Consider the following 144,179-nt stretch of genomic DNA (forward strand, 5'->3'; position numbering starts at 1 on the left):
ATTGTTGCAAGGGTTCCATCTGTATCCCTACTTAAACGATTTGTTTTTCCCCTTCCCCTCCACAAATTATACCGACACCAAATACAGTGAAAGCAGGGGTTATACTGTGGGGGAGGGACATACAAAGCAACAAAGGAATAATCTTATAAATGTGTTAGAGAAAATTGCATGAAAGAAAAAGAAAACATTTGCATACATATCTTAGGGTTCATTTCCCTAACATCATCTTATCTGATCTTTTCTGCTTGATTCAGACATATATAAGATATTGCAAATAAGGGAAACCATTTGACCTATGTTTCTTTGGGCCTGGCTTACTTCACGTAATATAATTTTTTCCAAGCGTTTCTATTTCCTAACGAATGGGGCAATATCATTCTTTCTGATGGAGGCATAGAATTCCATTGTGTATATATACCATATTTTCTTGATCTATTCATTTACTGAGGGGCATCTGGGTTGATTCCAAAATAAAAGACCCGGAATAGCAAAACGATCCTCAACAGAAAGAATACTGCTGGAGGTTTATTGCAGTCTAATTTTATAGCAGCATCACTCACGACCAACGCATTCAACTGTGACATTGATAATATTACATTTTTATTCCTATGGATGGAAATCAGTTTCTTAATATCTCCTGTCATTGGTTGGTGTCAGGACGAGGATTCAAAATCAGGACCTATGTTGCCACGTGGGCCTATGGCTTCCCTGAAAGTCTGCCATCCTTCAGCAATGCAAGGTGAAGTACCCTTTGCAACAGTGTCTTTCAGACCCAGGAGGGTTACCGTGCAAAGGAAGAAAAATTACAAAGGCCATATTTTTTCTGTGCATTGTTTTCCCTGAAAGGACTGGGGGTCTAGGATACCAGGAGCAGCTTTTGTTCAGTTGCTGCACCCCAGCATAGGGTGATCAAAGCTGAGGCAGAGTTGCCACGACCTGAGTTCAAGCCCCACGCTGAGGAAAATTAAAAAAAAATTAGCTCCCTGGCTTTGGATTTGAACTCAGGATCTGGGTAAATCTGCAGCAATGTGGATGAAGGGGAAGATCACTGTACTTGAAGATAAGAAAGTCAGGACTGTTCACTAGTCCTGAATTCAAGCCCCATCTCTGGAAACATACATTGTAAAATAGGATTTATACTTACCTCTAGATGTTCAGTCCATACATGTTTAGTGTTGTTGTTCCTTGTATTTTTTGTTTTATTCATTTATTTATAGTTGATTTTACTATGATGAAACCCATTCTGTTTATTACATTGATGACATCCTATCACAGAGCATCAAGATTTGTAGAAATGTTCTCCATCATCCCTGACACCCAGGATTCTCAGAGAAAAGGAAAACAAGTTTCACACATGGCTTCTTACTCCACGATCCACGTGTTGGTAGTACTGGATCTGAACTCAGGGCATAGCAGGACCAATTGGCCAATAAGTCTAGGTGAACACACCAACCTGTGAGCAACTAAGGAGCTAGGCCATTCCCAGCATCTGACATTGATCCCCAAGGTGGTCCACTATAGTCATAAATTCATAATTTAAACATAGAATCTATATTGACATACATGTGTGGACAGCATTTTTTTTTCGTGTAGGTCTCCTTTTGTGTATTTTACTAAATATGGTGACAGCTATAACTGTGTTAACATGGATGATGACTGTTCCCATGGTTGTAGAGTTGGCCTATGCATTCTCCACCCTAGTTGAGACCCAGGACTTTCACAGGAGAGGAAAACGTGTGCAACAACTGGCTTCTGACATCAGGATGAATCTTTTGTCAGAGCTGGAATTTGAATTCAGGTCTGGGCAGCTCTGTTGCACTGGGGGAGAAGGGAAAGCTCACCATCCTTGAAGACTAGAATGTCAGAACTGGTCCAGGGCCTGATTTGAAGCCACAGCACTAGACAAAATAGCACTAGACAAAATATCTATAGGTGTGGTATGCATCTTGCGTTCAGTGTAATTATTCTTTTTATCTTGTGTCATATTCATGGATGTATTTTGTATTTTATTGAGTATGGTGACAGATATAACTGTGCTGACATGGATGACAACCTGTTCCCATATCTATAGAGTTGCCTATATAGCATTATCCATCCTCGATGAGACCGAAGACTTTCACAGAACAGGAAAACATGAAACATGTACAACCTTGGGTTTCTCACATCAGAATGAATTTTTTGGCAGTGCTGGAATTTGAACTGAAGGCCTAGCAGACCCAATTGGTGAATGGGTCATGGTGAGCACAACAGCCTGTGAACCACTGAGGAGCTAGGCCATTCCTGGGACCTGAGATAAAGTCCTGGTGGGGGTCAATATAGTTATAAATTCATAATTAAACAGAGGATCTATATTGACAAATATGGCTGGGCAACATCTTGGTTTCGGTGTAGTCACTCTCTTTATTTTGTGTCTTATTCATTGATGTATTGTATATTTTCTTGAGTATAGGATGACAGATATAACTCTGGTGACCTGGATGACAACCTATTCTCATGAGCGTAGAGTTGTCTATACATTTTCCATTCTAGGGAGACCGAGAACTTGCACAGCATAGGAAAATAGGTGTAATGACTGGCTTCTCACATCAGGGTGAATTATTGGCAGTACTGGGATTTGAACTCGGAGGGTAGGAGGCCCAACTGCCCAATGGATCCACATGATCACACCAGACTGTGAGCCACTAAGGAGCTTGGCTGTTCCCAGTAACTGAGATTGAGTCCCAGGGAGGCCAAAATAGTCCTCAATGCATCATTGACACATGGGATAGTATCCACATCTATGAGTGGACTGCATCGTGCATTGAGTGTAGTTATTCTCTTTATTTTGTATGCTATTCATGGATGTATTGTGTATTTTTTGAGTATATGATAACAAGTATAACTGGGCTGACATAGATAACTTATTCCCATGGCCACAGGGTGGCCCACGCATTCTCAAATCATAGCTCAGACCCAGGACTTGCATGGGAAAGGAAAACAGGTGCAACAATTGGCTTCTGACATGAAGATGAATCTTTTGGCAGGGCTGGGATCTGAACTCGGGACCTAGCAGGTCCAATTGGAAAATGGGTCCATATGAGCACACCAGCCTGTGAGCCAAAAAGGAACTAGGCCATTTCCAGGACCTGAGGTTGAGCCTCCCCGGGGGAAATTGTGGAGCACAATAGTCATACATTCATAAGCTGAAGGTAGTATGCAAAAAAGTACATATTTGTATAGAGTTGGATAGATGGTGATCTATGATGGAATCCAATCTGTGTGACTACCGATTCTTGAACCTTTCCTGATGCCTCCATTTCATGACTGTGATGCTTGTTGTCATGCTTCATCAACTCTTCTTTACAAATAATCAACACCCCATGAGTCTTGCCTATCATTTCATACTCGTATCATGCACTAATTACTCATTCAAGGATGAGATCGATAGCATTCCATTACTCTTTCTAGGTCCAGAAACCAGTAACTCAGGATCTTCCACCATTCCCTCTTCATAGCGGGGGTTGAATCAAGCCTCAGGCCTGGAAAAGATACTCCTTATATACATTTGAAAGGTAGGATTTATACTTTCCGTACAGATGTTCAGTCCATATTGTGTTTGGTGTGTTTATTCATTTTATTTCTTGTTTTATTCATTTGTTTACCATTTATTTTATTGAATCTGATGAAACCTATACTATTTATTACATTGTTTATATCCTACCATATAGCATCTAGATTTTAGATGTGTTCTCCATCATGCCTGGCGATGCTAGGATCTGAACTCAGGGCCTAGCAGGCCCAATTCAGGAATGGGTGAGTTTGAGAATGGCAGCCTCTTGCCAATGAAGCTGTGAGGGGGTTCCCACATGCTGAGATTGACCCCCAGGTTTGGCCAAAACAGCAATACATGGATAGGCGGACGGTTGTATACAAATCAATATATATTGGTAAAGCGTGCCAGAGCCATCTATCTATGATTGAATGACATCTACTACGTTCCTACCAACTCTTAGGTATTTATTTTACTGCCATGGAAGGAATATTATTCTTTTCATGCTTAACAAACTATTAATTAAAATCAATCAACATTCTAGGATTATTGCATCTAATTTTAGACTAGACTGATGCATGAACTACTCTTTCAATCAGTATTCCTATTTATAGGAATGAGTCTCTTGTGATCTCCTGCCATTAGTGTCAGGACTGGGATTTGAATCCAGGGCCTATGTTGACAGGTTGGCCTTGGCCTACAACTTCACTCATACCCTACCAGCCATCAGCAATGGCAGGTCAGGTCCACTTTGCAACAGTGTCATTCAGATCCAGGATGGTCACTGTGCAAAGAGAAAAATCCTAAAATCCCAGCCCTCTGTAGCTCGGCACTCTTTATGCTTTCCAGCTATTTTTTTTTCTTCCTGAAAGCTCTCTGGGCCTAGGATCTCATGTTCGGCTATGTGTCCGGAGACTGCACCCCAGCCTAGGGAGATCCAAACTGAGGCAGAGTTTCCACGACCTGACGTAAAGCCCCATGGTTGGCCAAAAATAAATAATTAAATAAATAAATAAATATCCAAAAATAAAAATAAATAAATAAATCATATAACTAGATTTTAAAAATAAAGCTCCCTGCCTGGTTTGGAATTTCTGCCAGTTTTCTTTCCTAGCCTGGGATTTGAAATCAGGATCTTGGTAAATCTGTAGCAATGTGAGGGAAGAGTTGCCACTACTTGAGTTCAAACCCCGTGCCAACCAAATATGAAAAACTAAGTCACTGAACTCGGCAGAGGGAGGTAGTTGTGGAGATGGGAAGCAAGGGATGGTAGGGAGAAAACAAAGTAGGAACCAACAATGCTCATTAGTAAATGAACTCATTACCTTAGTCCTGTACCTGTAACCTTTCTATACAACATTTTAAAAATAAATAGTTACAAAAGAACAGGAACAATATAGTTCTCAGAGAAGCACTTTGGAGGTAAGGGAAGGATGTGTGAATAGCTGTACAAAATTCTATTCTGCCTTTTTTTAATGTTCAGTATGGAACTGTAAACATAACTGCTTCCATTAAAAAAGTAAGTTGCTGTCTTGGAACTGGGGACAGTATTTCCATCATTGCTAAGATTTGAGCTCACCGTCTAGGTAACTCTTTTGCACCATGGGTAAAGGCAAAGCTCACTGTCCTTGAGGAAAAGAAGTTCAGGCTAGAGTTCCCAAGGCCTGAATGAAGGCCCTGCAATAGAAAAAGTATTTCATTACATGTGTAATATATTATATATACTTACATATGTATGTTAATTTCATATTATGATTTCATTATTGATTTTATATTTCATTTTTATTTGATTCATTCATTTATTGATTATTGTATTTATTATACACAATATAGGTTACATTTTGCACATCTATTATAAAATTATATACAATAATATAGGACATTGACTCATTTTTCATTAATATTTTATTAAGTGTTGAAACATAATACATAATTAATTGTAAGCATTTGTCACAGTATTCAAATGTTTAGAGTCTCTCCCAAGTATGAGTTTGTCTTATCTTTGGACATCTTCCTATTGGGATTTCTTTAGATGATTTATAGTCAGATGCCTTTTCTTGAGGATATGAAAGTGAGGGATACAATTGTAAGTGTGGGGCCAGAAATGTGGCTTAGTGGTAAAGAGCTCGCTCAGCATGCATGAATACCAGGGTGTGAAACCTTCTAAGTATGTGCCACATACTTAGAAAAAGCCAGCAGCTGTGGTGTGGGTCAAGTGGCTAGCCTTGAGGAAAAGAAGCTCAGAGACAGTACCAAGGCCCTAAGAACAAGCCCCAGGACTGTCAAAAACAATAGGCCACATGCCAGTGCTCATACCTGGAATGCTAGCTTCTCAGGAGGCTGAGAGCTGAAGACCACAGTTCAAAGACAGCCTAGGCAAGGAAAGCCTATTAGACTCATCTCCAGTGAACCACCAAAAGACCCCATGTGGTGCTGTGGCTCAAGTGGTATAGTGTTAGCCTTGAGCTGATGGGTTCATGGACAGTGCCAGGCTTGAGTTCGAGACACACAATTGGAAAAAAGGGAGGGTTAATCAAAGTACTTTTCCTATTTGCTAATTATGAGAACATTCTTTGGAAAATGAACACTGATTGGCACCAGAATAGAAGTAAGAGCTCCAAGCTCAAGTGTAGCAGATCCATATGCCCAGCCTCTCAGACTCTAGCATTGTAACCTTGTGTCCTACCAGATTCTGAACGGTCCAATGTTGAAAGGCTTAATATGTTCCCCAAACCCTTTGTGATAAGCAGTTGACTTGTATTGTCAATGTCATTGCAATTCTGAACCAAGCAGAGCACCAGTAGCTCAGGCCCATCACCCTACCTCAGGAGACTGAGGTGTCAGGATCACAGGGTGAAGCCAGCCAGGGCAGAAAAGTCTATGACACTCAGACTTCCACTTATGAAAGGTCAGATGTTCAAGAGCTTCCTATGTTTCCTTTGGTGATAAGTACTTGCACTCTAAATGTTCTTAGAGTTCGTGAGCTATAGAAGCAGGAAAGAAACATTATTGACCTATCCTGGGTTCAAATGAAGTTCTCAGGATCCAAACCCTAGCCATGTTAGCAGGAAGAACAACAGTGTAACACTGTAATTGAAGGCAGAAAACAGTTTCCAAAGCCAAGCTAAATGCAGAGACCAGGCCTACAGGATTAGGAGGCAGAATGTACACACTCACCAGGGAAGGGAGCTGCAAAATCACTTCATTCTTTCCAGGAACAGCCACCAATGGGGGAAAACCTGAAACAGTTGTTAGAGTTGAACTAGGCTAAGGCTTTTCTCAGCCTCTTAAAACAATGAGTAATTAACCTTCTTCCCTCAGGTGAAGGGAGCCTCAGGCTATCTTTAGGTAACCAATAGAGAGCCAGTTTAGTGGGTGAGAGGGGAGGAACAGAGTATAAAAACACTGCTCTCTGGTCTTAGGGAGTGGGTTTTTCACTCTCCATCTGTCAGATTTGAAGGCCCTTCTTCTCTCTCTGCCAGTCCTTTCTCCTTCCTTCATTCTCCATGTCATTAATGCAAATCCCCAGTTCAAGCCCCTGAGTTAGAACCTAGGTCTGCCCGTTTGATTCTGGGGCCCTTGGCTGCCTAAGAAGTGGAAAAGAGACAGTATTCCTGCCCTGTGGTTGTGTGAAGGCGATGCTAGTGGTCTAGCACACTGCAGAAGGCCTCATGACTGGGAATTATTCCCATCTTTCCTCCTGATATCCAAGGCCAGATTCATCTATCATCTTTCTATCTATCTATTTAATCTATCTATGTATCTATCTATGTATCTATGTATTTGTGTATGTATGTATGTATCTATCCATCTATCTATGTATCTATGTATGTATGTATGTATGTATGTATGTATGTATGTATGTATCAACCCACCTACCTAGGTATCTTTTTGCCAGTTCTTGGGTTGAACTAAAGGCCAGGACAATGTCTCTAGCACTCTACTACTTGAGCCACAGCACTGATTCTGGATTTTTCTGTGTATGTGCTCCCAAGGAATCGTACCCAAGGCTTCTTGCATGCTAGGAAAGCACTCTCTCAGCAATCCACATTCTCAGCATCCTCATCTTTTCCTTAATGGTAGTTTTTACATAAGTGTGCTACCATTTTATGTCCTCAAGTTTAATTTTCTGAATACTGGTTACTTCTATGAAACCTGATCTTCACTTCCCCTGCCTGATTTGTGACTATTCTTGCATTGGTCCCATAATAAAATGTAAATAAAAGCTGCTGAGAGCTTCAGTGTGCATAATATAAGGAGACAGGCCTGGAACCATGGAAGAGAAAAGCCATGGGCCTGAAATGCAGAATGATGCAGTGTGTGCAAGGAGCATATCTGAAAAATAAACCAGTAAATAAAAGGAGACGAATTGCATATGGTCTGTTTGCACTCAGGGAGGTAATATACACACATAAGGGCATAAGGCACTGATACATAAACTTGGCCTTCTCTTTTTGAAAATTTTTTGTGGCCATCCCAGGGCTTGAACTCAGGGCCCGATGCATTCTTCGGCTGTTTTTCACAAGGCTGAGGCTTTACCACCACCACAGATCCACTTCTACCCATCTGGTCATTAATTGGACATAAGCGCCTCCCAGGTTTCCTGCCTGGTCTAGCCTCTGTCTCCTGCTCGGCTTTCTCTCTGAAACCTGGAGCTCTACCCTCTGGGCCACTGCTCCACTTCTGGTTTTCTGGTGGTTTATTGGAGATAAGAATCTCATAGACTTCCTGCTCAGGCTAACTTTGAACGGCGATCTCCCGAGAGGCTTCAAGGGGCTTTCCTTAGGGACTCACCGAGTAGCCCCTCCACACAAGCCCTTAATCTAAATTTTAAGAGGCACTAGAGAAAAAGAGATACATGAAGATGCTTCTATTGTGTTCTAGATACTTAAAGTTAGAGACACACACACTCATAATTATTGGATCATTTTATAGGCAAAAGGAGCAATGCAGACAGTATGAGAATTGCTCCAGCTTTCGATCCTCTCATCCTGAGACAGTAAATTCACTGCAGCTTAATGTTAAGTGACAGAACTGGCATGTAATGTGGACATTAGCTGCCAAATCCTGTGATACTCACTTCTCACTTTTGGCTTCAAACCTATGACCAGAGGAGAAGATGAGGGGAGAAAATCCTTTTCAGAGAAAGCAGCTGTAAAGAACATTGGGGTAGTTAACTTTTAAATTCAAGCCATTGGAATGACCCTGTTAAGAAGTCAGATTGTCCAGATTAAAAAATGAAGAAGGGAAGAAAGGCAGGTGCCCGTGGCTGCTGACTATTATCACAGCTCCTTAGGAGGCTGAGATGTAGAGAATCTTAGTTTGAATCCAGCCAGCATAGGAAAGTCCATGACACTGTTATTTCTAAGATATCACAGGAAAACCCAGATGTGGGGCTGTGATTCAAGGTTAATGCATTACTCTTGAGCAAAAGGAGCTCAGGGACAACGCCTCGGCTCATAGTTCAACGCTGGACGTGCCACCTCAAAAAGAGCCTGTACTTCCATGTCTTTGGGTATGTATGGGTGTATTCCTATAGGTGAAGTTCCAGAGTAGCTATGATGAACAGCACCAAGCAAGGAAATTTGTATTCAAGAAATTTATTTCATAACAGAGACTGCTTTCATGACAGTGCATGTTCCGGGGTTCCCTTCACTGTTCCCAGTGTAACCTGAGGATTACTCTGCATCCCAGGCCTGCTGGAAGAAGTCACTCTTATTGTCTGGACAGGCAGACAAAAGACCTCACTCCTGTACAGCTGTGTAACAATCAACTCCATCCAGGTCAGATAGTAAGAATGATTTTGGGAGGGCTCTGAAGGTTAGGAGAAAAAGGTCTCTTTGTAGCCCAAACTATCTCTATCCCCAGTGCTCTGGTTTGGTAAGAAGCCTTCATTTGTGCCACTTCCAGTGGCAAGCCAAGTCCTGTGCACTTATCCTGTCTTTGTGAGACTATATTCCAGTATTCAGATACAGTGCTCAATATAATTCAGGATACCTTCTGGCAGAAAACCAGGGCACTGAACCTCATGAAATGTTTCATTGAGCGCGATGATGGGCCTATGATGCCTCTTCTAGGATTCCAGAAGCTTGGGAAATCCAAGCACATATCTGATATCACAAAGCTTCCTATCATCTAGGTGAATCCTAGATCTGGTGAATCTCATCAGATTTTGAAACCTTTGACCTCTCCTAGTTGGTCCTTGGGTGGCTAGGTTTGGGGGTTGAACACAGGGCTGGGGTGCTGACCATGAGCTCAGTGCAGAAACCCAGTGCTTTACCATTTTGTGTAACAGCATCACTTCTAGTCTATGTGTGTGTGTGTGTGTGTGTGTGTGTGTGTGCTTGCACATGTGCTCAGGCTCATACACCATTCCTGGAAGTTGAACTCAAGACCTGAGCTCTGTAGCTGAGCACTGTAACTAGTTTCTCTTGTACAAGGATAGCCCTCTTCCACTTGAGCCAGAGCCACTTCAGGCATTTTTTTAGTGATGTAGTCCTGAGAAATCAAACCCAGGGTTTCATATATGCAAAGAACTCTACTCCTAAGGCACATTCCCAACCCTCTACTTCAGGTTTGTTAGTTTGTTTCTGTCTTTTTTTGTTGGTATAGGAGTTGATGTCTGGGCCTGGGTGCTGTCCCTGAGCTCTTCAGCTCAAGTTTTGTGCTCTACTATTTGAGTCAAAGTACCATTTCAGTTTTTCTGGTGGTCCATCGGAACTTAGTGTCTCAAGGACTTTCCTGCTCAGGCTAGTTTTGAACCATGATCCTCAGATCTCATCCTTCTGAGTAGCTAATATGACAGGCATGAGCGACAAGCACCCAGGTTCAACTTCAGGTTACTTAGTGGTGAAATGGAGATAATAGTCTCATGGGACCTTTTGTGTCTGGGATAATTTGGAACCCAGATCCTCAGATCTCAGCTTCCTGAGAAGGCAGGATGACAACCTCAGCTATAGCCCCCTTGTTGGCACTCTGCTGCAAGGGGGTCCTTGGCTCCATGTGGTAGAGTGCTAGCCCAAGAGGTAAGGGGCAGCAATCAGGCCCCTAGTTCAAGGTTCATGACTGAGAAAAACCAAAACAAAAAATAATTTTCTGCAGGAGACAACTCATTACTTTTCAGTAATACATAATTTTTTCTCTGCCATGGGGACATATCTGAGCCTCAATATTCTTGTCTGCATCATCATCTCAGTGGTGGAGTTCTTACAAGGACTTGATGAAAGAATGCTCCCTGTGAAAGACACAAAACATGGCACTCTTTCCATGACTCAGCACACAGCATCCTGTGAAAGACTCAGAACCCAGCACCCCATGCAGGACTCAGCACACTGCAATTTGTGAAGGACTCATCACATAGCACCATGTGCAGGACTCAGCACAGAGCACCTCATGAAGGACTCAGCATGTAGCTCTATTCAACAAGCTGTCATTAGAATTAGGGTGCTCTCATTGGTATCACCATTCTTTGAGGAACATTTCACAAACCACACAAGTTCACATCTAATGGTTTAGTGGGGTGTTGTTTTTGTTGTTGTTGGGGTTAGCCATGGGGCTTGAACTCCAAGCATGGGGTCCTGTTCTAATACCATTTGCTCAAGGCTAGAACTCTACCACTTCAATCCATATTTCAAAGAGTGTAGCAGACTTCCTGCCAGGTTTTAAAGCCCCCGAGCAGCCAGGATGTTGGTGGTAAGCCAAGGTAAACCAGGATGACAGGGGTAACCCATTGAGCTGGGTTGCAGCAGTTTACATCTGGCCAAGTCAGGTTAGGTGGCAGCTGTCAGCACCAGACTACTAGCTTTCTCTGTGATGAGGTAGTGGAAGTCCTGTCCTTCTCTAGTTACATTTGAACATTCTACCTTTTTGTGGCCTTAGTCCAGGAGCTGGAGTAAGGGCTTTGACACTGTCCCTAAGCATTTGTGCTCCAGGCCAGCACTCAATTGATTGAAAGATAGCAGAACTTCCGGGTTTTCTGTTTATGTCACACTGAGGAATCGAACCCAGGGCTTTGTGCTTACTAGGCGAGCACTCAACCACCAGGCCCCAGGAGTGAATGAGGCATAGATAGAGATTACTGTTTATAAATATTATATAAACAAAAAGATTTCTGTATATTATTAATTTATAGATATTACTACCAATTATTAGGTATTACATTATGTCTCCATTTAATGATGTGTCCCAGTAAACAATTAATAAAACATTAATTAAATATCCTATTAGTATTTATCACATATGTACATACACCCATATATATAATCACATATTTTATAGAATGAGACAGATGTCTATATATTATTAATATGTATCATCTCTTTTTACCAATTATTAGGTATTTAGGTTTCCATGCAATTTTTATTCTGTTAATGCTTAATAAAATATTAAACTTAATCTATGTCCTATAATTATTGTGTCTATTTTATCCTAGACTGATTCACTATTAATTCAATCTTTTTTTCATTTATTGTAGTGACAATTCTTCCACTTATGACATTTTTTACGTTTATGACATCCTATTACATAGCTTATAGATTTGCATCTGAATTATACATCCTACCTGTCACCGAGTACTTTCAAAGAAAAAGAAAACATGTGTCACGCTTGGCTTCTCACTCCACAATTACATTTTTGGCAGTACTGGGATCTAAACTCAGGGCCTAGAAGGTTCAATTCATGAATGAGTGATTGTTAGCACAGCAGCCTCTAGCCAATTCAGCTGCCAGGCTTTCCTAGGCCCTGAGATCGAGCCCCAGATGTTGACCCCATATCGAGCTTAATATAGCTATTCATTTTATCTTTGTTTTATTCATTTATTTATCATTTATTTTATTAACTGTTATTAAACATGAAATTTTTATTACATTTATTACATAGGGTATAGATTTGCCTATATATGAAACTTCACACCTGACACCCAGGATTTTCACAGAAAAGGAAAAAGTGAATCACCATGGACTTCTTAATCCACGATTCAATTTTTGTGAGTGCTGGCAACTGAATTCACGGCCTACAAGACCCAATTCATGAATAGGTGAGTGTCAACACACCAGCCTGGGGCATATGGAGCGGACAAGCATCTCCAGCACCTGAGATCTAACCCCAGGCATTGACAAAATATGAACAGATTGACATGAAGATTCAAATAAATACAGATATTTATAGAGTGCCAGAGATGTCTATATATTCTTCAGTTATATACACTACATTTCTACCAATTCTTGGGTATTTATTATGCCTCCATGTAATTAATATTATTGTTTTCATCCTTAATGAAATATTAATTAATTCAACTGCTGTTTGGAAACTATTGAGTCCATGTAATTAATAGTATTCTTTGAATGTGTCAAAAAATACTCATTAAAATACATTGTCAGCCTAAACTCACTCTGTCTAATTGTATAGTAGTATTCAGAAACAACCAATTCCACCTTGCCATTCATAATTTTCCTATGAATAGGAACGAGACTCTTAGGATTTCCCTCCATTTGTAGGGGACAGGAAGGGGCTTCTAACACAGGTCTTATGTTACCATGTTGGCCTATGGCTTTCCTGGTAGCGCGCCAGCCTTCAGCAATGCCAGATTATCAACCTTTTTCAGTCGTGTCATTCAGACACAGGATGGTCACCTTGCAAACCAAACAAATGCAAAACTGGCAGCTATCTGCAAGTTGCCAGGTATTTTTTTTTTTCTGTGTTGCATTAATTTTTTTTTTCCCCTGTCAGCCTTTGGGGCCAAAGAACCCAGGTTCAGCTGTGGGTCCAGTGGCTGCACACCAGCCTAGAGTGATCAAAGCTGAGGCAGAATTTCCACGACCTGAGTTCAAGCCCTGTGCTTAACAAAATAAAAAGACATAAATAAGTACATACATTGATACATTAAAAATATTTAAAATATTATGAGGCTACTTGTCTTGGAATTCATGCTCTTTTATCTGCCAGACCTGGGATTTGAACTCAGGCTCTGGGTAAATATGCAGCACTGTGGGGGATGGGGAAGTTCACCTTGCTGGAAGACAAAAGTCAGGCCTGTTCCTAGGGCCTGAATTCGAGTCCTAATACTCTAAAGAATAATATGCATATACATTTTAATACATGATTTATATTTACATACGCATTTACTGCATATTGTGATTAGTGTATTTATTCATTTTATTTGTTTTTTATTTATTTCTTATGTATTTTAGTGAGTATGATTACACATATACCATTTTTTGCATCTTTTTACATAAGACATAGATTTTATTCTACATCATTCCTGAGACCCAGGGCTTTCACCAAAAAGGAAAACAAGTGTGACAATTGGCTTTTCCACCAGTATTAAGTTTTTGGCAGTTCTGTGACTTGATCTCAGGGCCTAGCAGACCCACTTCAGGAATGGTTAAATGTTAGCATACCAGTCTGATGCAAGTGAAGTTGATAGGCAAATTTGAGGACCTGAGATCAAGCCCTAGGAATGGCCAATATGTAAACAGATAGATGTTTAGATTGCAGTGTGTGTGTGTGTGTGTGTGTGTGTGTGCGCATGTGTGTGTATTTACATAAGTATATACATCTATAAATATAAAAAGAGAGAGACAGATAGACTTTTACGTAGATTCTAGTGTGTAATCCTATATAAAGATTTATGTCTATAGCTTATATTTATATATTCCATTACTACCAATTATTTGGTCTAAAATTATGCCTCCATTAATTAATCATGGTAGAACACTTAATAAAGAATTAATCAATGACCTATATTTATTGCATACAACCTTATACTAGAATGACTATCTAATTAGTCATTCAGTTAGTACATTTCAAACATTCTGTTAGTGTTCCTATACATAGGAACAAGTTTCCTAGGATCTTCAGCCGTGTATAGGTGGCAGTGCTAGGATCGAACTCAGGGCTTAGGTGTCTGGGTTAGACTCAGGCTTCACTGACAGGCCCCAGCCTTCATCCATGCAAGCTCACGTAAATTTTCAAGCTGAGTCATTGAGACCCAGGAGGGTCACAGTACAAAGGAAACAAAGGTAAAACTATTGTGTAAAACTTCCTGTTTTTCTCCTCCTCCATTTTTGTTGGTTGGATGTACTTTTGCCAGTGCTGAGAGTTGAACTCTGGTCCTAGGATCCCTAGATCATTTGTGGGTGTAAAAGCTGCACCCCAGCCTATGGTAATCATGGTTTAAGACAAAATAAAATGGTTCGTTGAGCAAAAGGAGCTTAGGGAAAATGTCTAAGCTCACAGTTCAAGCCTCAGAACCTGCCACAAAAAAGAGCCATTAATTCCATGTGTATCTGTATGTATGCATGTATTTGTATCAGTGAACACCAAGAGTTTTTATGAAGAAAGCTACCCAGCTAGGAAATTTGCTTTGAATAGAATGATTTCATAGCATAGAGAGTGCTTTCAAGACAGTGCATGTTCCGGGATTACCCTCACTGTTCCCAGGGTAGCATGAGGGGTTCTTCATACCTCAGGCTGCTGGAGGAAGTCTGCCTCATTTTTGGAACAGGCAGACAAAAAGCCTCACTCCTATAGAGCTGTGTAATAAGCAATTCATCTGGGCCATTTAGTGAGGATGAATGTGGGCATGCTCTGAAGATCAGGAGAAAAAGGCCTCTTTGTACCCCAAGCTATCTCTCTCCCCAGTGCTCTCTTTTGACAGGAAGCCTTCATTTGTGCCACCTCCCGTGGCAGGCCAAGTTCCCTACACTCATCCTGTCTTTGTAAGACTATGTTTCTGTTTTGAAACAAACTACTACCATTAATTCAAGAGTCCTTCTGGAAGACAATTAGGGAGCTGAACCTAATGAAATAATTCATTATTGGCAACGGTGCCTATGTGTGTGTGTGTGTGTGTGTGTGTGTGTGTGTGTGTGTGTGTGTCTGTCTGTGCTTGCACGTGCACGTGCGCACTAATGCACGCGTGTATACACCAGTCCTGGTGCTTGAATTCAGGACCTTATCACTGTACCTCAGTTTCTCCTGTACAAGGACAGTACTCTACCACTTGAGCCACAGTGCCACTTCAGGGATGTGGAACTTTTCTATGGATGTGGTACTGATGATTCAATCCCAGGGTTTCACAAATGCAAAGCATTCTAACCCTAAGAAAAATTCCCTGCACTCCATTTCAGGTTTCTTTCTTTCTTTTCTTGTAAGTTGGAGGAGTTGAAGTCTGGGTCTGGGTGCTGTCTATGATCTTTTCAGCTCAAGTCTAGTGCTCTTCCACCTGAGCTACAGTGCCCCTTCAGGCTTTCTGGTGGTTTATTGGAGATAACCATCTCAAGGAATTTACTGCCCAAGCTGGCTTTGCACCATGATCTGAGATAGCTTTGAAACGAGACTTTCAACTTCCTGAGCAGGCAGGATGATAGACCTCAGCTAAAGACACCTAAGCCATGACAATTTGCTTCAAGGGGGTTCTTGGCTCTGCATTATAGAATGTTAGCCATGAGCCCAAGAATAAATTCAGCACCTAGGCTCTGAGTTCAAAGTTCATGATGGAGAAAACTAAACCAAAACAATTGCCTACAGGAGACAAGTCACTAGAGCTCAGTATATACATAAATTTGGCCCTGCCTTGGGGACATATGTGAGCCTCAACTTTCTCATTTGCACAATCATCTTACTTGTATAGCTCTTATAAGGACCAGATGAAAGTAAACAACTCATGAAGGACTCAGCACATAGCACCCTGTGAAGGACTCATCACCTAGCTGTATCCCATAAACTGTCATTAGATTTAGGGTACTTTAATCAGTATTAACAGTCTTTCAGATACACGTCACAAACCACACAAGTTTACATCTAACGGTTTAGAGGGGTGTTTTTGTGGAGAGGGTCATCAGCCTCGGGATTGCACTCATAGGTTGGAGGTACTGTCCTAAGATATTTTCCTCAAGGCTAGAGCTCTACCACTTTGAGGCACAGCTCAGTGTCTCCCAGACTTCCTGCCAGGGCTGAGTTTTCAACCTACCAGTGTCTGATCTCATCTCCCGCGCAGCAAGGGGTGAGCCAGCAGCATCTGGTTCTATGGTTGACCTCTGACTAAGTCAGGTTAGATGGCAGCCATCAGCTTCAGACCCTCAGCTTGCTCTGTGATGAGGTATTTGAAATCCTGACTTTCTATACTTGCAGTCAGAACATTCTAATTTGTTTTTGGTGCCAGTCCTGGGACTTGAGTAAGGGTCTAGACACAGTCCTTAAGCTTTCATGCTCAACACCAGTGCATTACTGCTTGAGTGACAGCAGTACGTCCAGCATATTCTGTGCATATGATAGTGTGGAATCGAACCCAGGGCTTCATACATACTAGGCGAGCACTCTACAACTGAGCCCCAGGAATGACAAGTGTAGAAATAGATATGTAGATTGTTACACACACACACACACACACACACATATATATATATATACACATACATATACACATATAGAAATATATATATGTAAGTATGTATATATAAAACGAGACAGAAATGTCTGTATATTAGTTAATTATATATACTATATTACTACCAATTATCGATAAATTATTCCTTCCTTTTTTTAAGTATTATGGTTGAATACATAACAAAGTATTAACTGAAAATTAGTCAATGTACTATAATTATTGAGTATAATTTTATAATATAATCATACACTAACTACTAATATAATTGTTACTTTGTAACATTCCATTCGTATGGATATATATCAGAATGCGTTTCTTAGAATCTACTGCCATTCATAGGTGGCAGTCCTGGGATTCGCACACGGGGCCTAGGTTGCTGATTTTGGCTATGCCTTCCCTGAGAGTCCACTAAACTTCAGCAGTGCAAGGTCATGTACAATTTCTGTGCCCTGTCATTTAGAGGATTGTTGCAATGCAAAGGAAAAACAATGTAAAACTGCCTTCTGGGACTTCCCAGTTTTATGCTTCTCCTTTATTTCCCTCTCTTTTTCTTTTTTTATTTTTCCAGTTTTGGGGCCAGAACTATGGGTCTGGGTGCTGTCCCTCAACTCTTCAACTCAAGGCTATCGCTCTACCACTTGAGCCATAGCACTACTTCCATTTTTTCTGCTTATGTGGTGCTGAAGAATCGAACCAAGGGCCTTATGGATGCAAGGCAAGCCGTCTATTACTGAGCCACCTTCCCAGCACTTCTCCTTTTTTTTTTTTTTGCCAGTCCCAAGGTTTGAACTTGGGTCCTAGGATCTCAGGATGGGCTGTGGGTCCTGAGGCTTCACACCAGCCTAGGATGATCGAAGCTGAGACAGAGTTGCCATGAACTGAGTTCAAGCCCCAGGCACGGCCAAAATAAAATTAAGGCCCTGGCTTGGAATTTTCACCACTTTTCTGGCAGGCCTGGGATTTGAACTCAGGGTTTGGGTAACTCTGTGGCACTGTGGGGGAGAGGAAGTTCACAATCGTTGAAGACAAGATTTTCAGCCTAGTTCCTAGGGCCCAAATACAAGCCCCAGCACTGAAAAAAATAATATCCATATATGAGATCTATTTACATACATGGGTTTAATCCTTATGACATTTATTACCCTTATTTTTTTATTTTATTTAGTATTAGTATATATATAGCATCTATTTCATTTATTACATCTTATCATATGGATCTATTTGCATATGGATTATAAATCTTACTGAGAGCAGGACTTTCACAGAAAAGGAAAAAAACATGTCTCAAAATTGGCTTCTGACTCCACATATAAAATTTTCGCCATGCTGGGATTTGAATTTACAGCCCACAATGCCCAATTCATGAAAAGGTCAGTTGTAGAAAAAAAGGCTTTGGCAAACTGAGGTGCCAGTCAGTTCTGAGGACCTGGGAACAAGCCATAGTATTGATTGATAGATATAGATAGATATAAATATAGATATAGATAGATAGATGTATAGTTTGCAATATATATGAGAGAGAGAATGTGAAGATATTAAATTATATATATATATATATTATGAATTATTAATAAATTATGCCTCCATTTAATGAAGTATTATGGTTGAATACTTATTAAAGTATTAATGTAAAAGTAGTCAGTATTCTTTAATTGGGAGAATCATACCATGGTGCTAGAATGGAAGACATAATCCACTACTTTTTGTGTGGCATTCTATAAGAAAATCATGAACCAGCTGCAAATTTAATTGTTACTTTTATAACATTCCTTTAAGCATTCACATGAATAGGAAAGATTTTCTCCAGATCTCCTTCCATTTGTAGGTGGCAGTCCTGGCAGTCAACTCTAGGCCTGGGTAGTTTACTTCTAAATGCAAACCATTAGAATGACACTGTGAAGATTTCAGTTCATCACAATGAAAAAAAAACAACAAGAAGAAAAGAAAGACAGGTGTCAGAGGTTCCTGCCTGTAATCCTCGCTCTTCAGGAGTCTGAGAGGTAGAGAATGCCTGTTTGAATTCAGCTTGGAAAGGAAAGTCCACAGCACTCTTATTTCTGAGGGATCACAGGAATAAAAAATTGCCATGAATGGGGTTGTGGCTCAAAGAAAGAGTGCTACCCTTGAGCAAAAGAAGCTCAGGGACAGTGCCTGGGCTCATGATACAGCCCCCAGACATGCCAAACAAACAAACAAACAAAAAACAAGTAACTCCATGTCTCCCCAGGCATGTATCATGCATTTCTATCGGTGAAGGTCCAGAGTCCCTATAATGAAAGGCACCCAACTAGGAAATTTGCTTTGAATAGAATGATTTCATAGCACAGACAGTCTTTTCAAGACAGTGCATGTTCCGGGGCTTCCCTCACTGTTCCCAGGGTAGCCTGAGGTTTTCTCCTCACCCCAGGCTGCTGGAGAAACTGTCTCATTGTTGGAACAGGCAGAAAAAAAGTTTGACTCCTGTACAGCTGTGTAACAAACAATTCATCCGGGGCAATTAGTGAGGATGAGTGTGGGCAGGCTTTGAAGGCCAAGAGAAAAAGACCTCTTTGTACCCCAATCTATCTCTCTCCCCAGTGCTCTGTTTTGACAGGAAGCCTTCATTTGTGCTACCTTCTGTGGAAGGCCAAGTTCTCTGCAATCATCCTGTCTTTTTTAGACTATGTTTCAGTGTTGAAATAAACTGCTACAATTAATTCAATGGTCCTTCTGTCAGACAATAAGGGATCTGAACCTAATAAAATGATTCATTATCGGCAATGGTGCCTTACTAGGTTTCTGGAAGTTTGCAAAATCTAAGCACATGGGTAATAGAACAATGCTTCCTGTCATTTAGGGCTGGTGAAGCTCATCAGGTTTTGAAACCTTTGACCTCTCCTAGTTGGGTCCTGGGTGGCTAGGTTTGGGGTTGAACAAAGGGCCTGGGTGCTGACCATGAGATGAGAACAGAAGCTCAGTGCTTTACCATTTGGTGTCACAGCTTCATTTCTGGTATCTGTGGTGTGTGTGTGTGTGTGTGTGTGTGTGTGTGTGTGTGTGTTCATGTATGTGTGTGCATACACTTGTCCTGGAGCTTGAACTCAGGACCTGAGCACTGTATCTGAGTTTCTCCTGTTCAAAGATAGCACTCTATCACTTGAGCCACAGAGCTACTTCAGGCTTTTTTCTAGTGATGTGGTACTAAGGAATCCAACCCAGGGATTCATACATGCAAAGCACTCTACTCCTCAGACACATTCCCAGCAGTCCACTTCAGGTTTTTTTCTTTCTTTTCTTGGAAATTGGAGGAGTTGAAATCTAGTCCTGGGTGCTGTCCTTGAACTCTTCAGCTAAAGCCAAGCACTCTACCACTTGAACTACAGCACACCTGCAGATTTTTGGTAGGTCACTGGAGAGAAGCCTCTCAAGGATTTTGCTGCCCACCCTGGCTTCAGGCTGTGATCCTCAGCTCTCAGGTTCTTGAGTAGCCAGGATGACAGGCGTGAGTCGCCGGAACCCAGTTTCCACTTCAAGTCTATAAGTAGTGAATAGGAGATAGTAGTCTCATGGGAACCTTTGTGTCTGGGATAATTTGGAACTGAGATTGTTACATCTCAGCTTGCTGAGTAGACAGGATGACACACCTCAGCTACAGACACCTAGACTGTTACACTACTTTGTAAGGGGTCCTTGGTTCCACATGGTAAGATGCTAGCCATGAGCCCAACAGGGAAGGGTCAGTGGCTAGGCCCTGAGTTCAAGGTCCACGACTGAGAAAAATAAACCAAAACAATTGTCTGCAGGAGACAACTCAATAGAGTTAGGTACATACATCCTTTTGGCCCTGACATGGGGATATCTGAGCCCCAAGTTTCTCATCTGCATAATCATCTGACTTGTGGAGCTCTTACAAGGACCAGATGAAAGAATGTACCCCGTGAAGGACTTAGCACACAACACCTCATGAATGACTCATCACATAGCTGTATCCCACACGCTGTCATTAGAATTAGGGTGCTTCCATTAGTATCACCATTCTTTCATAAACACATCACAAACTACACAAAGTTCACATCTAATGATTTAGAGGGGTGGGATTTATTGGGTAGGTAGAGTTAGCCATGGGGATTGCACTGAAAGGTTGGGGATACTGTCCTAAGACCTTTTGATCAAAGCTAGAACTCTACCACTTTGAGCCACAGCTCAGAGTTTCACAGATTTCTTGCCAGCGCTGGGTTTTAAACCCACCAGTGTCAGATCTCAGTCCCCCAGGATCTTGGATGATGGGGTGAGTGAGCCAGGAGCATCTGGTTCTGTGGATCTGAGTTGTAGCAGTTTACCTCTGGCTAAGTCAGGTTAGATGGCAGCTGTCAGCACCAGATTCCCGGCTTGCTCTGTGATGAAGTATTTGCAGTCCTATCCTTATATTGTTGCAGTCAGAACATTCTATCTTTTTTGGTGCCATTCCTGGATCTTGAGTAAGAGTCTAGACACAGTCCCTAAGGTTTTATGATCAAAGCTAGTGCTCAGCTGGTTGAGCAACAGCATGACTTCTGGATTTTTCTGTGCATGTGGCAATGAGGAATCAAACCCAGGGCTTTATACGTATTAGGCGAGCACTCTAATACTGAGTCCCAATAGTAACAAGTGTATAAACAGATAAATGTGTAGATTGGTAGATAGATAGATAGATAGATAGATAGATAGATAGATAGATAGATAGATAGATAGATAGATAGATAGACAGACAAACAGACAGACAGATAGATGCATGAAACAAGAGAGAGATGTCTGCATACTATGAAAATTCATACATGATATTGCTACCGATTATTGGCAATGAAATTACGCCTTCCCTTTTTAAGTATCGTGATTGCATACATAATAAAGTATTAACTGAAAATTAGTCATAGTAGTATAAATGTTGTGTATAATTTTATAATATAATCAAACACTAACTACTTATTTAGTTGTTACTTTTATAACATTCTATTTGTATGGATGTACTTGAGAATTTGGTTTCTTAGAATCTCTGCCATTCATTAGTGGCAATCCCAGGATTCGACTCCCACACCTAAGTTGCCAGTTTCGGCTATGGCTTCCTTAATAGTCCACCAAACATCAGCAATACAAGGTCATGTACTCTTTCTTTGCATTGTCATTTACATCCAGGATGGTCACAATACAAAGGAAACTAAAGTAAAACCATCTTCTTGAACTTGTCAGTTTTATGCTTCTTTTTTTTTGCCAGCCCCAAAATTTGAACTTAGGTCCTAGGATACAAGAGTTGGCTGTGGCAGAGGTATCAAGACCTGAGAGCAAGCCCTGTTCTCGGCTAATAATAATAATAATAATAATAATAGTAATTCCATGGTTTGGAATTTGCACTATTTTTCTGGCAGGCCTTATATTTGAACTTAGGGTCTGGATAACTTTGTGGCACTGCGGATGAAGGGGAAAGGCCCACCATCCTTGAAGACAAGAAATTCAGACCAGTTCCCAGGGCCTGAAATGAAGCACCAGCACTGGAAAAAGTAATATTAATATATGAGATCTATTTACATACATTGGTTTATTGCATATTATGTTTATTACCCTTATTTATTTAGTATTATTACACATATAACAGTTCTTTTATTACATCATATCACATAGGATATATTTGCGTATGGATTCTACATCATACTGAGACCCAGGACTTTCACAGAGAAGGAAAAAAAAGTGTCAAAATTGGCTTCTTACTACACGAATAAATTTTTGGACATGCTGGGATTTCAACTTATGTCCTACAATGGCCATAAATGGGGTCACAGTCTTAGCACACCAGCCTCTAGCAAACTGAGCTGCCAGAAAGTTCTGAGGACCTGTGATCAAGCCACAGGAGTACACAATATAGATAGATAGATAAATTGGTGTGTAGATATATACATACATACATATATATATATGAAGAGAGAGGGAATTTGAGGATGTTAGATAATATATATAAAACCAATTATTAGTTAGCAAATTATGCTTCCATTTAATGAAGTATCAAGTTTAATACTTATAAAAGCCTTGATTAAAAATTAGTCAATATCCTTCCATTAGGGGAATCATACCATGGTGCTAGAATGGAAGATATAAATCCAATAATTTTTATCTGGCATTCTAAAATAGAATCATGAATTAATTGCAAATTTAATTATTACTTTTATAACATTCCATTAGCATTCACATTAATAAGAATGAGTTTGTCAGGATCACCTTCAATTTGTAGGTGGCAGTCTTGGCATTCGAACTCTAGGCTTGGGTAGTTTACTTATAACACAAACCATTGGAATGACAGCGTCAAGATTTCAGATTGTTATGATTACAAAAACGAACAAGAAGAAAAGAAACCCAGGATCCAGGGGCTCCTGCCTGTAATCCTAACTCATCAGGAGGCTGAGATATAGAGAATGCCAATTTGAATTCAACCGGGACAGGAAAGTCCAAGACATTCTTATTTCTAAGAGATCACAGGAAAAAAACAAACAAACATGAATTGGGCTGTGGCTCAAGGGCTGAGCACTACCTTTGAGCAAAGGAGCTCACGGACAGGGTCTAGTCTCATAGTACAAACCCGGAACTGTCCACCCCCCCCCCCCAAAAAAGAGGCAATAACTCCATGTCTCTGTGTATGGATGGATGATGGATGGATGATGGGCATTCAGCAGGTTGCCCATGCCCAGCCGTCCAACCTGGGGAAGCTGGGAAAAGACTTGCATTGTACTAAGTCTGAGCTGGCAGCTTGAACATAGTATCCTTTTCTACCATTTAATAACTGAAGCCCGATGGGACACCTAGCAGCAAGCCACTTCTTCCAGGGAGACCACAGTACCTATACTGTAGGAGTTGACAAAGTTTCTGGCTCCATATTCCCTATCTTTCTGTAGAATGTGAGACTAGACCTCTGGGGCATGGTGGATATCATTCATTTATCATTCCTCATTGCTGAGTCACAGGCTGGTCCCAAATCAGGGCAAAGACATGAAATAGTCAGCAATATCTATGCCGAAAGGGGTATGCCAATCTCACCCTCATAATTCCTGTTAGAAGTGAGTCTTGATCTGTGATTGTGGCTTAGTGGTAGAGTGCTTACCTAGCGTGCACTAAGCCCTGGGTTTGATTGCTCAGTAGCACACAAACAGAAAAAGCCAAAAGTGGGACTGTGGCTTAAGTGATAGAGTGCTAGCTTTGAGCAAAAGAAGCTCAGAAACATGTCCAGAACCTGAGTTCAAGCCCAAAGACTGGCAAAAAAAAGTGAGCCTGGTGAGACATATTCTTCTAGGACTCAGAGGAAGACCGAGGTTATAGGTAAGAGGTAGGGTAGATGGCAGGTGCTGATGGCTCCCCCCTGTAAGCTACTCAGGAGGCTGAGATATGAGGATCCCAATTGCAAGCAAGAAAGCCTATATGAGACACTTTTCTCCAATTATACATCCAAAAACCAGAAGTAGAGCTGTGGCCCAAGTAGTAGAGTGCTAGCATTGAGCACGAAAGCTCAGGGATAGGATAGCATCCAGGCCATGAATTCAAACCCCAGGACTGGTACACCCATGCAGACACACACACACTCACACACACACACACACACCAAGATAGAACATTTGCCAGTCAGCCTGCAAAAGTGTCATCTCTAGCAACTCAATATTAAAAAAAAAAAAAAAAAAGGGAGAAGGGAAGAAAAGACTTGCTCCACGAGGTGATATAACTAGTGCAAAATTCCACAGGAGTTCTAAGATTTGGATTCAGGACAGAGGGTCATCAGGCAGAAGGTCCAACATGGGCAAAGGTCCTGAGGTGTGTGTAGAGCAGATGGTGTGGGTGGGATAAAGGTTCTGTGGCTTCAGACAAGTCTGGGAGGACATTCAAGGTTGGGTGAAGGTTTGTACTTGAGTCACAGGTAGGGTACATGGTCGGGTCCCAGAATAGGGCCCAGGGGGAAGATTAGCTTGCTTTTTACCAGGTACCCCAGCCATTTCCTGTGGCTGGAAGCTTATTTTTCACAAGTCTTGACCCTCAGACCTCCTTTGCATGGAGGAGTCAAGGCAAACACAGGGAATAAAGCTTGCTTAAGAAAAGCTTCTAGCCCAAAGCCACCAGTGGCTCAACCCCTGTAAATCCTAGCTACTCAGGAGACTGAGATGAGATAGAGATCGTGGGTCAAGCCAGCTCAGGGGAGGAAAGTTAGTGAGAGTCTTCTTGCTAATTAACTACCAAAAGCCAGAAATGGAGCTGTGGCTCAAGTGGTAGAGTGCTAACCATGAGGGAAAATGTTAAGAGACCAGAGCCCAAGCCCTGAGTTCAAGCCCGTGTACTGGCACAGATATAATACAGAAAAGCTTTCAGGAGCTCCTAGTCTATTGGGGGTGAAAGGCTAGATCAGTTGGGCACCGGTGGCTCACACCTGTCCTCCTAGCTCCTCAGGAGGCTGAGATATAATGACCACGGTTCAAAGCCAGCCCAAGCAGGATTCCGGGAGACTCTAATCTCCAAGGAACCTCAAGAAAACTGGAAGTGGCTCTGTAGCTCAAGTGGTAAGCTAAAGAGCTTGGGGACAGAACCCAGGCCCAGAGTTCAAGCCCCATGGCCAACACCTGGCCTGCTTGACCGCCCTCTGTTGCTTTAAGCAGAGTACTTTCCAGCTACTGAGGGTCTCCCAATGTCTATGTGTCCTACAAGTCTTGAGAGAAGCCTGTTTGGAGGCCATTACCTATAGAGCAAGCCACAGTACCCGAGAAGGGATGAGCCTTTGGGCATGGAGATAATCAGAATGGCATCTGTCATGGGTGTAATATGGATCTGAGCAGTAAATTGACATCTCAGACCACGGTTCTGGGCCAGGAGGGCAGAAGCTGCAAGATATCACACCAGGTAATGCCCACTCATGCAGGCATCACAAGAGTGTGAATTTGTCAGGCACACCTTGGGCAGGTGTTGAGTTTTGGCTTATGAAAGAATTTTAGGCTCAGGAATTCACAGCTGGCTGGTTGCTGCTTGTAGCAGTCGCTGGCCCTGGAGTCCCAGGGCTCAGAGGCCTGCTTTCCTCACCAGTGCTAGGGGCAGATGAAGGTCTGCAATCGTGGGCCGACTACAAATAAGCATCAGCAGTATCCTTCCCATGGTCCTGTGGGCCTGTACATGGATGGATCTCTTGAGAGTTTACTGTGACTATGCCTCATGACTGCCTCCAGTTCTAGTTCAGCTCATCATAACCACCTTCCTGTGTGTGTTTTTTGTGAGTGTGTGCATAAGCATCTTGGGACTAGGGCTTGATTTCAGGGCCTGGGCTCTGTCCCTCACTTTTTTCATTCAGGGCTAGCACTCTTCCAGTTAAGCCACAGTTTTTCTTCCAGCTTTTGCGTGGTTATTTGCAGAAGAGATTCTCATAGACTTTTCTAGCTGGGCTGCCTCTGAATAGCAATCCTCATATCTCAGACTCCTGAGGAGCGAGGAATATGAGAGCATGAGCTATTACCAACTGGCCAGTTTCTTTCTTGGCTAAAACAGACTACCTCTCTCCAGCTGAGCACCCATCTACAGCTACCCCTCCTAACCCTGGCTTCAGATGAAATATAACCTTCTCCCCTGAGAAAAAAGAAATGGGATCAGGTTTGAGCTTTATGTTCTTCACACAGTCAGGGGCTGCTGGGAGCTGATGTGGAGGTCAGAGATCTAGGCCAGGGCAAGACAGCTGTTAGAACAGAAGAGATTATGAAAACACAGCCTTGCAGCTGGGTGCCAGTGGCTCATGCCTATAATCCTGACTACTCAAGGCTGAGACCTGAGGATCAATCAAGATTCAAAGCTAGCCTGGGCAGACTCTTATCTCCAATGAATCGCCAAAATGATGGGTAGCAGAGCTACTGTAGTTCAAGTAGTACAACACCAACCTTGTGCAAACAAGCTAAAGCATACCACTGAGGCTCTGAGTTCAAGCCCTGGTAAACACACACACACACACACACACACACAAACACACACACTCACATCCTTAGCAGGTGCCAGTGGCTCATACCAGCAATCCTAGATACTTAAGTGGCTGAGCTCTTAGGGCGGCAACTTGAAGCCAACCCAAGCAGGAAAATATGTGAGACACTTCTGTCTACTAAACTACTAAAATAGATGAAAGGTGAGCTGTGGTTCAAGTTTTAGAATGTTAGCCTTGAATCAAGGAAGCTCAGGGACAGTGCCAAAGTCTGAGTTTGAGCTCTAAGATTTTTTTAAAGACACCCCAATCAGGCCATAAATCCAGATTTTGGTCATTCTAGATCGCACTTCTACTCCTGCCACTTCCACAGCACAAGTGGCCGGTGTGTGGCCAGCACTGGGTTAAGAAGTGAACTTACACAAAGGGGACATAGCCAGGTCAAGGATAATGCCACAGAACATTGAGGTACTGGACATACCAGTCTCTCATCCCCCAGTTCCTTGGCCCTAGAGGAGTCATACCCTCCTGTATTGTGTGGTGTGAATTTTACTACAATTCTGAACCCTTTCACCTAATACCAAGAGTCATGAGCAATAATTCATTTTTTCATATTAAGATGAGTGTTAAGTGTAGGATACACTTTGAATTATTACATTAATTTATTAAAAATTAGTTTCATTTTTTCTTTTCTACATCTGCAGAAAGTAAAATTATATATTAAACATTCAATATGAAGTAATCAATTATAAGTAAACTATTTTTCAAATGATATACTATCAAACTGTGATTTGAGTTATAGTTCTAACAAATTGTGATGTAAACATTTAATAGAATTACGGTAATGTTTTTTAAACTTACCATCTTGTTATTGTTTTCTAATTCTGTCATTTTTTATTCTTGATCCAATTCATCTCTTCAACTCAATTGTTTAGTTTTCTATTTTATCTCTAATGGTTTGCTGATTATGCATCTTGTTTTCCCTTTTTAATGACTGACATGATCTGAAAATCTGTATGCTAGTTTATTACTTCCTACATTGAAGTCAAATTGCTGCTCTCCACAGCTGTTCTACTTTGCTTTGTATAGTACAGAATTTCCCCTAGTCCCACCGACTGTATTGCTGCTCTCATATATTTTATTTTATTTTTTATTTAAATTTTGTTGTCAAGGTAATGTACAGAGTGGTTATAGTTACATAATTAAGGTAATGAATTAATTTCTTTTCTAACTTTTTACCCCTTCACCCATTTTTCTCCCTCTTCCCTCCCAAAGCACCTCTCAAGATCGTTTCCAACCTATTGTTTTGTGAGTATCACTGTTGCATAGGTTCCCCCTTTGTCCTTTGTCTCACTATTTTGTTTTTTGTTTCCTTCCCCTTTCCCAGTTCAGATCAACATATTTACAATACACAGGGTATCAAAATCAAATACAGTGACTACAGGGGATAAACCATAGGTGGGGAAACCACAAAAGGATAAAAAGAAATCATGGAGTACATTAAGAACCACAACAACAAAGAACATGTCTTGGAGTTTATTTCACTTAGAATCACCTTATAGGGTCATATGTACATAGCTATTGAGCTATTCTACTCATCTACTAAGATTATCCTTGATGTACACAATAATGCTCCCTATTACCCAGTAATCCCACTTCTGGGCATTTAACCTGATGACCACAAACAAGGCCACACTAAAGCTATCAGCACAATTATGGTTATCGCAGTAATATTTACCATAGCTAAGATATGGAATCAACTCTGATGCCCCTCAGTAGATGAATGTATCAAGAAAATGAGACACACACACTCACATACACACATACTATGCTTCCATCAGAAAGAAAGATACCACCTCATTTGTAAGGAAATGGAAGTTCTTGGAAAAAATCATATTAAGTGAAATAAGCCAGACTTAAAGAAACATAGTTCCCATGGATTCCCTTATTTGTAATAATTAGTTACATCAAGGATAATCTCATGTATTTTAATTTGACAGTTTGTTCTATGTTGAGCGTGCAACATTATTGCTATATTGTTTGTTATCATTTCTGCAAACAAGGAGGTATATTGAAAGTATTACATTCATCTTATCCATTACTGAAAGAAGAATAACTAAAAGAGCAACCCCTACTAGGAAGAACAACTCCCACTTACTTAGCTTCATTCCTATGTAAGGACAGTGTTGTCCCCTGTATCCTCATATTGTACATTTCAACTCTATACCTCATATTGTATTTCTAGTATGTTCTACATTGTCAACTAAATGCCCCAGAAGTTCCACTTTGCTTTACTTTGTTTTAAAAAATTCTGTCTTAATATTTGGTGTTGATGAGTGTGTGTGTGTGTGTGTGTGTGTGTGTGTGTGTGTGTGTGTTTACAAAGATCAGAACACAACATTTTTCTTCATTTTGAATACGTCTTTCAGGTCATTGTAAGTTGTGGCTAATGGGAGCAATCTCTTGTTATTTTAAGAATGAAACAGAAAAAGATATTTGTGCATGTATCATAGTTGCTTTATTAGTCTGTAGTTGAACACTGAACATTAACTTATATCTTGGCTGCTCTTGTGAATAATGTGACTAAAAATGAACTACAGATATATTTAAAAGTTACCCAGAGAGAAATAATCACATGATTGATGGTTCAACTTAACTTTGGTTTTCTATAGAAACTTGCATACTACTTTCTACAACGAGGATACTAACCTGTTTTTTGACCAATAGTGTAGAAAATTTCCTTTTTTCCACACTCTCACCAAAATTATTACCTTTTATTCAAAGATAATAAAGGGCAGTTTTTTACTATCTGCAGTACCCTATACTGGCATTAGACTTAAATCTAACCTCCTAAATGCTTGGAATTACAAGACTTTACCACCATAACTGGTTCCATTGATTTTTTTGATGAGTTATAATATTTATGAAGTTGTATCATAGTAATTTTGAATTATATTTCTCTAATGACTTCTGCTCAAAAAGTATTAAGGCAGCTTAGAAGTTGTATTAAACACAACTTTGTAAACCCACAGGAAATTTTCAGGGCTTTATGGAGAACATGTATATTCAGACTTTTGTCCATTTTTAATCTGGTTTCTGGTTAATCTCATCTTTAATCTCGCTAAACCAGATCAATAATTAATTCAAGGTAGTAGAAAAGAAAAAAAATGTAGCAACTCCCAACATTTTTCAGTTTTCAAAAACATGGTATTGCTTAAATCATTTTCTGTTAACAATTGATACTATATAACTCAATTTAGTTAGACCTATTACAAGGCTGTAGTTTATTTATTTTACATTGATTGCTCTTTCCAAAGCCTGTTTTTCTAATTTCCCTTGGTTTCTTTCAGTCTCAAGTAGCTCAGATTTCAAACTGAAGAATAAATGGAAGGAAGCAAACAAAAAAAAAATACAGTTCCTCTCATCCGATGATGCCTGTATAAGAATGAGGAAAGAGTTCATCCTTCTAAGGACCTATGATAGGACAACAAAAAAAGAATTTATTCTTCTATGTCTTCTTTATCTTTGCGATGTAACTAAAATGTTGTAAAACACAATATACTGCTCAGATATTTTTATGTTTTATCAGTTTTGCACATTTTCATATGGATTTCACCTCAGTCTACAACATTCCTTCATCATCCTGTCCCTGATATTTTTACACTATCAAGACATAAGATAACCAATTTAATTTACAGCATGAGAAGTTATCCACCTGGCTTCCTTGGAAGCAGAGCATGATCAATTGATATTACTTCTGGTTGCTCACTACATGTAATGGTTTCTGTACTACTTATCACATTCTATTTAGTATTTTAAAAAGACTGCTGGCTAAACTCAAAGCTCATTCCTAGAAGTTTATGTTAAGTATTTCCCACTTTTGTTCCCTTAATTGTTAAGATAACATATGCTATCATGCTAATGTTATTACCATTTTAGTGTTGGGAAAAATTGTAATTAAAAGCAGTAAGTGAATGGCCTAAAGACACATACAGTGAGGAAGGAAATGAGTCAAAGTTTCTGAAAGTCTTTCAGCAATACACAAAAGGTAGATAAAAATCTCTCCATTCAATGACACTCTCAATTCAATATTCATATTGTACAAGAAATAATAGCATACTAAATATTGCCCATGGTGATTGTTTTCTGTCACATTTGTTTTCAACACAGATTGTGTTGGAGACATTGTTTTATCATGCACAGAACTGAGCTTATACATTGAGGTCCAAAGAGAAGCAAATTTCTTCTGTCCCACAATTCCAGTACCCTTTTTAAAAAGTACTAAAAATTTCAATATCATCACCTACTGTCTTATAAGTATCCAAAAATAAAAAAAAAATCATAAATAACCACTCCAAAATGTTTTAAAATTGGAGATGCTAATACGTGCCCCTCTGAAGTAAATTTTCTTCTACTTTTAACGTTATTCTGAAAGCCTTTGCTTGTTTGTCACACCTGTAATCCTAACTACTCGGGATATCTACTCAGGAGCCTGAGATCTGTGGCTAACAGTTGGAAGCCAATCAGGGTAAAAGAAATTCATGAAATTATTTTTCAAAAATTTTAATGAACTAGCAAAGGGCCAAGAATGGAGATGTAGCTCATTTAGTAGCTCACCAATCTAGAGAGAAAAGGCCTAGCAAGTTGGTGCAGTGTTCATAATGACAGGTCACTTGTATAGAATAACTGAATGCCTCATCCTACACATCTCTTGAACAACAAATATCTGGAATTATTTTGTTTTTGACATGTCAATCTTGACTTTATTCTTAAATGTGTATTTATGTAAGAAGTACATGGTTCTAAAATTCTTTTAAACTTAGTTTTTGATGAATTGTCTAGTTTAAGAAAACCAATTACAATTTATATATATATATATAAAAAGTTCTGTGGTCAATTCAGCATCACTGATTTCAAACTCTGAGCATGCCAACACACATGCAAGTGCTTGAGCACATGCGTGAGTTAACACACATATTTATTCAAAATACCTTCATATCGTAGTTTTTCATGAATTTCTTTGCTAACGATATTATATGAGTAAAATAAAGGAAATAAACTCTTCCATCTCAGAACAGTTTTATACGTTCTTATTGTAAAAATACTGCACAGAGGGGTAACACTTACATGAGCAAGGTAATGAGTACATTTCCTAACAAGTATTGTTACCTCCTCCTTTATTGTTCCCCTCCATCCCTTCCCTCTCACTTCCACAAGTCCATTAACCTTCTCCCTTTCCCCGCCTCAATTGTAAAGTTCACTCTACAGCATAGTTTCTTGTGAATCTCATTGTTGCAATGGGTCAACCTGTATCCCTATTTAAGCATTTTGGGTTTTTTTTCCTTCCCCTCAGCAAATTAGAGGAGAATATATACAAGATGTAGGCGCACCAACTTCACATACAGTAAAAATAGGTGTTATAGCATGGGGGAGGAACATATAAAGAAACAAAAAAAAAATCCACACTGTAGGTTATAAGTATGTGAGAAAAAATAGCAAGAAAAAACCACTTGTGTCCCTAACTTGGGGTTCATTTCCATTAACATAACCTTATCTGGTCATATACACATAACACATGCTAATCTTCTCTGTATCATTCCAATGTTTTAGTATATGTGATGCTGAATTGATCACAGAAATTTTTTATATATAAATTGTAATTGATTTTCTTAAACTAGACAATTCAACAAAAACTAAGTTTAAAAGAATTTTAGAACCATGTACTTCTTACATAAATACACATTTAAGAATAAAGTCAAGATTGACATGTCAAAAACAAAATAATTCCAGATATTTGTTGTGCAAGAGATGTGTAGGATGAGGAATTCAATTATTATATACAAGGGACCTGTCATAATGAACACTGCAGCAAGTGTTAAGGTTTGTTAAAAGTTTTAATGTTTTAAATATATTAATTTTGGGAATTTGCTTATATATGCCAAAACTGGGACTGTTTGGTAGGTCATAATACTTTTCTATAAAGTATTTAAGATTTATGGTAGCAGATAAATACTCCTAAGTATGTACATTTCAGAGTTTATAGAAACTTTACTAATGAGAAGTTGCAAAGTCTTTGTGTAAAGGAGCAGAATAAAGAGCTGACTATATTAACTACACAGTTTCTGCTAAAACTGTAGGCCTTCCTTACTTTATATGTTAGTGAGGAACAAATGATGATATAAGCCATATACAAATTATGAGATGAACTAAAAATGGTCATCTTAGTGGGTGATTTAAACTCTACTCATAGCCTATAACATTCTTGTTGAACATCATAAACTTAGCCAGTGTTAAATGTAAAGAAATATGACAATAATAAAATCTAATTTGTAGTACACTTCAAATACTGAAAACACTGGTAATTGTTTTGTTTTTTATTTTATTAATCATTAATATTAAATTATTGCTTTTCTTTATTTGTAGCATTTTTCCTTGTTGTAATATAATAGAATTTTTCGTAAATTGTCATTAGGAGGTACTTTGAGAAGGTTACTGGGATGGCCATACCATTTTTTATAGGTGCATGTGAGTTTATAAAGATGAAAATTAAGAACAAAATATGTATTTTAAAAATGATCAAGTAGAGTCTGATTCAGGAGTGTTGATAAATGTCCACACTTAAAATGTTAGCCCTAGGCTGAAGCAGAGTTATTACAGAGTTGAGGCAACAAAAGTAAGAGACTGTGTTTTGTTTTGTTTTTTATTTTTATTTTGTTGGTCATGGGGCTTAAACTCTGGGGCCTGGGTGCTGTCCCTTAGCTCAAGGCTAGTGATACCACTTGAGCCACAGCACCACTTCCATCTTTTTCTGCTTATGTGATGCTGAGAAATCAAACCCAAGGCCTCATATTGCTGAGAAATCAAACCCAAGGCCTCATGCATGCAGGCACTCTACCATTGAGCCACCTTCCCAGTACCTGAGAGACTGTGTTTTAAAAAATCATCTAAACAACATTTGTTTTCTGCTTTGGGTTATATAATGAAATATATGAGTATCTTTTTATGTTTTTGTGCATTGTCATACTTTATATTTATACTAACTTCACCCACTTTATCCTTGTCAAAGTCATGAAATATCTCTGAGAGTTTGCTTCTGTGAAGATTGTTTTTTTTTTTTTCGGGAGGGGGGGGTCAGGTAGTGGGCCTGAACTCTGGGCCTGGGCACTCTCTCTCAGCTCTTCAGCTCAAGGCTAACTCTCTACCACTTGACCCACAGTGCCACTTCCGGCTTTTTTCTGCTTATGTGGTGCTGAGGAATCGAACCCAGGTCTTCATGCATGCAAGGCAAGCGCTCTACCACTGAACCACCTAACCATTCCTGTGAAGATTTTTTTTACATTTATCATTTCTTCTGAGTCATTTTTATTTTTTATCAAAATCACTTTATATTTCATGTTTATGGGTATTTACACAGAGACAGGGATATAGAGGATATAGCTTACCAACTGAATATTAAAATTAAGCTCAAAAATAAAAATCAGCCTTAACACATATTTTCATATCTTTCCCCACATTCTCCCTAAAAGAAGACAATATTAAAAATGTCTGAGGGAAGCTTTTTAACTCCAATTTTCTTGGGCTTCCTAAGTTTAGAATTCTTTTGCCCTTCAGACTGTGTTTCTTGTTCCTCCCTTTTCTCTACTCCATTATTAGAGATTTTTCTCAGAGATGACTCCATCTCCAACTTTTCACTCTGCCTATCTGGACAAATGAATTTGCAGATCAAGACTCTTAGACAGAAAGATTTTAAGAGCCTGAATCTAACACACTTCTCTCATACACCATCCCTACAAAGACACAAGTAACAAAACAGGATACAGAGTTTCATTTTTTTCTACCAAGGCCAATGCCTGAGGTTGCTTGCTTCTGAGGGTGCCTGTTTGTGACTTTCCTGATGTTGCCGATTAACTTTATACCTAGGTCCATTATCAGCTACCAAGGATGGCATGTTTAGACCATCCAGGAGGTTGGCTCAACAGGGCGTCTGGATGTGTCTCCTATGAGGGGCTCCTAGGATCCCTCATGAATGGCACAGAAGATCTGTGTTGGAAATACCGGGAGCAATTAAGGTATCCTACAAACACCATCTCAGCAAGGCAAAGTTTACTCTGGCAGAAGGCATCCTGTCACATGTCCAAGTTGAATAAGCACAGTGGATAGGCAGCCCACCACTGGCTCCCATGAATTTGAGCTTTGGGATCATCTTTCATGATGGCTCAAACTTTTGACCCCTTTCAAACTAGTCAAAAGCTTTAATAATCAACCAAATCCGAACACCTGGCCATATGAAAAATAACCAACTTTTACCCACCTGGTGTTCTACTACTAGTGCCATGTCTCTAGCCCCTAGCACTTCTCTAAAATAGCATTGGTAAGGTTTTGACTACCTTTACAAGGGCAGTCCTTATATCAGTCAAGCACTTCAAGATTTAACTTCTACAATTCTCCCATCTGGTTTTGCTTTCTTTTCTTCCAAACAATAATAATTGACTTTCCTATTCAGCAGTATCCAATAAGATATTTTGATTTTAAAAAGGGTTTGATTAAGGCAGATTTTCAGTCAGTTACTGAACAAAACCTGTTATAGAAGAGATAAAGCACCCATGCACACATTACTATGAGAACAATTACTAAAGAGTTAAATATTGAGACCATGAATCATTGTTAAAATTCTTGCTCTATCATCAAACTAGTAAAGGGATCTGCCACCACACAGACACACAAACTTTTTTATAAGTGACTGGGGGCTGGTCTTGGGTTTGATCTCATGCTCTGGGCATTGTCCCAGAGCAGTTTTACTCAAGGCTACCACTTTAGCCACAACTCCAGTAGTATCTTTTTTGCACCTTCATTGGAAATAAAAGTCTCATCTTTCCTGTCTGGGTTGGCTTCAAACAGATCCTCAGAATTCAGCCACCTGAGCATTTAGGATTATACTCAGTATCATCTCAGTTTTTAGGTAATTTGTTTCCTATATTCAATCCTTGTAAGTCTTTCTGTACCATTGGCCTCCAACCACCACACAGATTACCTTTGAAGTATATTTATTCTTTTATTTTTATATATTTATTGTAAAAGTACTGTACAGAGGGGTTAGTTACATGAGCAAGGTAAAGCATACATTTCCTATCAAGCATTGTTACCTCCTCCTTTATATGTCCCCTACCATCCCTAATCTCCTAGCTCCAAAACTACCCTATACTCTACCCCGAACCCCGCCTAAATTGTAAAGTTTGTTTTTCAACAGTGTCTTGTGCATCTCATTGTTACAATGGATCAACCTGTATTCCTATTTAAGTATTCTGTTTTTTCCCTTTCCCTCCCCAAACTAGAGAAGTGTATATACAAGATGGAGGGCACCAACATCAAAAACATTGGAAACAGGTATTATGCTGTTTTGAGGGGGCACAGAATACAAAGAAACAAAAATCCTACGAAACATTATAAATATGTTAGAAACAATAGCAAGAAATGTAAAAAAACACTTGTGCCCTTATGTTGGGGTTCATTTCACTTATCACCATCTTATCTGGTCAAGTATTATATTTAGACCAAATTTTTCCCATTCAATTCTACCAGTGGCTCCTAGTTACTTTTACATGGTGGCATTTCCAATAAATAAATCCTGCTGATTAATAAAAGCACATATTGGAATAATTCGATTATGGAGATCATAGATTGTGGAGATCAACAGAATAAAACTAATTTAAGCTGCGTTTTCTGGTTTCTGGCTTTAAGCTCTTTGGGAAATTTTCAGGAGCTCCTAAGTAAATATGAAATTTGTAAATATGGAGTTTGTATTTTCAAATATGAAGTTTGAATGACCCGCTAACTAAGAAGTCCCTCCTTAATTTAAGGTGTTTGAAAATGGTCAGGGGTGGATTGGCCAATGTAACCAAAGCACAGATTCCACTCCAGTTGGCCAGTAACATCTCCAATAGTGGTCTCCTGGAATACCACCAGACTTTTCCCCTGGCTATGATTTGTACTTCCTGCTCATTCAAAGGGTTGGCCTTCACCACATCCAGGTAAGTTTCTCAGAAATGTCCAATTTTCGCCAGGTAATTGACCTGGAAAGAATGGAGTTTATCAGTTTCAGGGGTTTTTGGAATAGACTCTTGCTTCTGAGAAGAGCAACAAGGTGTTCCAAGTTGTCTCGGATCACATTTTGCTGACCTCTCATGAATTTCATGCACATGGGGTCTGAGCTCCATGACAGCACAAATAGGACCTCTTGTGTGGCCTCCCTGCCACACAGTCATAGCAGTACTCCATATGTGGACAGAATCACCACAGTATTTACCAAACTTATTCAGTCTCAATTTGAATCTGGGTAGACTCAAAATTGGAAGACATACACAGAGTGTCTGCTCCAAGATTGAATTTGCAGTCATATCATAAGATTAACTAGAGGGTCCATTGAGGCCCTGGAATTAAGCATGATCACTTTAAGGGCATTAAGAGTGTTTGGAGTTCCCCAAGCAGGATGTTTTCACAAGTCAAACATTAGACATTTATCTGGGCATTATGAAACTGAATCATGTTTTGACCAATTTTATCAGTAACACCCTCAGTACTAGCAGGCAATGCCCCTGCCTACTAGAAGGGAAACTTGCATTCTTGTTAGATAGAAACCCCCAAAACTCCTGCCCTCTTGGTAGGAAACCCTTCCTCCCTCTTGGTAGGAAACCCTTTAGGTGTAACTTCCCTTTTTTTTTTTTTTTGGTAGGTATTGGAACTGAACTCTTTGCCTGGGTGCTGTCCCTCAGCTCTTCAGCTCAAGATTAGTCCTCTACCACTTGAGCCACAACACCACTTCCAGCTTTCTCAGTGGTTTATTGGTGATAAGAGTATCACAGAATTTACCGGCCTTGCCTAGCTTTGAATGACCATTCTCAGATTTTAGCCTTCAGAGTAGCTAGGATTACAGGCGTGAGCAACCAGTGCCCATATTTTTTTCTTTTTTCTTTTCTTTGTTCTTGGGTTTGTCGGTTGTGAGGCCTGAAATCTGGGTCTGGACACTGTCCCTCAACTCTTCAGCTCGGGGATAGCTCTGTACCACTTGAGCCGCAGTGCTTTTTCTGCTTACATATTGCTGAGGTATCGAACCCAGGTGTTCATGCATGCAAGGCAAGCACTCTACCACTAAACCACCTTCCCACCTCTTTGTCTGAGTTTTTAGTTAACTCACTTGCCAATGTTCAAACCTTCTAAAGTCTTTGTGCAGGGTCTGGGAAGGTGGTTCAGTAGTAGAGTGCTTGCCTTGCATGCCTGAGACCACGGGTTCAATTCCTCAACACCACATAAGCAAAAAAGAAAAAGCGGGAAGTGGCACTGTGGCTCAAGTGGTATAGTGCTAGCCTTGAGCTGAAGAGCTGAGGGACAGTGCCCAGGCCCAGAGTTTAGGCCCCATGACTGGACCCAAAAAAAAAAAAAAAGGTCTTTGTGCAGCTTTGGTCTCCAATCACCACAGAAGCTCTTCCCTTGTCAGGTAATGTTTCTTTCTAGAGCTAAATTTCCCATGCCATCCTACTAGAGCATTTAGTTTATGGGTTAAAAAAATTTTAGTATAATTAACAAATCTCTTTTGATTTTATTCTACTCTATATTTTATTTTTGCCAGTTCTGGTGCTCCCTGAGCTTCTTTTGCTCAAGGATAGCACTCTACCAGTTGAACCACAGTGCCACTTCCAGCCTTTTCTGATTATGTGGTTCTGAGGAATAAAACCCAGGGCTTCATGCATGCTGGACAAACAATTTACCACAAAGCCATATTCCTAACCCCAAAAATATTTTATTTATACTAATCATAAGAATAAAACTGATTCATAAGGTGCTGTCTGGTTTCAGGCTTTGAACTTTTTGGAAAATTAGGTGGGGGTGATCCTGAAAAGCACCTAAGTAATTAGGAAATACGAATGACCCTCTAGGGAAGGGTCTCTCCTAACTAGTATAAAATGTTTGAGAATGGACAGGTGGATGAAATGCTAGGGTGAAAGGGATGGCCAATTGAACCAAAGTACAGGTTCTACTCTAGTTGGCCAGGAAGGTCTACAACAATGGTCCTCCACAATATCATTAGACATCTCCCATGGCTATATTTAGTGATTACTGCTCATCTCTTCAAGGTTTGGATTTCACTGCATCTTGATAAGTTTCCCAGAAATGCCAATTATCCCTCCCCGTACCTAGAGAAGCAAGGAGTTTAGTTGGCTTGGGAAGACAGGGTTTTTGTCTTAGATCCATACTCTTGTGAACAGCAATAGCAGGGTCTTACAAGTTTCCCCAGGCCGTGTTTGACTGACAGATCATGCATCCATGCTCTTGGGGATCTGAGGTTCATCATAGTAGGAAGTGGACCACTTGTTTTTCTGGTTTCTGTGCCATAGAATCTTAACAGTAATGGTGGGCAGAATATTTAACCCATTTCACCCAAACATTATTTTCTTTGTCACAAGACTTGAGCTGAAGGGCTCAGGGACAGCACCCAGGCCCAGAGCTCAAGGCAAAAGCCCTACTACTTGAGCCACAGTACCACTTCTAGTTTCTGGTGGTTAATTGGAGATAAGAGTCTCAAGGACTTTCCTGCCCTGGCTGGCTTTGAACTCTAATTCTCAGATCCTGAGTAGCTACGATTGCATGTGCAAGCCACTGGCACTTGGTTTTTGACTTGAATTTTAAGTCTACCCAGAGAGTCTGCTTCTGAAACTAAGATTCAATGCCATACATCCTGGGATCAGCTAGAGGATCAATCAAGCCTGGATCAATCCAGGCTTCAGGGGCAAAGTGGGCAGCTGAGGGAGTTTAGTGAGTAGGAATTTTTTGAGTTCCCCTTTCAGGATATAAGATTTAAAACACACACATGCAAGCACATATTCATAACAAGTTTTTGTTTGGACAAGTGCACATTATTGAGCTCCATAATGAAAACCATCCATTATTTAATAGTGTTCTCAGACCTTTGTCAACATTCTCCCAATGGATTATCAGAAGCAGGTCCTTAGATCATTTTTCTTGGGTTCCTTAGGCCTAGAATTCTTATTCCCCATTTTAGCAGGTCTCTTGTGATTTCAGTTTTTGGTGCACTTAATCCTCCCTATTGTAAGTTTCTTGTGCACCCTTCTCATATTTAACTTTCCCGTTACTGGAGATTTCTCAACAATAGATTTCTCCAGCTCCCACATTTTTATTCTTGGGCCAGAGAATGAAAACACACATTGAGACTCAAGTTCTCTTTGTGCCTAAGACACACTCAGCCCATAAAAATCCCCAACCAACCAGGTAGTATGCTCTAGTCCAATTTTTCCTCTCATGGCTGATGCATGAGATTACTTTTTATTGAGGTGCTTCCTTGGGCCCTTTCCTGAAATTGCTGATACACTTTCCTTCCTTTACCACAACCGATGGTGTATAACCCAACCTTGAGCTATCTCAACAAGTCAGGTTGTGTCTCCTCCTGAGGGTCTCCCTACATCCCCGTTTCATAACATGGATCCTGGACTAGTCCCCACATTGTTGGGAATACTCCCCTACTGTAACCCAATATCCCAAGAAAGACCACCAAGTTGAAAGAAACAGCATGGCAAAGTTTAGTTCTGTTAAAGGGCATGTTATTGACAGGAAGCCACCACTCTGAGTAGGAAGTCTGCCCAAGTTATACCCCTAATGAGTTACTACTTCTGGTATTGATCACAAGTTGTGTTCACAATCTTGCTGTATTGGTTCTTTTGAAGCACAGCTGGTTATTTTGAAAGGGGTTAACAGTTTCAGAGCAATCCACTAAACCAGGACAACCAGGCCAGAAATTGTTAGAAAATTCTTACTCAGCTTGTGCTTTATGAGTTAAACTATTCCTAAAGTCCCTAGAACGATTTTAGTAACAGGATATACTTTAGTTATATAGCTTTGTGGAAGATGATTATGCTTAGTCAATGCTTTCCCTCAATCCATCATTTTCAGAGAAAAAGATTATTCTAACTCCTACACAGTCCATTTCCAGACAGAATTTATTATAAGCAGCTCCCTTTTTTTTTAATTTAAGTTTTTATTTTTTGTGAACATACTGTACAGAGGGGTTACAATAACATGGGCAAGATAATGAGTACATTTCTTATCAAGCATTGCAGCCTCCTCCTTTGTTTACCCTTCACATCCCTTCCCAGCCTCCCCCTGCACCCCTAATCCCGCCCCCCCCCTCCCGCACCAATGTTGTAAAGTTCATTTTTGACATGACGACTTGTACTTATAGTTGCATCGGGTCCACCTGTATCCTTAAATGACTTGTTTTTCCCCATCTCCTCCACAAATTATACCGACATCAAATATAGTGAAAGCAGGGGTTGTACTGTGGGGGAGGGACATACAAAGCTATAAAGAAATAATCTTATAAATGAGTTAGAAACAAATGCATGACAGAAAAAAAAACATTTAAATACTTATCTAAGGGTTCATTTTCCTAACATCCCATTATTTGATCTTTCCTTCTTGACTCATACATATACTAGATATAACAAATAAGGGAAACCATGGGACCTTTGCTTCTTTGGGCTTGGTTACTTCACTTAATAAAATTTTTTCCAAGACTTTCCCAACAAATGGGGAAATGTCATTCTTTGTAATGGAAGCATAGAATTCCATTGTGTATATATACCACATTTTCTTGATCCATTCATCTACTGAGGGGCATCTGGGTTGGTTCCATATCTTAGCTATGGTAAATAATGCTGCAATAAGCATAGTTGTGCTAGTGCAACTCCCTTTTTGGAATGGAGGCTTATGAGCTTCCAGGTGAAAACACCTTATTTGCATATTGCCTTGGTTCCCTTAGGCAAACTCGCCTCAGCAAGTGGTTATGAAACCTACAGCTATGTATGGCTGCTTCATTTTAAAGAACCTGTCTTGTACCGCTAATAGAAAGAGGAAAGTCTGCTCTCTGGAAGCACGTAGCTATGGACTTAAGCACACTTACTGATCCCTGAGCACAGAGCACAGATTGAGCTGCAGCTTTTTCAGAGCCATAGATGAATCAATCAGATACCAGCTGCTTGGCTGACCACAGGGCACACTTCTGATGCCTCATTTCTGAGGCAAAGCAGTTCTAAGCTGCCAAGACATCATGGTAAGAAGAAGCCTGAGGGGGAATTCTTGGTGGGAAGGAGAAGGTGAAAGTTTAGATTTAGGTTTTAGAAAATGCAAGCCACTTTCTGAATTGCTTGAGGCAACGAGCAGATCATCATATTTTCTAGCCCTCTAGATGCAGAGTATGAGAACACTTCTCACATCTCACACTCAATCCCTCCTGCCGTGCAGTCTTCAATTCCCTCTTACAGGAGTTAAGCAATTTTTAAGAAAGCAAAATTCAGCGAACCTAATTGAGCTTGTGAAGAAAACATATCCTCTGGCTTTAGAATAGATCAATTTCTATCTCAGAATAAGAGGAAGAAAAGAAACCATATTCTACATAATTTAACACCTTAAACATGCTAGTTTGCTGCATTAGCTTTTCATTTATTAGATTCATGCAAGAAAAAATTAGAAATCTGAGAATTTCTGGAGCCTTTGCTAACCTAATATAAGGTTCTTGCTGTTTATTATTTGTTTGTTTGTTTTGTTTTTTCCTAATACTTTAGAGATTCTAGTTAGAAGAATTGAGAAAATGCAGATATTAGCCTGGTTCAGATTAATATGAAACCACAGCACCTAAGTTATCAAATTCTAAATCTAGTCTCAAAGATGAAGCTCAAGGCTTCCCTCCACGCAACATCTTCAGAATAACAGTTTTGTCTATGTTTCGGGTTTGTTTGTTTGTTTTCTTTAAAGAATTAGAGAGCAGAACAGTTTTAAAGCAGTTTTTCTTCAAAGCGAAAAGAGAGCAGTGCAACAGTCTCTTCTTCAAAGCAAAAACAGAGCAGTGAAGCAGACTCCCTAGCGAAAAGAGGGACATAGTGTCTCATAATTGGTTTCCTAGTCTCCGAGCATGAGTAGGGAATTTTTCCTTATTGGATGCCCCATCTCACAGCACAAGCACAGAAAACACTTTTGATTGGATGGGAAGTAGAAAGACACTCCCCAGACCATAGTCAGAAAAAGATATGTGTTAGCACCTAAAGCTTCGCGGGAAAAGGGTGTGTATTTTTTGCTGCATCATTCATTCCCACCATGTTGGAGCCAGTTCCAACCATTACTTTTTATCCATAACTACCCAGATGAAGTGGTTTAACTCTCTCTGAGTGGCACATAACCACTTCTTACTCACAGGGCACTGTACATTGTGATGTCCCATCAACACTATGTTGACAGAGAAATTCGATGTCTAAATTGCTGTTTTGAAGAAGCAAAGACCTCTGACTTAAACTTGCACAATTAACTTAAAATTTATTGTCTTTTTTTCAACTCAGGAGCATTACTTACTTAAATAAGTGGATTTTTCATTTTGATATATCCACATAGCATACAATGTACCACGATTATGTTTAACCCCTTCAGAATTCTCTCCCAGGTTTTACTAATCATTTTAAGAATACAACATAGTAGTAATAAGTACATTTACAATATTGTACAATCTCAATGTCCATACTCTTTACATCCTCCAAGTTTCAAATTCTTTATTCATTAAAACAATTTTCCACTCTCCTCTGCTTCAAGGTACACATCAAGTATGATTTTGCTTTCTGTCTCTATCAATTAGACTGTTCTATGTAACTACTGATATAAGTAGAATCATGTAATATTTGGTCATTTTATGACTGGCTTTTTTCACTTAGCAGTGTTCTAAAGATTCATCCATAATATAGTATATGTCACAACATAATATTTTTTTGGGGGGGGGTCCGGTCGTGGGGCCTGAACTCTGGGCCTGGGCACTGTCCCTCAGCTCTTCAGCTCAAGGCCAGCACTCTACAACTTGAGCAACAGTGCCACTTCCGGCTTTTTCCTTTTTTCTTATGTGGTGCTGAGGAATTGAACCCAGAGCCTCATGCATGCAAGGCAAGCGCTCAACCACTGAGCCACCTTCCCAGCCCCATAATTCTTTGTAAAGTTGAAATAATATACCACTGTATGTATAAACCACATTTGCTTTAGCTATTCATTTGTTGATGGCCACTAGATTGCCTCCATGTTTTGAGTATTGTACAAAATGAATATGAGTACAAGATCTTTTCCAGACCTTGCTTTTAGATGTTTAGATTATATGGCCAGAAATGGAGTCACTGGATCACATGAAAACTCTCTTTTTTTCTTTTTTTTAAAATTTTTTTGTCATGGGGCTTGAACTCAGGGCCAAGTCACTGTCCCTGAACTTTTCCTCAAGGCTAGAGTTCTACCACTTTAAACCACAGATCCACTTCCAGTTTTCTGCCCAGGCTGGCTATGAACCGTAATCCTTGGATTTCAGACTCCTGTCCTGAGTGGTTAGGATTACAGGTATGAATAATAATGTCTTTAATTGTTTGAAAAGATGCCATTCTGTTTCCTATAGAACGGTTCCAATTTTACCACACTTTTGTCAATATTGTTACTTTATTTTTTTGTAGTTATCCTACCTAATTCATATGAAGTGGTAATTTTCTTCATTATTTTGACTTACACTTTCATGGTGATTAGTGATGTTAAACACCTTCTTCGTGGGCTTGTTAACACTGTCTTCTCTGGAGAAACATCTGAGTTCTTTGCACATTGTAAAATCAGGTTGTGTGTCGTTGCAATGATGTTTTTATATATTTTTGATGTGAACCTCTTATCAAATATATACTTGCAATAACTTTATATTCAATTCTGTGTTGCTTTTTTGTACACTGTTGATTGCAACCTTTGGTGCATCCTGATTTATGTTTTCCTACAATGAATGACCCTTCATTGATGTCAGTTTCCAGTATGTCTTCCGGTCCTGTAACTACGAACCATCATATTGATTTGCACTCCTGCTATGGTAACAGTGAAGTAAAGATACATAATTATGCTCTGGTCACCTATCTACTGCCACTTTTGGATCTCTCTCTCCTAGCTTTTCATAAAGGCCTTGGGGCATACCCACAATTTATTTGGTCCTTAAAAACCTGTAGAAAGTTACAGTACTTAAATTTAGTTAGTTTTAATGGAAATACGTGACTTGCAATTTCTTTTTTTTCTTTTTGTACATTTTTGATTGTAAGAATACTGTACAAAGGGGTTATAGTTACATGACAAGTTAATGAGTACATTTCCTATCAAGCATTTTTGCATCCTCCTGGCAAATAAGATGAAATTTGATACCTTCATAATATAGAAGCACACCAAAACTCTAGGTATGTATTTTTCTTCATATGAGTATTTATAATTGTGTGAAGCTAGAGATTTAACCTATTTGCAAGTTAATAATGAACTTGTCACACTTTATGGATGTTAGACGATTTATGATGCTCTTGGGTCAGAGACAAAAAGCACCTAATTTTTACAGTAATAGTGACAGCCAGTAAGGTATGTGTGTATGTGAATATTTATATATTTCAAGTGTCGCTCCCATCCCTCAGTGCCACTGAGTGAAGTAAATATAGCCATGTGAAGCCTATACAAACAATGGGTTCTGAGTTTGAGCAACTGCGATCTTTATAGTGAGCAATAGGCATGCCTGAACTTTACCCTGGAGGATGACAGTATCTTAGAAAAAGCTTGCAAATATGGAATATAGAGCAGCTAGTGTTCACTTGAAGATATGCAAACACTTGAGACTGCCGTGGAATTGTTCTTTTTCTTTTGTTTCTTGAATGTTCCTAGCTACCAAGACCAATACATATTTCTCCTAATAAACACATAGCTCCCCTTAAAAATGAGGCATGACAATTTGCTGAGAATACTTATTATTTTACTAGCCCTAAGCCCTCAATCTTATCTAGAATACAATTCAACAAAAGAAATAGATGAAATTCAAATTTAACACATCTAGAATCTTTTATCTTAGAGCCATTTCTTAATGTAGGTGTGGAAGAAATTAAGGAAAAAATAGGCCCACAAATATATATTATGAAGATAGTCTATGTATTTTAACAGTAATAAAGGATTACATTTCTGTTTTTTAGTGTGTGAATATTTACAGAGTATGTACAGAGTGCCAAAGTTTATGCCAGGGCATATCATGGAATAGAATGTAGCAAATTTTCTCTATATTGTTTGTATATTTATAGAATTCACCTGTCTGACTTCTCTCCCATTTTGATAAACAGAGCACCTGTTTGATTGAAATACAATCATTATTTTTCTACCTTCAGGATTCCACACACTTTGCTGTCTACTAAATATAGAAAAGTTTCATGCATAACCCTCATCTTCAAGTAGCAATTCTCAGTATCCCAAGTAGCTTGTGTTTATCTCTCACCCCTTTCCTCCCTGCTGTCAATCTAGGTGAGTGATGGCTGAATTCTATAAGACAGAAAAGCTCAGAAAATTCAAAGGCATTCAGTTAGTATCTAATGGAAATTCTTCACTTGGATTATATTTTATCATCACCCTTGTGAGCACTTCAGCTTCCTTATTTGGAAACTGAGATGTTCAGTTAACAGTGAGTAGGTGAATCTTATTATTTAAAAATTCATTTAACTGAAATTGGAAGAATTAATTTTTCAGACACTATTCACATTTGAGATTTATTAGCTACATATAGCCAGTGGCTAGTCTGTTAGACAATGCATATATAGAATATTTCCATTATCACATATGTTTCTGTTAGAACTGTTTTAGACCATGTTTTAGCTTGTTAAGGCATGGTCCATGTTCATAAGCTATATATGCTCCCTAGGTGGAAAGCAGACTGAAGATCCAACCAGAAAGATAAACACCCATGAAGTTAAGATATATGTATAAATTGATCTACACAGGCACACTTATTTGTGAGGAGGAAGAGGATCAAACAGTCAATGTCAGCAGAATCAACCCTCTTAACTCCAGGAAAGAATAGGTAAAAATTTTAGCAGTTCTTTGAAGCTTTGCTTCTGTGATTGAAATTGACTGTGATATTCTCAATGGTGATTTTGTTGGAAAATAAAAATGTGTAATTATCACATTAGCTCAGTGAAGAATTAGGGTTTTTGCTTTGTAAATGTAATTTGGTATTTATATGTGACATTTCAATTTCTGTTGGTATCAATACACCACAAATACCTTTATATGGTCTCTGAGTTGTTTCTTTCGTTAATTTTGTTGTTCTTACAGCAGGCATTTTAGAAATTAGTGGAAAAGTTAAAACTTTCTTGTGTTTTGCAATCCCATTATTTCTCCGTAAGCTTAATAAAAAATGAGAATCCAAGAACTATGTGAGGAAATTGTATCTCCAATCACCTGTTCACTTTCATTAATTACTGGACCAAAGGGAACTGGCTCCCCAGAATCTCACCTTCAGAATTCAAGAATGAGGTGGGAATAAGACAAAGAAATAGAAACGTAGTAATTTGCACTGAAGTTCCTGTGCTGTCACAATGAACACTTGTTCTCATGCAATCTTTTTGAATCCCACAGTTAGCTTTTTTGTGGTTTTTATTAGTATGACAAAGATGATTGACTTTCCCAGATTTACAGTTGGAAGTGTGTGGGACACATTCCTTTATCTAGGAATCTTCCTTAAAATTGTGCAGCATTCACTTTGGGTCTCAGTCCCTTTTCCATCCTTGTAGCAAGTATGTATTTCTACAAACGGATACGTTGGTTCATCATTTGTCTTTAAATGATTAAATTATATGGATTTTGGAGGTTGTGTGATTTGCAGTAGAAGGGAGGTATTATGCATAGGACCCTTTGGTACATGTTGACATTTCTTTGTGGAATTCTTATTTGGGTCCTCACTCATGAACTCATGTGTAAGTAATTCTCCACATATTCCAGTATACTCCAGTAGAGTGGGGCAATGCATTAGAAATTTAAAACATGCCTATAACTCTTTTAAAGTATACTTTTAAATATAATGATATAAATAAAAGCTTTTGTTTTGTTTTTATTTTTTATTTTAATATTATCGTCAAGGTGATGTACAGAGGGGTTACAGTTACATAAGTAAGGTAGTGATAACATTTCTTATCTAACTTGTTACCCTCTCCCTCATTTTTCTTCCTCTTTCCTTCACTCTCTCAATCCCTCCCCAGTTGTACAAGTCATTTCCAATATAATTAACATTTGATTTCCTTTAATTAAATGTTTGTGATGTTCCTATCCTGGAACTCCACAATGTAAACACTAGAACAACACGGTTAGACCCCTCTGACATGCATATATACATATGCATATTTTCCTACAATTTGGGGTCATATATTTGTTTGATTATTCATTTGTTTATTGCCCAAACTGGAGCTTGAATCCAGGGACTACACATTGTTCTCTGCTTTTTTTTTACCTCAGCGCTAGCCGCAGGCCCATTTCTGTCATTTTGGTGGTGAAATGGATTTTCCTCTGGGGGCTGGTTTTGAACCATGATACTCAAATCTCATCCTTGTGAGTAGGTAAGATTACAGGTGTGAGCTTACGTTATAAGTTGACTTTTCATTGCATTATATCATTCATATATTTCCTATCCTTAGAAATTTCATACTGTTCTAAGAACATCACTTATAATGATTACATGGGAGTCCAGTGCTTATAAATTCCATAATTAATTAAACTCTCCCTATCACTGAAAATCTTTGTTGTCTCCAAAATATTAAATGCATCATTAAAGTTCTTTTGGATTTTTAATTCTAGTATTTATTTTTATAAATAGGTAAGTATCTGCTGGTTGTTAGAAAGAACCAAATACAAAATTTCTTCTTACATAATGATCCATATTAACTTGGCTCATCTAAATCAGTATGTTACTCCTCCCCATAAAGTTATTCTTTTTCCCAGCATGTAGTTCCAGTTTTGTAACTTTTCACACCTTACCCACTACAATGCTTTTGTCGAAAATCCCTCTTGCTATCATCCAGTTTTTGTAAAAACATTTTCCATGGTATTTCATTAATAGGAAAGCATATTTAACTAATACAAACTCAATGTCATCATTTCCACGGGTATTAGCATTTTAGTCTGGATCAGAACTTGATTCTAACAATATTTCATTTTAATGGAAGAATCAGAGTATTAATCGGAAGGCTGAGGGTTCCCTTATGAACAAATTTTTTCATTCATTGTTTATTTTTGTTTTGGAATTTCAAGGTTAAAGATTACCAGCTCACATATCCTCTGTTGTCCCTGTATTTGATTCCAGTTATCTACATCATGTATATACATTTTTCTAATTTGGGAAGGGGAAGGGAAACAACAAAATGCTGAAACAAGGATACAGGTTGACCAATTGTAACAATGAGAAGTACAATACACTATGTTGAAAACGAACTTCACAACTTCAGCGTAGGGGGAAAGAGGAGTTGGGGAAGTAAGGAGGGAATGGAATGTAGGGGGAAAACAAAGGAGGGGGTAACAATGCTTGACAGGAAATGTACTCATTACTGTACTGAAACTGTAACCCTGTAACCCTCTATACAGTTTCTTTACAATAAAAATATTTTAAAAAGATTACCAGCTCTTACTTCCATGGTTAACTTGCTATGCACCTTAAATACTTCATATGGCTCAAAAGGGGAAACCAAAAAGAAAGCCACTTTCAGTATACATATTTATTTATTGCTGTAACACCGAGATGCCAAATCCAGTGCCAAGCACAGAAGAACCCAGAGTACAGTCATTAACCTCTAGAATTCTGAGTTGTTTTCTTTGGCTGGAAATCTCTTAATTGTATTATGCACAATATGCAGAAATGTCCTGAAAAAATATGCATGGATAAAAACAGTTCTACAAGATCAGGAAAATTTGCACCATGATAAAAAGAGGAAAATAAGACGAGAAAAATTCTATTCCTGTTTATATAAAAGCTAGGATTGGACATGGGTCTACCAATAGACTGAAGAAGAGAGACAATTAATTAAGTGAGTTGTCATTATAAATGTAATAATATAATGATATACGTGATAAAATAGAACCTGATGATGAGCCATGAACTCTGCCTGGGGAGTTCAAAAAAATCATTATTGCTACGTATCGTGATACATAGGAAGGGAGAAAACAAATATTTTGTAAAATGAAGAAAATCTTATGAAGTTCAGTAATCTCCAAATATTATGTTCAAGAACGTAATGTATCAGGAACAAGGTAGCAGTGAATTGGAGAGTGAAATTGGAGAGATTGAAATGACCATATTGCTTGGTATTATGGTACTTCCTTAATATGCACAGGGCCCTGGGCTCAATCTCCAGCACTAAAAAGGAAGGGAAGAAAGAGACCAAGAAAGATTTGCAAGGTGGGCCTGGCACCATCATAAAAGTTTTATTCTCTAGCCCTGGATTTCATACTGTTAATTACACATTATTACTGCATGGGTGATTTTAAAAGTACAGTTGCCCAAGTCTCAGCAATTTTATATGCGTGGGTACAGATGTATGAACTACAGCTGATATGACTTAGGGGAACCAGTAAAGCACCCAGGATAGAGATATTATGGTAGCACATATGAGTCTAGAACTTGAAGCAAGGTCTGTGAGCCTTTATTTCTGCAGAGAAATAAATGCACATGGTATGTTAGCCTAAGTATGGATCTAGATTAGTCTGAGTTTAAATGTACCAATATACCAGCTTTGCAACCTTTGGTAAATTACCTACCTCTTTTTAAGCCTCTGTTTCCTATTTTGGACATGGGAGCCAATGAGATTACAGGGCAAGAGTGTTCATAAAGTGTTTTCTGGCTATATATTTTTAAATTTATTATAACTACCATTAGTTGACTTGATTACATAGTGTGAATGTGCACCAGGTGCTGATGAGCAAAGCAGAAGACGATGAAGTGTCCTGTCTTAGGTCTCTCAGGTATTTGATGTCATTCCTTACACTCCAAAATTTATGAAGACAGAGTTGGACAATGGGGCAGTTTTAAAACTTTTCTCTATGGAGCCTTAGTCTCTGGAAAGATGGAAAAATTAAATAGAGAAACTGGGGCTAGGAAAGTAGCTCAGTAGTAGAGTGCTTGCCTTGCATGCATGAGGCCTTTGGTTCGATTCCTCGGTTCCATTCCTCAGCAGAAAAAGCTGGAAGTGGGGCTGAAGCTCAAGTGGTAGAGTGCTAGTCTACAGTTTTAGAGCTGAAGGACAGTGCACAGGTGCAGAGTTCAGGCCCCATGACCCACACAAAAAAATACAAAAACAAAAAACCTACAAACAATCCATTTCAGATGGCTTACTGTTAGCCCTTTAGACCTACGATGACAAATTACCCGTGACTGAATTGGTTTTAAACAACAAATTTATTTCTACATTCTGCAGCCTGGAGATCCAAGATTGCAATGCCAGCATAGTCAGGATTTTTTTTTCTGCGTAATTTACTGTATTAACTATCAGAAGTAAAATCTATTTGGTTTTATTTAAATCTCATTCATGAAGGCCTGCCTCCATGACTTAATTACCATCCACATATAAACAAAGGTCCACTTCTGCCTCAAACTGTGATCATCCTACTTCTGTCTCTCTTATCAATATATGGCACCAGTTTGATTTAGATATTGAGGTACCAGTATTCTATTTTTACCATACCAACAGCAAACCTTCTATAACTTCCAGTGTCTAGTTCATAAGTAGTTAGAATTACAAGCATGTACCACTACATCAAGCTGAATTTATCTAAAAAGAAATCTTCAGTAGCTCTGCTAACAAAGAGATATTCAATAACTTCTCTTTAGTCACCAATTCTATGCCTCTGGAACTTCTTTCTCATTTTTCTCCTCACAGAAGCTGGCAAGTTTGTGATAAATTCAGTTTGTTAATGCTTTCAAAATATTCCTTTTTAGACTACATTCTTCATGCCTCATGTTCCATAGCATAGTGATTTTCCTTACCAAAAATATTTGTCTCAGCCAGGACAGGTGACTGATGCCTACAATCCTAGGTACTCAGGAGGCTGATATGTAAAACTTTAGTTGGAATCCAGCCAAATATTTTCTATCTAAATGGAAACTGGGTGCCTTTTATTAACATAAAAATCATAATTCCATATTTGTTATAATAATATCTTACAAATTTAAAGTTATTCATTTGATAACCTTAATAGAAACAAGCAATGAAATATGGATTATCTAAGGAAATAAAAGTCATTCATTACAATCCTAACTTGTTTTAGGAGAGAGCTGAAATCTCCTTCAGAAAACATAACCAGGTGCCATTGTTACATTTTCCTTTCTGTCATTATCAAAGATGCTTCAGAGGAAACAGACCTAAACAGATATGAGTTCTGGAACATATTGTAAATGCCAGCATTGAATGATCTCTCCATGGTAAGAAAGACAATCTTCACAAATTTTCATGCACCTGAACAACCTATCCTGTTGCTTTGCTCTGAGCCTAGATGAGTTTTCCCATTTGTCTTTCTGTGGCACTGCTTCTGGGGCACATATGCGTCTTTTTCTTGATTCAGTCAATATGGAGTCTTATTTCCTCTTGCAAACATTCTGAGAAGATATTGCCAGGCCAAAAAAAGTATAGATAAAATTTTCATCCCATATTTTCCCCTTACAATTCTCTTGTCCTGAAAACTCTTTACTAAACAAAATGGAACAATGATTGCACAGTTATATAAACCAGAGTGAGCAGTATCACACTAGTCATAACACCAGAGAGGAACAAATAGAGGAATCATTATTTGCATTTCACCAGTATCATTCGACCTACTGCTCCATATGTTTAAGTGGGATAACTAATAGATGTTTTGCTAGCTGCCAGTGGCTCACACCAGCAATCCTAGCTACTCAGGAGACTGAGATCTGAAGATTGTGGTTCAAAGCGAGCCCAGGATAGAAAGTCCATGAGATTCTTACCTCTAATTAACTACCAAAAAGCTGGAAGTGTTACTGTGGCTCAAGTGGTAGCAAAGCAGCTCAGGGACAGCACACAGTCCCCAGAACTAGCACACACACAAATACAGATGCTTCTAGTTTTCCTGGCCATGTTGGTTTTTCGTTTGTTGAAGATTTTGTAAGTCAAATAATCTTGATGCCAACTAATAGCTATGCTGTCTTGCGGTTGTAGTCCTCATCTTCATCTTCCTTGCCTGTACAATGAAGAAAATTCTTTACAAAACTGGTGCAGTAGGCTAATCTAGTCATAATGTAACTGTGTGAGAGTGTAACCAGGTAAATTGAGGGGGTGGGTTGGGAGAGATAGAGAAGAATGATCAAATTGGTGACATTGACCAAGATGTACTCACAAAATGACATATTAAATTAAAACTCCTCAAAATAAAAAAATAAAAAATAAAAACACCCTTTTACACTACTTATGTATAATTTCTTAAGTAGAAAAAATTGTAACAAATGCATCAGTGCAATCCACACTTCTTAGGTATAGATTGCACATAGCTGTTTTTTTTTTAAAGAATACAGAACAGTGAAGAGTGGAGCAAATCATTTCCTGAATAAAACTGATCAACTCTACCCCAAAGTTATCATCAATAATGATGTTGACATACACCCTTGATTTCATGCACTGAGAGTATATTTCCCCTCCATCCCTCAATCCTGGGTTTGAACTCAGGGCCAAGATTCTGTCCCAGAGCTTTCCCTCACCCACACTCCATCAAATCTAGTGCTCTAACAGTTGAGCCACAGCTCCAATTCTGGCACTTTTTGGTTAATTGTAGATGAGTCTCATGGATTTTCCTGCCCAGGCTGACTTTGAATCATAATCCTCAGATCTCAGGCTCAGAATATAGGTGTGAGCCCCAGTGCCCAGCTCGAGAACATACTTTTGCACTGTAATTCTCCTCCTTGAAACCTCATAGCCACAATCTTAGGAGAAAAGATTCAGAGAGCCCCCAATTGAAGAACATTCTACAGAATGCCCTGTCCCATACTCATGAAAAAGCAGAAATGCCATCCCTTTCCCTTTGGTGAAAACAATAGATGTTAGATTATTATGACAATAATAATAGATATTATTATAATGCTCACAATATGTATTCCCATCCCCATTGATACCAGGCTTTGTTGAATAACTTACTTTGAAAATGACATTTGAGAAATGATGATGTGTCCTTACTGAGCTTTAGTCCTGTGGTTTCCACTCTTTTCTTCCCCTGGGAACCCCCAGCAGTCAGTGAATCCCAGAATGGACACCATGCTGAGTGGCAGTGGACCTGAAAAAGGCTTGGTAGCATGAGAGAGAGTAATCAAAGTTGTAAACTATTGTGTCATTGTGGTTGGTTTCCCACAGTAAAATTAAACTCACACTCAGGTCCCAGTTCTAGGTAATCTAGGCCTCTTTCTCTCCACTCCCACACACCCCTACTCATTCTTCTGAATATTTTCTCTTCTACCACCTTCTCCTCAGGTGACACCAGTTCCTGAGTCTCCTTATCCAAGAAATTGTTTATAGGGATAAGCATTGCAGCTTCTTATATTACATTTTCTCTTAGGTGTTTCCTCACTTTTGTCTTTCTGGGATTTTTTTCAGCCAGAAGCTCCTAAGTGTGATGGATCCTGAGATAAAATCGTTCTGCTGGGGTTGGGAAGGTTGCTCAGTGGTAAAGTGATTGTTTTACATGCATGAAGCCCTAGGTTCAATTCCTCAGCACCACATAAGCAGAAAAAGCCAGAAGTGGCGCTGTGGCTTAAGTGGTAAAGTGTTAGCCTTGAGCTGAAGAGCTGAGGGACAGTGGACAGGCCCAGAGTTCAGGCCCCACAACTGACTCGGAAAAAATACCTCTGACACATCTCCCTTGCTTGCTTTCACTCATCTCATGTTGGTATACTAAGAGGCCAGAATAAGATGAAGTTCCAGAAACCTTTTGGAAAGAAAAAGAAACCAACGCATGGGAAGTGAGGGCGTTTTAGAAGAAATTGGGAGCTGAACACAGGCAGGAGGGTTCATGGCTTCAACCTCAGCTGTCTTCTGAATCATTGCCCAGTTACCAGCTGTGAGTCTTTGCTCCAAAATCAATGTGGCGAATTCTGCATTTCTTATTGACTCATCCACATACACAGACCTAGTTAGGCATCCAGAATGACTTAAAATATAGATTTCCTAAATCAGAAAAATCTGTACCACAGAAAATGGACAGAAAGAACTTCATTTAATCAGGTTCAATTCATTTTTACATGCTTACAATTTAACTGAAAGAACATCAAATTCACCCAGCCTTCACAAAATCAAAATATCCAAGCAACTACATTTTACAGGAAGTAAATATTCACAGCACAAATCAGAATTTCTGAAGAAGTGGTATTCTCAGAATATAAGGAATTTAGGTTCAGGACACATGGCAGACATTTCACATCAGCATCAAGATTAAATTCATTAGCACAGGATGCAAAATTTGCTTACTCGGGCTGGGAAGGAGGCTCAGTGGTAGAGCGCTTGCCTTGCATGCCTGAGGCCCTGGGTTCGATTCCTCAGCACCACATAAGCAAAAAAGAAAAAAGCCGGAAGTGGCACTGTGGCTCAAGTGGGAGAGCACTAGCCTTGAGGTGAAGAGCTAAGAGACAACGCCTAGGCCCAGAGTTCCGGCCTCACGACCGGACCTCCCCACCCCCCCCAAAATAGTTGCTTACTCTCAGCATGTAAGCACATATCATTTTTATCTGATCCTTAATTTAAAAACAAGGTGGAAGAGTTTGATTTCCCTTCTCAATTTCAATCTTCAAATTCATATTTTCTTCTAAGGAAGTCATTTATCTTACTCACCTGAAAATACCGAATATGTGTTCAAAGGAGGGTTTTCTGGGCATCAGGGAGCAAAATAGGAGTGAAACAGGCTACAGGAAACTTGATTGTTCAAGAATAAAACATGTTTGTAATTCCATGGAAAGCCTCGATGGCACAGCTAAGCTACTTTGAAAGGGCTTGTCCTTTCCACAACCTAGGTGGGAAGGTGGTTGGGTGGGAGGGGAGAAATGTCTTAGTTTCAGAAAAAGGCAAAAGAATGGTTCATGGGTTTTCTTCTCAGAAGAGAACCTTTAAATAGGATACATTTTTCTCTTCACAAAACACTTAATTATACAGTAGTCCCCTTCACTGTAATTTCCCCTTCTCTAGTTAGGTACCTGTGCTCAACTGTGCTCTGAAAAGATTAAAAGGAAAAAATCTCATATTTTGAAAGAGATCACATTCACATAATATCTTTTTTGGTTTTGCGGATGTAAGGTCTCACTGTAAATCTCTCATTATTTTCCTGTCTCGACTTTGATTTCTGGGATTACAGGTGTGCACTTCCACACTTATTTCACATTACTTTTTTTACAGTATATTGTTACAATTCTTCTATTTTATTAGTTACTGTTATTATTGTCTTACTGTACCTAATTTATAATTTAAGCTTTATTGTAGCTATATTTGTCTGGGTAAAAGCATATAATGGTCATCTTGGTATTTATAGGGTGGCTTCCAGAACTGATTGAGTGTACTAAAATCAGCATAGGCTCCAGGCCCATATAGAAAATAGCATAATATGTCATACAAACTAAGTTATACTTTACATCACGTCAAGGTTATATCTATTACCGACATATATGTAACAGTATGTAAATAGTTGCTATATTGAATGTGAGGGGACTGTCATCTAGGGAAAACTTTGCTGATTATATTTTAATTTTTTGTTTAGTTAGCATTTAAAATATATTACTATATAATTTAAAGCCTATTTTTAAAATTTCCTCATAGAAAAATTTCCTCATAGGAACAAAGTCCAACTAAATTTTTTTTGCCATTTTTATGTATAAAGTTCAAAATGCTGTCTCTATAAGAATCTTTTAAAACATTCTTTTTTTGTCAGTCATGGGACTTGATCTCTGTGCTTGAGCGCTGTGTCCCTCAGCTCTTCAGCTCAAGGTAAGCACTCTACCACTTAAGCTACAGTGCCACTTCCTTAAACCATTTATAAATAAATTTATAAATGAATGTATCTTTTTAGGCTATAAATATATGTTTATAAATAAATATATACCTATAAATATCTTTGTATATCTTCTTAGACTTACATTCAGAATAGCTTACTCAATTCTGGCCCCATGTACTCTCCAGAGGACAAGAGATGGTGCACAATATAGCCCGGACACTGGTGCTAAGGCCTCAGTGCTCCTACACTCAGTAATTCTGACTTCTACCACCTCCTTAGAGGCAAAGCTGAAGTCTATATATTAAATATTCTAATCATCATATGCAATAATTAAGAAGGATAAAAAATAGAAATCATGAAAAATATATCAAACACAATAAAAAAGACAATTATCCATCAAACAGATGCTTATCATCTTGACAGTTGGAGAACAAGAGTCTGAGAATTTACAAAATTCCTGAAAGGACAATATTTGAATTCAAAAGAAAGAGGAAAACACTTAAAATATTGAAAGACAAACATGCACCAATTGGTCATGCCTGTAATCCTAGATGCTCAGGAGGCTCATTAGTGACTAAAGACAAGCAAGAATAAACTAAATAACATCAACTGATAACCTTTCATATTTCAAAAAAGGACAGTATAACAGAAGTGAAAATATATGCAACAGATAGAGGGCATATGTTTGTTAATGTTACAATGTTAATGCTACAATGATACTGAGTCTTAAGTATTTTTATATCTTCTAATTCTATATAAATTATTTCTGATTAGGATATTTCTTTAACAAACATACGTAAATTAATAGTCAATAGGAGAAGTTTAGGAAATAAGCTCCTCTTTAGTATCTAAGAAAAAAGAAAAAGAAAAGTGACTAATGTGACCATTATATAAGACGATGACACAAAATATATTAATGCATTTGTGGAGAAACTGCTATACTCTACATAGCAGATCGATTTGTATAATACTGCAATCATTTCAGCAAGCAAGTTTTCAAGTCTTCAAAAGGTCAAAGAGAATTGTATAGGATCCATGCATTATACTTCTATGAATGTATAGAGAAGTAAAAACTTGTTTGCACAGGTAATATAGTTCATTGACAGTACACTGGAACGGTATATGTTAGACCCAAGAAATAATCCACAAAAACAAATTTTGAAAAGACACACTATAGAGGATGTATGCTGGACAAATATCTGTAACTAAATTTTATATCTATTTTAATGTCTGTTCTAAAATTTACAGATTTTCTATTTGAAGAAATGCAATTTGTGAAAATTAGGCTGGAAAAACTCATGATTGTACAATTCACTTCCAAACCACTAAAATGTATACAATAAAAGGATATAATATATTGCATGTGAATTATATGTCAGCAAAAAAACTATTGTTAAAAATACTTCACACAAAATGCAGGATACCTAGAAATATTTTCGGAGTTGTCTAAAAACACTTTGTAAACTACAGTTTTTGAAATGAAGATGTGATTTCTGTTTATTTTGGGTTTATACAGAGATAAATCAAAAAGTGTATGTGATAACTGGAATACCTTGAAATAAGGTATCTCATGAGTAATTAGTAACTTTTTCTGGAAGAAATTTTAGAAATGACAGAAGACACAAATATATGCATCTGCATTTTATGAAAGCCATACGTTACTTGCTCAATCAAATTGTTTTTCTCTACTTTGCTAGGAAAAAAGTATTCTCAACATAAGAGTCAATAACAGTGAAAAGAAACAAAATACACAGTCATGGTGATTTATTTGGGAAAATAAATGAAATAAAACAATTCCACTTATGGGCCTCCAATATCAGTGTCTATGAAGATGTTCCTGAATGCCAACATCCATTGAATTTTTGGAATTTTAATTTCTATGAACATATGAAAACTAGAACAAGAAAAGAAATATAGTCTTAGAGCAAACCAGCCTTGAGGGGGTCCGGTGGTGGAATCTGAACTCTGGGCCAGGGTGCTGTCCCTCAACTCTTCAGCTCAAGGCTAGCACACCACAATTTCAGCCACAGTGCCTCTTCCGGCTTTTTACTTTTTGCTTATGTGGTGCTGAGGAATTGAACCCAGGGCCTAATGCATGCAACGCAAGCACTCTACCACTGAGCCACCTTCCCAGCATTGGAATAATTTTCTTAATTGTTTTTCTTCAAATTTTATTAATTTTTTTTTATTGTGGAAATACCTGCAGAAGAGTTACAATTTCTTTTTTTAAGGTCTTCAAGCATTAATTTATTTTATTTTATTTTTGATTTTTTTCTTACTGTGAAAATACCATACAGAGGAGTTACAATTACATGGGCAAGATAACAAATACATTTTTTATCAAGCATTGTTGCCTCTTCCCCATCAACCCCCTACCCACCTCTCAATCCTCCTCCCACCCGCCAAAGGCGTGAAGTTCGTTTTTGCACATAACGTCTTGTATATCTTATTGTTGCAATGGATCCACCTGTATCCCTATTTAAACTATTTGTTTTTTTGCTTCTCCCCCATAAATTGTACCAACCTAAAATACAGAGAAAGCAGGGGTTATACCATGGGGGAAGGACATACAAACCAACAAAGAAAATAATCTTATAAATGTGTTAAAAACAATCACCTGAAAGAGAAAAAGCATTTGAATATATAACTTAGGGTTCATTTCCCTAACATCAACTTATCTGACTTTTTCTGCTTGACTCAGACATATACTAGCTATTGCAAATAAGGCAAACCATGGGACCTAAGTTTCTTTGTGCCAGGCTTTCTTCACTTAATATAAATTTCCCAACGCTTTTCATTTCCTAACAAATGGGGCAATGTCATTCTTCCTGATGGAGGCATAGAATTCCATTGTGCACATGTACCACATTTTCTGGATCCATTCATCTACTGAGGGGCATCTGGGTTGGTTCCATACCTTAGCTATGGTAAATAAGGTCGCAATAAACATAGTCGTGCTAGGAGCTTTAGTGTGGCCTTGTTTGTGATCATTTGGGTAATTGCCCAAAAATGCGATTGCTGGGTCATAGGGGAGCTCTATGTGGAGTGTTTTGAGGAACCTCCATACTGCTTTCCAAAGTGGTTGAACAAACCTACATTACCACCTACAATGCAGTAAGGTTCCCTTCTGTTTACATCCCCTCTAGCATCTGTGGTTATTAGAGTTCTTGATTATAGCCATTTTAACTGGGGTGAGGTGGTATCTCAATGTTGTTTTGATTTGCATTACTTTTATGGAGAGGGAGGTTGAACATTTCTTCATGTGTCTATTGGCCATCCTTCTTTCCATTTCACAAAAGATTCTCTTTAAGTCTTTAGCCCACTTATTTATTGGGCAGTTGTTTCTTTGAAGATTTGTTGTTGGTGTATTTAATATTTTGAATTCCAGGTATATTTTAGATATGAGACCCTTGAATGCTGTAAGGCTAGTGAAGATCTCCCAATCTGTGGGCTTTCAATTGATCTTGCTAGCTATGTCCTTTGCCGTGCAGAAGCTCTGCAATTTCATGCCATCCCATTTGTCCAGCCTTTCTTTGATTTCTTGTGTTTCTGGGTCTCTATTAAGAAAATTTTGGCCTCTGCCAAGGGGTCCTACGGTTTCTCCTATTCCATCCTGTAATGTTGTCAGGGTGTCTGTTTGACTCCGAGGTCTTTGATCCATTTGGAATTGATTCTGGTGCAGGGTGATACATAATGATCTCGCTTAATTTTCTGCAATTAGTTAACCAATTTTGCCAGCACCATTTACTGAAGAGGCTGTCTTTCTTCCATTCTATTTTTTTAGCTCCCTTATCAAAAATTAGATGGCAATAGGTCTGTAGGTTCATTTCTGGATTTTCAATTCTATTCCATTGGTCCTGAGGTCTGTTCTTGTGTCAGTACCAACCTGTTTTGATTACTATGGCTTTGTACTAGAGTTTGAAATTTTGTATTGATATTCCTCCAGCACTGTTATTTCTGTTGAGGATCGTTATAGCTATTCAGGGTCTTTTATTGTTCCATATGAATTTTTGGATTGCCTCTTCTATTTCCTTAAAGAATAAGGATGGAATATGGATAAGTATTACATTTAATTTGTAGATAGCCTTGGGAAGTGTTGCCATTTTCAGGATTTTGATCTTTCCAATCCAGGTGTATGGGAGTATTTGCCACTTTCTAAGTTCTGTTTTGATTTCCTTTTTCAGGTTTTTAAAGTTTTCATCATAAAGTTCCTTCACTTCTTTGGTTAAGTTAATTCTAGGTATCTTATTTTTTGTGGAGCTATTACAAATGGAGTTGCTTTCCTAATTTAAGCCACTCTTTTCTCATTGTTGTCATATAGAAAAGCCATTGACTTTTGATGGTTAATTTTATACCCTGCTACTTTGCCAAAGTTTTGAATCAGCTTGAGTAATTTGGGAGTGGAGTTTGTGGGATTCTTTAAATACAAGATCATGTCATCTGCAAAGAGGGGAGTTTTACTTCTTCTTTCCCTATCTGGATCCCCTTTATGTTTGCATTTTGTCTTATTGCTGCAGCTAGGCATTCTAATACTAGATAGGAGAGCACTGGAGACAATGGATAACCTTGTCTCCTTCCTGAGTTAAGAGGAAATGGCTTTAGTTTTCCACCATTAAGTATAATGCTTGCTGCAGGTTTGTCTATACAGCCTTTATTATATTGAGGAATGTTCCATGGATTCCTAATTTTTCCAGAACCTTCATCATATAGGGGTGTTTGATCTTGTCCAATGCTTTATCTGCATCTCTTGAAATACCCATGTGGTTCTTATCCTTGCTCCTGTTGATGGATGAATTATATTCATTGTTTGGCCTATATTGAACCAGTTTTGCATCCCTGAAATGAATCCTGTTTGAACGTGGTGTATGATGTTTTGGATGAATTGTTGAAGTCGATTGGCCAAAATTTTGTTGAGAAATTTTGCATCAATATTCACCAAAGAAATGGGTTTGCAAAAAGAACAAAATAAAAAAGAAAGAAATGGATCTCCAGTTCTCTTTCTTTGATTAGTCCCTGCCTGCTTTTTGAATGAGGGTTATTGTAAAGCACATGGGCAGCAAAGATGGCGCTGAGAGTGAGTTGAATGGGCAGAGCCCAATTTGCTTTACGTTCAGTGTGTAACCAGTTGGAGGAAGTATAGGTGCATGATAGGGTGTGACCTTGACAGTAATTGGTTCCTTCTCCTCCACTGCCATGCCACTTGCTGCTCTTTTTTTGCTTTAAAATGGGCTTGCTCTGGGTTAATAAATGAGTTTTCCTGCTTGACTTGACTCCCCGGTGGTTCTGAATGTCTCCCAGGCTAAGGGAGGCTGAGGAACGTGCGAGCATCTGCGTTATCTTTCCCCAGACCCCATCCATCTATTGTGGGATGGAGGAAGACCGGACATCTGGTGCCCAAATTGGGGCTTGAAAGGAAAAGATACCAGCTGAAACTAAATGGTCTTCCAGGGTAAGTGAAACTCTTAGTATGTGTAATGTTATCTCACAAAAGAAGGAGGAGGAGGCAACATTAGGCCTAGAAGGAGTCAAGGAGGACTAGGGAATTGAGAAGGAAAAAGAATGGGTCAAATTTGATGCAGAACACACTGAAACATGCACAGTGGAAGTCAAAATGAGGGTGAAAGTTACTCCCTCTGACTCAGGTGCTCCTGACAGTCCTAGGCCCCCTCCCTATTCCCCCGATTGGGGAGGAGGTACGGCATCATACTCGACCTTCAAGAGGTCCCTGCAAGACCCAGATCCTTACCAACCTTCTGTGTAGGGGCCAAGGCCCTGGGAAGTAACGTACTCGGAGGCCTACCCTGGAAGGGAAGGGCCAGTTGAGAGCCTGGACCCTAGGCCAAAGGATTCGCTTCCCCAAGTGTATCTGGTCAATCTGGCACCAGGATCTAACAGGTCCTGGGAATGGTATCCATGGGAAGCTAAAGAGCTCCACAAGGTGGTGGTGGAGCATGGCCCAAACTCTCCTTGGACCCAGAACTTTTTACAGGATATTGCTTATCTCCCATGTGTCCCTAAGGACTGTCTGGATGTAGCCAAAGCTGTTTACCAGTTCTCAGTTTATTAAATGATGTGCTTTCTTTAAGGAGGAATGCGGAGTGCGTGCAAAGAATATATGGCAGGCTCAACCTGAGATACCTATTACTTATGCCATGTTAACAGGAACGGGGAAAGGGTACTCCACTGGAATCAAACAGGCCAAAATACCTGGCCCGTACCGTGAACAGGTGAGGCAGGCAGGACTTGCCGCATGGTACAAACTGGATGATGTGCCTACTGAGTCCCCCATAGCAGGAGTGAAACAAAAACCTTGTGAGCCTCAAGCTGAGTTTGTAGACTGAGTCCAACAGAGCATTCACCGGAAGCTGCCAGCAGGGAACTTCTGAGATCAGTTCATAAAGCTGCTGGTCTGGGAAGGAATGAATGAAGATCATCGCATGGCCTGCACGGGATTGAGAGAGAGTTCCTTGAGCAGATGGGTGGTGGCCTCGCAGAATGTGGGAACACAACAGCAACAGTCCCAATCATTAGCTTTAGCTTTACAGGCTCAGACATCTGCAATGACTGAGGCTATTACCCAGGTGCTGGAGCCCAGGGCCCAGGAACCCCAAGACCATCAGAGAGAGGGATTTGTTTTAAATGCGGGAAGGAGGGGCACTTTAAGAGGGACTGTTTACAACAATCCCTGTCAAGGCGGCCCGGGGTGGGGGTGGGGGGGTTGCAAATCATCCCCTACACCCTGCCCCAGGGGCAGGGAGGGATATGATTGGAAAAAGGATTGTCAATCCAAGTTTGCTTTACACCAGAATCCCTATTTGGGTGGAGCATCGGCCATTAACCAAACCTAAACTTGTAGCCCTATACCTTCTGGCAGAGGAACAGATAAACCTTGGGCACAAATGCCCTACTGTGAGACCTTGGAACACACCCATATTTGTTATTAAAAAAGCCTCTGAGGCTTGGCATATGCTCCAAGATCTATGTTAGGTAAATGAAAGGATGGAGCTAGTAGAAAAACCCCTAAGAGGCATGCCCTGGACTCCCACTATACCTTCAGAATATACCTTAGTTTTGATTGATATTAAAGATTTTTTTATATCCCCTACATCCAGATGACTACGAGAAGTTTTCTTTCTCCATCCCTTGTCTTAATTTTCGCAGCCTGCTCGGAGGTTTGAATGGAGGGTGTTGCCACAGGGAATGGCCAATAGCCCGGCCTTTTGCCAATAATACTTGGCCACAATTTTAGTGCCTGTGCTGGGTTTAGATACCTCCATTGCTTATGCCTACATGGATGATATAATTCTAGGGCAACAAGACCCCGGACACCTGGAGGGTCTTCTGGCCCAGGTTCTTGCCATATTAAAAAAGGGGGGCTTTACCATAGCCCTCAATAAAATTCAAAAGGTACCTTCTTTTAAAATGCTGGCTCATGTCACCCTACTTAAGCCTTTGCTGGATATTCCAGCCTTTCTAACCTTAATCCAAAGGGGAAATCAATTGGATGTTGCCATGGGTTTCTGTCCCTAAAGATAGTCTTTTGCCCTTATTTGTCCTACTAAAAGACAGGATGCCCCAATAAGTTATTACAATTACAGAAAGCCATCAGGCAAATTTTTGCAGTTCCATAGCTTTGTTTACCATTAACATTTTAAATTTCTCAAAAAGGGCAACTGAATCCAGATTTCACAAGCACTGGGGACAACTAAACTCTAAACCCCAAGTAAAAGTCAGGTGAAATGACCCTCTGACACAACAATGGAGAGGACCTGACCCCCTAGTTAATATGGGCAGAGGATGCGGATGCGTTTTTTCCAATAGGGGAGACAGCGCCCATTTGGATACCTGCCAGGAACCTAAAGTTCTTACCCATTTACTCTATACAGGAGGATGTACAAAGATAAACTTACCAACAAGAAAAATGGCTATGGTGGCCGAGGCTTGTGTTTAAAAGAGGAAAGCGGGAAAGATAACCATTAACCATCCCCAAGGGCAACCAGCCCTTGAGAAGCTCTTGTGTTCTCTAACAATTGCAGATGGTGATATTCCAGCTGTTGCCTGTCCTGACCCTCCCAGTCCTGGCAATGGCCTTAATGAATCTGCATCAACCTCAGGGGTGACTTGGGCAGTGATCAGCGCTGGCAATGCAGAAATCATCAGTAGCACCACAAGAGAAGCTGTCCCTTCGACCTGGTGGCCTGACTTTCATTTTGATCACCACCCTATTTCATTATGTACGGACCGTTTAATATTTCTGTAGGAGCTAATTATTTTAATGTTACCTGCTTTAATTGTCCTTTTACTAATTGCTTGTATAACCGCATTATTCAATCCATACTTATTGTTAAACAATCACCTTTTGTTATGCTTCCAGTTTAGATCTTTTTCAACCCACAGGCAAATAGCTGGATTAGAACAAGCCCCACCTCTGGACTCTGAAGTGGCAAAGACTGCTATCCCATTCTTTACTAATCTTAAAGGACTTCTAATGACTTTGCTTGTCCTGGTAATGCTTTTGCTGATGGTTTTCCTATGCCTTCCTTGCATTACACGTGCACTGCAAAACTCTTATAAGCTTAGCCAGCCAGTTACATAAGATCAAGCTCCAAGAGAATGAATTTCCCTTGAGAAGAATCACAGCCAGAGAAGGGGAAGAAGGGGTGTCAGTCTGACCAACCAAAAATAGGGCCTTCAGCTTCGCCCTGAAGAAGTTCCTGATGACGGGTAAGGCAGACAAGGCAATCCACCCAACCTAAGACAGACAGGTTCACTTCTTTAAACAAAAAAGGGGGAGAAGTTGGTAGCCATTGGGAGCTGAGAGTAAAGCTCAAAGGTCCTCTTGACCCCTGTGCTCGCTTAAAGGCACATACAAGAAACTGGCTTACTTAAAAGACACCAGATGCCCAGGATTACTTTGCTACGTCTGCAGTTAGTTTTATATTTTCCATGTTTTTCTAGACTTTAGTAGAATGGCCTCAGTATGGGGGCCCACGAGGATGCAGTGTGCCCCATGTGTAGAACTCCCAATACCCAGGCTTCTCCCATGTTCTGAAGAGAATGACCTTACAAGATACTGACTTTTATATATGCCCAGGAACTAATTGAACTGCATTGGACATTTCTAACTGTGGTGGGGCTGATGTTTATTACTGTGCTAGGGGGGGATGTGAGGTAACTGGGACAGGCTCTTGGATCATGCATGAGGGCCCTATCTATCCTTGTCTGGCGAATCAGGCCCCCCAGACTTGCCTCGAACCCCCAGAGTTGCCAATGCTATTCTTACCAATGTAATCCTGTTAAAATAACATTTACAGAGGAGGGAAAATTATAACTCATTGGGAGGTGGGTGTGCCATTAAAACAAAAAAGGGGGAATCTGTAGAGCACATGGGCACCAAAGATGGCACTGAGAGGAAGTTGAGTGGGCAGAGCCCAATTTGGTTTATTTTCAGTGTGTAACCAGCCTGTGGAAGCTTAGGTGCATGATAGCGTATGACCTTGACAGTGATTGGTTCCTTCTCCTCCACTGCCACGCCACCACCTGCATTTTTTGCTTTTAAAAAGGGCCTGCTCTGTGTTAATAAATGAGCTTTCTTGCTTAACTTGACTACCCGCTGGGTCTGATTATCTCACAGGCTAAAGGAGGCTGGGTAACGGGTGAGCGGCCACCTCAGCTTTCCTTGGCCCCCATCCGTCATTCGAGGGACGAATGAAGACCTGACAGGTTATGATGGCTTCATATAATGAGTTCGGTAGTGAACTTTCTTTTTCAATTTCATTGAAGAGTTGGAGGAGTATTTGTGTGAGCTCTGCTTTGAATGCTTTGTAGAATTCTGCTGTAAAACCATTTGGTGCTGGGCTTTTCTTAGATGGGAGGACTCTAATTGCTGTTTCTACTTCAATACTTGATATGGGGCTGTTAAAATGATTGAACTCATCTTGGTTTAGTTTCGGCATCTCAATATTTTGCTAGGAAAAAGTCCATTTCTGCCAAGTTCTCAAATTTATTGGTACAAAGTTTTGCGAAGTATTCCCTTATAAAGTTCTGAATCTTGGTTGTTTCTCTGGTGATGTTGCTATTCTAATCTCTGAGTTTATTTATTTAGGTTGTTCTCTTCTTTTTCTGATAAGGTTTGCTAAGGGACTGTCAATTTTTAGAAGAAACAACTCTTTCTTTTGTTGATTCTTTCTATAGTTTTTTTGGATTCTAATTTATTTAATTCTGATTTAATTTTAATTATTTCTTTTCTTCTACTGGATTGGGGTTTATATTGCTGCTCTTATTTAAGGAGGCTCAGATGCCTTATTAAACTGTTGGTTTCAGATCTTTCCAATTTGTTGATGTAGGAACTCAGAGCTATAAACTTGCCCCTGAGTACTGCCTTTGCTGTGTCCCAGAGGAGCTGGTAATTTGTGTGTTCATTTTTGTTGAATATCATGAACATTTGAATTTCCTTTCTAATCTCTTCCATGACCACTCGTGATTCAGCAGTGTGTTGTTCAGCCTCCATGTGTTACAGGACTTTCTTTGGTGGCTTTTGGTGTTGATTTCTAATTTTATTCCCTTGTGGTCTGAGAGAATGCAAGGTATAAGTTCAATGTTTTTGAATTTGGACAAGTTTGCTTTGTGGCCTAAAATGTGGACTACTTTGGAAAATGTTCCATGTGTTGCTGAGAAAAACGTGTATTCTTATGTTGCTGGGTGAAATATTCAATAGATGTTTGTTAAATCTAGTTGATCTATGCAGTTGTTTAGATATGCGATTTCTCGAGTTCATCTATCTAGTGGGAAAAGTGGTGTGTTAAATTCCACAACAATTAATGTCTTTGGATCTATGTGGGATAAGAGGAAAAGTAGTGTTTCTTGGATAAATTTGGGTGTCCATTTTTTGTTTAATAGGTATTTACAATTGTAATATTCTCATCGAGCAGAGATCCCTTAATTATTAGTATGTAGCATCCTTCTTTATCACTTCTTACTAATTTTAATATGAAGTCTATGTTATCTTATATTAGGATTGCACCTCCCGCCAGTTTATGGGGGCCGTTTCCTTGGTAGATTTGGTTCAAGCCTTTCATGTTGAAAATGTGCGTGTTTTTATGGGCAAAATGTGACTCCTGAAGGGAACAGATAGACGGATATTGCTTTTTAATCCAACTGGGCAGTCTATGTTGCTTAATTGGAGAGTTAAGTCCGTTAATGTTGACAGATAGGAGTGAGAGGTATTTGGGAGTTTCTGCCATTTTGTGCACTTTCTTTGGGGCTGTAGCAACTGGGTTCTTCCTATGGTTCTTGGATTCTCAGTTTGGGTGTGGATTCTTGGCCTTTATTGTGGTCTTGTTGGTTTTCTCTGTGTAGGAAATCATTAAGAATCTTTTGTAGGGCTGCTTTGGTGGAGATATATTGTTTCAGTTGTTCTTTGGTATGGAAGGTTTTTAGTTTACCTTCGGTTATGAAGGAGAGTAAAGCTGGGTACAGTATTCTTGATTGATAGTTGTTTGTCTGTAGTGCATGGCATACATCATTCCAGGCTCTTCTTGCTTTGATTGCCTTTGCTGAGAAATCTGAGGTGATTCTAATTGGTTTCCCTTCATAGGTGATTCATCTTTTCTCCTTGACAGCTTTAAGGATATTTTCCTTGGTCTGAATGGATCCAGTGTGGATTATAATGTGACAGTGGGATGTCCTATTCTGGTCTGGTCTATTTGGAGTCCTAAAACTTATTGTATCTGAATAGGCCTATCTTTTTTCATGTTTGGGAAGTTCTCTGCTAGGATCCTGTTAAACAAATTTCTTAGACCATTAACAACTGTTTTTAAGTCTTCCTCTATACCCATTATCCTCAGATTAGGCCTTCTGATGGTGTCTTCCAAATGTTGAATAGATCTATCATATTTCTTGGATTTGTCTTGGGTGGTTATATTTTTTTTTCTCTATAACATCCATGCTGTCTTCAATCCTCAAGATTCAATCTTCTGCATGTTCTAACCTACTATTAAGACTTTCTACTTTGCTTTTTGTTGTTTGTGTTTTTTTTTTCTTTCTAGTTGGTCAGCTTTGATGGCTTCAAGTTCTTTTTTGGAGCTTTGTTTTAGATCTTTTATGGACTTCTTTACTTCCTTAATTTGGTGTTCAGTGATTATTCTCAAATCACATAGTTGATTGGTTATGGTTTACTTGGACTCCCATTCTTTCTGCTGGGTTCCATTCAGCATTCCCTTTGTGGACTCCCTGATTTCTTTCAGTTCTCCATTTATGGATTCCACGAATGCCTTTAATGATCTTTGTGTATTCTTATCCTACTCTCTCAATTCCTGTATTCTTCTTTGATTAGCTTCCTCCGTTCCATACGATTCTTATAGCTCGCTTTGACTGATCTCAGCCTGCTCACACCATTCCTTTATTTCTGTTTGAGTGCTCTCAAGCTGCTCATGCAATTCCTGTATCAATCTTTGAGTAGCTTCCTCATGCTCATGATATTCCTGTATTGGCCTTTCTTTTGCCTCCTCTCTCTCCTTATCATGCTTATACAGAGTCCTTTGCAGGTTTTCAGTCGATTCATTTACCATGTTTACCATAAGTGTTTGTAGAGCTTTTAGGGAGCTCTCCTCTGGATTATTCATTATCTGTTCTGTCCACTGATTGTCACGATTGGGAGTTGAGATACCCGGACTTGCCGTTTTTCTAGTGTTTTTCCTGCTTCTCCTGCCCATTTGGGATGAAAGTAACACCACTTTTGTGCTAGATCACTATCTTAAGTTAAGCATCAACCAAAGTCTGTAGTTGCTCAGTCAAAGTCTGCAGATACACTCTAGTTCAAAAGATATATATATTGAACATCAAACAACTATGTATTAATTGGTTATGAACCGCAAAGAAGAATTTGGCAAACCAGAAATTATTAGGTTTAGGGAGAGATGTGGGTAAAAATAGGGATAGAAGGCTATGGAAAGGCATAGGGTGAGTAAACTTAACTAAGTCCTAATCTCAAAGTGAGAAATAGTTGGATAGAATGATAGTAAAGATAGAGAAAAGAAAAGAAGAGAACGATATAAAAAGAGTCAAATAGAAAAAAAATATTAAAAATTATATAGTGAAACATTAAAAACAAAAATTATGCAAATCCAAAAATGTAATATTCAGAGAAGAATGTGGATAGGATAAGATAAGGGTAGGGATAAAAAGGAGATATGGGAAACTTAAAAAATGCTTAAAATATTATATAGATATAAAGAGGTAGTACTACTATTAAGGAATATAAGTCTAAAAGGTTTTGAATTGAGTAATACATTTCTGGATTAAGTGTGTACACAATGGGGAACAAGATCTAATAATCGACCACGGGTATATCTGAGGATGATCAGAAGAGCAATTAAGTCATGCAAAGAAGAATAAAGAGAAGAAAAGGTGAAAAGAATGAGAAGGAAGAAAAAAGGATAAAAAGGTCATTAGCACTAAAGAAAAAAGAAATAAAAAAGAAAAGAAAGAAAAAAAAAAGAAAAAGAGAAAAAAAGTACACACTTATACTCTTAAAATAAAACGTATAAGAGGAAGAAAAAAAGTTAATAGAAAACAATTTTTTTCAAACAAGTTCAATATTAAAAATTTTTAAAAAGTTTTGGAAAAAAAATTTTAATAAAAGGTACAAAAAAGTTCTTTGATTTTTTTGGGGGGAAGGGAAGATCCTGTATCTGCCTTGTGTCCTTAGCCTGTCTCTAGTTGGAGTCTCTGGTCTGCTTGTGGTGTTTGATTTTGCTCTGGCTTGGTTGGTTTCTTAAGTCGGTTAATATGAGTAGGCAGAAAAATGCTCTGCTTACCCAGGAGTTTTTGATCCTCCTCCCAGGCTAGTTCTATGGGAGATAGCTCTGCTTTGAGTATCACAAAAGAGGGAGATGGCTGTTTCCTCTAGTTTAGAGATGCTGTGATGAGGCTAGGTTCTGGGTAGAGTTGAGGCCTTTCCGCAAACAGTAGCTTTTCCCTGAGGGACTAGCTTCTGAGTCATTCACAGATCCCAGCCTGGAGCCTTTTTCAGGGTTTATGTTTACTGTATTTCAATTGATTTTCTAGGCTGCTATAAGGAGGGGCAGCCTCTGTCTCTGTGTACCCAGTGAAGAAATCCACTCCTGGGGCTTGTGGCCTGTGCTGGGTGACTTTTCCCTGGGTGGAACTGAGCCTAGCAGGTAAGGTTAGGTTCCTGTGACCTGCTAAATTACTCTTGTTTTCTTCCAATGCCTGAGTTGGAGCTATCTGCTCAGCCAGGCCTTTGTGAGTAACAAAGATTGAGATCTCTGGTAGTGGGGAGGGGAGGTGTGGCCTTCCCTCCTCTGATCCCTGAGAAGGTGTGAGGATGTCAGGCTTCTGCTCATGCCACAAACTTGGTTCCTGTGTCGTCTCTGGTCTGCGAACTGCAGGATGAAGATACCTGCTCCTTGTCAGTTCTTGCTGGTGTTGAGTAGAATCCGCTCACCTGCCACCTCTGCCTCTGGTGCCTTCGTCCCGGTATGGCGGGTTGCAGGTTGGCGGCAATGGCCGCCGCCACTGTGGCTGCCGCCACTGTCGCTGCAACTGCCACTGCAGCTGCAGCAGCTGCCAAGTGCTCGGATCTGTCTCCTTGCCTGTATTTTCCCTCTTTGGCCTAACTCTCTCTCCTGTGATGGTACACTTGGTGTGATTCTCTGGCTTAGGACTGTTCACTGGAACAAAAACTGCTTTCTATGTGAGAGCTTGTTTAGCCTCCAGCATCTCCTCCACCATCATCCTGGAACTCCCTCTGAAACTTTTATTCAACTATTTTTCATTTCAAAGATAAGCAGTCTATTTTTCCAAAAGTTTCCTAGTGTAAAATAACTAATATTTCAATAGAGAGTAGAGTTTATTAATTTCAAGGGAATTTTAGATATACACATGATAATGTAATAACGTTTATAGTATATTACTTGAAAAAATTCTGTTCAAACTCTTAAATATTTGTGTGTAATGACAGGGAGAGAGGAAGATAATTCATACTGGTTAGGAATTTGCAATACCTCAAAAATCTAGTCAATAATTTGTTATAAGCACATAGTTAAGCTACCTGATATGGCTTAGTTATTTTTTTCATTTATTTTTTAATTTTAATTTTAATTTTAATTTTTTGTGAACATACTGTACAGAGGGGTTACAATTACATAGGCAACATAATGAGTACATTTCCTATCAAGCATTGCAGCCTCCTCCTTTGTTTACCCTCCACATCCTGGCTTAGATTTTTTTGTTTCTTAATTTATTCAAAATTTTAACATGGATGCATGCACAGTGGTAACATTAAAATTATTAATCAAAATATAAATATTGCAAAATCATAGACAAGTATCATACGTTCAATAGTTAGCACTTATGATTCTCATAATAATTTTTATGAAGAAGATGATGACCACAGTGTATCCTGATAATGACAAGGTTTTGATTGAAAAGGAAAAATTTTTAGACATCTTTTAAGCCAGATTTCCCACATTGAATACATAGTACTAAAAAGCATTGGATTAATACAATAAGAATAAGAAGAGGAGAGTTTCAATATCAAGAAATAGAATCACATAAACAGGTGAGAGAGTAAAAACCCTAATTTCATTCTTTCAGTCTCTCTAAATATACTCACTTTTCTTGGTACTATATTTTTCTTATAATTAAAATCGTTTGTTTGCACATGTTGATTATCCCACATAGATAAAATATAATAAGCTGAGTGCTTTCTGTTACAAATGATCTTGTTTGTTCTAGCCTTGGGAATTTAGGAGAAAGCCTTTCACTACCCACATAGCCATTGGCTTAGTTATATATCCCTAGAAGTTAACAACACATGCCTCAAGCATGCTTCACTCATTAGGTAGAAATCCATGATCAGTTTTAGTTTTCATCCAGTTAACTGGAGAAAATCTACGAGTAAATGTATTAAGAACACTTGGCAACAAATAAAGCAATAAGAAAAATTTTGATGGACTAAGATGTAGTTTTCAACTTAGTGTGGTTAGTTCAAATACCATTCTCATAAAGACACTATTCAATAACCAATGCTTTCCAATGACATATTCTTCAATATAGCTGTAAACACATGACACAATTTACATAATACCACTTACATATCTGGAGTTACCTTAAAAAGACACGGTCCTTAGATCCAGGAGGAAAATTTATTTTTATTTCTGCATGAAACCATTTTTGATATTTATACCAACTAACTGAATTTGACTCTTTCCTTATTTGTAAGCTAAGGGGGAAAACGTAAGGACTCTTCATTTTCTTTTTTTTTTTTTTGCTCTAGAAGTCAAAAAATATATTCTTCAATATTTTTGGTAGATTACATCCATTTACAGATGAGAAATGTAAGGCCAGTAGTCAATGTAACGAGTAAATAATGATACTAGAATTTTTGTCTGAGCTCTTCACTCTGTGTGCTTACAAGCAGAAGTAATTTGGTGATGGAAAGGTCCAATATGAAAAGACTATGGGGAAAAACATACTTTGTAAAAGGTTGTTTATGTCTAGGTGACCAGTGATGATTACATGAAACAGGCTGGTGGCAGGGGCATAAAAAGGAGTACATAGAAATCATATTAGTGACAGAAATTCAGAAAATCTTGATCATTCATCTTTTCTAATGGGTGGGAGCAGAAAGGTAAGAAGAAATCTAAAGTGTTCTACATCTCTGGCCAGGCAACTGTGTTAGTGTTAATCTTGGTGATAGGGATTACAGGTGGAAATGTTGGATTTAGGAGAAAAAAACTCTGATATTTCTAAAGTTTATATTAAACAGATGCAAAGATAGGTTTGTTTAGACATTATCAAAATATCCATGACCATGAATATGAAAAAGAATAATAAAATCGGGGGCATTATTAAAGGGAAGAGGAAAAGGAAAGTTCTGACACAATTCTGAACAATGTGTGTACCAGTGTGGACAAGATTAGAAGAATGAGATAAATAAGGAAACAAGAAAGTAATAAACACAGGTTTACAGAAGTAAAGAAAGGAAAGAATTTGCAGGAAGAAAAGGTCAAAACTGTTACAGAGATATTGAAGGAAATATGCAATTTGGATTTGAAAACTAAAAAGATATAGACAATTTCAATAAGAACAGTGTTTTGGTGATATCTCCATGATGAAATAACCCTGTCAATCAACCTGCCACAAATTTTTATATGTAGGAAGTGCTCTTATAAACTTCAAGCTTTTATTGAATGGAAGAGTTCAGACATTACCCTCAACACTAGGATTAAATTCCTGAAAAGATAAGGCATTTTGCTTTAATGCCTTACTTTCATTTTCTCTTACACATTGGCAAGTAGGGAAAGATTCTGATGTAACAATAATACAATGTTGACTTGTAATAACACAACATCTAGGATGTAGTGTTAATTAGGATATTTACTAATTAGCTCCAAAATTTAGGGATATTTATATTTCTCCTGGGTAAACTAATGAGCTCCAAGAAAATGTCCCTAAGGAGCATTTCAATTCTAGTATTACTGTTTGACTCAAAATACTTTAAATTATACACCCTCTAATGTGGGCATAGGGTTAAACTGTGGAAATTTCCCCTTCAGATTGTGAGTATTACCCTATTGCTTAACAGGGAGAAAGTACCCTCACACATAGACTGGGTGTGTGAAAACAAGAAGTGGTACTTGAACAAGGGAAACATGGGACCTATGTCTCTTTGGGGCTGGATTACTTCACTTAATATAATTTTTTCTAAGTCTTTCCATTTCCTAACAAATGGAGCATTGTTATTCTTTCTGATGGAGGCAAAGAATTCCTTTGTTTATATTTACCACATTTTCTTGATCCATTCATCTACTCAAGAGCATCTGGATTGGTTCCATATCGTAGCTATGGTAAATAATGCTGCAATAAACATAGTTGTGCTGGAAGATTTAGTATGGTCTTGTTTGTGATCATTTGTGTTAATGCCAAAAAGTGGGATTTCTCGGTCATAGGAGAGCTCTAGGAGTTTTTTGAGGAACCTCCATACAACTTTTCAAAGTGTTTGAACAAGTTTACACTCCCAATAACAATGAAGTAAGGTTCCCTTCTGGCCACATCCACTCCAGCATCTGTTATTATTGTTCTTGTCTATGGCCATTCTAACTGGGGTGAGGTGGTATCTCCATGTTGTTTTGATTTGCATTTCTCTTATAGCCGGGGAGGTGGGGCATTTCTTCATGTGTCTATTGGCAATCCTTCTTTCTTCTTCACAGAAGTTTTTCTGTAAGTCTTTAGCCCACTTATTTATTTATTTATTTTTATTTTGTAAATAAAGTACAGAGGAGTTACAATTACATGGGCAAAATAATGAGTACATTTCTTATCAAACATTTTAGCCTCCTCCTTTGTTTCCCCTTCCCATCCTTTCCCATCCTCCACCCGCCCCCAAAATCCTCCCTACCCCCCCCACAAAAGTTGTAAAGTTCGTTTGCGACATAACGACTTGTACATCTAATTGTAGCAATGTAGCCCACTTATTTATTGAGCAGTTGTTTCTTTGAGGATTTGTTGTTGGGGGATTTAATGTTTTGTGTTCCAGGTATAGTTTACATATGAGAACCTTGTCCATTGTATGGCTAGTGATTATCTTCTCCCAATAAGTAGGCTTTCTATTGATCTTGATAGCCATATCCTTTGCCTTGCAGTAACTGTGCCATTTCATGCAATCCCATTTTTCAAAATTTTCTTTGATTTGTTGTGTTTCTGCGTCTCTTTTGAGAAAGTTTTGGCCTATGCCAAGGAGACCTAGTATGATTTCAGACCTGTAATGATTTCAGAGTGTCTGTTTTGACCTCGAGTTCCTTGATACATTTGGATTTGATTCTGGTCCAGGATGACATGTATGGATCTATTTTGATTTTCTACAAGTGATTAATCTATTTTGCCAGCACCATTTACTGAAAAGGCTGTCTTTCTTCCATTCTATTTTTTTAGCTCCCTTATCAAATATTAGATGACTATAAATCTGTGGGTTCATTTCTGGGTTTTCAATTCTATTTCATTGGTCCTGAGGTCTGTTCTTGTGCCAGTACCAAGCTGTTTTGATTACAATGGTTTTGTAGTAGTGTTTTAAATTTGGTATTGATATTCCTCCAGCACTGTTCATTCTGTTAAGGATCATTTTTGTTACTCAGGGTCTTTTATTGTTCCATATGAATTTTTGGATTGCCTTTTCTATTTCCTTGAAGAATGAGGTTGGAATATTGATAGGTATCACATTGAATTTGTAGCTAGCCTTGGGAAGTGTTGCCATTTTCACGATGTTGATCCTTCCAATACAGGAGCATGGGAGTTCTTTCCACTTCCTAAGTTCTGTTTTGATTTCCTTTTTCAAGTTTTTAAAGTTTTCATCATAGAGATCCTCCACTTCTTTGAGTATGTTAGTTTCTAGGTAATTTATTTTTTGTGGGGCTATTACAAATAGAATTGTTTTCCGGGTTTCAACATGATTTTCTCATTGTTGGCATACAGAAAGGCCATTGATTTTTGAAGGTTAATTTTATACCCTGTTACTTTACCAATATTTTGAATCAGCTTGAGTAATTTGAGAGTGGAGTCCGTGGGATTCTTTAAATACAAGATCATGTCATCTGCAAAGAGGGAAAGTTTTCCTTCTTCTTTCCCTATTTGGATCCCTCTAATGTTGCATCTTGTTTTATGGTTAAATTAGGCATTTTAATTCTAAATTGAAGAGAAGTGTAGAGAGTGGACATCCTTGTCTCGTTCCTGAGTTAAGAGGAAATGGCTTTAGCTTTTCACCATTAAATATAATGCTGGCTGTAGGTTTGTCATATAGAGCCTTTGTTGTACTGGATTCCTAATTGTTGCAGAATCTGCAACGTAAAGGGGTGTTGGATCGTGTCAAATCCTTTTTCTGCATCTTTTGAGATAACCATGTGATTGTTGTTCTTGCTCTTGTTGATGTGATGAATTATATTAATTGATTTGCATTTATTGAACCAACTTTGCATGAAATGAATCCTGAAATGAATCCTGTTTGATAGTGGTGTATGATTTTTTGGATGAATTGTTGAAGTCGATTGGCCAAAAGTGTGTTGAGAATTCTTGCATTAATGATCATCCAAGAAATGGGTCTATAGTTCTCTTTCCTTGATGACTCCCTGCCTGGTTTTGGGATGAGGATTATGATGGCTTCATAGAATGAGTTTGGTCGTGAACTTTCTCTTTCAATTTCGTTGAGAATTTGGAGGAGTGTTGGTGAGAGCTCTTCTTTGAAGGCCTTGTAGAATTCCGCTGTAAATCCATTGGGATCGGGGCCTTTGTTAGATGGGAGGACTGTTACTGCTGTTTCTACTTCAATGTTGGATATGGGCCTGTTAAGATGGTTTAACTCATCTTGGTTTAGTTTCGGCATGTCAATATTTGCTAGGAAAAGGTCCATTTCTGCCAAGTTCTTAAACCTATTAGCATAAAGTTTCTAGAAGTATTCCCTTATAATGTTCTGAATCTTGGTTGTTTCTCTGGTGATGTTTCCATTCTCATCTCTGAGTTTATTTATTTGGATGTGTTCTCTTCTTTTTCTAAGATTTGCTAAAGTTCTGTCAATTTTGTTAATTTTATCGATGGGGATTATCTTGTTGCTCTTATTCAAGGAGGCTCAGATGTCTCATTAAATTGTTGGTTTCAGATCTCTAGAAGTTGTTTGTGTTGCAACTCAGGGCTATAAACTTGTCTCTGAGTACTGCCTTTGCTGTGTCCCAGAGTAGGTGGTAATTTGTGTGTTCATCTTTGCTGAATATCATGAATACTTGATTTCCTTTCCAATGTACTTTATGATGCACTGGTCATTCCACAGTGTGTTTTTCAGCCTTCATGTGGTACAGGATGTTCTACGGTGGCTTTTGGTGTTGAGTTCTAATTTTATTCTCTTGTTGTGTGAGAGAATGCAAGGTATAATTCAATGCTTCTGAATTTGGAAAAGTTTGTTTTGTCATCTAAAATGTGGTCTATTTTGGAAAATGTTGCATGTGCTGCTGAGAAAAACGTGTGTTCTGATGAGGCTGGGTGAAATATAAGGTAGAAGTGTGTTAAATCTAGTTAATTTATGCAGTTGTTTAGATCTGCGGTTTCATTTACTTTTTTTTTGAAATGCTTTAATTTTTTATTTTTTTATATTTTATTTTATTTTTTTGTGAACACACTGTACAGGGGGTTACAATTACATGGGCAGGATAATGCGTACATTTCTTATCAAGCATTGCAGCTTCCTTCTTTGTTTACCCTTCACAGCCCTTCTCAGCCTCCTTCCCCACCCAATCCTCCCCTCTCCCCCGACAGACTCCCCCCCCCAGCATTAAGGTAGTAAAGCTCGTTTTCAACGTGACAACTTGTACTTCTCATTGTTGCAACAGGTCCACCTGTATCCTTAAACGACTTGTTTTTCCCCATCTCCTCCACAAGTTATACTGACAACAAATATAGTGAAAGCAGGGGTTATACTGTGGGAGAGGGACATACAAAGCAACAAAGAGATAATCTTATAAATGCATTAGAAACAAATGCATGAAAGAAAAAAACATTAAAATACATATCTAAGGGCTCATTTTCCTAACATCACATTATCTGACCTTTTCCGCTTGACTCACACATATACTAGATAATGCAAATAAGGGAAACCATGCGACCTGTGTTTCTTTGGTCCTGGCTAACTTCACTTAATATAATTTTTTCCAACTTTTTCCATTTCCTAACAAATGGGGCAATGTCATTCTTTCTGATGGAGGAATAGAATTCCATTTTGTATATATGTGTATACAACATTTTCTTGATCCATTCATCTACTGAGGGTTGGTTCCATATCTTAGCTATGGTAAATAATGCTGCAATAAATATAATTGTGCTGGTAGCTTTAGTGTCGTCCTGTTTGTAAACATTTGGGTAAATGCCCAAAAGTGGGATTGCTGAGTCATAGGGTGAAGTTTTTTGAGGAACCTCCACTCTGCTTTCCAAAGTGGTTGAACAAGTTTACATTCCCTTCAACAATGAAGTAAGGTTCCCTTCTGTCCACATCCCCTCCAGCATCTGCTGTTGTTAGAGTTCTTAATTTTTGCCATTCTAACTGGAGTGAGGTGGTATCTCAATGTTGTTTTGATTTGAATTTCTTTTATGGCTAGGAATGTTGAGCATTTCCTCATGTGTCTATTGGCCATCCTTCTTTCTTCTTCAGAGAAATTTCTCTTTAAGTCTTTATCACACTTATTAATTGGGCAGTTGTTTCTTTGAGGATTTGTTGTTGGGGAATTTAATTTTTTGAGTTCCAAGTATATTTTAGATATGAGACCCTTGTCTGTTTTATGGCTAGTGAAGATCTTCTCCCAGTCCGTGGGCTTTCTATTGATCTTGCTAGCTATGTCCTTTGTCATGCAGAAGCTCTGCAACTTCATGCAATCCCATTTGTCCAACCTTTCTCTGATTTGTTGTGTTTCCAGGTCTCTATTCAGAAAATTTTGGCCTGAGCCAAAGAGACTTAGGGTTTCTCCTATTCCATCCTGTAGTGTTTTCAGAGTGTCTGCTTTGACTTCGAGGACTTTGATCCATTTGGAGTTGATGCGTGTGCAGGGTGATATATAAGGATCTAGCTTTAGTTTTTTACAAGCAGTTAACCAATTTTGCCATCACCATTTACTGAAGAGGCTGTTTTTCTTCCATTCTATTGTTTTAGCTCCCTTACCGAAGATTAGATGGCTATAAGTCTGTAGGTTCATTTCTGCGTTTTCAATTATATTCCATTGGTCCTGAGGTCTGTTCTTATGCCAAACCAAGCTGTTTTGATTACTATGGCTTTGTAGTAGAGTTTGAAATTTGGTATTGATATTCCTACAGCAGTGTTCTTTCTGTTGAGGAGCGTTTTTGCTATTCGGGGTCTTTTATTGTTCCATATGAATTTTTGGATTGCCTCTTCTATTTCCTTGAAGAATGAGGTCGGAACATTGATAGGTATCACATTGAATTTGTAGAGAGCCTTGGGAATTATTGCCATTTTCACGATGTTAATCTTTCCAATCCAGGATCATGGGAGGTTTTGCCATTTTCTAATTTCTGTTTTAATTTCCTTTTTCAAGATTTTAAAGTTTTCATAATAGAGGTCCTTCACTTCTTGGGTTAAATTTATTCCTAGGTATTTTATTTTTTGTGGGGTTATTACAAATGGAGTTGCTTTCCTAATTTCAGCCACACTTTTCTCATTGTTGGCATACAGAAAAGCCGTTGATTTTGGGGGTTAATTTTATACCCTGCTACTTTGCCAAAATTTTGAATCAGCTTGAGTAATTTGGGAGTGGAGTATATGGGATTCTTTAAATACAAGATCACGTGTTCTGCAAAAAGGGAGTGATTTATTTCTTCTTTCCCTATTTGGATCCCCTTTATGTTTGCCTGTTGTCTTATTGCTGTAGCTAGGCATTCTAATACTAGATTGAAGAGAAGTGGAGAGAGTGGACATCCTTGTCTTGTTCCTGAGTTAAGAGGAAAAGGCTTTAGTTTTTCACCATTAAGTATAATGCTGGATGAAGGTTTGTCATATATAGCCCTTATTGTATTGAGGAATGTTCCATGGATTCCTAATTTTTCCAAAACCTTCATCATAAAGGGGTGTTGGATTTTGTTGAATGCATTTTCTGCATCTATTGAGATAACCATGTGGTTCTTGCTCCTGCTAATGTGATGAATAATATTAATTGATTTGCGTATATTGAAGCAGCTTTGCATCCCTGAAATGAATCCTGTTTGATCATGGTATATGATTTTTTGGATAATTTGTTGAAGTCTTTTGGCTAAAATTTTGTTGAGAAGTTTTGCATCAATGTTCATCAAAGAAATGGGCCTATAGTTCTCTTTCTTTGATGAGTCCCTGCCTGGTTTTGGGATGAGGGTTATGATGGCTTCATAGAATGTGTTCGGTAGTGAACTTTCTCTTTCAGTTTCATGTAAAAATTGGAGGAGTATTGGTGAGAGCTCTGCATTGAAGGCCTTGTAGAATTCCACTGTAAAACCATCTGGTCCTGGACTGTTCTTAGCTGGGAGGTCTCTTATTGCTGTTTCTATTTCAATGCTTAATATAGGCCTGTTAAGATGGTTTACCTCATCTTGATTTAGTTTTGGCATGTCAATATTTGCTAGGGAATGGTCCGTTTCTGCCAAGTTCTCAAACTTATTAGCATAAGTTTTTGAGAAATATTCCCTTAAAATGTTCTGAATCTCGTTTTTTTCCATGGTGATTTCCATTCTCCTTTGAGTGTATTTATTTGGGTGTGTTCTCTTCTTTTTCTGATAAGATTTGCTAAGGGTCTGTCAAATTTGTTAAATTTTTCGAAGAACCAACTTTTTGTTTTGTTGATTCTTTCTATAGTTTTTTTGGATTCGAATTCATTTAATTTTGATTTAATTTTAATTATTTCTTTCCGTCTACTGGATTGGGGTTTATCTTGCTGCTCTTTTTCAAGGAGGTTTGGATGTTTCATTAAATTGTTGGTTTCATATCTCTCCAATTTGTTGATGTGGGAGCTCAGAGCTATAAACTTGCCTCTGAATACTGCCTTTGTTGTGTCCCAGAGGAGCTGATAATTTGTGTGCTCATATTTGTTGAATAGCATGAACATTTGAATTTCCTTTCTAATCTCTTCCATGACCACTCATGATTCAACAGTGTGTTGTTCAGCCTCCATGTGTTACCGGACTTTCTTTGGTGGCTTTTGGTGTTGACTTCTAATTTTATTCCCTTGTGGTCAGAGAGAATGCAAGGTATAACTTCAATGTTTCTGAATTTGGACAAGTTTGCATTGTGGCCTAAAATGTGGTCTATTTTAGAAAATGTTCCATGTGCTGCTGAGAAAAACGTGTATTCTGATGCTGCTGGGTGAAATATTCGGTAGATGTCTGTTAAATCTAGTTGATCTATGCAGCTGTTTAAATCTGCGGTTTCTCTGTTGAGTTTTTGCCAAGTTGATCTATCTAGTGGGGAGAGTGGTGTGTTAAAATCCCCAACAATTATTGTCTTTGGATCTATGTGGGATTTGAGGGAAAGTAGTGTTTCTTGGATAAATTTGGGTGCTCCATTGTTTGGCGAATAGATATTTAGAATTGTAATATCCTTCTGAAGGAGAGATCCCTTAATTAGTATGTAGCGACCTTCTTAACTCTTCTCACCAATTTTAATTTGAAATCTATATTATCTGATATTAGGATTGCAACTCCTGCCTGTTTATGGGGGCCGTTTGCTTGGTAGATTTTGTTCCAGCCTTTAACATTGAAAATGTGTTTGTTTTTACCGGCAAGATGTGACTCCTGAAGGCAGCAGATAGAAAGATCTTTTTTTTTTAATCCAACTTGACCGTCTATGTCGCTTCATTGGTGAGTTAAGTCCGTTAATTAAGACATAGGAAGGAGAGGTATTTGGGTGTTCCTGCCATGTTATCCACCTTCTTGGGGGTTGCGAAAACTGGGTTCTTCCTATGGTTCTTGGATTCTCAGTTTGGGTGAAGTTTCTTGGCCTTTGTTGTGGTCTTGTTGGTTTACTATGTGTAGGACATGTTTAAGAATCTTTTGTAGGGTTGGTTTGGTGGAGATGTATTGTTTCATTTTTTCTTTGCTATGGAAGTTTTTTATTTGGCCTTCAGTTATGAACAGAGTTTAGCTGGGTACAGTATTCTTGGTTGATAGTTGTTTGTTTTGGGTGCTTGGCATACATCATTCCAAGCTCTTCTTGCTTTGATTGTCTCTGCTGAGAAATCTGAGTTGATTCTAATTGGTTTCCCTTTATAGGTGATGAATCTTTTCTCCTTGACAGCTCTCAGGATCTTTTCCTTGATCTGAGTTGATGCTGTGTGGATTATAATGTGACGGTGGGATATCCTATTCTGGTCTGGTCTATTTCGAGTTCTAAAAGCTTCTTGTAACTGAATAGGCCTATCTTTTTGCATGTTTGGGAAGTTCTCTGCTAGGATCCTGTTAAACAAATTTCCTAGACCATTAACTTCTGTTTCTAGGTGCTCCTCTACACCCATTATCCTTAGATTAGGCCTTCTGATGGTGTCTTCCAAGTTTTGGATAGATCTATCATATTTCTTTGACTTGTCTTGGATGGTTGTATGTTCTTTCTCTATAATATCTAGGCTGTCTTCAATCCCTGAGATTCGATCTTCTGCATGGTCTAACCTGCTGTCAAGATTTTCTATTTTGTTTTTTATCTATTTTCCTTCTAATTGGTCAGCTTTGATGGCTTCAAATTCTTTGTTGAAGCTTTGTTTCAGATCTTGTATGAACTTCTTTACTTCCTTAATTTGGTGTTTAGTGTTTATTCTCAAATCCCTTAGTTGATTGGTTATGGTTTACTTGGACTCCCATTCCTTCTGTTGGGTTCCATTCAGCATTCCCTTTGTGGTCTCCCTGACTTTCTACAACTTTTTGTTAATCGATTCCATGAATGCCTTTAGTGATCTTTTTGTATTCTCCTCCTGCTCTCTCAATTCCTGTAATCCTCTTTGATTAAATTCCTCCTGTTTGTGTGATTCCTGTAGTTCTCTTTGAGTGTTCTCAGCCTGCTCACGTCATTCCTGCCTTTCTCTTTGTGTATTCTCAATTGAGCTGCTCATACAAATCCTGTATCAGTTTTTGAGTAGCTTCCTAACGCTTATGTTATTCCTGTATAAACTTTTGGATTGCCTCCTCTCTCTCCCTATCACGCTCATACAGAGTCCTTTATATATTTTCAAACTTTTCATTTATCATGTTTGCCAGCAGTGTTTGTAGAGCTATTTGGGAACTCTCCTCTGGGTTTTTCAGATGAGCAGAATGGCTCAAAAGCTTTGTATATAGGACCATACAAGATCATGTTGAGCAAAATGAACACCTAGATATGGAAATAGAGGTTTTTCTTTGTGGTTTTTTTTTTTAATGTACTATGTGATTTTTTTTTCTTTTGTGTTTTCCCCTATAGTTTATCCCCTGCTGTATTTGATTTCAGTACTGTGTGTATTGCACATGCATTTATCTTAATTTGACAAAGCAAGAAAGGAAAAGTGTGAGAAAAATGAGGTAGTGGTTAAAATTTCAACATATTAGGTATTCACTACCTTAAAATTAATGCAACCCCTGTTTATATCACCTTAAAAATAAAATTAAACTAAAAATAAGTTTCATAAAGTATAATTTCACTGTATTGCTATAGTAAATATTATTCTATGTGCATTACCTTTTTAAAAATGAACACTATTTGGCATCTAATTTGAATTAATTACACCTTTTTTATCAGAGGTTCATCAACATGAATGTTATCAAAATATACAATATTTTCACAATATACCTGCTATAATTTTCCAAAAAATTATAATTTCAGTATTGTCTCATAGTAAAACAGAAAACAGTTTAATTCTCTGGAAACTTCTAACTTTTAAAACTGAATAACTGTTCAAAGGACAGTATATATGTGTTTTTCAAATTTCTTACAAATACTAACTACTCATTTTCAAATTCTGAGCATTTCATATCAGAGATATTCAAAACAGTACCTGTTTGCATGTTATTTAATTCTGCAATAGCTGCAGTTTCTAATGGGGTGTTACATATTGGGAAATCAACAGAAAACAAATAGCCATATTCTGGTGAAGGATATAACTACGAAGTATGTGTAATAATTAATTCCTCAAGAGTAAACATTTGTTCATCAGAGTAAGAAATTATTTCTGTGACCATCAATCCCAAGGTTTTATGCCTTAAAGTCTTCCTAGCCCAACAGTTGCCAATTTGTAAGGTGCACCTTAAAATTCCCTTAATTCACATCATGAATAGCTTATCACTGTTGTGAAAAAATACTACACTTGTGCTAATATGATGCCCTTCCTATTGTGGAATGTACACTACACTAAACTTTGCTGCAACATTTTTCTGATTTCAAGAAATCAGAACACTTGCAAATATTATTATCTTTTTTATCTATCATAGATATTCAGGAGAATGAGATCAGAAGATTATGGTTCAAAGCCCACGCAGTCAGGAAGAGTCCTTAGATTCTTATCTCCAATAAATTTCTCAGGAAAAGCCAGACTCAAGTGGCAGTGAGGTTGAAAAGGTAGAGCATGAGCCTTGAGCACAAACCAGCTCAAAGGGAGTGGCCAGGCCCAGAGTTCAAACCTGAGGACAAAGCAAAAAATAAAATCCAACTCCAACCCTAGCATTTTTCTCATTGTATACAGAGGCATGTAATTAAGGAAATTTCTTCCTCTATTATGAATAGATAGAAGACCTAAGACCTCACACAATTACTCTATTCATACCATGTTACACCAAAGCCTCAAAAAATTGCTTGTTCTAAATTTATAAATTAATATCATCCATTTGTTGGCAACTCTGTCTAGATTATTCACACTATCAATTTATACATGAACTGTTGGAATTATGAATTAACTAAGTTCTAATTATACCTCGCTTCAAAGAATATTTTAGGCAAATAAAATGCCAGATTCATTTGTGAATTTGTCAATTAAAACCTCTACTTAAAAAGAATTTTGTAGTATCCTATAGAATATGAAATTACAAACAAAACCAAAATATTTATTTTAAATCTAAATTCTAACTTAGCAAGGTCTATAAAGTCCTACATTAGATGAACTTTGTAGTTTTCTAGGCTTAAAATTTTGTAATCTTTTATTATTTCTTTGAAATCCAACAGAATGATGCTTACTTTTTCAAATTTGTGATTGGGAATCATGAGCCATTTTCCATCGAGGAATCTTGTATAATGAAGAGAGCATTTAAAACACAACTGAGGATTATATATGAGTTGCATTTCAATAAGAAACTTGCCTTCTCAAAACATAATGACAAAATTAGCTCAAACTTCCAACTGTGTATTCCTTTCTTGTTGTTTGGCTTGTTTCATTGAGACAAAATTATACTACCTGGCCCAGGGAAGGTATCACTATGTAATCCCAATCTCTAATCTCCTGTCTTAGTCTGAGTGCTAGAATTCCAGGCTTGTATCAAATTTCCCTGCCATAGTTTGGTGGTTTATTTAATATAGGTACAGACTAGCAATTCTGAACTTCTATGATCTTATCCATTAGACTGACTGCTCAAACTGTTTATGTACTATTTTCAAAGATGTTCTATCATTTGACACAGGATATGATCATTTTCAGATGCACTTGCAGGGGTCTCTGATTCATTCTTCCATGGATCCAATCCCTTTAATAATGATTAATTGACTTTCTTATTATCTCTGGTCCCTAGGTATGTAATATTCTCAAACTTCTTTGAAGAAATTTCACTTGAGGACTTTCTAATATTAAAAATTATCACTTGATCTGGTCTTACTCAGGATATATTTTCAATTGTTTTCTAACATTTCTCCACATTCTGAGAGTTGTTTCATTTGTGCAGGTGGGTTTGTACATGTATGTGCCTCTGTGTGTATATGTATGTTTGTATGTGTGTATGCAAAAGCCTCAGCAATCTTATTCAGAAATCTTGCTCATGACTAGTATTCCATCACTTGAGCTCATGCCTATAATTCTAGCTACTCGGGTGGCTGAGATCTGAGGGTTGCGGTTCAAATCCATTATGAGTAGGAAAGAAAGGTTCTGAGGCACTTATCTCCAATTAACCACCAGAAAACTGGAAGTGGCGCTGTGGCCCAAGAGGTAGAACACTAGCCTTGAGCTGAATAGTGGAGAGATATTGACCAGGCCGAGTTCAAACTCTGCCACAACCATCAAAAAAAAAAAAAAAGATAAAAGATAAAAGAAAGAAAAAGAAATGAGATCTTGGCCACCAGTTCTTTGCTAGTATAATTCCCACTATCTCACCATGGATTTTTTTTTCCAGTTAAGTCCATGCTCTTATATCTAACTTGCTTTGGAACCAGAATTATTCTTCCATTGTACATTTTACAAATTTGCGTGATAAGGAAACATGATTTAGAGATAGAATTTGAAAGACAGTGGCCTCATCATTCATGTTCCTCTTAGTATTAATTATTTCTCTGTGTCACTCCCATAGATCTACATAATGGCCTTGGCTTTATTGGTTCAATGTTGTCTTATTTGCAGAATCTTCTATAGTATATTAAACCATTATACTTAAACACAGAACTTTTCTTTCTCTTATTATTCCTATTGTTTCTTCTACTGTTAACCTGTTTACACTTGGGAAATAATGCAAAACACACACACACACACAAATAAACTTTTCTGAGAATCTTCTCCCAGTTAAATTTAATTTAAGAGCACTTATGAAATTTGAACTTAATGTACTCCTAGGTAAAGGTTTCTTTTTTTATAGTAGAAATAGTGTACAGAGGGCTTAGAGTTACATAAGTAAGGTAATGAGTACACTTCCTATTGTTACATTCTCTTTTGTTTTTCCTGTGGTATCTGTTCCCTCCCCATCTACTCAATTCCCCCTCCGCTCCCCACGTTGTAAAGTTCGTTTTCTACATAGTGTCTTGTTCATATCATTGTTAAAATAGGTCATCCTGAATCTTTGTTTCAGAATTTTGTTGTTTCTCTTCCCCTCCCACACTAGAAAAATGTACATGCAACATGCAAGGCACCAACATCATAACCAGTTCAAACAGGAGTTATATCATGGGGGAAGAACATGGAGGAGAAAAGAAAAAAATCACATAGTACATTTGAGATACATTAAAAACAATTGCAATAAAGAAAAAAAACAAGTTGTGTCCCTATCTTGGGGTTCATTTGACTTAACATTATCTTATATGGCCATATGTACATGAATAATGTTTTTATAAGCCATTTAAATTTTATATTTTGTATTTACTAAGTTGTCTCTGAAAGGCACCTTACCTCGTGTCCAAAGATGTCTTTGTGTTAGTTCAATGAAGCCTGAAAACATTCATTTTACCTGGAGCAGTGCCATAGATTGTTACTGGAAGTAAGTAGAAGGAAGTGTTATTGCAGGTGGAAACTGATCCCAAAGGAGAAATTGAACACAGAGAAATGACAAAGTGAAAGTTAATTTGTGTGTTCCTTTTTGCTATACAAGAAAAGAATCCATTGACCAAATTCAGAAACATTGAAGTTATACATTGCATTCTCTCAGACCACAAGGGAATAAAATTAGAATTCAACAACAAAAGTCAGCAAAGAAATTCCTTTATCACATGGAGGTGGAAGAATACACTGCTGAATCATGAGTGGGTCATGGAAGAGATTAGAAACGAAATTCAAATATTCATGATATTCAACAAAAATGAACACACAAATTATCAGCTCCTCTGGGACACAGCAAAGTCAATACTCAGAGACAAGTTTATAGCTCTGATTTCCTACATCAACAAATTGGAGAGATCTGAAACCAACAATTTAATTAGACATCTGAGCTTCCTTGAAAAAGAGCAGCAAGATAAACCTCAAAAGAGTAGATGGAAAGAAATAATTAAAATTAAATCAGAATCAAATGAATTAGAATCCAAAAAAAACATAGAAAGAATTACAAAACAAAAAGTTGGTTCTTTGAAAAAATTAACAAAATTGACAGACCCTTAGCAAATCTTAACAGAAAAAGAATAGAACACACCCAAATAAATAAACTCAGAGATGAGAATGGAAACATCACCACAGAAACAACCAAGATTCAGAACATTATAAGGGAATACTTGTCACAACTTTATGCTAATAAGTTTGAGAACTGGGCAGAAATGGAACTTTTCCTAGCAAATACTGACATGCCAAAACTAAACCAATATAAGTTAAAGCTTCTTAAGGGGCCCATATCAAGCATTGAAATAGAAACAGCAATAAGAGACCTCCCATCTAAGAAAAGCCCAGCACCAGATGGTTTTACAGCGGAATTCTACAAGGCCTTCAAAGCAGAGCTCACACCAATACTCCTCCAAATCATCAATGAAATACCAGAAAGTTCACAACCGAACTCATTCTTTGAAGCCATCATAAACCTCATCCCAAAACCAGGCAGGGACTCATCAAAGAAAGAGAACTCAAAATCAATGGCTTTTCTGTATGCCAACAATGAGAAAGGTTTGGCTCAAATTAGGAAAGCAACTCCATTCGGTATAGCCCCACAAAAAATAAAATACCTAGGAATTAACTTAACCAAAGAAGTGAAGGACCTCTATGTTGAAGACTTAAAAATATGAAAAAGAAAGTCAAAACAGAAATTAGAAAGTGGAAAAACCTCCCATGCTCCACGATTGGAAGGATCAATATGTAAAAATGGCAATACTTCCCAAGGCTATCTACACATTCAATGCCATACCTATCAATATTCGAACCTCATTCTTCAAGGATATAGAAAAGGCAATCCAAAAATTCATATGGAATAATAAAAGACCCTGAATAGTTGAAACGATCCTTATCAGAAAGAACAGTGCTGGAGGAATATGAAAACCGAATTTGAATTCAACTACAAAGCCATAGTAATCAAAAGAGTTTGGGACTGGCACGAGAACAGACCTCAGGACCAATGTTATAGAATTGAAAACCCAGAAATGAACCTACAGACCTATAGTCATCTAATCTTCGATAAGGGAGCTAAAAATATAGAATAGAAGAAAGACACCCTCTTCAGTAAATGGTGCTGTCAAAATTGGTTAAATACTTGTAAAAAACTTAAGCAAGAACCTTATATATCACCCTGTACTAGAATCAACTGCAAATGGGTCAGAGACCTCGGAATGGAAGCATACACCCTGAAAACTTTACGTGATGGAATAGGAGAAACACTACATCTCTTTGGCACAGGCCGAAATTTTCTTAATAGACACCCAGAAACACAGCAAATCAAAGAATGGTTGGACAAATGGGATTGCATGAAATTGCAGAGCTTCTGCATGGCAAAGGACATAGCTAGAAAGATTAGTTGAAATCCCACAGATTGGGAGAAGATCTTCATTAGCCATAGAATGGACAAGGGTCTCATATCTAAAATATACCTGGAACTCAAAAAATTAAATCCCCCCAAACAAATCTTCAAAGAAACAACTTTCCAATAAATAAGTGGGATAAAGACTTAAAGAGAAACTTCTCTGAAAAAGAAAGAAGGATTGCCAAAAGACATATGAAGAAATGCTCAACCTCCCTAGACATTAAAGAAATGCAAATCAAAACAATATTGAGATATCACCTCACCCCAGTTAGAATGGCTATAATCAAGAACTCTAATAACAACAGAGGCTGGAGGGGATGTGGACAGAGGAAACCGTACTGCATTGTTGGTGGGAGTGTAAATTTGTTCAACCACTTTGGAAAGCAGTATGGAGGTTTCTCAAATGACTCCACATAGAGCTCCCCTAAGACCCAGCAATCCCAATTTTGGACATTTACCCAAATGTTTACAAACAAGGCAACACTAGATGTACCAGCACGACTATGTTTATTACAGTCTTATTTACCATAGCTAAGGTATGGAACGAACCCCGATGCCCCTCAGTCGATGAATGGATCAAGAAAATGTGATATATATACACAATGGAATCCTATGCCTCCATCAGAAATAATGACATTGCCCCATTTGTTAGGAATTGGAAAGACTTGGAAAAAATTATATTAAATGAAGTAAGCCACGCCCAAAGAAACATAGGTCCCACAGTTTTCCTTGTTTGCAATAATTAGTATATGTCTGAGTCAAACATAATAGGTCAGATAATTTGATGTTATGGAAATGAACCCTGAGTTATGTATTCGAATGTTATTTTTCTTTCATGTGATTGTTTCTAACACGTTTATAATATGATTTCCTTATTGCTTTGTATGTCCCTTCCCATGGCATAACAATAACCCCTGCTTTCACTGTATTTGATATAGCTATAATTTCTGGAGGGAAAGGGAAAAAAAAAAAACAAATCATTTAAATAGGGATACAGGTGGACCCATTGCAAAAATGAGATATACAATTCGTTATGACGAAAACGACCTTTACAACATTTTTGGTGAGGGGAGGAGGATTGGATGGGGGGGAGAGGTGAGAATGGGAAGGGATGGGAAGGGGAAACCAAGGAGTAGGCTACATTGCTTGATAAAAAATGTACTCATTATCTTGCCCATGTAATTGTAACCCCTCTGTACAGCATTTTCACTATTGTGTGTGTGTATATATATATATATATATATATATATATATATATATATATATATATATATTCATTGTTAGAAAAAAAAAAGAATCCAAGGCTTGAAGGAAACTCTGTCCCTGACTTTTTTCGAGTGTGTTCGTTATTCATATAAAAATTATCTGGAAGCCCGGCGCTGGTGGCTCACGCCTGTAATCCTAGCTACTCAGGAGGCTGAGATCTGAGGATCGCGATTCAAAGCCACCTCGGGCAGGAAAGACCGTGAGACTCTTATCTCCAATAAACCACCAGAAAACCGGAAGTAGAGCTGTAGCTCAAGTGGTATAGCGCTCGCCTGAGCTGAAGAGCTGAGGGACAGAGCCCAGGCCCAGAGTTCAAGCCCCACGACTGACAAAAAAAAAAAAAATTGTCTGGAAACTTCTTCTTGAAAGTATTACAAAAGGAAACAATAAGCCATTTGAAGGCCAGCATAGAATAAAAGGAAATAACGTTGTTTTAAAGTGTTCTATTACAAGGAAACAATGACTTGGAGGTTTTAAATTGTCTTATGCATGGATATTTCACTACTGAGATGATTCTGTTGTTGCAGAAGTCATTTATTAATTCCTTTAGTCTTGTCCTAAATTCTCCAGCGCAATTAGTATTCCAGAAAAGCCGGATCCACTAAGTATGATCAGCCAATGGAGCCTGTTCTCAAACCAGTGCTTTCAGGATGGTCCCTAAGAAATATGTGCTTTTTTTTTTTTTTTTGCTTGTGGGTTTGTGTAGTTTGTTCTTGTTCTGGAGCTTGAACTCAGAGGCTGACCTATGTCCCTGAACAAATGTCTTCCCTGGCCTACTTCCCCCAAAGCTAGTGCTCTACTGCTTTAGCAAAAACCACTTCTGGCGTTTTTGGTGTTTAGTTACAGATAAGAATGTGACAGACTTTCCTGTCTGGGTTGGCTTTGAACTGAGAAAGTAAAAAGTCATGTGACATCAACTGTACCAATATTTCTGTTTTGAACCAAGGAATACTAGACGAAGTTTATTATAAAGCTAATATTTGACAATTTTTAAAAGAAAAGAATATGTCTAACAACGAATCCATAACTTAAATAACTCCACAAATGTAGGTGCACTGAATCATTTTGGAAGCATTTTTTCAACTGCTTGGGAAGATAACTATTGACTTCATAGATCCTTTTGGGGATACTTAGTGATATTTCCCTGTTGTCACTGGCTTTGTACACATGTATGCTGTACATACTTCAAAGGGTCTTACATAAAGGAAGTCTTGAAATTATCAACAATATTTAAGTAAGATGCTCCCTATATTTCTTTTCACATTTGGGGATCACTAAGTACCAAAGTTATGTAGAAGGCTAGGGTTAGAATATGGACATGAAATCTGTCTCCTAATATTATAAAGATAATTTATGTCATTTTGAGTTACAGTTTCTAAAGTAATAAAAAATAAGGTAAAACAGTAACAGAAACATAATTTTCTATCTTTCCTAACTCTCCAACAGAAATTAGAGAATCCAGTAAAGTTACAGCAATCCCAGGATGGTATAGGATTTTATAGGATCACTAGATGGTGAAAAAGAAGATAAAAAAATGGTTCCCCTGGAACAATGGGAAACAAAATCTGTACCTACAGATTGTGATAAAGCTGGAAAATAGTTTCCACTATGCTATGTGTTTGATGTTTTAGGTTTGTTTACACAGCAACTTTCTTCTCTCAGGAAATTACTCTATTCCTACTTAAGGTTTTGCAGCTTATAACACATCAACAAATAATGCTTCTAAATATAAACAAGCATGATACTAAGAGTAACCAAGGCTACTTCCGTTGCCATAGGTGATAAATAACAATGCTGTTGGGGAATAGTCAAACAATTTTGAACTTTTTCATACCTTTCCTCTTCTCCAAAATGAGAAGTCCTAGTCATTATATGTAAAACATTAATAAAGGATTTTTATATTTTTTATTTTTCACACTAAAGCAAATACACTTTTCTTCCTTGCATGCCTGATTTTGAAAGAGTCACTCACAATTATTTTATAGACAAAAGTTTACTGCTTTGGCTTAGGTGTTTTCCTGCCTTTGGGTGTTGCTCTCTATTATTTTGGCAACTATATAGAAAAACAAGAAAAATCCATTATGCTTTTGTTGAATTTTTCAAAGTCAAGCTGTCTTCAAACACAGTTTTCTATTCCCTTCTTCACTGCTAATTAAAGTTTAATTATTGCACTTTAAATAACAAAAACATAGTTTAATGTATATTCTCATTGAAACCAATGAAAACAGGCGTGTCTGCCATTGCTTTTTACATTGTTTCCAAGTATTTTCCTTGGCTATTTTCATTATTGCCTTTGTTCCAGTCTTCCAATCAGGAATACAGTGTTACACAAAAATATCTTCCTAAGATATAGGATGTTAGGCAGAAAAAAAATAGATATATAATTAAAGATTTTCATCTCTTAAGAGACTGAAATCTCAGAAGACATTTTGCTATTACTGGCATGGTTCTTAAGCTAAGTGAAATGTATGTAAATGTGACAGTTATTCCAAACAATAATTATGGCTTATACTTTTCTGCTCCAATGAGATGAGTAACTTTACTGTCAATGAAATCTCTGACAAGATTGGAGGGCATATTGATTTTAGGGTAGGAAGGATAATGTTAGAAAGCCAAGGGAGATTCCTAAAACAGCACTGCCTATCACTTATCAGTTAATTATACTTATGGCATATAAATACATAAATATGAATTGATTGAAAAATGTGTGACTTACACAATTGATTCAATGGTTACCAAAACCAGAAAACACTTCTCCTCATTTATTATTATATCTATTATATCTAGTGAGGATTCAAAAATTTTTAGAATTATATTTTAACATTTATGCCAAAATATTTGTTTATTTTTAACAGTTTATTTTTAAATTTTGTCGGTCGTGGGGCTTGAAATCTGGGCCTGGACGTTGTCTCTCAGCTCTTGACCTCAATGCTAGTGCTCTACCACTTGAGCCACTGCCAGTTTTCTGGTGACTCATTGAAGATAATCTCAAAGAGCCGGCGCCAGTGGCTCACGGCTGTAATCCTAGCTACTATGGAGGCTGAGATCTGAGGATTGCAGTTCAAAGCCAGCTGGGGCAGGAAATTCTGTGTGACTCTTGTCTCCAATAAAACCACCAGAAAACCAGAAGTGGTCCTGTGGCTCAAGTGGTAGAATGCTCACCTTGAGCTGTAGAGTGTAGGGACAGTGCCCAGGCCCAGAGTTCAAGCCCGATGATAAACCAAAATTAAAAAAAAAAAGTCTCACGGACTATACTCCCTAGGCTGGCTTTGAACCATGATTCTCAGCCATCAGACTCCTTAGTAACTAGGATTACAAGCATGAACCACTGGCACCTAGCTACATAATTATTTTTTACACATTTATGAAGTATGGAGTGGTAATCCCATTCATTTACAGGTTGTGTAATGATCAAGCTATATCATATCCATTAGTTTCTGTATGTAACATTTCTTTTTAGTGAGACTGCTCAAAAGTTATCTTTTGGCTGTGATGAAATATCTATTCTTAACTATAATCACTTTGGTCCTTATGGTATACAATTAATATATTTACTTTTAGTATTAGAAGTCTGCTAATTAAACTCATAGAAAACATGAATTGTATGGTGAGAGAAGTTCATGGTTCCATTACTTGTTTTAGGAAAACAATTATGCCTTTTGTTTTCAATTATATTTCTGTGGGAATGTGAACTATTCATTGATTTAACTGTTAAAGTTGATTACTGTTACATTATATCAAGTTGATTTCAACTTGTATTTGAAAATTGCACATTTAACACAAATATGCTTGCACTTTCTTCTACCACATAACTAAAATAACAGTAAAGCAAAGCTTGGTGTTAGTGGGTCATGTGTAGAATCCTAGAAACTCAGGAGGCTAAAACCTGAGGAATTTTGGTTCAATGTCAGTCTAAACAGACAAAAATGTGAAAATTTATCTCCAATTGTCCATCAAGAAGAAGAAGATGAGGATATGGCTCAAAGGATAGAGTGTGTTCAGCCATGAGCAAAAAGTACAAGGAAGACAATTAAACATAGAGTTCAAGCCCTAAAAATGGCATAGACACACAAGACAACAATAAATAGTACTATGAACATCAATAATGAAGACAAAATTGTAGAAAAGATCATGAGAAATATTGCATAAAGAGCTGGAAGACAGAAATCATTTGACAGAATTTTGATTCAGGAGAGGGAAAAATCACAGTCTCATTGGTACAATCACATTGTACTCATTTTTGTTGAAACCTCGATACTGGGTAACACGTGAAAGAGTAGATTGGATTACCTGACATAACAGACATTGCCTGTGACAGACTATGCACCATCCCACTCTGCAAAAATCTAAAATTGTGCTTGCTAATTTAAATAAAACCTCATATTAGATACTGTTTGGTCCACACAGACTGGGGTCCTTATTTTGAGGCTTCAGACTTATGTGAGGCTTTTGTTAATAACCAGTACTGTTGTACCCACTTTCCTTTGTGCACCTATACCTTACAAAGCTGACACCAAGCCAAGGCTTTGAACTAGACACCACGGCGTTAATCTCTCCCTTTCTCCAGCTACAACTCTTTTCACATGCTATCCCTGTCTTAGTATTAGTTGTTTTCTTACTAATCCCCACCAGGAAACTCTTATATTCATCTAAACTCACTATAAATATCCTAGTTCAAAAAGGGATTAAAGGTTTACCATTGGCTGAGGCTCTCATGTGTAGGTTTGCTCCCTAATAAATCTGTGCTACAATATCTCTCTTTTCTTCATGTCTTTTGAGTCTGACAAATGATTGATTCGGTTAGATGTAATCCCATTTATCCAACCTTACTTTGGAAGTTTTGACCTGTCCCAAGGAGCCCTCGTGTTTCCTCGAACTCTTCCTGTAAAATTATAAGGTATCTGGAATTACATTAGGGTCTTCAATCTATTTGGAATCGATTATGGTGCAGGAGTATATATAAGGATCTAACTTCAGGTTTCTGTGTACACACAATTCCATCAGCGCAAGTTTTTGAAGAATTTGTCTTTCTCCCATCCTGTGTTTCTGGCTCCCTTATCAAGGATTATGTGCCTATAGGAGTGGATTCATTTCTGAGTCTTAAATTCTTTTCTATTGATGGAAATCTGTGCTTCTATTGGAAAGAATGGCATTATCACATTCCTGAGGAAATTGACTTCTCTGTAAACTGAAAAGCAAAATTCTAAGTTTATAAGATAAAATTGAGGAAAATTTTGAGCACATAAACTATAATATATAGAGAAAAATATGGGAGAGAAAAGATAAGATGAAAAGTAGAGTTGCTATCAATTGAAGAACTCATAAACAATTACCAAAACTATACAAGAGAGCTGGGGTAAAGCTCATTTGTAGGACTAGACTAATATATACAAAGTCATAGGTTCAATCTCCAAGAAGACCTAATAATAAGTTAATAAATAGTAATAATAAAATAATTACTTGAAATAAATGCTTTCATATTAGAGAGGCCTAAATCCTAAAACAGTAAACAAAATACCCTCAATTCTTGTATCCAATGACATGAAACTACAAGAATGAAGAGGAAATAATTTTCCATTTCTCTCCTTTCTTTTCCTTTCCTGATTTCTTCTTTTCTTCTTTCCTTTGGCACTACTGGTGCTTGAAGTTGCTAAGGCTCTGACCACTTTAGATTATTTTTCAGATGAGGTATTCCTTTTTGGCCAAGCCTCCCTTGAGCAATAATCTCTTACCTATGGCTTCCACAAACGAGAGATAACAGGGAAATTACCCTATATCTTGCTTTCTTTTTTGTACTTTCTCACGACTTTTTTTGGTCAGAACTGGCCCAGGATATCAGTCTTCTAAATCTCTGCCTTCTAATTAGCATGGCGTAGTTCAATTAAAACTTGGACCCATACTATTTTTCATTGTAAACATTCAATATTGACTTTTGTTTTCTAGATATCATTAAATTCAATTGAGGTTAGTATGGATCTTTTTGATGTTATAAGAAGAACATAAAGAAATCCCTTGAATAGGTATTTTCAGTTTCTTTAAATATTTATAGTATGAGACTAAAAGTAGGACATTAATATTTCACAAGTATTATGCAGACTATATTTGTTTTAATGATTTGGTGCACACATTAAGTTCAATATAATTTTATCAACTCTATATGAATACTTACAGACAGGTTTCTTTACCAAAAATAAGTCTGTCTCATGCTTCCCTTTTATAATTAAACCCACTACTTTTCTTGGTCCCATCCCAAACCTGTTTCATCCTGGAAACCAAAACATTTTTTTTTCTGCGACTTCTAGATTATGCAATAAATAAGCTTTTAGGATTGCCCTCAAATCTATGGTAGATTATTCCCTGTTGTTTTATGCCTTAATATTGTATTGTAGTCACTCAATTAGCCCTTTGGTTCTGTTATTAGAGAAGGTAGCACAATTCGTTTCCCATTCACCTGAAGAAAGCTTGAATTGATTTCCATTTCTTTAACTGGAGGAAATAATGCTGCTATAATCCTCTGTGTTTTGACCTTTGGGTGAATGTTAGTTTATTTTTATGAGACAAACCCTGAAGAGCTCAATTCCTGTGCTATACTCTAGGTGGTTGCATATTTCATATTCTAGGAACCTGTCAAAATGTTTTCAGAAGTGGCTTTCCCATTTGAGATTCCTGCCAGCATCCAGTTTCTCTGTCTCTTGATAGCATTTAGTATGGGCAATATTGTATTATGTGCAGTAATTCTCATACATGTTTTATGATGCAATTTTTGTTTTAATGTGCATTTATTTGACGACTAATGATGCCTTTCTTGGGCTTATTTTTCACAAGATGTATTTTGCTAGTTTCTAATTGATGTTCTTTTTAACATTAGTTTTTGATAGTTCTATGTAGAGTATAATTTGAGGCATTCTTCAGGTACAGGATTTGCAAATATTTTATTCTTGACTATGGGTACACTTCATCAACATTATCTTCATCATCATTATCATCATCATTATTATCATATGTTGGGTCTTCATCCATCCTACAAAAGACGGCCGGGGTCTAAGGAAATGTAAGTGTGGCAGCTCGCCCGTTACCCAGCCTCCCTCAGCCCAGGAAACAATCAGACCCATCAGGGAGTCAAGTCAAGCAGGAAGAAACTCGTTTATTAACACAGAGCAGCCCTTTTAAAGCAAAAAAGAGCAGGTGGCATGGCAAGGGAGGAAGAGGAACCAATCTCTGTCAAGGTCACACCCTATCATGAACCTAAGCTTCCACAGGCTGGTTATGCACTGAACGAAAGCAAATTGGGCTCTGCCCACTCAACTCCCTCTCAGCACCATCTTTGCCGCCCATGTGCCCTACAATCATCATCATCATCATCATCATCATCAATCATATCATCATCATCACTATTAGTAGTATTATTATTAGCTTTATATGTGTATGTATGGTCCTGGGACATGAACACAGGGTACCTGAGATTAGTTTCAATTTGTTAACAATTTACCATTTCAGTCATGCCTCATTTCTGGCTTTTTTGCTGATTAAACAGAGATAAGATTTTCAGGGATTTTATTTTGTGGGCTGCCGTCAAACAGCAATACTCACATCACAACCTACCAAGTAGTTAGGTTCAGATACATGAGTCCCCTTCTCCCAACTTCTATTCACTACATGCATGTGAGCTTTCACAGACTAAATTATTTTATACATTTTTGAGTTCTACTATATCGAGTTTTCCTTTCCTACAATTTTAATGCCAAATTTATGTATGTTTCATCTCCAAAATTGTCAAGGCATCTTCCTTTGTTATACATTTACATCACTCTTTTTGTTTTATATGCCACCGTCAAATCCTGCTTTAAGTTAATATTTGAATAAATTGTTATTTTAAGTCAATGTTCACTTTTTAATTCTCGCCAATATTGTCTAACCTATTACCACTTATTAAAGAGAATGTCACTCCACAATTGTTTGGTTTTACACTCTTATTACATATTCTTTGATAACAATTAAGTGGCTCTAATCTGGTGTCCTACAGACACATTGAGCTGTATTATCTTTCCTCTACAAATATAACAATTTTACACTAACATAGCTTTAATATTAGACAGAGAAATATATTCCAGTTTATTTTCCTTTGTCAATGAGTCAAAGAGTGATGGTCAGGTGTTTTTAGAAATTTTCATAAACATAAATAAAACTGTGAAGCTGGGCACTGTTAGCTCACGCTTATTATACTAGCTGGATAGGAGGCTGAGATCTGACGATTGCGGTTCAAGGCAGCTGCAACATGAATGTCTGTGAGTCCCTTATCCCCAATTAACCACCAGAAAACCAGAAGTGGCACAGTTCCTCAAAGGGTAGAGCACTCACTTTGAGCTGAAGAGCTGAGGAACAGTGCAAAAGACCAGATTTCAAGCCCCATGTATGACCCAAAAAAAGGGTGGTGGGGACAATTAATATCTTTGCTCAATTGTATCCTCCAATCCATAAAAAGTATATATTTCCATTTACTTAGATTTTTGCTTTTATATTCAGCATTCATAATTTTCAATAAAGGTGAGTCAACAACACTTTAATACATTTTGACGATATGTGGAGATGGAACAAAAAATTCACAGCAAACAGACGAAATATCAGGGGCAATGAGAATGGAGAAAGATAAAAATGAGTTAATCAAGCCCTTGATCAATATGTGAGTGTGTAAAATATTTCAATAACATTTCTTTGTACAATTAATATACACCAATTAATAAATATCTTCCAAAGGCATTGGTATTCAAGTATGTCATAAAGGATAAATAGAGATTTTGTGGTGAAATAAAAGATAGAAAATACATACATATATTAATAGTTATAGTAATAATAAACTAAGAAATTTGGTCAACATTCTGAGGTCTCATGGCTCATTAGAATAGAAGGCCTTTGGTATCTAACATAAGACTAAAATGTTAGACTTGAGCCTATCTTTAAGACTGCTTAAAGCTCTTGCCTTTTGAGTAAGTATTCTCTTTATTGTTGTTGTTGTTGCTGGTGGTGGTCGTGAGCCTTGAACTCTGGGCCTGGGCGCTGTCCCTCATCTATTCAGCTCAAGGCTAGATCTCTACCACTTAAGCCACTTCTGTATTTCTGGTGGTTTATTGGAGATAAGAGTCTGATGGACTTTTTCTGCCCGGGCTGGCTTTGAACCATGATCCTCATTTCAGCTTCCTGAGTAGCTACAATTATAAAATGAGCCACCAGCACTGGGCTGGAAACAGTATTCTTAGTACAAAGAAAAAATACAAGTGATTTGGAACCAATATGTAGAAGGCTGCCTTTTTGGCTTCAGAAGAGAGCTGGCTGGTATCTTTTTTTTTTTTTTTTTTTTTTTTTGGTCGTGAGGCCTGAACTCTGGGCCTGGGCACTGTCCCTTGGCTCTTCAGCTCAAGGCTAGCACTCTACCACTAGAGTCACAGCTCCACTTCCTGCTTTTTCTGCTTATGTGGTGCTGAGGAATCAAACCCAGGGCCTTATGCATGCAAGGCAAGCACTCTACCACTGAGCCACCTTCCCAGCCCCTCTGGCTGGTATCTTATGAGTAGATAGATTTAGGAAAAATTGAACATATAAGTCCACATGGAAGGCTACAAAAAATTTTAGTGAAGTTCCAAAAATGATAAGGACATGAATTGCAATAACTAGCTTGGTAATAAGGGGCATGTTTGGTAGTTCGGTCTCTATTGTTACTTTTGTAAATGTACAATGTCATTTTATTCATTTTTGTTGTTGTTTCCTTAGTATGTTCTTTCTCCTATGTCACTGTACTCGATTTTGATACCCTGCATCTTGTGTATACATGTCTAATCTGGGGAGGGTAAAGGGAATTACAAAACGCTGAAACTGGTTCATGTTAGGGAACAAGATAACTTCAGAGTTAGAATCAGGAAAATTTTGGGAATTATGGCAAACTGTACTCATTTCCAGAGTGCAAACTGGAGTATTCTTTAGAATGATTAAAAACTAGAGTCTTTTTCTTAAACATTAGAATTGGACTATAATTAGGGTCAAAGTTAGGTCTCAGTTCCAGCTGGGATTAGTGTTAGCATTAAGGAAAACTTCATTTTCAACATAGTGTCTTGTGAGTATCATTTTTGAAATGGTTCATCCTATGTTGAACCTAAATTTTCTATTTCTCTAATCCTAATTCTAATTCTTTCTGGGATCCTAACCCTAACCATAAAACCATAATAGTAATGATAGCTCAATTCAAAGTTAAAAAAGTATTCAATTTTTATTCATCCTATTAATCCACTTTACATCTTGGGTTAAGCTGCAGTTTAGCTTAACTTTTCCAAATTAGTTTATATGCGCATATATAAAGATGCAATTTTATGTGAAAAACAAGATCTTTGGATGTACCAGTAATGAAAAGGAAATAGAGGGAGTATAATCAAATACTTTAAATATATTATGGAATTGCCACGTTTGACAATTAATATCCATTAACAAAATAACTAAAAATTAATAAAAATTACACTGCCTTCTAGTGTTCTTTAAGAGAGCCATGACATGTCTTGTGAAATACTTACGTTAGATAAACTTTGTTCATGCATAATTTATATTGTTATTGGCCAATTATTTAACTTAATGAATAAAAATATATCAAATAAGATTCCATGACAAAAAATATAAAACCGTTACTTAGTAATTGTTTGAGAAATAGTTATAGTCATGCGTTTTAGGAAACTGAATTTCTGTATCCCTACAAAGGAATGAATTACGTTTACTAATCTAATATTTGTAGTAAGTTTAGAGAACATAATTGGCATGAAAAACATCTAACAGTACACCTTCTCTTGTCTGAGTGATATTTTAAACATTGTCTTTTATTCAAATGAATACTTAGGTTTACATTTCAGAATAAATGCAATTTTATCTCCTTTCAGAATAAGTACTTGCCCTGCAGTTAAGTGTACTAGCATATTCAGATATTTAAAAGCTAAATTTTCTGTTTTATATGTAGCTCGACATATTCAGAATGACATGATTTTTTATTCATAAATATCTTACCTTAGATTTTTGCTTCACCAATATAAATTGTCTCATGAGGTTGTAGTGAAGGCTCCAGTAACCAGAGTGGTCAAAATCATTTCCTGAATTCTAAATTTTAAATCTAATAATTTTTAGGCTTTGATAGTATCATTTATTGACTTTTCAGAGCAACTAAGCTAAAATAAATACTATTTTTAAACATTTCACTCACATTGTAAATAATATTAACATAGGTCAAAAAGAGACTAATTATTTAAGATTCAACATATTTGGTGATCTTAGTGTGAAGAATGTAGAGAGTAGAGATTTTTATATTCAATAAATATTTTTGGTTAAATTAAATCATATATCTGGATTTCTAAATTGGAGGTTAATCACATGGAAACAGGAAAACAATAAAGGAGTAATTACTTTGGGAACATTTTTCTTCTTAAAATTATGAAGCAAAAATATCTCTAAGAATATATTTTTCAATAAAATGTTTCAACTCTTTGTAAAGTGCATTATACTTTAATATAAAGTTTTTCTCAAAATAGAAATTCTGCAACTAATTTAATGTATGTTTTCATGCACAAAATTCTGTGACTTCTAGTCTTGTTATGTGATTTTGTTTATATTTTTTAGTTGTGACATGATCCCTATTTACATTTATTACAAACATCTGTAATTAAACAAATCATCCCTGTACACACTAATTTATGTAAGATAATATTTAAACAAAATTATCTTTTTTCCTGTCTCCAACCGGGAAGGATGATGTGCTGAAGTATATTTAATGAAAGTACTCTAATGAAGATTTTTTATGGAATGAAAATTTGCAACATGTGGATGTTCTGCTTGGCTGAACAGAAATTCTTGTTTCTACAGTGCTTTCTTACCTTTTAAACCCACAAGAAAAGCCACAAAATTTGAAGTTCATATGAAGGAATTGCATTCCTAAATTATGTGGCAACCCTGCTCAAAAGTTTGATCTTATCACGAGTTTTTGTGCTTGCTGGCTGATCTATTTCTTTATCATATGTTCCATATTTTTAAGCATATTAGTAATTCAGCTGTGAGTACATTGCATGAGACTCCTGAATTCACAGCTATTGCAGTGTAATAATCAGAAGAGAGGAAAAAGATTATATTAATCTCCAATTCCTCCCTTTGACCTTCAATATACAAATTAATTGTCAAAACAATCATGTAAGATGTTAATTAAATTTTCCCATTCTAATTAGAGCTTAAGCAAGTGCTTTTAGCAGTTAAAAGTGGATTGGGTTACAGATACAAAGTCTTCTTCTATAGGCTCATGAATTGAAAACTTGTCTTCCTATATTGAAAGCACAATTAACATTTACAGTTTTCCAGTTATTTTGCTGACCTATCAGTTCTGATCATAAATCCTCTTATGAATTTTCATAGTATATTTGAACAAATCACACGATTTGCATGTACTTATCATCTTAAAGAATGGCAGTCTACTTCTATATTTTTCATTGTATGTGACAAACCCTTATTTTTTGTTTCTCTATATGCTGAAAAAAATGTATACATGGAAACAAGATATTGACAGCAAATCTGAGTGTAATTTTCATTTTTCAAATTTCAAATATAATATAAACTTTGTTTTGTCTCGTCATTTTTTAACAATGAGTGATATTCATGAACACTAATATTTTGGTGCTTTTAAGTAAATTGAGACTTGATGTGGTATGGTAGTTCTTGTGTCTAGTTGATTTAATCATTAGATTATTCATATATAAACATGTGCATTGCACTTTTTTATTTTTTTAATCTTTTTTTGGAGGGTTCCGGTCATGGGGCCTGAAATCTGGGCCTGGGCGCTGTCCCTCAGCTCCTCAGTTCAAGGCTAGCACTCTAGTGCTTGAGCCATAGTGCCACTTCTGGCTTTTTTTTTCTGGTTATGTGGTGCTGAGGAATTGATCGAGGGCCTCATGCATGAAAGGCAAGCGCTCTACCACTGAGCCACCTTCCCAGCCTCTACTTTTGTATTTTTATATATAAAATAGTCCCCAAGGTTTCACTTTAAAGTATAGTGGGGGAGGGTTGTCTTCATGTTAAAAACTTTATATATATTTCAATTAAAGTATTAGAATGGATTTATTGATTAAAACATAGAAAAGAGTAAATAGTCAGGTTTCTTGCTTGAGACTACATAAATTTCATATGAATGTAGCTCAAGATGAGACTGAGAGATAAATTAATATTTATATCATTGAGATATACATCACAATATAGGAAATATAGGTATTTTAAGGAATTAGTCATTCAAAGCCTTTGATATATAATGGAGGAAGAATGGAATTGAAAATAGCAGAGGATAACAAACCAATATGCAGAGGTTATGATTTTCTAATACTAATATGAAAGAATTGAAGCTTTAGTCTTCTGAAAAAGAAAGTTTAGCATGTAAATTCAATATAAGGCATCAGCTGTGATGAGTCTAATATCTTTCCTCCAAGATATCCAATAGTACTATACTCATCCTCTAAAAAATAAATAAGTAATTATTTTAATAAGCTTTGCTTAATATTAATTTACTTGAAGAAAAAAGGTTAAAATGTCTGCTCTTTCATTCAATGTAATAATATACATTTCATATTATTACTGTCTCTTCATACAAGCCTGAAATCACTATTTCAAAGTAACATAAACAGAAAAACAGAAATAACTGGAAGTGAACAGACAAAATATTACCTCCTCTGGGACACAAGAACACAGGCAATACTCAGGAAAATTTATAGCTTTGAGTATATACATCAACAAATTAGAACAATCTTAAATCAGCACTAATAATTCACCACTAGGTCCTTGAAAAACAGGAATAAGCCAATTCAAAAACTGGTAGATAGAAAACATACAAATTAGATTAAAGAAATAAATGAATTAGAGTCTCAGAAAAACATACAATCATAATTGACTTCTAACTACTAGTAGCTCAGAAATTCGCCCAATAATGTAAATGTAGCTATTTTCAGAGATAGACTCAACCAGCTCAAACCAGTGAACAAAACATACTCATACGATTCTAAGAAAATGTTTTGTTCGACTTTTTAAAATAAACTTACTCTGTTGTTAAGTTGATTTATAGATGGATTACAATTATATGAGTCAGGTAATGAGTACATTTCCTTTTATGAAATGTCTTCAGTTCCCTCATATTTTCCCATTCCCTACCTTCTTTCCCCACCCATGTGTTAAATAGTTCACTTTCATCAATACTCAAGGAACTCCACTGCTTCATTTTTTCACCCTTTCCCTAAAGCTCTGTGCCCACCCCCACCTTCCTGAAGATGTAGAATGAATATACCATGCATAAGGTAAAGAAGACAGAATCATCACAAACTATAAATAACAACAACATACACTAAACAAAAAACGGAGTCTTCTGTTTCCATACCTCATAGTTTGTTTCAGGATGTTTATCATGTTATATAAATGTAATTGTTTTCAGGGATTAAGGTGTGATAAACTTATAATTTTCTTTCTATTTAGTAATGCTTTTATTTTACATTAATATTGTAAGTAACACAATTCAAATCCTAGTGAAATTTGAAGGTTCAGATTTAAAGTTAAATATTCAAAAGGTCTAATATTTCCATTTTGGCAACCAAACTGAAAAACAGGCATGTTTTATCCTCAGGAATGTCATTATGTCATATGCAATTTTCATATGTAATTTTACCTACATTTTCTCTTATATGATAACATAATATCTGCTAATCAGAGAGATACAAAAAGATTTTTAATTATGATATGAAAAATGCATTGACATGAATTAATGAAATCAGGGAGTAGATGGTCCAGAGCGGGGTGGTTCTGTTAAATATTCTCACAATTTTGAATGATCTGGTGTTTTTGTATGTGTGGAATTATGAATGTATTTTGTCTGGACAAGAAAGTTTGATTAAAAGATCATTGTCTGATACCCAATATCTGGAATCTAACCTGAGTCAGAGTGGTAAGTATGTGTGTGTGTGTGTGTGTGTGTGTGTGTGTGTGTGTGTGTGTGTGTGTGAGTATGTGTGCATGTGTGTGGGTGTGGGTTTCTCTCTGTCTGCCTGCAAGTCTGGATTTAGAAGGAAGTATTTTATTTCCCTGAGGGTATATACTTAATTCTATTAGGTATACTCCATTAATGACAGCAGATAAAGTTAATTAACATTTTGTGCCATATATTTACGTTCCTATGATTGCATGAACAAACTAAAAATTATGTTTCGGGTATGAGTTTGTAAAAGGTCAGCTGAAAGTATAAACATTTGTAATCTTGAGAAAGATATCAATGGCAATCATTTCAGTGTAGATAAATTTTGACAACACTTGCAGTGATAGGTAATCCTATATCAAAATGCAATATTTATTGATTTTTCCATAGCTACACTATTCTATAAATTTGTAGGAAAACAAGTTAAATTATAGAATCATAAAAGTAATGTGATAATTTATTGCAAAAAGTTTTACAGTTAGGTCATGATTGTAAGCGCTAGGATCAACAGAAATAAAAACACAATATACAACATGGAGTTAGATATTTTTAATGAAGCACATTTTAATATACTCTACATTGTTAGAAAGACTAGAAAGTTGGGTGAGCTTTATAACCTACCATAATAAGTGATATTTTCCATTTATTAAGCAGAAAGGCTTACTCAGATTTACAAGACTGAATGTTTCAGTGTATGTTCAGCTGGTTTTATTGCTTTGTGGGCCAGTGCCAAGACAATGTCAAGGAGAGGAGTATGTCAAAGAGAAAAGTTTTTTACCTAGAATGATTAAAAGATAAAAGAAGAAAGAAGATGAGAGTCTTTTTCTCATGGGTTTCACTCTGAATAACTTAATCTCCAGAAGAACTATTCAGGTATGCTACACAGTCTGGGAGGAATTGGAATGTAATTTTTCTTTAACACATAGGTCTTTCGGGGGCATTCTAAAATCAAATGGCAACATCTTCACCAATGATAATAACTTGTCCAGGGGTGGAAGCCATTAGATATTTCTATAAATTCTAATCAGATCTCAGCAGACTAAATATTTTATGGAATTCCCATTAAAATAGTTTCTTGCAGACTGACTGGGTCTTCATAATGTGTATCTGTGTATTTCTAGGTGTGTTTTTGAATAAACTAATAAAACAATGTGGCAGATAAAAGTATTAGTATGGTCTTTTGTTTTTCTTCTCATACTATGAAAGTCTTTCACAATTCCCAATCAAATCCCATCCAAGATTCAAACATTAATGCTGTCCCAATATTTCTTTATGTTAACCTAAGTACATCCATCTCATTTCACATGGCCATGGTATAGGAAATTTTTAAGTCTTCTAACTTCGTTGTCACCAAGGAAACAACATAAAATATTGCTTTAAAAAAACCTAGAATGTAGAACATTTTAGCCAGAAAATTGAAGGAGTATACATTATAGGATTTAATTTAAATATTTAGTCACATAAATGGATACTCTTTATCACCAACTCAGAGCCCTTTTAAACTACGTAATTGCACAACTCATCTATTACCATCTTCCATGAAGACAGTCCTTGCGGTAAACAAACCAGATCTGGTGAACAAATTAACATGTACATCATTGTTACATGCTGCTGTTCTAAAGCATGGAAATGAAAGAGTATTTAATGTCTGTGAAGTGATGGTTCTAAGGACTATGGAAAGTGATTACTTTGCACCATAAATAGAAAAATCCACAGATGTTTTAAGTTGTGTTTTGTTGTTGGCATTTGTGAGATATATTTTGGAAAGCACAATGAATGAAAGAATGCTATTTTGTAAAACCTTGCTGGCAGACACATTTACTGAAATGTTTCATATGAGAAGGCAAACAATAGGGTGGGTAGGATGTAGTATGCAGCTTTAAATACAGACAAGCAAAACAAAGCATGGGAATATTTTTTCTTAACAAATGCTTTCTGGTTATATTAAGCTATACACTATAATGATGAAATAATCATTTCTTTGGAAAAGTAAGGAGAAAACACTGTCACCTGTTGAATTTCTTTTTAAAGTGAATCTTAAATGTCAAGGTCAAAGAAATTTAAAAGCCTTGTATATGACAAACCTACAGCCAGCATTATACTTAATGGTGAAAAACTAAAGCCATTTCCTCTTAACTCAGGAACAAGACAAGGATATCCACTCTCACCACTTCTCTTCAATCTAGTATTAGAATGCCTAGCAACAGCAATAAGACAAGATGCAGACATAAAGGGGATCCAAATAGGGAAAGAAGAAATAAAACTCTCACTCTTTGCAAATGACATGATCTTGTATTTAAAGAATCCCATAACTCCACTCCCAAATTTTTCAAGCTAACTCAAAACTTTGGCAAAGTAGCAGGGTATAAAATTAACCCCCCAAAATCAATGGCTTTTCTGTAGGCCAACAATGAGAAAAGTGTGGCTGAAATTAGGAAAGCAACCCCATTTGTAATAGCCCCACAAAAAAATAAAATACCTAGGAATTAACTTAACCAAAGAAGTGAAGGACCTCTATGATGAAAACATTAAAATCTTGAAGAAGGAAATCAACACAGAACTTAGAAAATGGCAAAACCTCCCATGCTCCTGGATTGGAAAGATTGACATCATGAAAAAGGCAATACTTGCCAAGGCTATCTACAAATTCAACGCGATACCTATCAAAATTCCAACCTTATTCTTCAAGGAACTAGAAGAGGCAATCCAAAAATTCATATGGAACAATAAAAGACCCCGAATAGTAAAAACGCTCCTCAACAGAAAGAACACTGCTGGAGGAATATCAATACCAAATTTCAAACTCTAATATAAAGCCATAGTAATCAAAACAGCTTGGTATTGGCATAAGAACAGACCTCAGGACCAATGTAATAGAATTGAAAACCCAGAAAGAAACCTACAAACCTATAGCCAACTAATCTTTGATAAGGGAGCTAAAACAATAGAATGGAAGAAAGACAGCCTCTGTAGTAAATGGTGCTGGCAAAATTGGTTAACTACTTGTAGAAAACTAAAGCTAGATCCTTATATATCACCCTGCACAAGAATCAACTCCAAATGGATCAAAGTCCTCGAAGTCAAAGCAGACACTCTGAAAACACGACAGGATGGAATAGGAGAAACCCTAGGTCTCCTTGGCTCAGGCCGAAATTTTCTGAATAGAGACCCGGAAACACAACAAATCAAAGAAAGGTTGGACAAATGGGATTGCATGAAGTTGCAGAGCTTCTGCATGGCCAAGAACATAGCTAGCAAGATCAATAGAAAGCCCACGGATTGGGAGAAGATCTTCACTAGCCATACAACTGACAAGGGTCTCATATCTAAAATATACTTGGAACTCGAAAAATTAAATTCCCCAACAACAAATCCTCAAAGAAACAACTGCCCAATTAATAAGTGTGATAAAGACTTAAAGAGAAATTTCTCTGAAGAAGAAAGAAGGATGGCCAATAGACACTTGAAGAAATGCTCAACATCCCTAGCCATAAAAGAAATGCAAAACAAAACAACATTGAGATACCACCTCACTACAGTTAGAATGGCAAACATTAAGAACTCTAACAACAGCAGATGCTGGAGGGGATGTGGACAGAAGGGATCCTTACTTCATTGTTGGTGGGAATGTAAACTTGTTTAACCACTTTGGAAAGCAGTATGGAGGTTCCTGAGAAGACTTCACATAGAACTCCCCTATGACTCAGCAATCCCACTTTTGGGCATTTACCCAAATGTTTACAAACAAGACCACACTAAAGCTAACAGCACAACTATGTTTATTGCAGCATTATTTACCATAGCTAAGATATGGAACCAACCCAGATGCCCCTCAGTAGATGAATGGATCAAGAAAATGTGGTATATACACACAATGGAATTCTATGCCTCCATCAGAAAGAATGGCATTGCCCCATATGTTAGGAAATGGAAAAACTTGGAAAAAATTATATTAAATGAAGTAAGCCAGGCCCAAAGAAACACAGGTCCCATGGTTTCCCTTATTTGCAATATCTATTATATGTATGAGTCAAGCGGAAAAGGTCAGATAATGTGATGTTAGGAAAATGAACCCTTAGATATGTATTTTAATGTTTTTTTCTTTCATGCATTTTTTCTAATGCATTTGTAAGATTATCTCTTTGTTGCTTTGTATGTCCCTCCCCCACAATATAACCCCTGCTTTCACTATATTTGTTGTCACTATAACTTGTGGAGGAGATGGGGAAAAACAAGTCGTTTAAGGATACAGGTGGACCTGTTGCAACAATGAGAAGTACAAGTTGTCATGTTGAAAACGAGCTTTACAACTTTGGTGCAGGGAGGGCGGGGTGTGCAGGGGGGGTGGATTCTGTGGGGTTGGGGGGGGGTGGCTGGGAAGGGATGTGAAGGGTAAACAAAGGAGGAGGCTGCAATGCTTGATAAGAAATGTATGCATTATCCTACCCGTGTAATTGTAACCTCTCTGTACAATATGTTCACAAAAAATAAAATACAATAAAATAAAATAAACAAAATTTTAAAAAAAGAAAATGAATAAGTGTTACTGGGTTATCATCTAAAGTAAAAAATAAATAATCCACAAATCCAAAAAAAAGAAATTTAAATGTCTTAATATAATATTATCAAGTATTACTTTCATTTTTGATAAAAAAGTTAAAACAAACTGACAGACTGTTAGTCCATTAAAATTTATAAGTTTCCTGCTATATATTTCCTATTGTGCCTCTTTTTTGGGGTGATATATATGTTTTTTTAGAATGGCATCTTGGTCTTAACCATTACCCACAAAATTTATGCTGTCATAGAATCAGAGAGTTTTTGTTTTCTTGTTGTTGTTTTATTTTGTTTGTTTGGTCAATCTTGGGGCTTGAACTCGACCTCGGCACTGGTCCTACACTCTTCAGCTCACGGTGATCGCTCTACCGCTTGAGCCACAGTGCCACTTCTGGTTTTCTAGTGGCTTATTGGAGATAAAAATCTCACAGTCTTTCCTGCCTGGGCTGTCTTTGAACTGAGATCCTCATATATCAGCCTCCTGTGTAGCTAGGATTACAAGCATGAGCCACCGTTGCCCAGCCAGAGAGTTTTATTTTATCAAATTAAGGCTATAGTAGGCTCATTGTATGCCAACACAAAATATAAACACCAATGACAATTTTTCCTAAAAAAAATAACACTCATAAAAAAATCATGAGATTCGGAGGAAGATGGAAGAAGAGAAGCTGAAGGCTAAACAAGCTCTCCTATAGAAAGCGTTTTAGTATTCCAGTGAACAGTCTTAGGCTACAGAGTCACACCAAGTGTGTCATCTCAATAGAGAGAGTTTGGACAGAGAGGGAAAATCCAAGCAAAGAAACAGATCTGAACACATGCAGCTAGCCATGGCTGCAGTGGCAGGGTTGGTAGCAGAGACACTCATAGCAGCCATAACTACAGAGAGAATCTGGGACAAAGTCTCCAGATGTGGCGAACACGTGGATTCTACGCAACAGAAGCAAGAACTGACAAGGAGCAGATATATTCATCCTGCAGATCACAGACCAGAAACTGTCCAGGAACAAGACTCTAGCATGAGTAGAACCCAGATCTCCTCATTTCTTCTCAGGGAGCAGAGGAGGGAAGGCTGCATGTTCCCTACCACTGGAGATCTCCATCTTTGATACTAACAAAGGCCCAGTTGAGCAACTAGCTCCAACTCAGGCCTTGGAAGCAAACAGAAGAGTCATTTAGCAGGTCACAGGAATCTGCCCTGACCTGCCAGGCTCAGCTTTACCCAGGGGAAAGTCAACCAGCCCAGACAAAGAAAAATCTGCCCCCAGAGGAGTGACTTTCACCACAGGGTAAACAGAGCCAGAGGCTGCCCCTCCCTACAGCAGCCTAGACAAACAATTGAAACTCAGTAAACATAAACCCTGAGAATGGCTCCAAGCTGGGCTCTCTGAGAGTCTCAGGAGCTAGCCCAGCAAGGAAAAGCTACTGATTGCTGAAAGGCCTCAACTCTACCCATAACCTAGTCTCAGCACAGCATCTTCAAACCAGAGGAAATTCCCATCTCCCCCTTTTGGGATACTCAAAGCAAATCTACCTCCCACTGAACTAGCCTGGGAGAAGGATCACAAAACAATGGGTTATGCAAAGCATTTTTCTGCCTGCTCAAACACTGACTTAAGAAAACAATCAAGCCACTGGAAAACCAAACACCACAAGCAGACCAGAGACTCCACTAAGAGAGTAGTTATGGACACGGGAGATACACAATCATCCCATTGCCCCAATACACACCCCCCAAATATCAAAGAACTCTTTTTTTTTAATTTAGTTTAGTTTTTATTGTGAGAATACAGTACAGAGGAGTTACAATTACATGGGCAAGATATAGAGTATATTTCTTATCAAGCATTGTTGCTTCCTTGTTGTTTCCCCTTCCCATCCCTTCCCATACTTCCCCTTTCCCCCACCCCATCCTTCCCCCACCCCCCACCAAAATTGTTAAGTTTGTTTTTCGACATAATGAATTGTACATTTCATTGTTGCAATCAAAGAACTCTTATGTGAACTTTTAAAATTTTTTTTAATTGTTAAATTTGTTTTCTATTAATCTTATTTTCCTCCCATAATTTTTATTTTAAGTGTATACATGTGTGTGTGTGTGTGTGTGTGTGTGTGTGTGTGTGTGTGTGTGTGTGCTTTTTTTAACTCTTCTGAACTTTTGGTCCTTTTTAAGTATTCTTTTCATATTTTTTCTGTTTCTTTCTTTTTTTGCGTGACTAAATTGCTGTTCGGCTCATTCCCAGATATATACCCGTCATCGATTATTAGAGCTTATACCCCATTTTGTACACATTTAATCCAGAAAATTATTACTCAATTCACAACCTCTTAGGCTTAAATTCTTTAATAGCAGTATTATCACTTCATATGTATATAATTTTCAAGTAACTAATTTTAAGAATTTTTATTTTTTAGTTTTCATTTCTCCTTTCAATCCATCCCTTCGTCTCATCTTATCCTTTTCTTTTCTCAATATCATTTGTTTAAACTTATATAATTTTTAAGTGTTTCACTACTTAAATTTAAATTTTGGTTTTTCCATTTTTTCTTGTTCATTTTTTTGTAATCTCTGTCCTATCATTCTATCCAAACCATTTCCCTAAGATTAGGACTTGGTTAAATGACACATTTTCTCGATCCATCCATCTACTGAGGGGCATCTGGGTTGATTCCATATCTTAGCTATGTTAAATAATGCTGCAATAAATATAGTTGTGCTGGTAGCGTTAGTATGGTCTTGTTTGTGATCATTTGGGTAAATGCCCAAAAGGTAGATTGCTGGGTCATAGGGAAGTTCTAGGTGGAATCTTTTGAGGAACCTCCATACTACTCCAAAGTAGTTGAACAAGTTACATTCCCACCAACAATGCAGTAAGGTTCCCTTCTGGCCACATCCCCTGAAGGATATGTTGTTATTGGAGTTCTTGATTTACCCATTCTAAATGGGGTAAGGTGGTATCTCAATGTTGTTTTGATTTGCTTTTCTTTTATGGCTTGGGAGGTTGAGCATTTCTTCATGTGTCTATTGGCCTTCCTTCTTTTCTTTTCAAAGAAGATTGCCTTGAATTCTTTAGCCCACTTATTTATTGGGCAGTTGTTTCTTTGAGGATTTGTTATTGGGGGATTTAATGTTTTGAGTTCCAAGTATATTTTAGATATGAGATCCTTCTCTATTGTATGGCTAGTGAAGATCTTCTCCCAATCAATGGGCTTTCTATTGATCTTGCTAGCTATGTCCTTTGCCATGCAGAAGCTCTGCAATTTCATACAATACCATTTGTCCAAACTTTCTTTGATTTCTTGTGCTTCTGGGTCTCTATTAAGAAAATTTCATCCTCTGCACAGGAGACCTTGGGTATGTCCTACTCCGTCCTGTAATGTTTTCAGGGTGTCTGCTTTGACTCTGAGGTCTTTGATACATTTGGAGTTGATTCAGTACAGGATGATATATAAGGATATAGTTTTAGTTTTCTATGAGTGATTAACCAATTTTGCCAGCACTTTTACTGAAGAAGCTCAGTACTGTACAGAGAGGTTATAGTTATATAAGTAAGGTAATGCGCACATTTCTTATTGAGCATTGTTACCACCTCCTTTGTTTTCTCCTACTATTCCTTACCTTCACACATCCCAAACACCTCCGTCTACCCCCCTCTAATAGTATCTTGCAAATCTCATTGTTACAATGGGTCAACCTGTATCCCTTCCTTGCATCTTAAATGAAGAAATGCTGGCTTGTTTCATGCTGATTCTACTTGTGTAGACACACTTAAAAACACTTTCCAAGTCCAAAAGCAAATAAATGAAATGCACATCATCTTTTGTCAGTTGGTATAATTGTGTTCTACACATTTATTGACAGGTTACAAATTATTCTGAAATTTTAATACATAAAAAACTTTCTTTTTTTCTCATATTCGTGGCCAGGACATCTGTATGACCTCAGTCAGAACTGCTCACTTTAGACTTTTCATATGGGTTGGTTAAATTTTGACCTGCGCTCCAGTCTTCTGGGGAGTCACTCATCTGCTTAGGAATTGATGCTCGCTTTTGGAAAAGAGCCCAAGGAAGGATGCCATTTAAAGCCTTATAACTTTATTCTTAACAAGGATATTCTCCTGCTACTTTGGCTGTTGAGAGTGTCTACAAGAGCAAGCATTTCATGGGGAGCAGGGAGACACCATATGACCTATACGTATTGAGATTTCCGAGTGACTTGCTACCACTTGTACTGCACTTTTCAAGTCGAATCTCTCTAAACCTACCAGTTGGAAGAGATAAGAGGAGTGGTAAAAGAACTCTTAGAGACGAATACATCTTCAACACATTTTTTTCCAAGCATTCTGTCTAAGGCATATTCAACAACTAGTGAAACTTGTGTTGGCTATATCTATGTGTCTTTTTCCATTTGTGCATGTGTACATGTGTGTACGTATGTTTGTATTTGTGTGTACAGTGACATTCATGTGTACATAATGGGCCGATATACACATATATGCATATATAAATAAATATACATATATAAATATATGTGCATATATATATTAGGTGTTCAGTGATTTAATCTAGAGTTCCCAGCACGTTGTCCTTATCACAAAATGTACATGATAAACTGCTCTAAGGATCTGTTCTATATGAAGGGTATCCTTTGTACTCACTTCCCCCATTAACTTGTTTTTCATCCCTGTGAACAACTTCAGCCACTTTCCCATAGGATAGCTTTGTTTTTGTTACTTACTGATAATAAAAGAAAAAGGTTGTTTGTAAAAGAAAAAGAACATTTAGGTCCCAGGCTAAAAGTATAATATCAGTCCCAATTATTCATATGAGATAAAATTTATAATAGTACTAAAAGTGAAAAGGAATTCCTAGATCTGTTGTTTTGCCATTTAGAATGGCAAAGAATAATTTCACGTCACTGTTATAACTCTTAAAGAATGCAAGGGTAACTGATGGTCCCTATCATGTTCCCACAAAACCAGTGGATCCTGAAGGATAATAGTAGACCAGCAGAAATTCTAAGTAGCAGACATGGAGCATGAAAGAGAAAGAGCAGAAATGAGATAGAGTGAAAGAGAGAAAAATATCATAATATGAACGTGAATAACAGATAAACAAGAAGTGTATGAGAATATTCATACTGCTATCTTGAGACACTACATGTACTTTTGAAGGTATTTGATATATGATAACTTATCAACATAAAAAATAAAGTGATTTTGATAATAAATAAAAATGACTCAGAAGAAATTATAAATGCAAAAACATTCTTCACAGAAGCAAACTCTCAGAAATATTTCTTGACTTTGAAAAGGATAAATTTTCTGCAGTTAGTATAAATTTAGAAGTATGACAGTTCACAAAAATATAAAAATGTGTTCACATATTTCATTATGTAACCAAAAACAGAAAGCAAATATTGTTCAGATGATTTTTTAAATCACAGTTTCTCAGGAGCTGGAAAGGTGACTCAGTAGTAGAGTGCTTGCCTTGCATGCATGAGGTCCTGGATTTCATTCCTCAGCACGACATAAGCAGAAAAAGATGAAAGTGGTGCTGTGGATCAAGTGATAACGCTAGCCTTGAGCTGAAGAGCTGAGGGACAGTACCCAAGACCCAGAGTTCAAGCCCCACAACCAACAAAACCAAAGCAAAAAACAAAGCAAAATAAATCACAGTTTCTCAATTTTGTGGCCTCAACTCTGTAATACCACTACTTCAGACTAGGGATAAGATTTTAGGTATGGATATTTATCAACACTCTGATTCAGACTCTACTTGATATAATTTTTAATCAATATTTTATTTTTAGTTTTGCTCATTCTAAATTTACATGGACCTATGAAAAATGGTGTAGCCATCCGAATAATATTCTCAAAGTACCTCTTAATCACGACTCACAAAAAGTTGTATTATATTACAACAAGGAAAAAATGCTATAAATAAAGAAGACAATAATTATATATTAATGATTACTAAAATAAAAACAAAACAATTACCAAGGCTCTGATTATTTGAAGAGTATATAGTAGATTTTACTATTTTCTCATATTCCTGTACATTTAAAACTGGATAAAGCTATGAGTAGCCTTTAAATTTACCCACTAAGGTTACTATTTATAGTTCATCTCATCATTTGTATGTGGCTTATATCATTATTTGTTCATCACTAACATATAACGTAAGGGAGCCCTAAAGATTTAAGAGAAACTGTGTACTTAAAATCTTAACTCTTCACTCTACTTCTTTACACAGTCTTTGCAACTTCTCATTAGTAAAGTTTCTATAAACTCTGAAATGTACATACATACTAGTACATGCTACCAGAAATACTATATACTTTATCGGAAAATTTTATGACCTGCCAAACAGTCTTAATTTTGCCATATAAGCAAATCCCAAAATGAAAGATATTTAAAACATTAAAACTTTTAACAAAGCTTAACATTTGCTGCAATGATCATTATGACAGGTGCCTTGTGTAGAATAATAGAATTCCTCCTCCTACACATCTCATGAACAACAAATATCTGAAATTATTTTGTTTTTGGCATGTCAATCTTGACTTTATTGTTAAATGTGTGCTTATGTAAGAAATACATGGTTGCAAAATTTCACAATTCTTTTGAACTTACTTGTTGTTGAATTGTCTCGTTTAAGAAAATCAATTACACTTTATATATAAAAAAATGTTCTGTGCTCAATTTGGCTGCACATATACTAAAATTGGAACATACAGAGAAGATTAGCATGGTCCCTGCACAAGGATGAATAGTTCCATATGTTTACACCAACAGATGCTGGAAGGGATGTGGCCAGAAGGGAAGCCTACTGCATTCTTCGTGGGAGTGTAAACTTGTTCATTCACTTTGGAAAGCGGTTTGGAGGTTCCTCAAAAGACTCCACATAGAGCTCTCCTATTACACAGCAACCCCACTTTTGGGCATTCACCCAAATGATCACAAACAAGTCCATACTAAAACTACCACCACAACAATGTTTATTGTAGCATTATTTGCCATAGCTAAGATAAGGAACCAACCCCGATACCCCTCAGTAGAAGAATGGATCAAGAAAACGTTCTCTCTCTCTCTCTCTCTCTCTCTCTCTCTCTCTCTCTCTCTCTCTCTCTGTGTGTGTGTGTGTGTGTGTGTGTGTGTGTGTGTGTGTGTGTGTGTGAATGTACACTTACACAATCACTTTGGAAAGCAGTCTGGTGAGGCCTCAGAAAGCTAATTATTGACCTTCCTTATGGCCTACTCATACCACTTCTAGGCATCTATCCTGAACAACAGGTACCAATATTCAAGGACACATGCACCTCCATGTTTATTGTAGCACTGTTCACAATAGCCAGGATAGGAAAACAACCCATATGTCCCACCAGAGATGAATGGATCCAAAAACTGTGGTAACTATACACAACAGAATATTTTCCAGCCATTAGAAAGGACAAAATAATGGCATTAGCAGGGAAATCAATCAAGCTACAGGAAATCATGTTGAGCGAGGTAAGACAAAAGCAAGAGACAAACCACATGGTCTCTATGGTAAGTGGATGTTAAATCCAAAATGTAAGGTGATACAACAAAATTAACAACACTTAAGAAATCAAGGACTTCCACTCATCTGATTGAATCACTACTAAATAACCCCATTCTGCTGATAATATGTGCACACTGAAGGGAAACCAGGAGGACGACACAGAACTAGAGGGAATCAGGGAAAAACATACAACAGTGGGATCCATCAGCTGCACTGGACATTGACCAAAATGAACTAAGCAACTCAATGTCACTGAAGGGAGGGAGGGAACAAGTGGGAAAGAGGGAACAGCAGACGCTATGCAAAACAAAAGAAATATACATATTTCCAAACAAAAAAAGTATACATATGGAAGAAATAACTCTATTGCAAAGCTCATAGAACTCATAAGTGTTGTAGATCATGATAGACAATTTGCTCCATCAAAGTTAGAATATGTTTGTGACTTTAACTAAGCATCACTATCCCACAATATTGTGAAATTTGGGAAATTATGTAACCACTTAATCACAAGAAAAACATTTGAAAAAATGATGAAGATGGAAAACTAAGTTGCTCTAAAAACAAAAAACTAAAATGTTCTCTGTGTATATGTGTGTACACACACACACACACATATACTATATATATACATATATATGTGTATATACATTAATTCTATGCCTCCATCAGAAAGAATGACATCGCCCAACTTGGAAAAAAATTATATTAACTGATGTAAGCCAAGTCCAAAGAAACATAGGTCCCATGGTATCCCTTATTTGCAATAACTAGTATATGTCTGGGATGAGCAGAAAAGTTGAAAAGCTACGTGTATATGACTAGATAAGTAGATGTTAAGCTATATGACCCTCAAGATAGAGCCGCAAGTGGTTTTTTCTTTCTTGCTGTTGTTTCTCACATATTTATAATGTACGACGTGATTTTTTTTTGTTTTTTATACATTCCTCCCCAACAATATAACCCCTATTTTCACTTTATTTGATTTGGTGCACCTGCATCTTGTATATACACTTCTCTAATTTGGGAAAAAACAACATACTAAAATAGGAATACATTTTGACCCATTGTATAACAATAGATGCACAAGACATTATTTTGAAGAACGAACTTTACAATTTAGGCAGGGGACATTGGGTGGGGCTTGTGGATGTGAGGAGTGTACTTGTGGAGGTGGAAGGGAAGGAATGGTGGGGGAAAAACAAAGGAGGAGGTAACAATGCTTGATAGGAAATGTACTTATTACTTTGCTCATGTAACTATAACCCCTCTGTACAATATTTTTACAACAAAAAATGTATAAAAATGTTTTGAGATGGAAGTTTCTTTTGCCTATTTTACCCATATAATATCGTTAACAAAGAAATTAATGCAAAACACTAATATGAAGATATTTTGAAAAAGTGAGTGTGTGTGCATTCCCGCGTGTTGGCATGCTCAGAGTTTGAAATTAGGGCTTTGTGGTCTCTCTATGTCTTTCTCTCTAGATTGGTGAGCTACTATATGAGCTACATCTCCATTCCTGGCCCTTTGTTAGTTCTTTAAATTTTTGGAAAAATAATCTCATAAATTTATTTTGCCCTGATTGGCTTCCAAATGACATCCACAGATCTCAGGCTCCTTAGTAGGTATCCCGAGTAGTTCGGATTACAGGTGTGACAAACCAGCACAAGGCTTTCAGAACAATTTTAAAAGTAGAAGAAAATTTACTTCACAGAGGCCTGTTTTATCATCTCCTAGTTTTAAGGCATTTTGGATTGATTATATGTGATTTTTTTCATTCTTGAATTCTTAAAATACAGTAAGTGATGATATTTAAAAGATTTAGTACTTTTTAAAAATGATACTGGAACTATGGGACAGAAGAAATTTGCCTCTTTTTGGACCATAATTTATAAGCTCAGCTCTGTGCATGATAATCCAATGTCACCAACACAGTCTGTGTTGAAGAAAAATGTAACAGAAAACAATCACCATGGGCAATAATTGCTATGCTATTATTTCTTGGACAATATGAATATTGAATTGAGATTATCAGAGAATGGAGAGAATTTATCTACTTGTTGTGTATTGCTGAAAGACTTTTGGAAAATTTGACTCATTTCCTTCCTCACTGTGTGTCTTGGGCCATGCACTTACTGCCTTTAATTACAATTTTTCCCAGCACTAAAATGGTAATAACATTGGCATTATAGCAAATGTTATCTTAAGAATTAAGGGTCCTTAGAATGCTGAACTCTTTCTCATTCTTGTAGAGGTATAATCAGATGAGAGTAACTGTATTTTTTGTTTGCTTACTTCCATTTATTCTTCAGTTTGAAATCTGAACTACTTAAGACTGAAAGAAACCAAAATTAGACACGCAAGCTTTGGAAAGAGCAATAAATGTAAAATAAATAAAATACATATAGCTATGTAAAAGGTCTAACTAAATTGTTATATAGTCTCAAGCATAAACAGAAAATGATTTAAGCAATATCATGTTATTGAAAATTGAAAAATGTTAGAAGTTGCTTAATTTTTTCCTTTTTACTACCTTGAATTAATTATTTTTGTATAGAGAGATTAAAGATGAGATTAACAAGACACTTGATTAAAAATGGACAAAAGTTCAAATAGACATGTTTTCCATAAAGCCCTCTATACCAGTGGGTTTACACAGTTGTGTTTAATACAGCTTCTGTGCTGGCTTAATGCATTGTGAGCAGAAGTCATTAGAGAAATGTAATTCAAAATTACTATGATACTACTTCATAACTATTAGAACTCTTATTAAAAAAAAAATCAAAGGAACCAGGTGTGGTGGTAAAGGTATGTAATTCCAAGCATTTAGGAGGTTGGATTTCAGTCTTAAGCGAGTCTGGGGTAGTGAAGATAGTAAAAACTTGCCCTTTATTGCTTTTTGAATAAAAGGTAATAATGTTGGTGAGAGTGTGAAGAAAAGGAAATTTTCTACACTCTTGATCAAAATACAGGTTAATATTCTCCTTGTAGAAAGTAGTATGCAGTTTTCTAAAGAAATCATAGTTGAAATATCATCTGATCCACCAATCATGTGATTATTTCTCTCTGGGTAACTCGTAATTATATCTGTAGTTCATTGTTATTCACATTATTCACAACAACAGCCAAGATATAAATCGAAGTTCAGTGTTCAACTACACTAATAAAGCAACTCTGGTAGATGCAGAAATATCTTTTTGTTTCATCCTTAAATTAACGAGAGACTTCTCCCATTAGCCACAACTTACAATGACCTGAAAGATGTATTCGAAATGAAGAAAAATGTTATGTTCTGATCTTTGGAAACACACACACACACACACACACACACACACACACACACACACACACAAAATCCGCAAACATTAAGACAGAATTTTTTTTTAAGTAAAGCAAAGTGGAACTTCTGGAGCATTTATGCATAAGATATTAGATATACATTATGACCAGGTATAGAGTTGTAATGTACAACATGAAGATACAGGGGACAACATTAGCCTTAGTCCAAGTGCAATGTTTTCTCTTTTACCATCCAACTGTGTTTACTTGTAGAATTAGAGGTACATTCTACTACAACAAATGAGAGAAATTAGGCAATGTATATTACTTTGAGTCTGTCTTTCTTCACTTAATGTAAGTTTGTTCCAAGTCTTTCCATTTCCTTATGAATGTCGTAATGTCATTCTTTCTGGATCAATAGAATCACATCATACTGAAGAGTTTCTACATGGCAATGGAAAAAGTTAGCAGGATATATAGAAAAAGAGCAGAGTGGAAGATTTTTACTAGCTAAGCATTAGACAAGAGTTTTCATAGCAAACCCATATTTAGAGATTAAAAAGTTAAACCCAACAAAAATAAACCCTCAAATAAACAAGAACCCAATTAATATATGGGATAAAGTCTTAAAGATAACTGCTTAGAAGAAGAATTAAGAATGACAAATTGACGCATCATTCTCCATAAAAGAAATGGAAATCCAAACAACACTGAGATTCATCTCACCCCTCTTACAAGGTCATTATGAACAAACAAACAATCACAGATACTGATAAGGATGTGGCCCAAAGGAAACTCTATTACACTGTTGGGGGGAATGTAATCTTGTTCAATCACTTTGGAAAACACTATGGAAATTGCTCACAGAACTGAATAGAGAGCTACCTACCTATGATACAGCAATTTCACTTATGGTCATTTATCTAATAGAGCAGAAACAAGGCCACACTGAAGCTACCAGCATAATCATGTTGATTATTGCATTATTTTCTCTAGCCAACATATGGAATCAGCCCAGAGGCCTCTCATTGTAAAAAGAGATCAAGGATTATATATATATATATATATATATATTATATATATGTATGTATATGTATATATAATATATATACATACATATATAATATCTAATTTTATTGGTCCCAATTTGCAAGTATATATGTATGTATATAAATGTATGTATACAAACATATATGCATATATATATACATATATATATTCAAACATATAAATACATACATAATGGAATTCTGTTCATCCATCAGAAAGAATAATATTGCACCATTCTAAAGGAAAAATGAAACACTTAGAAATAATATTAAGTGAGAAAAAGCAGACCCAGAGAAACTTAGTTTGCATGACTTTCCTCACTTGTGGTAGATAGGAGTGTCCATAAATTTAAAAGTAAACACACTGGATGGTGTGCAAGGAGGTACAAAGGAATTATCTGAAATGTCAGAATCCATGAAAATACTATAATTCTCTTAAAAGGCTAAGTCAATGCCCAACAAAATTAATACCAGTAAATATTTAGTGCAAGAAAGTATAGTGGGGGGCAATCTGAGAGGAGTAGGAAATTGAAGGGGAAAAGGATAGAATACAGGCAAGAATCCATTGTATACTTCCAAGAATTGAAATATACAAAGCAAGGGGTAGTGTGAAATGGGGTTGTAGGTATTGAAGTGGTAACACAATTCCAGGTACATTGTACACATAAACAGCTTTGTTAAATGGCAAGAAATTCCATAACATATTATTGAGATACATAAGGATTGGGTTTTATTGGTAGGGGTGGATGAGAGTGCTGAAAGGGGTGACATTGATCAAGATGCACTGTATCCATACACTGTTTCAGTGAATGGCAACTCCTTTGTACAATTAAAGATAATAAACATATTTTAAAAATTAATTATGATAGTTGAATAGAGTTGAACCTCAATTCAATTCCCATTTAAAAATATTTTTAACCAGGAGACTTGGGGAATAAAATTCAAATAATAAAACCTTATGAATCTTTTTTACCAGAATTTGTGAATTTAAATCAAAACTTTGCTTTTTTTCAGCCATTGGGCTGTTAATATATTTCAAAGTAAGTGGCTTAAAAACATCAGGCGTATATTATCCATACTCTAGAAGCTTAAACATTGATTTTAAAAATGGTTATTCAAAGCAATTCTTTGTCTTATAGGGGTCTACTTTCTGATTCATTATAATCTATTTCCTGGATATTCACATGGCAGAGTAATTATATTGGACTTCTTTCGACAGGATCATTATTGCAGGGTCATCTCTGAAAGGTTTATTCTAATATCATCAGACAGGAGAATAGAATTTTAACATGTGTATCTGGAAGGAGTTACATCGTCCAAAACACTTTGCTACTTTTGCTTTAACTCGGTGTGGTGTAAATTTGGATATTATTTCATAGAACATAATAACTTAAGGACAAGGTTATATCATGTAAATTATGTGCATGATTCTTCTTACAATGGGAATAATTATAGTGATGGCAAAGTGAAGTATGATTGTTTAGTGGCTCTTGAATCACATCATAGGTAACCATGTTAACGTGGTGCAGCCTTTCTAAGGCCCTTCTGATGTATTTGAACAATCTCCATTGACTTAATTGCTTTCAGAAATATTTGTTTGTGCCAACAAATACAGATCTCCTTTCATTTTAATTACTGTTCACTATTAGGACTCCCACAAACACCAAAATCAGAGTATGCTAATTTCTCTGATAAAATACATCATAAAATTGTTACAATTAATATAACATAAAGACTAATACTAATAGCATTATATTTACTAGTATTCACATTATATAATATATTGACATCCCTTGGTTACCTCAATTTTTAGAATATTTATAACTAAATGTAAATTGTTTGCAAATAATTATTTTATGATGTATGGAAAATGAGAAAAAGATTTGCATAAATATTTACTACAGATGCAAACAGATTCACCTGGTTATTTCTGAACCTTCATTTGTTGGTTTCATTCATGCACAGGGAACATGCAGAGAAATGAAAATTGCAATCTTGCATTTACTAAAGGGATAATTACAAGTTTATGTTGGGCTAAATAGCATATTTTATAAATTAAATTGTTTTTTCCCTTCCTTCCTTCCTCCCTTCCTTCGTTTCTTCGTTCTTCATTCCTTAAATCCTTCCTTTTTTCCTTCCATCCTTCTTTTCTTCTTTCCTTTCTCCCTTTTCCCCTCCATCCCTACCCCTCTCTCTCTTTCTCTCTTCTTTCCTTTTTTTCCTTCTCTCTTTCGTTCTTTTTCTTCCTTTCTTCCTTTCTTTCTTTTACTCAGACTATTTCTTATGGCTATAGAAAAAATTCCAACTGTTATACTCCAAGGTGTTATGTGTAATTATAAATATACTATATTAATATTAATTTTAATAACCTTTGTTATATCTTAAGACAAACTGTAATAAAAACAACTTCACAAAATTTCAGGATATGTAACAAATATTACTTTCCATGATATTGTTTATTTCTTCAAACTAAAATGAGAATTTATAAATAATATTGTGTGTGTGTTGTTCTAGTGATTTGAACTCCAGACTTATCCCTTGATTTTTTTCCCAGCAAGGACATTGCTCTAACATTTGAGCCACAACTCCACTTCTGGATTTGTGTGTGTGTGCGTGTGTTGTGATGTGTGTGTGATTAATTGAGGTGCGACTCACAAATCTTGCCAAGTCTGGCTTTTTAAATTTATTTTTATTTTTTTTATTGTGAAAATACCGTACAGAGGGGTTATAATTACATGAGCAAGGTAATGAGTACATTTCTTATCAAGCATTGTTGCCTCCTCCTTTGTTTCCCCTTCCCGACCCTTCCCATCTACCCCCCCTTGGCCCCTCACCTGGTCAAAGTTGTAAAGTTAGTTTTTCATCATTACGACTTTTACACCTCATAGTTGCAATGGGTCCACCTCTATCCTTATTTAAACCATGTTTTTTCCCTTCCCCTCCACAAATTATACCAACATCAAATACAATGAAAGCAGTGTGGTAAGGGACATGTCTAAGACAAGCAGCACAGGTCAGATAAATTGATGTTAGGTGAAATGGACCCCAAAATAAGTATTCAAATGTTTTTTTTCCTGTAATTGTTTCCAACATATTTATAAGATGATTTCTTTGTTGTCAATGCTGGCTTTGAACCCTAGCTTCCTGAATAGTGAGGATTACAAGCTTGAGATACCCATATTCAGCACTGATATAATATATGTAAGAATAAAATAAATTTCTTATTTGAATTCCATTTAGATATTTATTTAGTTATTGAATCTGAATCTGCAGTGTGAAAAAAAGTTTCCATTTTTATCAAAAAATATACACTCAATGGTTTAAATTACAGAAACTTTGTACAAATTGAAATACTCTAATATTCAAAAGCAATGAAGGGATCGTTAATCAAATTTCTAATTTAAGCTAAAACAATAGGCTCTGTCAGGGTGAATAAAGTAATTTTTCATTAAATTAAATATTATCTACTGTGGTCACATGATTTTATCTTCTTTTAAACCTAAACCTTTTTGAAATAAAATATGGATTCATATATTTTTTGAGTATATAAAAATCTTAATTACTGGTCATTTATTTCTGAGGTTTGAGTACGGAGACATTTCAGAAAAACACTCAATTTCATGTATTTTATGTCAACAGTGATTTTTAGAAATTGAATCAATCTCCATATGAGATAAAACAAGATATTCCATGACTTATGCAATTATTCCTATAGACTTGAATATAACATTTTTGAATGGTATGAAATTCATATTATTCCTACTCTATAGAATAATTAAGAAATAAATGATTGTGATAGTATTTATTTTTCCTTCAACTAGAGAGAACCTAACTATAGATGACAAAACTTGAATAGAAATGTCATAAAATTATGAAAAATTAAAGTCATTATGAGTTAGATGAAATAGTCATTTTTGAAGGTCACAAAATGAAATCTCTGAAGCTTCCTTATCTGTTAAATTAAATGTATTTGCACTCAAAATATTTCTCCAGCAATGGTATAACCAAACCACCTCCATGCCAAATAGCCTCTCTGATTAATTCAACTAAATATTTAGGAACAGAAGTTATCACAATGTATAGAAATATCTACCCACCACTCTAGAAATTAAATCTGAAATCATAAAGGATTGAGATTAATAATTAGCTTTCACTAAGTTGCCATAAAGAGGTGAATCCTTTCATGTGGGCATAGTTGTAGAGATTTGGTCACTGGGAACTTGTGATCAAAGGTGTTAAGATCAAAGTCCTTTCCTCCTCTTCCTTCCTTTTCTTCTCTGTCTCCTCCTTCTTCTTTTCCTTCTCCCTCTCTCTCTTTCCTCCTCCTCCTTCTCCCTCTCCCACTCCTATTCCCACTCCAGGCTTCCATTAATACACATATTCCAACACATACTCCTGACATGGGGTACTGTGCCACCTCCAACCCAAGTCAATGAGGGTAAGAAACATAATCTGAAATGTGTAAAATCAGAAGTCAAGTTTAATCTTTCCCCCTTTTAAGTTAATTTTATAAAGTATTTTTTCATATTGATAGGAGACTGTCACAGCCTGCTCTCATTTATTATAGGGGATAAGATTTACTGGAAAAAAATCTAACCAACATCACCCTAATGAAATGATTGATTAAATTAATATTATATTAGGACAAATCTATTTTAAAATATAAGATATAGTTCAATACGTGTCAAAAAATCACCTCTATAATTTCGTATAAAAGGCAGCAGAATACAATCTGTTCCTCAAGGAAATTGACCTATTATTGGCTGTACTGTCAATTTCATAAGTGTTGTAAGAAGACTATAGAACAAATTTCAACTCAAACTGCATGATATAACATTTACTTTGTCCCGTGTATAATTTCTTTGTCTGGTTCCCAAAATGACTTGTATTTTATCATATTTTTAATTAAATTTAAGTAGTTTTGTAGGACTTGCTGTTTGACAAAGCAGTATATTAACAGTGTATAGTGAGTTTTTTTTTCTTTTTCCTCTCCTGAGGTTTGAACTCTGAGTCTGGGGGCTGTCCCTGAGCTCCTTTGGATGAATAATAGAAATTTATCACTTGAGGTACAGCAGCATTTTCTGATTTTTCTGAGATTTAATTGGAGATAAGAATATCATAGACTTTCTTGCCTGAGCTGCTGGCTTCAAACCTCAATTTTCTGCCTCCTGATTATCTAGGATTACAGCCGTGAGCCGCTAGTGCCTGGCTTAATAAAATGCACCTTTTTTTGCCTAGTCCTGGGGCTTGAATTCATGCCTTGGCAATGTCCTTGAGCTTCTTTTTCTCATGCTAGTACTCTATGACTTGTGTCATAGTGCCAATTCCTGCTTTTTTCTTTATGTAGTACTGAGAAATCAAACCCAGGGCTTAACACATGTAAGGCAAGCATTTACCACTAAGCCACATTCCATGGCCAATACAATGCATCTTGGTGATCATTATCCCTCATCCTTCTCAATCCTATCTCACAGCTCAATTTACATGAATTTGTAGAATATTCACTGGCTCTTAATATCATGTATAACCACTCAGAGTATATATCACAGATCATATTTTCTTGATAGTCTTATTCATCAACGTACTAACATTGTGCATTATGGAATTCTGTCATTTTAAATTCTAAATTATCACTCAGATTCACCCACTACTATTCTAAAAATTTTCCTAAGGTTAATGCAAATGCAATCTGTAATTCTTTGATAAAATACAATGATTCTTAGAATGTTAAAGTTTTGGAGTAAGAACTTCACCTTCAGTTCAGGAACATTTTATCATTACTACCCTCTCAAAATACTCAAATATTTATTAATAGTCATTTCCTGTCATCATTTCAACCTACTCTCCTCTACAGATTCTACCTCTACAGATGTGTCAATTTAAAAACATCATATAATTAGAAAATGTAGTCTATTTTATCCACTTCTCCCATGTAATATCACTGTTTCCAAAGCAAGTCCATGTAAATTTTTCTCACGGATAGAGCATATTGTTTGTATGCATGTGTATATTGAAATAACATCCTAAATGGGCATTTCAATGTTTTATTACATATTATTATAAAGGGTTTTGCTATGTATATACTTGTACATGTGTCTCATTGGACATATGTTGAAATATATTTTGTATATAAAATTGTAATTCAAAATGCTGGATCATAGAGGCAATTCTATGTGTAATATCTTAAAGATTTCCAGTATGTTTAAGAAACGGACTATATCATTTTAACTGCCAGGCACCCATGTATAAGGATTGCAATTTCTACATAATGGTTGTTCAGGGCTATCTTATTGTTTCTATTTCCACTAATCTCTATATGTATGCAATGTCTAGGTATGTTATGATCTTTCCATATGTTCCTTGATTGTTGTTATATTACTATAGAGATATGTATTTGGATTTTATTCAGGATGGTTAAAGTATTTCATTGGCATTAATATGCTCAATATATTTCTGATTCAAGTCTATTTCAATAAATGTATACGTGAACACACTATATGTATATATGCATATTTTCATACTTATATGTGTATATATTCAAATACCTATATATGTATACATATATAAGAATATACAGATGTGTACATACATGTATATATACATATACGTATATTATTATTTTTATTTGTCTATAAGTTATCGTTTCACTTTATTAGCCTAACATGCCCTTTATTGATTTTACTTTATTTTATTTTATGTTTAAGATGTTGTAAAGAGGAGCCAGGTGATGGTGGCTCACGCCTGTAATCATAGGCACTCAGGAGGCTGAGATCTGAGGATTATGGTTCAAAGCCAGCCTGTGCAGGAAAAGTCCATGAGACTCTTATCTCCAATAAACCACCAGAAAGCCGGAGGTGGTACTATGGCTCAAGTGGTAGAGCTCTAGCCTTGAAGTTGAAGAGCTGAGGGACAGCACCCAGGCCCAGGGTTCAAGGCCCAGAACCACCACCAGAACCAGCAACAAGAAAAAGAATACTGACTCAAAAAGCAATAGTATTAAGCAGTCTGAAAGACAGGATCAAGTCTAACATTTTAGAATTATCTTAGATACCAGCAAACATCGAGTACAATGAGCCATGAGCGCTCAGAATGTTGACTGAATTTCTTAGTTTCTTTACACAATCATTATAAGTATGCATTTCCTCATCTATCTTTCTTTCATTTCAGCACAGAATGTGTATTTATCCTTTATGTCATACTTGAATACCAAAGCCTTTGGAAGATAGTTATTAATTGGTGTATAATAATTATATGAAGATATCTTATTGAAACATCTTACACTCTCACATATGGATGAAGGGCCTGATAAACCCGTTTCTGGCTTTCTCAATTCCCATTGCCCTTTATATTTCAACTGTATTCTGTGAATTTCTTTGTGCTATCTTCACACATTGTCAAAATGTATTAAAGTGCTATTTACTCACCGTCATTGAAATTTATACAATGATTAATATAAAAGCAAAAATCTAAATAAATGGAGACATAATTTTTGTGGATTGGAGGATACAATTGAGAAAAGATATGAATTGTCTCTTCCCCTTTTTTTGGTCATTCATGGCGCTTGAAATCTGTTCCTGGCGCTGTCCTTCTGCTCTTCAGTTGAAAGTGAATGCTCTACTCATTGAGCAACTGTGCCACTTCTGGTTTTCTGGTGGTTAATTGGAAATAAGAGTCTTACGGACATTCCCATTCCAGCTAGATTTCAACCACAATCCTCAGAACTCAGCCTCCTATGCAGCAAGGATTACAAGCATGAGGCAACAGCGCTCAGCTTCACAGTTTTATTTATGTTTATGACAATTTCTAAAAACACCTGACTAGACTCTTTGAGTCATTGACAAAGAAAAATAAACTGCAATATATTTCTGTCCAATATTAAAGCTATTAGTGTAAAATTGTTATATTTGTATAGGAAAGATTGTACATCTCAATGGGTCTGTAGGGCACCAGATTAGATCCACATAAATATTATCAAGGAATATTTATAAGGGGAAAACCAAACAGAATGACGTTCTGTTTAATAAGAGGTGTTAGGTTAGGCAGTATGTAGGAAAATTAAAAAGTGAACATTGACTTAAACATAACACTTTATTCAAATGTTAACTTCAAGCAGGATTAAAACGTGGTATATAAAACAAAAAGAGAGATGGAAATGTAAACCAAAGGAAGATGTTTTGACAATTTTGAGATGAAGCAGTCGTAAATTTGTCATTAAAATTGTTGGAAAGGAAAACGAAAAAGTTGAACTCAATAAAAGTGTAAAACAATTTCGTCTATGAAAACTCATATACAAGTGGTGAATAGAAGTTGGGAGCAGATGGCTCATGTATCTCATCCTAGCTACTTGGGAGGCTGTGATTTGAGTATTGTTGTTTGAAGGCAGCCCACAAAATAAACTTCCTGATAATCTTATCTCTGATTATTTAGCAAAAAAGCCAGAAGTGAGGCATGACTGAAATGGTAAATTGTTAAAAAAAATTGCAACAAATCTTAGGGACCCTGAATTCAAGCCCCAGGACCAAACAAGTTTGAATCAACTTGATATAATGTAACTGTTATAAATTTTTAACAGTTAAACCAATGAATATTATACATTCCCACAGAAATATAATTGGAAACAAAAGGCATAATTGTCTTAAAATAAGTAATGGAACCATGAATTTCTTTCACTTTACAATTCATGTTTTATGTAACTTTAATTAGCAGACTTCCAGGACTAAAAGTAAGTATATTAATTGTATACCACAAGAAGCAAAGTTATTATAGTTAAGAATAGATATTTCATCCTAGCCAGAAGATGTTTTTGAGCATTCTCACTAAAAAGAAATGCTACATACAGAAATTAATGGATATGATGTAGCTATATCATTACACAACATATAAATGAATGGGATTATCAATCAATATTTCATAGCTATGTAAAAACTAATTGTGTAACTAGGAGCCAGTGGCTCATGCTTATAACCCTAGCTACTAAGAAGGCTGAGAACTGAGACTCATGGTTCAAAGCCAGCTTAGGCAGGAAAGTCCGTGAGACTCTTATTTCCAATGAGCCACCAGAAAACTGGCAGTGGCTCAAGTGGTAGAGCACTAGTCTTGAGCTGAAGAGCTGAGAGACAGTGTCCAGGCTCAGATTTCAAGCTCCACGACCAACAAAAAATAAAAAATAAACAGTTACAAATAAACAAATATTTTGACATAAATGTTAAAAAATATATTCTAACAATTTTTAAATCCTTACTAGGTATACTGGTTTATATAAATATAGAGAATTGATTTCTGGATTAGTTGTCATTGAATCAATTTTGTAAATCACACATTTGTCACTCAATTCATATTTGTATATTTCTATACTTATATAACTTAAGTATAATTAATTGATACGTGAAAGGCAATACTGTTTTAGAAATCTCCCTTGGCTTTCTATAATTAACCCTCCTACCCTGAAATCAATATGCCCTCCAACATAGTCAGACGTTTCATTTCATTGGAGCAGAAAAGTATAAGACATAATCATTGTTGGAACAAGTAACATTTACCATGTATTTCACTAAGTTTAAGAACCAAAAAATTCAAATCATCTCAACAATGCCAGTAATAGTAAAATGTCTTCTGAGCTTTTCAGTCTTTAAGGAGATGAAAATCTTTAATTATACATCTATTTTTTTCTACCTAACATCCTATATCTCAGGAAGATATTTTTAGGTAACCCTCTGTTCCTGATTAGAAGACCGGAACAAAGGCAATAATGAAAATAATCAAGGAAAATACTTGAAAACTCTAAAAAACCAATCACAGACACTCCTGTTTTCATCCATTTCAATGAGAATGTACGTTAAAGTATCCTGTTAATTAGCAGTGAAGAAGGGAACAGAATACTTTGTTTGAAGACAGCTTGACTTTTAACAATTCAATACAAGCACAATGGATTTATCTTTTTTTTCTATACAGTTGCCAAAATAAAAGAACAACACCCAAAGGCAGGAAAACAAGACAAAGCAGTAAACTTTTGTCTATAAAATAATTTTGAGGGTCTGTCTCTTTCAAAGTCAGGCTTGCAAAGAGGAAAATGTATTTGCTTTGGTGTGAACAATAAAAACATAAAAATCCTCTATTAATGTTTATCATATTTTGACTAGGACTTCTCGTGTTGGAGAAGAGTAAAGGCAAGAAAAATTTCAAGATTTTTGGACTATTCCCCAATATCATTCTTATTTATCAGCTATAGCTATGGAAATAGCCTTGATTACTCTTAATATCATTCTTCTTTACATTTAGAAGCATTGTTTGTTTCTAGGTTATAAGCTGCAAACACTTGAGTATTAATAAAGGGTCATTTCCTAAGAGTGGAAAGATGCTTTGTAAACAAACCTAAAATATCAAAGGCTTAGAATAGTGGAAACTATTTTCTAGCTATATCACAATCTGTATATGTAGACTTTGTTTCCCATTGTTCCAGAGGAACCATTTTTGTTATCTTCTTTTTCACCATCTAGTGATCATATACCATCCTATACCATCCTGGGATGGCTGTACATTTACTGGATTCTCTAATTGCTATTGGAAAGTTAGGAAGGATAGAAAATTGAGTTTTTGTATCTGTTTTACCTTATTTTTTATTACTTTAGAAACTGTAACTCAAAACGTCACAAATTATTTTATAATATTAGGAGACATATTTCATTTCCATATTCTTAGGCTTCTACATAATTTTGGTATTTAGTGATCCCCAAATGTGAAAATAAAGATAGGAAACCTCTTATTTAAATAATAATTAGAATTTCAAGACTTCTTTATGTAAGGCCTGTAAGTAGTATGCACATCATACATGTGTACAAAGCCAGTGGCAACATTTTCTTATTCTCAAAAACTAGGAAATGTGGTGTCCCTATAGTTGCATCAGGAAAAGGCTGTAGTTGAATTAGTTTACTAATCTAAATCTGCTTCAAAACATTTCTACACTTTTGGTGGCTTGAATAGCCCGTATTTATCATTTTGCAGTTCTAAAGGACAGAAATTTGAAAGAAGTCATACTAGATTAAAATCGAGCTACCTACAGAGCTAAAATATTTTTCAAATGATTCTAATGGAAAAATTAATTACTTGTTGTTCTGCTTTCCAGAAATTCAGAATCTGGGTTGTTTTATTTTTCTTTATTTTCTATTGTAGCATCTTTACATGTCTCTGATGGTTCTAACCTCATCACGTCCTTTCGAACTATACGTGGGTCTTTAAAGTACCCATTTGAATATATTTAACCCATCTGATAATTCTTCATATTTGTGTTCCTTAGATTATGAAGGGTGATTATTTTACAAACATATACATATAATGCAAATGTACATTTGAGGATTAGTTATTTGGGGAAGACAGATATTATGGAAAGGTATTTTACTATGTAAAGTGAGTGTGTAGCATACTTTTTACTATAAACTGTTATCCTTTCATTCATTTTGAACTACATATTTCTTCAATGAAATATAACTAAAAAAATTAGTCCCTGAAAGCAATTAATACTGATTAAAACATTGTCATGTACTAAAAATACTAAATGCCAGAGAGCAGCTCCTGAAGTGGTTGTGGCACTATCACTTTTTGTATATTCTACTTACAATCTTCTCTTTTCAACAGCATTTGATTGTTATTTTGGAATTATGGTTAATATTTATTTGACTGCTATTTTTAAAGAATGCATTACCCAATACTGGTTCAATTTTTCTAACTTTTTTGGGTCTATTCTATTTCTGAAAGAAACACAGCCATTTGAATTACATTAACTGCTTATTGAAGTTGAATCAGCGTGGAGAGGAAAAGAAGAAAAAATATGTCTCTGTGGGTATGTCAAGGTAAAAGTATATCTACAAGCTATTTACTTACAATCATCTATTTTTCATTATGTTTAGATTCTGATAAAATTTAGTCTTTCAACTCACACAATGTTAATGCAGCCTTATTTCATGCCACCCAAAAGCAAATAACAAATTACTATTTATTTTAAAATTATTTTTAACTTTTTAAATTATAATTTCTTTTAAAAACTATATTTTTAAAAAGTTAGCCAAGGCAAATGGTTCACTAGCTATTTAGAGTCATTTTCAGAGTATATGGTGAAGTCCAGAAAGGGAAAAAAACATCATGTTTTTATTCTTCCTTGAGCCACTCTGATTTACTTCATGTTTTTCTGAAAGAATAAAATTCTGGCTTTGAAGCCTTTTGCTTCATATCCACAATGTGTCATTCTTCCTTTATTAATAGGAGAATTTGGAGAAAATATGAGAATCCACACTAGAAAAAGGAGAAGAGGAAAAGAGAAGGAGAAATCTAGATATTTTTTCTTCCTCATCTCAATCGCAAGGTCTGGATAATCATTGTGGATATTAGCTACAGTGCTCTAAAGTGTTTAATCACGTCTATAGAAATAAATAATCCCACAAGTGATCACATGGAGAATGTTTATTAATAAAAAATTGGAATATCTTCCAATAGGAAATGTTATCAATTTGTTTAATTCTTGTTTAGGATTTGTTAAATTCTGGTGTGGTATAGTAAACTATCATAAAGGTATAAAAGAATGGTAAGAAATTAGCATCTTAATATCATTTTCTAATATTAGCTTAGTTCTGGCTGTGTTATATGTAGGAAGCTGTAATTGAGTTTTGACTCAATTTCACATGCTATACTCTTCCAACATATAAGTTGAAAGAAGACTCCCTCTGGAAATATGCTATTATTATAGCTAAGGGGAAAAAAGACACAGATAATGAAATAAAAATCATTCCCTAGAAATAGCCTTTCACATGGATCACAATGGAATTCTATGCCTCCATCAGAAAGAATGACATTGCCCCATTTGTTAGGAAATGGAAAGACTTGGAAAAAATTATATTAAGCGAAGTAAGCCAGGCCCAAAGAAACATAGGCCCCATGGTTTCCCTTATTTGCAATATCTAGTATATGTATGAGTCAAGCGGAAAAGGTCAGATAATGTGATGTTAGGAAAATGAACCCTTAGATATGTATTTTAATGTTTTTTTTCTTTCATGCATGTGTTTCTAACGCATTTATAAGATTATTTCTTTGTTGCTTTGTATGTCCTTCCCCCACAGTATAACCCCTTCTTTCACTATATTTGATGTCAGTATAACTTGTGGAGGAGATGGGGAAAAACAAGTCGTTTAAGGATACAGGTGGACCTGTTGCAACAATGAGAAGTACAAGTTGTCATGTCCAAAACTAGCTTTACAACATCGGTGCGGAGGGGGGGGGGGGGAGAAAGATTGGGACTGGGGGGGGAAGGGGGAGGCTGGGAAGGGATGTGAAGGGTAAACAAAGGAGGAGATTGTAATACTTGGTAAGAAATATACGCATTATCCTGCCCATGTAATTGTAACCCCTCTGTACATTATGTTCACAAATAAAATAAAATATTAAAAAAAATAAAAGAAATAGCCTTTCACCACTTCTGGTTCACTTTTGTAAGCTGAAGTAAGTCACATGACCCACCTTGACACTGTAGAGTAGAAGTAAATCTCACATACAGGAAGCTGATTCAGGACATAGAGTAATATGCCAAGATATGCCACACTTGAAATAAAGAGGAAAAAAAGAGAACCATAATACAATCACTCATATTTGTCATCACATGTCTCTACAGGAAGGATGCTATTGAATTCCTTATTTTCTAAACTACTGAGATCTTCAAATCATGTCTTTTATGTTTGGATATTACAGAAATTAGAGAACATTTTGATACTGAGACAGCATAAAATCTCAAAGAAAGTTGGAGTAATCATTTCAATACTACCATTTGTTCTCCAAGAAAACAAACCATTTTATAGACAATAATTTATAATTTCTTACCTAGTATCTTATTTTTCCAAGAATGGATCTTGTTAATATATGTGACTATCCACCAGAATAAATGTCTTCATTTATCTGCATCTTGAGCAAACAGCAAGTCAATTATATGTAAGTGGGAGTTCATCAGTAGCACTTTTTAAAAATGCAAAAAATGTGGACAGGGAGCCAATATACCTATTTTTTTTCCACCATCACCTACTACATCCTCCTTCTTCCTTCCTAGGAAACACACCCAATCAATAAAAAGGCGTAGATATTTGGTTCTTGACCTGGAAAGTGGAAACAGAATGTTATGGATGTCGGGGATGACAGTTAATAGAGTTTTACCTAATAATGTCACATACAACAGCCCTAAGAGTACTGTAGGTCTTAACACTAATTCCTTAGTGATGTGATAGGAATGTCAACCTCACTGGACTTAGTATTGTTTTCCACTTTCTTTTCTACCACCTGGCCTAAATTGTAATACATATTAACAGAATGAAAAAGTAATGCCATCTTAAGAAATTCCCATTGCAACAAGACATTATGTCGAAAAAAGAACTTTACAACATTGGCCGTGGGGGGGGATCGGTGGGCAGGGGTGGTAAGGGGAAACAAAATAGGAGGCAAAAATGGGTGATAAGAAATGTATTCATTACCTTGCTCATGTAATTATAACCCCTCTGTACTGTATTTTCACACAAAATATTATTATAAAAAACTTATATAAAAAAGAAAGTCATTTAGGGCTCTGGGAATGTGGTTTCATGGAACAGTTATTGCTTAGCATGCATGAAACACTGGGTTCAATTACTCAGTACCACATAAACAGAAAAAGAAACACTGGAAGTGGTGTTTTTCCTCAAGTGGTAGAGTGCTAGCCTTCATCCAAAAAAAAAAAAAAAAGAAGCTCAGGAAGAGTTCCCTGGCCCTGAGTTCAAGCCCCAAAACTGGCAAAAGAGTCATTTACCTACGAAATGCAAAATAAAGAACCCATACTTGGAATATATAATTGCTCCTTCCAACTGATACCTATCAATAGATCTTAATTCACGTACTTTACCTATATTAGAATACTGTGTTGAACAAAAAAAAAAAGTTTTGTTAATAAGTCATGGCAATTAATACCAGGAATGTGCTTAGATATCAGTGAAGATTAATCCTGGAAATTCAAAATTCCAGGCTCTTGAGTGGCCACTGCTAATCACAATCAGAAGGGTAGTATAAGTGAGATTTGGAAATCTTTTTGGTAAGTTATGGCACCAAAAAGGCAGAGGTTAATTAATAGTTTTGACAGAGGAATAACTCCAGATGGAAGGAATAAATGATAATAATAACTAAGTTATAACATAAACTGTTCCAGAGAACCATTTTTGGTTATTGAAGTACAAGTTATCAACTAGGCTTATTCCTCATTGCCTTTAGCATTCTAATAACTTAGGCTAGTTCATAATCTCTGTGTGATAAGTTGTATAACCTTCTATGCTGTTCTTTCAAACCTGATCTCCTTTGCTTTCTACAAATCTGTCTTTCTCTATTTCTCTATGAACAATTTCTGATACTAAGTCCACATACACAGACAACAGAGGATGCTAATGTAAGAGTCCCATAGCTCATGAGTCATTAATGTAAGAACATGGAAAAGCAGGACATCTTTATTGCTACCTCCATTTTATTGAAAAGCTACAATGTCACACCATTTGATTCAAATTTCCATTCTTTGTCAACATAGTGTCATTAAGTGCACATAAATGCAAATATGAGCAAGGTGATTGTGGCTCACACTTGTACTACTAGCTACCCAGGAGGTTGAAACCAGAAGATTGTGGTTCAAAGCCAGCCTGGTCAGGAAAATCCATGAGAATCTTATATTCAATTACCATCAGAAATCCGGAAGTGGTGCTGTAGCTAAAGTGGTAGAGCACTCAACTTGAGCTGAAGAGCTGAGGGTCAGCGCCCAGGATCAGATTTCAAGCCCCACGACCAACAGAAAAAGTTCCTCAAAAGGAATTACGAATTCAATAGTAATCTTCCAAAGCACAGAACATAATTCCAAAATAATTCAGTGCACCTACTTTTGCTGAGTTAAGTTATGGTTTCTTTGCTGAACATATTCTCTTCTTTTAAAAAATGGTTGAATACTAGCTTTAAAATTAACTTCATCTAACATGTCTTGGTTCAAAAGAGAAGTCCATACAGTTGATGTCACTTGCCAAACTCTTATCTGTAATTAAACACCAAAAAAGCCAGAAGTGGAGGTTTGGCTCAAGCAGTAGAGTACTAGCTATGGTGGCAAGAGGGCAGGAAAGACAACGGTTCAGGGACAGGGTCCAGACTCTGAGTTCCAGCCCCAGAACCAGCACAAACTAAACAAACAAACAAGCAAAAAAACCCCACATATTTCTTTGGGATCATCCTCAAAGCACTGGTTTGAAAAGAGGCTCCTTTTGCTGATCATACTCACTGGATCCTGCTTTTTGGAATCCTTATTGCTATGGTGAACTCAGGACCAGATTAAAGGAATGGATAACTGACTCCTGCAACAAGACAATCATGTCAGGAGTGAAATATCTAGGCATAAGGTACCTTTAAAACTATATGTCGTTGTTTCTTTGCAGTAGAACACTTTTAAAACAACGTTATTTCCTTTTCATCTATGTTGGCCTTCAAATGGCATATTGTTTCCTTTTGTAATACTCTCAACTAGAAATTACAGACAAGTTTTATGTGAGTAAAGAACACAATCGAAAAAGTCAGGGACAGAGTTTCCTTCAAGCTTTGAATTCTTTTCTTGTACAGTAAAAGGAGAAGACAAATTAAGTTGGACTTGTCATTTCTCTATGTTCAATTCCTCTCTTGGAATCAGTTTCCACTTCCAGTAACAGTTCCTTCTAATTACTTCAAGTATTAATCTATGGTGCTGCTCCAGTTAAAATGAACGTTTTGTGGCTTCATTGAAGTAGCACAAGTACATCTTTGTACATGAGGTAACATGTGTTTCAGTAACAACGTAGTCATGAGAACATATGGAATTTAAATTGCTTATAAAACATTATGCATGTACATATGGCCATAAAAAACGATGTTAAGTGACATGAGAATATTACAAAGGTAGGGACCAGAGATATTAAGAAATTCAAGTAATCATTATTAAAGGGATCAAATCCATGGAGTAATGAATCAGTGAACCCTGCAGGTGCATCTGAAAATGTTCATATCCTGTGTCAAATGTTAAAACGTCTTTGAAAATTGCACATAAACAGTCAGAGCTGTCAATCTAGTGGATAAGATCATCGGAGAAGTTCAGAATTTCTAGCCTGTTTCTAGGTTTAATAAACCAACAAACTATGGCAGGGCAATGTGATACAAGCCTGGAATTCTAGCACTCAGACTAAGAGAGGAGATTAGAGAGTGGAATTACATAACGATACCTTTCCTGGACCAGGTTGTATAATTTTGTCTCAATGGAACAAGCCACACAACATGAAAGGACTACACAATTGGAAGTTTGGGCTAATTTTTTCACTATGTTTTGATAAGTCAAGTTTCCTATTGAAATCCAACTCATATATAATCTTCACTAATGTTTTACGTGCTCTTTTCATTACATGCTCTCTTCATTGCTAGATGCAAAATAGCTCATGATTCCCAATCAAAAATTTGAAAAAGTAAGCATCATTCTGATTGATTCCAAAGAAATGATGAAGGATTACAAAAGCTTAAGCCTGGAAAAATAGCAAAGTTCATCTAATGTGGAACTTTGGAGACCTGCCTGAATTAGAATTTAGATTTGAAATAAATGATTTTTGTTTATAATTTCATATTCTCTCGGATACTACAAAATTGTTTTCAAGTAGAAGATTTAATTTAGAAATTCACAAATGATTCTGGCATTCTATTTGCCTAGAATATTCTTTCAAGTGAAGTATAATTAGAACTTAGTTAATAGATAATTCCAACAGTTCATGTGTAAGATGGTAATGTGAATAATCTAGACAAAGTTGCCAACAAATGGATGCTATTAATTTCTAAATTTAGAAAAAGAGCAATTTTTGAGACTTTGGTGTAACATGGTATGAAGAGAGTAATTGTATGACATCTCTTTTCTTCTACCTATATATAACACAGCAATAAATTTCCTTACGTAACTATTAATTACTCATACAATGAGGGAAAAAAGCTAGGTTTAATGTTTGTTTTTATTTTGTTTTTGTTTATGCTAGGGCTTGTCCTCTGGGCCTGGTCACTGTCCCTGAGCCTGTTTTCGCTCAAGGCTACTGATCTACATCTTGAACCTCAGTGCAACTTGTGTCTGGATATTCCTTATGAGTTTTTGGAAATAAGAATCTAAGGAACCTTGCTACCTAGGTGGGTTTGAACCATAATCTTCAGATCTTAATATTCAGATATTCAGATCTCCTGAAAATCTATGATATATAAAATAATGTGTAATAAAATTAATATAAAATAATAATATAAATACCATTTGCAAGTGTTCTGATCTCAAGAATACCACTGGAGGGAAAATGATGCAGAAAGTTTAGTGTAGTGTTCTTTTCACAATTAGGAGGGCATCACAGCAGAAGTGTAGTATTTTTTTTAACAATAGTGAAAAAAAAGTCATGATGTGAATTCAGGCAATTTTAAGGTGAACCTTACAAGTTGCAAACCTTTGGGTTAGGATAACTTTACAGCATAAAAACTTGGGATTGATTGTCATAGAAATAATAGCTTACTCTGATGAACAAATGTTTAGTTTTCAGGAATTAATTATTATAAATAGGTCATAGTTTTATTTTCTACCAGAATGTGGTTATTTTTTCTATTGACTTTTAAATATGTAACATCTCATTGGAAATTTCATCTATTGCAGAATTAATTAAAATGCAAACAGATACTGTTTTAAATGTCTCTGGTATGGCATGATCAGAATTTGAAAATGATTAGTTAGTAGTCATCTGAATTTTGAAGAATACAAATATTCTGTCATCTTAACAATTATTCAATTTTAAAAGTTAGGAGTTTCCATAGAATTAAACTGTTTTCTGTTTTAGTATGAGATAATGTTTTTTTTTTCAACTTAAAGGCAAGTATATTGTGAAGATATTGTATACTTTGGTAACATTCAAGTTGATGACGCTCTGATAAAGAAAGGGGGAATAGAATGGTATTTACTCTACCAATACAGTGAAATTATATTTTATGTAAGTTATTTTTTAATTTAATTTTATTGTCAAGGTGATATATAGAAGGGGTTGCCAAAATTGTAAGATGGTGAATAGATAACATGTCGAACTTTTTACCCACTACCTCACTTTTCTCACAGTTTTCCTTCACCCTACCCTTCACAAGTTGTAATGTAAATTTCCATCATGTTGTCTTGTGAACATTGATATTACATTGGTTTGTACTTTGTCCATTGTCCCGCCATGTTGTTGTTACTCTTCCCTTCCCTAATTAAGATAAATATATATACAATGACACATGATACTGAAATCAAATACAGCAGGGAACAAACCATAGGGGAAAACACAAAAGAAAAAAGAATCACAGAATACATGAAAAACAAAAACCACAAAGAAAACCTTTGTTTTCATATGTAGTTCATTTTGCTCATCATCATCTTATACATAGCTACTGAGCCATTCTGCTCATCTTCTAGGACTATCCTAGATATTTCCTACTTGTTACAAATTAGGGAAACCATGGAATCTTTTTCTTTGTGTCTTGTTTGTTTTACTTAGTAGGATTTTTCCATTTCCGTATGAATTGGAAGCATAGAATTCCACAGTGGATATATATACCACATTTTGTCAATTAGTTCATCTACTGAGAGGCATATTGATTTAAAACATGATTGCATGTAAGTATCACTTAGGGTCATTCAAAAATTACAGATACCACCTCCCCAGATATTCTAAAATCATGATTTATATGAAATTGGGATTTCATGGTGGTACAAGGGTTGAGATATCTGGATGAGTCTAATGTATATCTTGCACTGAATTATGCAGGAAGTTATCGAATATCATATGGGTTGAAATGGTAGTGACAAAATATTCTCTTGAAAAAGATATAGGAGGCTACTAGTAGTATGAAGTAGTTCAGATAATTTTGAAGGATTTAGAAATGCAAGCTCAAGTATGTCGCTTTAAATAAAAATTATGTAATTGGAATGGCAAAAGATGGGGTGGGTAAAGAAAATGACTGAGAGCAGATCATTGTCCCAAGTTAGAGTATAAAAAGACATAATCTACAACTTCCCAGTTAAAAAGAGAGTAATATACTATGTCCCACTTAATTTAGGTACATGCAATTTACTTGGATTTTTCCTACTTCAACCCTCCAAAATAAGTGAAGTCTTATAAGAAAATTATGTTATTTCCATTACTTCAACCTGAACACTGTGATGAGCCCTCTTTTTCTCACTTTGCACTAAGAAAACAGTCCCTAAGGTGATGATGATGTAGCTTATTAGAGTCAGAGTTAGGGGCTTCTACTTGTACAATTATCCCAGAAGAGTTTAAAGCAGTTTTTCCCCAAGATATACAACTACATTTTCGTAAGCTGTACTTTGAACTCACCCTCACACCTGAGCACATAATTTGAAATTATACTTCAGCATTTCCTTGGCACTTTCTACTTTGTGCCTTTCGCTTTTTTGCACATTCCTTTTGAGTTCATAATTGCTCTATATCCATTTCATCTATACAAACTGCTAAGAATATTGTTTAACTACCACTTCTTGTTTGCACAAGACCAGTCTATGTATGAAAGTACTTTGTCCATATTAAGCAATAGGGTAGTACTCACTCTTTGAGGAGAAAAGTTCCACAATATAACCCTATGCCCACATTAAAGGATGTAGAATTTAAAGCATTTTGAGAGAACAATGATATTAGAATTGAAAGGCTCCTTAGGGAAATTTTCTTGGAGCTCATTAGTTTACGCAGGAGAAATAAAAATATCCACAAAATTTGGAGCTAATTAGTAAGTATCCGAATTAACATTAGATCCTAGATGTTGTGTTAATACAAGTCATGTTTTTATTATTGTTACATCTGAAACCTTCACAACTTGACAATGTGTATAAGAAAATGAAAGAAAGGCATTAAAGCAAAATGTCTTATCTTTTTAGGCAATCAGTCGTACTGGTGAGGGTAAACAGTCTGAACTCTTCCATTCAATAAAAGCTTGAAGTTTATAAAAGCATTCCCTACATATAAGAATTTGTGTCAGGTTAATTGACAGGGTTATTTCACCATGGAGATATCCCTAACAAGAACTAGAGTTAAATAGAGTATATGGCAGTTATGATGTGTCAATGGATATTGAGGCATTTTCTATTCTAAAAAACAATCAATTCGAGGAGTCTTCAGTCACATCAGTAATGCTGTATGTTCAATCTAATACTTGGTGTTACTTGTCCTACATTTATAATGTATAGGCTGATAAGACATCCAAACATATCTAAAGATATTTCAATATAATCCCAAACTGATGTGGATACATGGGCCACACATTGGAACTGTAGGACAAATTAGGCTTTTCTGTGCTGTAGTTCAATCTATAAACTCCTGACTAAACGAAGTCTTTAAAAATATTGACAGAATGCCTCTAAGTAAAGTTCATGACAGTTATATCTGTATAATTCTTCTAAGGTAAGGAGAAAAGCATTGGTTCCCAACATTTAAAATCAAAAAGATCTGTTGAATTTACGGATCCAGAATTTTATGGCTTCATATTCATATCCCAAAATTTTATCAATATGACTTTCACCAAAACAATGTTCTTATTGAACTTGTCTATGTCCTTTTACTTTTCAAATCTAAATAGCATATTTCTTTCAATAACTTCTTGCAAATTCCTTCCTTTACTTCTATAAATCTGTGCTTATTACTTTTTTATTTCCTTATTTATCTCTTTCTTCCTATCTTGTCTACAGTGTTGTCCACATTGCTCACACCTGTGTCAGAACTTTCCTTTTCCTTTTCCCTTCAATAATGCCCTCAATTTTATTATTCTTTTTC

At 36.8% G+C, this 144,179-nt stretch overlaps 1 pseudogene; it reads left to right on the forward strand.

Annotated features, from left to right (window-relative positions):
• The first annotated feature begins 117,127 nt into the window (after window positions 1-117,127).
• On the forward strand, window positions 117,128-117,218 carry LOC122127871 (annotated as a pseudogene).
• The last annotated feature ends 26,961 nt before the right edge of the window (window positions 117,219-144,179 follow it).

This window comes from Dipodomys spectabilis, unplaced genomic scaffold (genome assembly GCF_019054845.1).
Source record: "Dipodomys spectabilis isolate Male_0828 unplaced genomic scaffold, ASM1905484v1 ptg000315l, whole genome shotgun sequence".
NCBI lineage: Eukaryota > Metazoa > Chordata > Mammalia > Rodentia > Heteromyidae > Dipodomys > Dipodomys spectabilis.